The sequence below is a fragment of the Lagenorhynchus albirostris genome, chromosome 2 (genome assembly GCF_949774975.1).
Source record: "Lagenorhynchus albirostris chromosome 2, mLagAlb1.1, whole genome shotgun sequence".
Taxonomy (NCBI): domain Eukaryota; kingdom Metazoa; phylum Chordata; class Mammalia; order Artiodactyla; family Delphinidae; genus Lagenorhynchus; species Lagenorhynchus albirostris.
In genome coordinates, this window is record NC_083096.1 from 141,265,993 (window position 1) to 141,386,188 (window position 120,196).

The 120,196-nt window shown below is 40.7% G+C and overlaps 2 protein-coding genes across 8 annotated transcripts; both read left to right on the forward strand.

Moving 5' to 3' along the window:
• The first annotated feature begins 6,870 nt into the window (after positions 1-6,870).
• YIPF1 (Yip1 domain family member 1) lies at positions 6,871-41,884 on the forward strand. Of its 3 annotated transcripts, XM_060140018.1 has the most exons (11): positions 6,878-6,986; positions 7,273-7,345; positions 7,718-7,796; positions 11,852-12,015; positions 16,509-16,589; positions 16,865-16,952; positions 23,061-23,177; positions 26,421-26,587; positions 26,948-27,130; positions 31,059-31,190; positions 41,335-41,884. In XM_060140018.1, exons 3-10 carry the CDS (start codon positions 7,766-7,768, stop codon positions 31,146-31,148), a joined length of 921 nt encoding a protein of 306 aa, XP_059996001.1. In that variant the 5' UTR covers positions 6,878-6,986; positions 7,273-7,345; positions 7,718-7,765; the 3' UTR covers positions 31,149-31,190; positions 41,335-41,884. The 3 variants fall into 3 exon arrangements, with proteins under 3 accessions (XP_059996002.1, XP_059996001.1, XP_059996003.1); XM_060140019.1 differs by lacking the exon at positions 7,273-7,345 and having other exon boundaries at positions 6,871-6,986; XM_060140020.1 differs by lacking the exon at positions 26,948-27,130.
• A 13,471-nt stretch (positions 41,885-55,355) lies between these two features.
• NDC1 (NDC1 transmembrane nucleoporin) lies at positions 55,356-102,512 on the forward strand. Of its 5 annotated transcripts, none has more exons than XM_060140022.1 (18): positions 55,356-55,726; positions 57,207-57,327; positions 59,895-59,996; positions 62,869-63,043; positions 64,188-64,326; positions 67,509-67,617; positions 69,544-69,595; positions 71,361-71,496; positions 72,531-72,623; positions 74,166-74,247; positions 76,888-77,046; positions 79,226-79,471; positions 79,561-79,673; positions 82,341-82,391; positions 84,170-84,233; positions 84,990-85,090; positions 86,713-86,804; positions 96,581-96,709. In XM_060140022.1, the coding sequence occupies exons 1-17, from the start codon at positions 55,364-55,366 to the stop codon at positions 86,782-86,784; spliced, it is 2,178 nt and encodes a 725-aa protein (XP_059996005.1). In that variant the 5' UTR covers positions 55,356-55,363; the 3' UTR covers positions 86,785-86,804; positions 96,581-96,709. The 5 variants fall into 5 exon arrangements, with proteins under 5 accessions (XP_059996005.1, XP_059996007.1, XP_059996006.1 ...); XM_060140021.1 differs by lacking the exon at positions 86,713-86,804 and adding an exon at positions 99,996-102,512 and having other exon boundaries at positions 55,359-55,726; positions 96,581-96,741; XM_060140025.1 differs by lacking the exons at positions 55,356-55,726; positions 86,713-86,804 and adding an exon at positions 99,996-102,512 and having other exon boundaries at positions 57,208-57,327; positions 59,905-59,996; positions 96,581-96,741.
• The last annotated feature ends 17,684 nt before the right edge of the window (positions 102,513-120,196 follow it).

The window sequence follows — 120,196 nt, forward strand, 5'->3', positions numbered from 1 at the left end:
GAGTCAATAGAAGTTTCTCTTCAAAACAAATGTGTTTAAGTTTTAAAAGTGACCTCACAAAACCATAAAAAGAAAGAAGGAAAAGGGGGATCAATAGCAAAATTGCAATAAGTAAATATAGAGGATGGTATACGGGATTTCATTATATTGTTCGTTACTTTTTTGTGCATGCTTGGAATTCTGAGTACCAGAAGGGTTAGTTGAGAATTTCATTTCTGGCAGTACGTCAAACTTTTGCTCACTAAACAGTTAGCTTTTCCATGAAATAACTATTTAACGTACTGTTTTCATAAGAGTTAAGGGAATACCTCCAAGCATTCACACACATGTATATACATAAACCTAAATAATGTCATTGGGTAAAACCAAAGTAGGGAACTGGGCAAAATAGTCCTGGGCAAATAGAAAAGTTAGAGCAGCCCTGATAGGCACCAATATCAGCTCTGTGGTTGTGAAACTAAGCCCTGAATCAGCTGTAGAATAGGAGAGCTGACTCTGAGATTCCTGTATTAAGATGGAAACTCCTCAAAGGATATGGAAGAGGTCCCCTATCAGCAGTGACTCCTGGCTTCTGGAAGATGCAAGAGCAACTCCTCTCTGAAGAGGTATCGCCTGTATCTTGGTGTCAAATATGACCATGTACTTTTGATAAAAGAGCCAAATAGGACTTTTTAGAAAAGACAAAATATTTAGATATTGAGGATTCACATAGATTAGGGTGAAACTAATATGAGCTCACAAAGATTATCAACACACAAAGAAACAAACCACCGTGAGTGAGAATCAGCAGAAACAACGTTTAGATCCCCAAGAATTTCAGACATTGTAATTATCAATAAGACTATTTAAATAGCTATAACTACGTATTAAAGGTTTAAAGCACTCATAGGCGCCAGGGCACCCTGACAGCAAAGATCAGCTTCCACCAGTAAGCTATTAAATCATTTGCCTTCCTGGATTAAAACAAAAAAGCATTAATAGGCTACCCAAAATGATTTCTAAAAGAGTCAAATAGAAGTTTTAGGAAACAAATACACAATTGTTGAATTAAAGACTGGGGGGAGGGCGTCCCTGGTGGCACAGTGGTTAAGAATCCGCCTGCCAATGCAGGGGACACAGGTTCGAGTCCTGGTCTGGGAAGATCCCACATGCCACCGGGCAACTGAGCCCATGTGCCACAACTACTGAGGCTGTGCTCTAGAGCCTGTGAGCCACAACTACTGAGCCTGCGTGCCACAGCTACTGAAACCTGCATGCCTAGAGCCTGTGCTCCACAACAAGAGGAGCCACAGCAATGAGAAGCCCGCACACCACAATGAAAAGTAGCCCCCGCTCACCGCAACTAGAGGAAGCCCGCGTGCAGCAACAAAGACCCAATGCAGCCAAAAATATATTTTAAAAATTAAAATAAAATAAAATAAAATAAATAAAGATGGGGGGAATGTGTTAAATAACAGATTAGGAGCCACTTGTTCAATAGAGTATTATATATATATATATATATATACATATATAAATATATATAAATAAGCTTAAAAAGCAGACAGGAAAAAATAAATAAAATGAGTTAAAAGCAACAACCAAAATAAAATAAAATGGGTGTATAACTTTGAACTAGCAAGAAAAAAATAGCTAGTGAAAGAAGGGAAAGAACATGAAAAGATGCTCAACATCACTAATCATTAGAGAAATGCAAATCAAAACCACAATGAGGTATCACCTCACACCAGTCAGAATGGCCATCATCAAAACATCTACAAACAATAAATGCTGGAGAGGGTGTGGAGAAAAGGGAACCCTCTTGCACTGTTGGTGGGAATGTAAGTTGATACAGCCACTATGGAGAACAGTATGGAGGTTCCTTAAAAAACTAAAAATAGAACTACCATATGACCCAGCAATCCCATTACTGGGCATATACCCTGAGAAAACCATAATTCAAAAAGAGTCATGTACCAAAATGTTCACTGCAGCTCTATTTACAATAGCCAGGACATGGAAGCAACCTAAGTGTCCATCGACAGATGAATGGATAAAGAAGATGTGGCACATATATACAATGGAATATTACTCAGCCATAAAAAGAAATGAAATTGAGTTATTTGTAGTGAGGTGGATGGACCTAGAGTCTGTCATACAAAGTGAAGTAAGTCAGAAAGAAAAACAAATACCATACGCTAACACATATATATGGAATCTAAAAAAGTAGTACTGGTGAACCTAGTGGTGGCGCAGGAATAAAGACACAGAGTAGAGAACGGACTTGAGGACAGGTGGTGGGGGTGGAGAGGGGAAGCTGGGACGAAGTGAGAGAGTAGCACTGACGTATATACACTTCCAAATGTAAAATGGATGGCTAGTGGGAAGCTGCTGCATAGCACAGGGAGATCAGCTCAGTGCTTTGTGACAACCTAGAGGGGTGGGATAAAGGAGGCTCAAGAGGGAGGAGAAATGGGGATATATGTATACATATAGTTGATTCACTTTGTTGTACAGCAGAAACTAACACAACAATGTAAAGCAATTATACTCCAATAAAGATACAAAAAAAAGGTAAAGAAGATATAAAGAAGTAATTAATGTGAAAAAGATGACTGAAATATCTATATATAAAAATAAATGCATTTAATGTAAGTGAATTAGCAGCACTTCTGGAATGGAAGAATAAGAATCTCTGAAAACCCACTCCTTCATAAAAGTATGAGAACACTGGCAAAAATTGTCAAAATCAACTTCTTTCGGTATTCTGTAAATTAATCAAAGAAAGGTTTGTGATAATCAGAGAAGTGTCTATTCAATAAAAACAGCTGAATCTTAGTAAGAACAGTGAGCTTTGTGGTGTTTTAACTTGCTTTAGCCCCATTCCCCTCTCCCCGCTCCAAGGTAGCCTTGAAAAACAACAGCTTCACAACCATGGTTGTTGCAAAAATTAGCAATTTAGTAACCACTGGAAGGGGAAGAATAGGTTTGGAGCTCTTCAAAAAGTCCCATTCACAGACAATTGTCATTATGTGACTTGTCTGACATCTCCTTTGGAAAGCTCCATTCTCAGGTCTTGGTTTTATTTGAACTGACTCAGAGCTCACGCTATAAAAACAGGGCATTTGCCAAAATAATCAGTGGCAGTTCTCTAACATTGCACCTGAGACAATGATGCAAAGGCCAGCAGCCTTCTTCTCCCTGGGATGGGCGTCACTCAGCAGGTGTTGGAGACACTTTCTGGAGCATGGCTCAGCTGTGGGGTCACCAGCTTTCCCCTGCGGAAAGCCAGGGGACTCTGTCAGGATCACATGCAGCATCTAACAAGGCTCATACTTTTCAGACCGTCCCCTCCACCCCCATCCCTGTCCATCAAAGCAAGACTTGCTCCTCTGCTTCTCTTCCTCCTGCATTCTTCCCCCATTCTATCTAGGTGAGGGTGGGGTGGGTTCTCTCTCACTGGTTCATTCCCCTCGCAGAGCAGTTAGAGCTCTAATTAGTATCATCAACTGGGCTCACCTTCCTTACCATAGTTGGACAGATGAGTTAAGGAAATATGAACATTTTGAGCTCAGAGTTTTTCAACCTTGACACCATCGACATTTTCAACTAGATAATTCTTTGTTGAGAAGGGCTGTCCTCTGCATTGTAGGACGTTTAGAAGCACCCTGGCCAGTAGCACCTCACAAGTCATGACAATCAAAAATGCCTTCATAAGTCAGGCAGAGAAAGACAAATATCATGATATCACTCATCTGTGGACTCTAAAAAAATGGTATAAACGGACTTATTTACAAAACAGAAACAGACTCACAGATTTTGAAAACAACCTTATGGTTACCAAAGGGGAAACGTGCAGGGGAGGGATAAATTAGGAGCTTGGGATTAACATACACACACTACTATATATAAAATAGATAACCAACAAGGACCTACTGTATAGCACAGGGAACTCTACTCAATATTCTGTAATAACCTATATGGGAAAAGAATCTGAAAAAGATGAATATACATATATATATATATATATGTAGCTGAATCACTTTGCTGTACACCTGAAACTAACACAACATTGTAAATCAACTATACTCCAATAAAATTATTTTTTTTAGAGTGAATGATGGTTTTTATTTTTTTCTTGCTGCTTTGGGTCTTCGCTGATGCACGCGGGCCTTCTCTAGTTGCCATGAGTGGGGGCTACTCTTCGCTGCAGTGCGTGGGATTCTCATCCTGCAGAGCATGGGCCCTAGAGGGTACAGGCTTCAGCAGTTGCGGCGTGTGGGCTCTAGAGTGCAGGCTCAGTAGTTGTGGCGCACGGGCTTTGTTGCTCCACAGCATGTGGGATCTTCCCCGACCAGGGATCGAACCCGTGTCCCCTGCATTGGCAGGCGGATTCCTAAACACTGCACCACCAGGGAAATCCCAATAAAATTCTTTAAAAAAAAATGTCTTCACATATTGCCAAATATCCCTGGGAGCAAAATAGTCCCCCGTTGAGAATTGCCGTTTTAGTTAAACCGGTATAGTTATCTTTGATTCTTGTCTTGTTTTGAGCCAAAACTTACATATCATTATAATTAATATATCAATAAAACTTTTACTTCTGTTTCCAAGAGAAGAAATATATAGTCTAGGTGTTATCACTGCCCCGCCCCCCCCCCCCCCCCCCCCGCCTGACACACACACACACACACACATATCACTAGCAATGGGGTTGTTGTTGCCATCTGACTGGTGAGGAGTCTGGTTCCAAAATTCCATCCTGAGGGCTGCTTTCTGGGGCCACTCTTGACCAACATGACAGTGTGGATTCCTCATCTCATGTGAGTACTTTATTGGCAAGTGTGAGTCCAAGGATCAGGAGTGAAGGACAGGAGTTGTAAAACAGAGGAGAAAGGAGAGCTATTGCAAGGGTGAATTGCAATGCAATGGTGGAGGGGAGGAAGGAGAACCAGTGCAAGGGTGCAATTCTTTGTTGAGGGTGCTCTACAAAGAATTATCTAGTCAAATTGGCCACTTCCAAAGGCATTTGGTTGTTTGATCCTGCAAGACAGTTCGAAAGCTGTATGAAATATCTGAGGAGAGTCTGAGGGGAAAAAGAGAGAAGCATGTATTCATCAGTTACTGACTCCATTGGTCAAAGATTTGTCCCATGAGGCATTGACCGCTCCCCACTTCCGCACTTCTGGCTTGCACCTGTCCCAGTGCTGAACGGTTCCAGCAGTCCCATAATCCCAAGGTATCAAGACACAAGCCCTGATGCAGAAAGCGAGAAGCCCGAGTTATGGACTTGAGGTGAAGCTCACTTAGGTTACAGCTGCTGAAGCTGGAATAAGATCAGTGGTGGTGAAATAAGCAGCTGATGAAGCCAAGAGGATCTGCCATGGGGCATAAGAAGTGTTTGATACATTTGCACACCGAATTCGTGTGTTGCAATTCATTCCTGGTACACATTCAACCAAAGTACCCTGCACATACACACGCTAACTTCAGCTTTCTCTCTCTTTTTTTTTTTTTTGCGTTACGCGGGCCTCTCACTGTTGGGGCCCCTCCCGTTGCGGAGCACAGGCTCCGGACGCGCAGGCTCAGCGGCCATGGCTCCCGGGCCCAGCCGCTCCGCGGCATGTGGGATCTTCCCGGACTGGGGCACGAACCCATGTACCCTGCATCAGCAGGCGAACGCTCAACCACTGCGCCACCAGGGAAGCCCCAGCTTTCTCTTTATAAAATGAGGATAATCACCTCAAGCTTGCTGGATTGTTCTGAGAATTAGAGATCTGCATGTATAAAGCCTGATCACAGTGTCAGTTCAATAAATACGCTCCGTATGTGTGTAACTATTTTATTAGTCAGATGTAATAAGCCATTCCGATTGACCATAAGGGCCCAGTGTAGTGAGGCCAAAGTCAAAGGTTCCACCTTGTGTAGGCAGTGAATTTGGCTTATGCTGCTCAGACAGCCAGAACTTGATCGCTCTACAGTTAACCTTCAGTGAGCAACTATCGTGTCCCTGGTTCTGGGCTGCCTTGAGGACCTGGAGACCAGAGTCATTCCTGATCCTTCCCCCCAAAGCACTCCCACGCCGGCAAAGATAGGCAAACAATAACAACTGCCATGGTTTAAGCAAGCACAGGGGACTATGGGAGCAAAAGAAGTCCTGGGAGGCGAAGGCAGGCTCTCCCTAGGAGGAGGAAAGGGTACCGACAGCTGGAGGGTTGTGTAGGTGATAACCAAGCAAAGACCGGCGGCGGGGCAAAATGTTTCTCACCGGCTCACTCAGTGCAACTTCACCGTCGTTTACTGGGCCCCTGCTATAGTCAAGGTGGTGGTCAGATGCCGAGGCGGGGACAGAGCGGGGAGTGAGGCCAATCTCCAGTCACCCCTCACTGCTCCAAGGGCATAAGGTAGACCGTCGCAGGAGTGAAGGAAAAAATTACCTCACTTACGGGGGGTGTCCCTAGGAACAGACATCATCCTTCCCTAGATCACTGATTCAACACTCAAAAACTAATTGACTCGTTCTCCCTCACTGGTTAATTAAATTTTTATGGCCAAAAAAGAATGGGGAGAGTGATGACATTTTTTTCTTTTCACAATCGTCTTCCGTTACGCTACTTTATATTTCAATAAGAAAAGAGGTATAACCAAACATAAAGTAAACCCAGAATTCTCTGCGCCCCCCACCCCCGGAGCGAGGTGAGCCAAGGCGGACCCTCTCACGTCCCCACCGGTCCGCCCAGCGCCACCTGCCTCTTTAAGAGCCGAAGCCTAGCCCTTCGAGGGGCCGCAGACGAAGCGAGCTTCGGTACAGTTGCCCGCAGAGGTCTCGGGAAGCGGCGTCTCCGGGAGGTGCTGTCTTTTTAAGGAGGCGGGGCTCTACCCGGAGGAGGTGGAGAAGGTCTGCCCCTCGGATCTCCGGTTTCCGGCAACTCGGCGGCAACAGAGCCTGCTCGAGGAATCTGAGGTCCGAAGCTTCCTCGCACCAGCTGGACGCCGAGCCCCGCGAGGTGAGGTGGCGGGGTCTGTGGGGCCGGCTCGGGGCTGAGGGAGCTCGGGATCTCCTGCCCACCCGGGCCGCTGCGGCCCAGCTTCTCCTCCTAAAACACTGTCCGTGGTTCTTGGGTAGCTCTTTCCCTGACCGTCCTGGACTCACGGTGCCCCAGGCTGTAGGGTCCCCATCACTCCAGCGCCTACTAATTGCTTCGCTATGCACTAAGCGCCTTACACTTACTTGCCTCTGTTAATGGCACCCAGTATCGTGTGAGTAGGTACAATTATGAACCCATTTTACAGATGAGAAAATTGAGGCCCCCCAGGAGCCCACAGTGTTACGGCCAGAAGCAGCAGAATCGGGAATCAAACCCAGGTCTGTTCGATTCCAGAGCCTGTGCCCTTAACCACTGGCTAGGCTGACAGCCTTTGCTCTCCACTGCCCTCATAAACACTTCTCTCAAACCCCAGCCTCCCCTTCCTCATTCTTCCATCTCCAGGCTGCACCTGGCCCCTAAACACGCACACAGTGAGATTGCATGGAACCAGTGGAGCCCCCCACCATTAGTTTTTTTTTTATAACGGTTTTAATAGTATCTGATGCTAAATGGTTATCTTTATATAAACCTATCGGATTCCACTAAAAAAGGACGCAAGGAAAAGCAATACCATTTCTAATGCTGAAATAAGATTCGTTTGTAGATTTTTTAATGTTATCATATGAAATTTATTTATTTTTCCTTTTTAGACCTCTGCAAATTATCTTCCTAATAATTGGGAGAAGACCCTTGGCTGAATGGCAGCTGTAGATGACTTGCAGTTTGAAGGTACATCCGTTGGGTGCCCACCTTTTATGATCAGTATTTCTGTAGTCACAGCAGAATTTCCGTTGCTATGCTGGTGCATGTATTAAAGAAGATTATTTCAGACATCTTGGTAAAAGAATGTTTGCCACAGTCAGGTTATTCTGTTTGTTCACATCAGCTGTTCTTTTTTGCCAAACAGCCCTTCAGATTGATAATATCATACATTTAGTGCAGTGATTACAGAAAATGTTTATAGAGTTCTTGGTTTAGTTCAACACGCATTTATTGAGCACCTGTTTTGTGCTTAGAATTCTGCTAGATACAGGAGATCAAAAGATAAAGGAGAAGCTTTTTACACTGGTAGAGTAGATAAAAGTGTAAAAAGATAATTATAATGAAATGTGATCAGGTCATTCCTTCACTGACTCAGTAAATCTCTCATGAGTGTGACCATGAACCAGGGAATTGTTCTAGTTACCAGGGTAGAAGAGTGAACAATTTCTTCCCTTATGAAGCTCTCAGTGTAGGGAGGGAGACATTTATTTGTTAAATGATCATTTAAATATATATCTATAAACTATGAAAGTGCTGGAGGAAAAGTTCATAACTCACAACCCAGAGCCTGACCTAAGCTGGGGATTGACGAACGCTCATTTGCCTTGTAAACACTTGTATAGTATTTCCTAAATGGCAGGCAGTGTTCTAAGTGCTTTACAAATATTTACTCATTTACTCCTTATGTCAACTTTATGAAATAGTTATTTTATTCTCCCTATTTTACCAATGAGGAAACTGAAGCACAGGAAAATTAAGTCATTTGCTTAAAGGTTATAGTAAGTGGTAAAGCTGGGTTTGAACCCAGGCATCACAACATATGCTATCTTACTACTATCTAAGGAAGAGATACGATGTTTAAAGAGAAATCCACTTCATTGGCCAATACTGTCAGTTCCATCTGCAAAATACAACCAGCATCTGACCACTTCTCGCCACCTCTACCGCTATCCCACTGTGCTCAAGGTCACCATCACCTTACGTCTGGATTATAGCCCTTACCTTCCTTCAGGTCTTCCTGCATCCTCCCTTACCCCCCTACAGTCTGTATTTTGCAGCCAGAGTAGACCTTTAAAACCAAGTCAGATCACGTCATTCCTTCTAAAACTTCCGGTGGCTCCCATCTCACTAGGAGTGGAAGGCAGAGCCCTTTCTGTGCTTAGGAGGCCCTACATGATCCAGGCCTCCACTGCCTCTGATTTCATCTCCTGCTACTCTAGCCCTTTCTCTCTGCCTACCCACATGGGCCTCATCACTGTCCCTCCTAGATGCCAGGTACACTAACAGCTTAGGGTTTTTGAGCCATCCTTCTGTTTGGGACATTCTTAGTCCAGATAGCCACATGGCTTGTTCCCTTGCTCTGCTTAAATCTCACTTCATTCCAGAGGCCTTCCTTGGTCATCCTATCTGGGAGTACAGTGCAAGAAAGTTCAAGTGTAAAGAACAGCACGTGCAGAGTACTTGAGAAGGGAGGAAGTCTGTTTCATTTTCTTTCCCAAGGAATTAAAAGAAGGCCAGAGTACCAGAGCACAGATGGTGGGGGAGGCCTGTCACAAGGTGAGGTTTGAGAGGAAGTAGGAGCCAAGTCACACAGGACTTTCTACACCATGTTAAAGACTTGGCTCTTTAGAAAAGAACACAGGGTGCTGTGGGGGTCGTGGAAAGCTTCTCCGAGGAAAAATGGTAGTGTTAAATGAAAACGTGAAGGTCAGGGCCCTGCAGGTGGGAGACATTGTGTCAGGAAAGGAACAGAGGCAAAACATAGCGTAGGATGTAGAAGCAGATAATGTTGGTGGCAGAAATAAGAAACCAGTCTTGCCCTCAAGGCACTGAGGTGGACAAGAATAACTAATACAGAGCAGAATATGTGAATAGTCATGTGCAAGGTACACACATCCTACATTAAAATCAGATTTTCCATCTGCTGTTCTTCACACATGGAACACGTTTTCTGTCTTCTGGGTCTTGCTCATCCCATACTCTTTGCCTGAGATGCCATGCCCACTGCTTCTGGCCATCCTTCTCATACGGCACCTTTTCCAAGTAGCCTTTCCTAATCCCATCAACTAGATGAGTTATCATCTCTTGAACCTCTTTGGACTTGATACCTCTAAAGTGACACTCTCTGTTCCTCCTTCTGGCATGTCATTTCCCCTGGTAAACTACTGTTTTTAAAATATGAAACTTAAATATATCTTCCTTGGACTGATTCCCTCAGGCAAAGTTATAACCATCTTTTTAAATGTCAGTGCCCTGTCCAGTCAGTAAATGATAGCAATAACAGTATTTATTATCTCATATCATCCTCAAAATCTCTCTGCGAGATAAGTATTGTCTACTTTTTATAGTTGAAGAAACAGAGACTCAGAGATATGGAGTGATTTGCCCAAGGTCATGGAGTGCTAGAGTCTTAGCTTAAACAGAGGACCCTCTCATTCCAGAGCCTCATGCTGCCAAAACATGGGAGACTGAAGCTTGAGTAGTTGTTACGGATCAGCCACCGTATTAACTTCAGTCACTTTAATTCTCTCCATAAAACTATTTGCGTAGCTGAAAGGCAGTAAGATTGGGCTCGATTATCCAAGAGCCCCATCCTACTGCCATGATCATAGTGTTACAGTGGTGCCCTGCTGGCCTCCTTCCTGAGTCCTGCCAAATTCCACAGCTGCCCTAAATTTTATCTAAGAGCAGCTAAATAAAGTTTGTTAGGATGCCCAGAGACAGGAAGTCACAATCATTGCTGGTGGACATGAATAGGTGAGGTTCTTTTGGAGAACAGTTTAGCAGGATGGCTCAAGAGCCTTAAAGATGGTCTGCACCCTTTGACCTGGTGATCACACTGATAGTGTTCATACTAAGGCAATAACCCCAAAAGCTTTCTCCTCACAGATGCTCCTTACAGTGTTATTTGTACTAATGAAAAACAAGAAGCACCCAAACATCCAATAACAGTGGAATCATTGTGTTAACTTGTGGTGTCTCTCTCCTACTGTTCCCACCTCCAGCTGATGAGCTGTTATGTAGCCACATAACTGATCATTTTAAAGACTGATATAATATGAAAAAAATAATTTTTTCTATAATCCCTGGCAGATGGAGCAGGGTACAACATTGTTTACATAGTACGGTCGCATCCTAAATCAGTACTTGGTACACTGTAGGCACGCAGTAAATATTTGTTGAGTGAATGATCATCACTGGCATGAATTTACTCTAGAGAGAAAAGGAAATATACCAAAAGTTAATAGTGTTTGCTTTTATGTGGATGGGACTAAGAGTGATTTTTATTCTGTTGTTTCTACTTTTTTTTTTTTTTTTTTTTTGCGGTACACGGGCCTCTCACTGTCGTGGCCTCTCCTGTTGCGGAGCACAGGCTCCGGACGTGCAGGCTCAGCAGCCATGGCTCACAGGCCCAGCCGCTCCGCGGCATGTGGGATCTTCCCGGACCGGGGCACGAACCCGTGTCCCCTGCATCGGCAGGCGGACTCTCAACCACTGCGCCACCAGGGAAGCCCTCTACTTTAATTTTCGTCCTCGTGTTTTCTGTAGTGATTACATAGGACTTATTGGAAAAAATAACTTCCATTAAGTTTTTTTGAACTTGAATCAAAGAAGAGAGGGTTAGATTGGTTACCTGCTACTGGCCAGGCACTCTGCTAAGGGCTTTACTTGAGTAATATTCCTAACTTTCTCAAAATTCCTGAAAATAAATATTATTCTCCCTATCGTATAGATGAAAACACTGAAGCTTATAGAGGTTAAGTTACTCAGGCTTGAATACTTAGTAAGTAACTGAGCCAGGACTAAAATTCTGGTCTGACTTCAAATTCTGTTGTTTTCATAATCATTTTTCTTTGTCAGCTTGATTTCTAGATGAGATTTTTTTTCAGAGCCTTTTGCCACTTGTCTCAGATAGGGTCTATAGCAAAGCTGAGGTTGTAACAGCTTGTCTTTAAATTAAAAGTATGGCATTTCCAGTGTGGGTAAGGTCACTGATACCCTTGTACTCTAATTGATTTCAGAATTTGGTAATACAGCCACTTCTCTAGCAGCACACCCAGATGCCACCACAATAAGCATCGAGGATCCTGGTGAAACCCCAAAACACCAGCCAGGACCCCCAGGAGGCTCAGGGAGAGAAGAGGATGATGAGTTACTAGGAAATGATGACTCTGACAAAACTGAGGTTTGAACTTGTCTTTTAAATTGTTTTTTTCTTTTACCTTTTTTTTTTAACATCTTTATTGGAGTATAATTGCTTTACAATGGTGTGTTAGTTTCTGCTTTATAACAAAGTGAATAAGCTATACACATACATATATCCCCATATCTCCTCCCTCTTGCATCTCCCTCCCACCCGCCCTATCCCATCCCTCTAGGTGGTCACAAAGCACCGAGCTGATCACCCTGTGCTATGCAGCTGCTTCCCACTAGCTATCTGTTTTACATTTCGTAGTGTATATAAGTCTATGCCACTGTCTCACTTCGTCCCAGCTTACTCTTTTAACTTTTAAGAACCTCGCTCACACATTTATTCACTGTCTCCTGTGTGCCAGGTAGAATGCCAAGCAGTGGTGACACGAAGGTAAATCATGTAAATCAAGGTAAAACTGCCTTGGGGGAGAAACAGACAAGCAAACAGACCATTGTTACCCATGGGAAGCATGCTGGGGTTGTGGGAGCAGAGACAAGGGGGTTACAGAAGGCTTCCTGGAGGCGGTGACATTTAAACTGAATCTTGTTGAAAGAATAGGCGAACCCAGGAAGAAGGTGTGGAAGGTGATCTGGGCAAAGGGAACAGTTTTGGTGACGTCACAGAGGCATGACGGAACATGGTACAGAAAGCACATCTTCCATCTTCATGTAGGTTGGGAGCAAAATATAGGTGGAGACAGGAGATGAGGCTCACAGATAGGCAAGGACTCAACCCCCTGAGTATGAATTGTATTCTGAAAACTGTTGGGAGCCGTTGAAAGATTTTAAACAATATGACTAGATGCGTTTAAAGATATTTAAGATACAGTGGCCCTGTGGAGTATGAGTTGGTGGGAGACGGACCAGAGGCCAGAAAACCAGGTAGGAGACTGAAGTGGCCTGAACTAGAACTGGATACGGATGTTTAGCAGATGGGCTCACTAGGACTTGGTGGAAAAGGGGTGAGGAAGAGAGGGAAGATTCTATGGAGAGTTCTAGGTTTCTGCATCTGGTTGAATCTTGAATATCAGAGCTGTTTTTGATCACAAAAATGTACTTGCATGTACACTGTTGGTGCATTCCAGAAAAACAGTATTTCTAGTAATATTTTATAAATGGATCATCATCGTGATTCACTAGAGGAGTACTCAGTTTATAGCAGTGTGTTCACAGGCTCATGAAATAGCGGAGTGGCGAGTGCTCTTCGTGGAACTCCATGCAATATCAAAATAAGTACCAAAGTGTATGTCAGATTAAATAGCATTGTGTACTAGATATTGTGGCAAGAGCTCAGACTTAGGAGCCTGAGTTTGAATCCAGGTCTGCCCAGTAGTAATAGCTCTGTGGTCTTGGATAAGGTACTTTATTTCCCTAAACCTGGATTTCCTCATTGGAAATATAAGAAAATAGTATACTGACTATTGTCATCATTATCATCACAAGAGCTAATATTTATTCAGTGTTTAATAGCTGCCAGGTACCATTTAAAGTTCCTTACTTGGATCATCTCATTTAATCCTTAAAACAACCCTACACAAGGAACTATTCTCAGCTTCATTTTGTAAATGAGAAACCGGAGGCACAGACTTTAAGGGACTTGCCCCAGGACACACAACTGGCAGGTGCACATGGAACTTTAAAGCAAGGCACTCTGAGTCCCTCTGTATTAGAGTAGTGTATGTTAAGTGCTTATCAAAGTCGTTGGCACCCTCAGGATACAGGAATGATTTTTAGTATAACTGAGTGTATTAATTAGTTGCGGTTCTCCAGAGAAATAGATCAATAGGATATGTATATGTAGAGAAAGAGATTTACTTTTTTTTAAATTGGTTCACATGATTGTGGATGCTTGGTGAGTCCAAAATCTGATGGAGGATGCTGGCAGGCTGGAGACTCAGGAAAGAGAATTTGAATCCAAAGGCATTGTGCTGGAGAAGTAGGAAGAGCTGATATTGCAGATGAAGTCTGAGGGCATCTGCTGGAGGAGTCCCTCTTGCTCAGGGGGTCACAGCCTTTGGTTCTCTTCAGGCCTTCACCTGATTGGCTGTGGTCCACCCACATTATGGAGGGCAATCTGCTTTATTCAAAAAGTCCACCAATTTAAATGTAAAGCTCATCCAAAAACACCCTTACAGAAACATCCAGAACAATGTTTGGTCAAATATCTGGCATCATGGCCCAGCCAAGTTGACACATAAAATTTACCATCACACTGAACAACAGCAGCCATCAAAACTTTAAGAAGAAACGTATAGGGAAAAAATCTTAAAACTGAAAACATCATATCCATTATCCTAATTTCGTCAGGGTATCGGGAAGAGGTTACCAATATTCTATGATAGTGACAGAATTTCTTGACCTAGCTTATGGAACATGGGTCTCTGGTGTTCAGTATCTTGCAATATTAGAGTTGGAAAGAATCTGCAGTTTCCTCTACAATAAGTCCCCTACATACGAACCTTCAAGTTGCAAACTTTCAAAGATTCGAACGTGTGTTCGCATGTCCAGTCATGTAAGTTCATGTGTCTGGCGTACATTGTCACATGTGTGCATCCTCTACAAGTGTTTGTGCTTTTGTGAACTTTACTGTACAGTACTGTATAGAGTGTAGTATCTTTATTTCAAGCCCAGGATGTCCAGAAGCAAGCGTAAAAGCAGCGGTGATATAGCTGGTACAGTACTACCCAGACATTACTGGATCGTTTTTTTAAGAGGGTAGATAGAATTGAATGCAGCAAGGAACCAGAACCTGTGCCATCAGTGGCAGGAGTGAGTGAAATTGCACCTTGCCCTCCGTGTCCTATTGCTGAAGATCCTTCAGCTCTACCATCTCCCACCTCCTCTCCCTCCTCCAGTCAGTAACTCTTCTTGCCTGTTCACTCAGTGCCAGCCCCTGTATGCCAGCTGTTATACTGTACTACTGTACTTTTCAAGGTACTGTACTGTAAGATTAAAAATGTTTTCTTGGGCTTCCCTGGTGGCGCAGTGGTTGAGAGTCCGCCTGCCGATGCAGGGACGCGGGTTCGTGCCCTGGTCCGGGAAGATCCCACATGCCGCGGAGTGGCTGGGCCCATGAGCCATGGCCGCTGAGCCTGCGCGTCCGGAGCCTGTGCTCTACAACGGGAGAGGCCACAACAGTGAGAGGCCCGCGTACCGCAAAAAAAAAAAAAAAAAGTTTTCTTTATTTTTTGTGTTTGTTTTTCATGTATTTGTGTGAAAAGTATTATAAACCTATTACAGTGCAGTACTGTATAGCTGATTGTGTTCGTTGGGCACCTAGGCTAACTTTGTTGGACTTAGGAACAAATTGGATTTCCAAACGCACTCTCGGCATGGAACTTGTTCGTATACAGGGGACTTACTGTATTTCAGCTTCCCTCTCAAGATATTAATGCTGTCCGTGGTATGTCAGAAAGACAGCACTTGAATACCTCTAGGAGCAGGCTGCTCATGACCATGGAAAGCAGCCCCTACCACTTTTGTTAAACTTTAATGGTGGAAAAATTTTCCTTATAGTGAACAAAAAATATCTGCCTATAGTACCTTCCCTCGTCTTGCAAAGGTCCTTAGAGTGCATCTGTACTTTTTGCTGTATGAATCCTCTTCAGATATCTGAGGATGACAGTCACACTTCCTGGCATGGGGCGTGCATTCTTCTGTAGAGAGCTGTGCTCTTGGTACAGGCGTGACCCTCCTAGTGCACCTTTTCTAAATAGGAATTTTGGTTTTTTGTTAGAGCAGTATATTTTAAGTTTTTAATTCTTTAGAGTGAGTCAGTATATCAGATTTTTGAGAATTCAGGTGGTGATAGTAGTGAGGATGTTGAAGCGGAGGAAGGGGAAAAGATATTTATACTGACTGCCTTCTGTAGGTACATGTTTGTGTGTGTGTATATACATATATATGTTGTTTTGCATAGTAATTAAGCTAGTCCTTCCTATTATCCTATAAGGTAGATCTTCTTACTTGTACTTTTTATTTTTAAAATTATTTTATATACTTCTTTGCGGTACACGGGCCTCTCACTGTTGTGGCCTCTCCTGTTGCGGAGCACAGGCTCCGGACGCGCAGGCTCAGCGGCCATGGCTCACGGGCCCAGCCGCTCCGCGGCATGTGGGATCCTCCCGGACCGGAGCACGAACCCGCATCCCCTGCATCAGCAGGCGGACTCTCAACCACTGCGCCACCAGGGAAGCCCACCTGTACTTTTTAGATAAGGAAGACTGAGATGAGTCTAGTGATTTGATGAAGCCATCCCTTAGTGGAGGGACCAGGATTTGAAACCTTTTGGTGTGTCTTCAGAACTGATGCTTTTATGTCAGGCTGAGAATTGGGCGTGGCTGTGGTAAATTTGATTGATGAATGCAGAAGAGTTATGTCTTTCGTACATCTTGATTTTCCATTAGACCCTCTCTCTTTCTGTGGGTAGCTAGAATAAGGAAATTGCTTCTGTGTTCATTACGTTTTTTATTTTACCTCTGACAGTTACTTGCTGGACAGAAGAAAAGCTCCCCCTTCTGGACATTTGAATACTATCAAACATTCTTTGATGTAGACACTTACCAGGTTTGTAAACCAGATTTACCTTTCTTTTGTCGTATAATGCAGACTTGTTCCTTCTATGGTTAAACAATCGAGTAACGTGAAAGGTTTTGTATACTGGATATGGTCTTCAAAAGTAAAAGGTCAATTAGCATTTGAAAGTACTAAATGAAATAATAAAAAAAATACTAAGTAAATAATAAAAGCTCTAATCACTGAGTTTCAGTTTTGCAGTGCAAACTTATTAAACTTTAAGAAAAAAAATCTTCAGTAGACTTAACTGCTGTGCTGTTTTGCAGGTCTTTGACAGAATAAAGGGGTCTCTTTTGCCAATACCAGGAAAAAACTTCGTGAGGTTGTATATCCGCAGCAACCCAGATCTCTACGGTATGTATAGTGCTGTTTTGATTCTTTTCCATGTCCCAGCTAAGCCCAGGTGAGTGTGCGGGTTGCCTGGAAAGTCGGAGAAGCGCACTGTTGGTGGGGCATGTGGTGTTTTATTTGACTCTTCTGAGCTTTGGTAGCAACTGTTGCAAAGAATTTGGAGAAAATGCAATTGTATGTTCTATTAATGCGCTGATGACAAGTAATAGTATGTCCTTTGAAAGTCTTCAAATGACATTACAAATTCAAGACAGATTAAGTCACTTGTGTAAGAGGAGATTGTTGATTTTAATTTTAGAGGATTTCGTGGTGGGGGTGAATGTGGAGGAGCTTCTCTCATGCTTATTCATGATGTGCTGAGTTCCAGCTCTGCACAGGCTGGCTTCCCCTTGAAAGTCTGTAAGAGGATGGGCCAGGGGATAATGTCATTCCGACCTCCCTGCTATCCGAGAAGGGATCAGAGGTCCATCCAGTGATCCTGAAGGAAAGGGTTCCAATAACGGTGGCCCGTGTTTGAGGGGAGAAGAGAGCCGGCGGCTCTGAGTGCTTCTGTTTGCAGGTGCTGTACGAAAGACTTGGTGCACACGGGCACACTTAATTCTTGCATCAACCTTTGGGTAGGTATTATTATCCCCGTTTTTCAAAAGAGGAAGCTGGTGCTCAGTGGGGTTCAGTAATATATATGCTCAATCCTAAACATTAAGTTTTAGAGTGATTATACTTGCTGATTATAAGAGGAAAAGGAATTCAGGAGAATCTATTGTGCGCCAATCACTACATACACTCTTTAATCCTTTTCAACAAGGCTATGTATTAAGTACTCTTATCCCTGTTTTCCATGTGAGAAAACTAAAACTGGGATTTGAAACATCATGGATGAACTTGGAGGGTGTTAATGCTTAGTGAGATATGTCAGACAGAGAAAGACAAATGCTATATGGTATCACTTATATGTGGAATCTAAACACTAAAACAAACTAGTGAATCTAACAAAAAAGATACAGACTCACAGATATAGAGAACAAACTAGTAGTCACCAGTGGGTAGAGGGAAGGGAGGAGGGTCAAGATAAGGGCTAGGGGATTAAGAGGTACAAACTAGTTAAGTATGAAATAAATAAGCTATAAGGATATACTATGCAGCACAGGGAATATAGCAAATATTTTATAATAACTATAAATGGAATGTAACCTTTAAAAATTGTGACTCACTGTGTTGTACACTTGAAACTTATGTAATATTGTAAATCAACTATACATCAGTTAAAAAGTAAAAGTAGGGAATTCCCTGGTGGTCCAGTGGTTAGGACTCTGAGCTTCCATTGCAGGGGCCACAGGTTCCGTTCCTGGAACTAAGATCCCGCAAGTTACACAGCATGGCCCCCCCTCCAAAAAAAATGTAGAACTAGCTCCTAGTTCAGTTTTATGTAAAAGCCCCCATTTATTCTGTTAGACCGGTGCTTTTAAGCTACAGAACCTTTTCATCAAATGGCATGGATGTCCAATATTTAAAACCAGTCAAAGTGGAGCAGCTCTGATGGAGGTTGAGGAAAGTCTCCCTTCCACTCAGCTTCCTCCCTCAGGGACAGACACAGAAGTTCCGTCCAGATGTCCATGGAATTGGTGGAGCTCCAGTGAGCATAGTGTGAAAACCATTGCCTTGGCCCAGGCCTCTCAGCCAAAGGTTTCCAAGGTGGCATTTCTTTCTAGCTCTCATTCATCCTTACTTCTAGCCTGAGAACTTCTTGAGAAGCAGACTCTGTGTCTGAGGAGTCCACGTCGTCAGCACCTGGCAGAGGGCTTGGTGCAGAGTAGGTACTCAAGCAGTTTTTGAGCACCTTATTTTGTGCTAGAGACTGAGGATTCAAAGATAAAGTCATGATCTCCATCCCCAAGGAGAAAGAAGAGAGGGACCCCAGCGTTTGTTGAGCACGTAACAGGTGCCAAGCATGGAGTTCAGCACTGTTTTACTGTGTTACACTGTTTTATTTCCCACGCTCCAAGGTAGCCTTATCTTACAAAAGAGAAAAATTGAGGTTCGGGGAGGACAGCCTGCCCATAGTCACAGAGTTAGCAACAACAACAACAACAATAATAATAGCAAACACACATAGAATGCTTGATATATGCCAGACACTGTTATTAGGGAACAACCTGTATTAACTCATGTAATCCTCATAATAACCCCAACTTTATGAAGTAGGTACTATTATTATCCCCATTGTATAGATGAGGACACTGTGTGGCATAGAAGTCTAGCAATTGGCCTAAGATCACGCAGCCCGTAAGTGGCGGAGGATTCAAATCAGTACTGTAGCTCATAATCCATATTCTTCATCACTGTGTTTGGCTGTCTCTCGTGACAAGGCCAGGATACGAACCCAAAGCATCCTACTAATCTCACAAGCCCATAGACATGGTTAAAAAAAGAAGGTACAATATCGGTAAAGTGTTTTCTAGCAGAGAGGGCTGGGCCTCGTGGGGTGGGTTGGAGGAAAGTGGTCAGGAACAAGATGACAGAAGAGCCAGTCTGCAGAATCTGAGGGAAAGACTGATGAATTTGACTACATTTAAACTAAAATTTAAAATTTCTGGGCTTCCCTGGTAGTGCAGTGGTTAAGAATCTGCCTGCCGATGCAAGGGACACGGGTTCGAGCCCTGGCCCGGGAAGATCCCACATGCCGCAGAGCAGCTAAGCCCGTGCGCCACAGCTACTGAGCCTGAGCTCTAGAGCCCGCAAGCCACAACTACTGAGCCCACCTGCCACAACTCCTGAAGCCTGCACGCCTAGAGCCCGTGCTCCGCAACAAGAGAAGCCACCGCAATGAGAAGCCTGCGCACCACATCGAAGAATAGCCCCCGCTCACCGCAACTAGAGAAAGCCCATGCACAGCAACGAAGATCTAACACAGCCAAAAAAATAAATAAAAATTTCTACACCACAAAATAAACCGTAAGCAAGGTAAAAAATAAATAAACCACAGACCAGAGATAATATTTCAATGCACATAACCCACAAAGGATGCAAAGCAAGTGTACATGTAGGATACCTACCGATTATGAGAATAAAACCAAGTATAAGTTCTGGGGGAAAATGAGCAATTCACAGAAAAGGAAACCCAAATGGCCAATAAATATAGGAAAAGATGGTTATCCCTACCTGAAATAAAAAACAGGATATTATTTATGTCCATTATTTTAGGAAGCATACAGATTGGCTTGTCTTCATTCATTCATTCAATTAATTCAACAAACACGGAACACTTACTCTTCTAGGCACTGGAGGTACAGTAGTAAATAACACACAAAAATCCCTGCCCTGAGGGAGTTTATAATCTAAGTTTAACAATAGACAAAGAAAATAGGTAAAATATCAATACATAGTGTGCTAGTGATAAATGCTAAGGTGAAAATTTAAAAGCAGAGAAGAAAGACAGTAAATGTTTGTGTAGGTGGGTGGATTTGAAATTTAAAAACTTTTTAAATTTATTGAGTAAATGCCTGAAGGAACTGGGAGCAATACATATAGGTATCTCAGGGAAGAGCATTTGAAACAGAGAGCTCAGCACGTGCAAAGGCCCTGGGGCAGGAACTTGCCTCATGTGCTCAAAGAATAGTGAAGAGTCTAGTGTGACTAGGCCAAAGTGAACAAGGGTGTCTAGTGGCTGAAGTCAGAGGGACAGTGTGGAGGGGCACATCATGTAGGGTCTTGTAAGCAAGTGAAGACTTTGGCTTTTGCTTGAATGAGATGCCATCGAAGGGTCTGAACAGAGGAATGACCTACTCTAAGTCAGCTTTCATAAACATTGATACCAACTATTGCCAAGAATGTGGAGCAAGGAGAACTTTTGTATAATGTGGGTGGGTATGTAACTGGTGCCACAAATTGGAGCAGTTTGAAGATGCTCATACCCTACAACTTAGCAGCTCTACTCCTAGATAAATAGTCTTAGAGAAACTCGCATATATACAAGAAGGCATGTTGAAGAATATTATTATTCATTACCTCAGCATTGCTTGTAATAGCAAATATTTAGAAATGACCAAAATATTCATCGCAGGAGCATGGATCAGTAAATTATGGTGTGTTCATATACGGAATTTTGTAGGTTTTAGAAATGAATGTGATCTATAAGCATCAACATGGATACATCTCAGAACGATAGTCAATTAAAAAAAAAGCGTGTTGTAGAAGGATATAAGTAGTATGACAGCATTAGAAAGATTTGAAAAAGAGGCATGATGGGTATACCACTTTGTTGTATCATTTTGGGGCTTTTCTGTATGTTAGAAATATTTTATAACATAAAATGCACAATAAAAACTAAATTAATGCTCCCTCCCACCCCACCCCATAATTAGAGTAGGAATTTGGCAGGAATGAGGAAGAAAGAAGACAGAATGAAGCATTGTGGCAGGCCTGGTGGTTGTGTTTCCCTAGAGGCCAAGCAGGTGGTTGTGTTTCTCTAGAGGCCAAGCTTCCTGTGTGCCTGAGTGCACCAGAGGCAGCAACTGTGTCTGTCACACATCACTGTGTCCCCAGCACCAGCCCAGGGCCCAGAGGATAGTAGGTATTTAGTAAATAATGGCTGACAGGATCCGATAGTCTCTGCTTTCTAGTTACGGGTACTATAATATTTTGACCACTTGTGGTCGCATGCTTTGATGGTCTCAGCCCATCAACAGCACGTCAGTTTTGTTCATTTGTTCAATAAAGCTTTTGGGGATTTTTAAATTATTGTTGTTGGTTGTAGGGTTTTTTTTTTGTTGTTGTTAAATATTTTATGTGTTAGTCACTCAGAATAATACAGTGAACAGGATCTAATCCTTGGCTATATCAGGGCGCCTGCAGGCTAGTGAGTAAATGGCACTCCTTGGGAAGCTGATGTTGGTGGCTCTTCGGAGCCTCCCAGCCAAGTGCTTGCGCTCCCTTTCCCACCTTAAGGAAGCAACTTGACTTCGAAAAGTGCTCATGCATTTCTGCTAGTCATCTCCCCCAACACAATAATTTTCTTAATTTTATATGTCGAGGTGCCTGCAGTTATCCCAAAAGATATTGCAGAATATTAGTGAAATTGAAAAATGAAATTCATAAAATTTATTAAAATCTCTAAATTTAAAAATTGTATTTGTTCTAATAGTCCTTTTTCTAGCTGGGGAGAAACAAGGATGGTGTTCATGAAATCAAGCGAAATAATGAAAGGGATTTACAAAGCATGGTGCGCTCATCCACTTAGCGGAATTTTTTATAATCACTAAAAAAGAATTAGCTGATTTTTATGAATAGCTATAGTAGAATCTCCAGAACATAATAAGGTGGAAATACATATGCTTGTTAGCGTTTGTATAAAGCGCGTGCACACACACACACACACACAAATATGCATTTGCTTATATGTGTATAGGAATCTCTGGCAGGATTCACCAGAAACTGGTTACAGTGGTGAGCTCTGTGGAAGCAAAATGCATAGCTAGGGAACAGAGAGGAAAGGAATTTTACTTTTCTCTATATTCCCTTTTTGTGCCTTTTGAACTATGTGCATGTATTACTTTTTGATTAAAAAAAAAGAAAAAAAATAAAGACACACATACACATACACGGTGATTTGTTAGATTAAATGAACCCTTTCCTAAAGTGTTCTGCTTGCCCTACTCTTCCATTTAGACAACAAAGGACCTATCTGATTTAAAATATTTTTCTCTGGCATTAACATTTGGTACTTATGTCAAGGAAGTAACCTTTGCTTCCTGTATCCTGATGGTGAAGGTTTAACAAAATGTCCATAAATTTTTTTTGATGATCCTCCAATACAAGAAACTATAAGCAAATCAGTGTCTTTATTCATGGAAGGTGTTTTGGTCTGTGCATTTCAATCCCCCTTGTCTTTAAGGCAGCTAATTACTGAGTTGCATGTTTGACCTTTGAAAAAAGAAAATCCCCACTAAACGAGTACTGATTCCATCTAAAATTCATTTTCCCTTCCCTTTAGATTCCATCTAAAATTCATATTCACCTCACATGAATAGGGTGAGGGAGATAAGAAACTATTTTGTGAGAGCCTAAAAGCTGGTTCTTCATTTTCTTGTCTGAATTTTCTGGTTTGCTTTGCAGGCCCCTTTTGGATATGTGCCACGTTGGTCTTCGCCATAGCAATTAGTGGGAATCTTTCCAACTTCTTAATCCATCTGGGAAGGAAGACATACCATTATGTGCCCGAATTCCGAAAAGGTTGGTGAATAGCTTGACTCATTTGGAATGCTGTTAGTTGGTAACCGTGAGTTCTTTCTACCCACTGAGCTCTTAGACCCCTGTCTGTAGGTCCTGCAGCCCTTTTTTTCTGTATTTAAGGGCTCAAAATTAATCATCTGTCTATATAAATCCACATAGTCTTTTTATTTTCTATTGTGGTAAAATATATATAACCTACAATGTACCATTTTAACCATTTTTAAGTGTGTGGTTCAGTGGCATTAAGTATATTCAATATTGTGAATCCATATACTCTTTTGGAATACTGTAAGGCAAGGCCCCATAGCAATCGGAATTTATCCAAAGAAAAATGTACAAAATAAGTAAAAAGCAGTGTGCGTGAAAGTCTCCACTGTAGCATTATTTGTATTATCCAAATGTTGGAAACAATAGGGGCATTGTTATTTAAGGCATGATGACTCAGCTAGCTGGGTCTGTAGCCATTAATTATGAAGCACTTAGAGCAACATGGAAAACTCATAATCCACACTTAGGCCGGGGGCTTCCCTGGTGGCACAGTGGTTGAGAGTCCGTCTGCCGATGCAGGGGACGCGGGTTCGTGCCCCAGTCTGGGAGGATCCCACATGCCGCGGAGCGGCTGGGCCTGTGAGCCATGGCCGCTGAGCCTGCGTGTCCGGAGCCTGTGCTCCGCAACGGGAGAGACCACAACAGTGAGAGGCCCGCGTACCACACACAAAATAAAAAAACAGACTTAGGCCAGTGCTGTTAGCAGCTTTGTTAAAGAGAAGTTTACAAATCGTCAAGGCCCAGGAGGGAGAATGCAGAAGTGAACGTGTCCTAGTGATGGGCTTGTGGATGACGTGCTTAGTTTAAAACGTCCTTTCTGGTGGCAGTATTGGATAGCTGGGGAAAAAAAACCAAACAGCTTTGAGGGATTTGCAGATGTCAGCCACCCCAAGCTGGAGGTGTTTGGCTCTGCAGGAGATTGGCCTGTGCCACTTTCTCCATTCTCTCCTTCCCTCCCTCCGTCCCTTCTGGCCTGCTCTCCTGTTGAAAGGCTGTATAAGAGCATGGGCTCGGGAACCAGGCCATCGGCTTCAGGCTCCAGCTCCACCATTCACTAGCTTCTACCTTGCTGGGCAAATGATTTCATCTCTCTTGGCCTCAGATTCCTTATCAGTGAAATGGGAATAAGAATACCTATATTATAGCGCTATTGTAAGAATAAAGAAGTGATGTATGTAAAGAGGTTAGAATAGTGCCTTGTACAAAAAGAGTTCAGTAAAATTAACTATTGCTATATATGTATGTACACATATCTGTGTGTCTGTAGAGAAACGTATTTACCTGTGTGTACGTCCATGTAGCCTTCCTTTCGTCCCCTCTACCCTCCATGCCCATTTTCCCTTCTTCTCTCCTCCATTATGGAGTCAGACCTGGATTCAGTCCCAACTCCATTTGTCAAGTAACCTTGGTTTAAGTTTAACTCAATAAATGTTATCCATGAACTATCAATATGCCTTCAAGTAGCTCAGTGGTTAAGTAAAGAAAAACAGGTAAATGGATATTGCTGTAATAAATGGTATGTGTTAATTTCTATATCAGAAGTCTGTAGAGGTATATTGACAGAGAAGAGGAGTGAATCACCCTGCCTGAGGGTGTGGAAGCTGTGGGGGGAGCGGGGAGGGCAGGGGTCAGGGGTCAGGGGTCCTTGTCTGTTCTTATCGTGTTTGGCCGGGCATCCCAGTGGGAGTCATGGGATGTATGTGCCAGTAAGATAGTCATTGACTCGATCAATAAATATTTTTCCATTTTATGTAAAGATTATAGGTCATACATCCAAGGTCATGTCCCGCTTCTACCACTTATTAATTATTTGACCCTAACCAAACCACTTAGCTCTCTGATCCTGTTTCCTCATCTCTAAAATAAAGATATAGATTATATGAAATAATGTGTTTATATACAAGTTAACAATATAAAAAGCTTATTCTTGATTGGGCATTTATTATTTATCAATCAGTGTTCTAAATATACGTGTTTTTACTCATTGAATTCTCCTAATAATCTTATAAGGTGGTGTACTATTATTATTCCCATTTTACAGATGGGAGGCAGGAAGGTCAAGTAACTCACCACCCAGGTCTACTCAGCTGTAAGTGGCAGAGCTAGGATGAGAGTCTGCATATACAGTCTGTAGCTCTGACTGTTGAACAACGTTACCTCTCAGTAAAGCACTCAGTGTAATGCCTGACACCCAGTGGACAGCTGTAGTCACTGTAGCAATTCCCTTCCCCTCCCTTTAGTTATTCAAGAAAAAGGCAGTATATCAGCAGAATTACATTTGGCTTAATGCTGGAGTTCCCCGTGTGAAAAAAACTGCTCTGGGAGCTGAAAATGTTTTAGACAATCACATATCTTACCCAGAGTCTGACTGTAGTTGCTAGGAGTGCCTTTGTTCTTGCCAAGAGCGTTCAGTGGATTACCTGGTGACTTTCATCTGGGAAGGGCTGGTGTTGCGGACTGAGCCGTTTATGATCCTCCACTCCGGAAGAGGGAGGACGAATCCTCTAGGGCGTGCTGCTAGAGGAGGGGGAGGGAGGGACAGTAAGTAATACACTGAGCATTGCTCCTCTGAGGAGCTGCTAAGTAGCATTTCCACCACAGAGACCGAATTATTTAAAGAAGAAAGTGGAACTGGAGACTATTCCAAGCAATTCATCGGTGAGCTGGAACTCCCTATTTCAGAGACAGAAGGAACTCTAAGTAGCACGTAAAACAAGTTAATCTGAACCCAGGTCATTTTCGTAAATTTGCTAAAGAAATCAGTGTCAGCTCTTGTTATATTAGGAAGGAAGATGTGTTCTTCCAAGGGGATAGTTGACTTGTATTTGATTGAAATGTTCTGTGTATTTAAACACTTGCAGTGTGGCCCTCGGAAGTATTTCAGTTGCATAATTCAGTTGTTTAATACTATTAGTTGTTAGTAATTAAGTGAATTATAGAAACCATAGGAAAGACTACTGGTCATCACCACAAACACAAATGCTAAAGGGGCATGGATTCAGCACATTTATAGAGCACCTACTGCTTGTTGGGTACTGTGCCAGGCCCAGGGGTTGAGACCAGTAAGACACGATCCCCTGATCCAGTGAGGCAGGTGGACACTCCTGCAGGAAGGAAGTCCAGCAGGTAGCGGAAGTGCCGTGACAGTGCATTAAAGGCATGGTGCAATTAAAACTTGTGTCCTCTCACCCTCAGTGTCCATCGCAGCCACAATCATCTATGCCTACGCCTGGCTGGTTCCTCTTGCACTCTGGGGTTTCCTTGTGTGGAGAAACAGTAAAGTTATGAACATCGTTTCCTATTCATTTTTGGAGATTGTGTGCGTCTACGGATATTCACTCTTCATTTATATCCCCACAGCGGTAAGTACCACACTGATTCTGAGTGAGGCCCTGTTCTTAGTGGAAAATTCAACCAGCATCATCATTTCTAGCCTAACACTGATGTGCATCTGAAAAATACCCCTTGAATTTAGAAGTTTAGTGGGAATGGAGGCCGGGGAGCCAAGTGCTTTCCCTGGATCTTGAGCCCTTTGTTAGGAAAGCGCTCCCCTCAGTCTGCACGCTGGTGGCGTTTCTCTGGGCTGTTCTGGGAAACCCGAGTGGCAGTGAAGGCCCAGCTGCTGACAGGCTCCTGGGCCTTTATGAACACGTGCGCCTGGAACGAACAAATGCCTCGCTGAATGCCTCCCCCAAGCCCTCCCCGCCCTCCTTTTCTTTCAGATACTGTGGATCATCCCCCAGAAAGTGGTCCGCTGGATTCTAGTTATGATTGCCCTGGGCATCTCAGGCTCTGTCTTGGCAATGACATTTTGGCCAGCAGTTCGTGAGGACAACCGACGCATCGCATTGGCCACAATTGTGACGATTGTGTTGCTTCACATGCTGCTTTCTGTGGGCTGCCTGGTATGGTCTCATTCCAATGCTCTTCCGGTGCTCTTTCGATGCAAATGCTAAGACCTCAAACTGTTAGGCACCACGGTTCTTTAAAAATTGGCTCCATGAAATAAATATCGTTTTAAATAGACTGTCCTAGATGAGAAATAATAGTCATGAGAATTTGATTATAATCTCTGACTTCACCTAACTTATGAAGTTTGGTTGAGATTTGGTGTCTGGCCAGAGGAAGTAGGGGTGGATGAGTGTCTACATATAGAGCTGGGGAGCGGAGGGTCCGGGGGGCGGGGGTTCCACCTCTGGATGCTTTTACTGGTTTTCTGCACAGACTCAGAAAGAGTTTTGAAATTCATCATTTCACAGGTAGAAAGCTCGAGAATGAAGTCAAAATAGGAAAAAGTTATCTTTAAGATGAACAACATGTAAAACAATGTTTGAATTAATGTGTTTAGGTATCTTTTTAGGGAAACCATGTGCTTTTGAGTCAGGCCCAGATTGAAGACCAGCTGTGTCACTCACTGGCTGTATGAGCTTGGGCAGGGAACCTAACTTCTCTGAATCTGAATTTCTCAATCTGCAACGTGGGTATAATAGTTCTTGTCACAGAGGGTTGTTCTGAGGATAAAATAAAATAATACATATAAAGCACTTAACATGGAATTTGTCCCATAAATACCCATAAATTAGATCCCTTTCCTTTGATCCTAAGGAGACATGTTCTTTGTAATTTCTGTACACATTGTGTGTAAAACTTGCTGCCCATGGCCTTAACAAGGACTGGTATAGGTTTTTTAAAAAATCCAAATCCAAGAATGTTAAGGTCATGGCTGCCCACAGGAAGATGTTCACATAGCACATGGCCAGACCCTTGGTCAGGCTTTGCAGTTACAGGAGTAAAGATTTCTTTGGCACTGTTTGATCTTGAATATTTTCTGTAGACAACCATGGTCTCATTAAGTGCTTGAATAAGATCCCAATACTTTATCATTGAACAAGTCTCATAAAAAGTGCCGAGTTCTTGGTTGACATGCATTTTACCTATGCCTAAACTTTAACCCCTTGAGACAGCAGAGTGACACTATTAATGTCTGGCACTTGGCATCTCTGGGCTGATGCCTAGAAATGCTGCTGTGACCTTCCTGTGACCCTCCTGTCTGCTGAGGAAGAATGTGCTTTGCATTGTGACTAACTCTCTCGCTGTAATGCCTCTCACTGGTGTCTTCCCATCTCTCTTTTGAATTTTGAGTGTGTGTGTGTGTGTGTGTGTGTGTGTGTGTGTGTGTTATGTACCTTGTTAAGAAGTTGGTGAGGGGAAGGAGGCAGGAGAAAGGCATTGCTGTGTTCTGTTGTGTAAAGAGTAGAGAGGCGCAAGGCAGATGGGGCTATGGAGCAGGGAGGTGGTGTTGTTATTAACACGTTTAATTTGGTACCTGTGGCCAGGATCTTTTACCTCCTATGCCTACTCTTCCCTTTTGGGGTAAACGACACTGAAGTTAGGGTTTACCTGCCCATCTTGCTACTCAGGAACTTTCTAAAAGAGAGCATCATACTGAAGTAGAAAGAGCACTCAATGCTGCTTAGCATTGAGAGCCTAGGCTCTCAGAACTCAGAACCTGGGTTTCCTCATCTGTCAGGGAGATTCATATTTCATGGGCTTTTGTGAGACTCAGTGAAAATGGCTGTGAAAGCGCTTCATATGCTGTGATAGTTCCTTCAGATGTAAAGAAGTTATTAAACGAGCCCTGTGTCATCAGAAACTTCCAGGGCCACTCTGCTGCCTGTTCCTCCGAGTGCCCCAGTAGGTGCGGTCCCAGGCCACAACTCTAGGGACAGTGCCCTTTCATTGGTGCCCCTCCCTGGCATCTTCCCATCTCTCTCCTGAACTTCTTACACACGCACACACGGTTGAGAAGTTGGAGGAGAGAAGGAGGCAGGAGAAAAGACATTGCCCTGTTCAGTTTTAAGAGACTCAGGGGAGCGGGGCAGATTGGATGGTGGAGCAGGTAGCTAATTGCAGGTGTAGGACCGCTTCTTGGACGGGAGGCACAGTTTTCTTTCCTCGAGGAGGGGAACCATTTGTTTAGCCAGGGGCCCACTGGGTCTGGGGTTTTGTTGTCTCAACTCCATCACTACCTGCTTTTTTGCTTATTAGTTCACCCCTCTGGACCCCCACCTCCTCACTTAGAAAAAGAAGTAAAAGATGTTACCACAAGGATGAGTGATATGTACAATTACTATCACTGCAAAGGCAGGGAGAGGAAATGACAGGGGAGTTACTTGAGCTGAGGGGCACTGGCTGAACCAGACAGCTTGGCCTTCTCACTGTCCCCTGGGGAACACGAATTGGTGTTTTCACCTTAGTGCAGTGAAGCATATGACAGCCCAGCACCTGCTGTGGGTCCCTCGGTGCTTGTACTTGTACACGATCTCTAAGTTGGTCCTGGAACACACCTGGCAGGGAGACTAAGGAGGCACTAGAGGTTGCATCCTTGGCTGGTATGTTTGGAGATGCACAAACCTATGTTTGAGGTGGTACTGCTCCGAGTAGAGGGTCTGTGCCCTAGTGTTTGTGGAATTAATTATTTTTATTTTCGTGGATTATTTTTTCCAATCCTTTCATTTAACAGGTAAGACTTGTGCAAAGTCATAGTGCGAGTTCCTAGCAGAGCCAGGTTTAGAAGCTGGGCTTCCTGGCTTATTCCATCTGGTGAGGGTTTCCTCCAGGAACCTGGAAGACAGTCGTTGTTCTTGCATCCTGGGGGCGTCTTGGCTCAGTGCACACGCAAGATAACTGGAGGGGCCCAACGCTAGTAGCACGGCCCCTGCCCCTGCTCGGGTTAGGGACCATTCTTCTCCTTCCTCGGAAAACAGCTGCTGGAAGGGGCCTTGGGGAGGAAGGCTTTTAAAACTACTAGAATTGCCCAGGGGATGTGGCAAACTAGAGGGAGTCTGCAGCTAGGAACTTTTTGAAATGGATTATTGAAGGCTTAACTCGAAATAGGAATTATGTTGGGGGAAACTCCAGCGTGTTGTGTTGGCGCCCCCTTCTGGCTGATAGAGAGCAGAGCTGGTGAGATGGCTCTTGACTTGGTGGCTTTTTTTCTTTTTTACCTTCCTGAGGCCCCGGCTCCAGGGGCGAGTCATGCGCAGGCAGTGGTCCCTGATTTACTAACGGGTTCACCTGTCCTTCGAACAACCCGAGTTCAGGGCTAGTGAGATTGGTATTTTCCCGGGCTCACGTTAGGCTTCTCAGACCCCGAAACAGGTGGGAAGATCCTCCCTGATGATTTTCCGTTTTCCACCTCCTTCTGATTTTTGATAGTTAAATTGTAGATGGTGAGTGGAAGCCCTTATCAAACCTTTCATTTCCAAGTTGAAGAATTAAGAGGTGAAGCCTGCCTAGCACTTTCTTTGAAAGGTCTTTACGGGGAGCCGACTGGTTTGGCAGCAGTCTACCTTGGTTCAGTTCATTAAGTATTGATTGTTGACACGGTGTGCCCGGCCCTGTGTGAGGGGCTGGTGACGCAGAGACAAGAAGGACACCGTCTTTGGAGGAGAGACTGTGGTGATTAAGCTTGAGCTTTGCAGTCGGAAAGACCAAGCATTGAGTCCTGGCTGCACCACCTGCTGCCACGTGCACCTAATCGAATGGCAGCTTCTCTGAGCCTGTTTTTTCCTCTGTCAGATGAGGGTAGTGATAACAACCTCACCGAGTTGTTATGAAGATTAAGTCATAGGTAGAAAGTGCTTAATAAATGGTAGCAAAGTTTAAAAAGGCAGTCTCAGTCGAGTAAGAGACAGAAACAGAGACAGTTCAGTGATGACCAGTGCAGTGGGGGAGATGCAGGGAGCCCAGAGATACTGTCAGCGTGGAGTCTAGGACACGCCCCTGGACCATTATTTGTTAACCACCCTCATGGGTCTCCTTTTCCTGCAGGCCTACTTTTTTGATGCACCAGAGATGGACCATCTCCCAACAAGCACAGCTGCTCCAAACCAAACAGCTGCAGCAGCCAAGTCCAGCTAAAGGGGAAAGTGAGCGATCACCGTTTCATCTTCTCGCTATGAGGTACAGTAAAAATGGGCAGGGGTCTCAGTCCTGCTGCCGTTAGCATGAAGCGCTGAGAGGGCCAGGCCCTTCTGTCTGTCTGCATGGTTCACTGTGGTGTGTGTGCACACGCATGTCCCTGTGTGTGTCCCTCTTGCTGAGGCTTCAGTTGGGAAGTAGACTCATCTGGCTTTATACATTTGGAAAACACGAGCTCTCAGATTCTTCTGTAAGAGGAGTTCCTGCCTTTTGGCCCCAGCATCCCCTCTCCTCTACTCCCTGTCCCCTTCCCAGCAGCACAGCGTGGATTTGTTCCATTTGATTACAGTCTAGTGGTTTCCTCCAGTTTCTCTGTGACTTCTCAGGCTGGCCTCAGACCCTGAATGTGACCGCTCTTGAATTACTCATGCAGTTCTCCGAAGCTTACCAGTTCTCACGCCCAGTTTGTTCTTGGGCCTCTTTGATGATTCCACTGTTGGTGGTTAGCTCAGAGGGTCAGAGTACAGGAAAAAGACCCTGTTCCTCCATGACTGGTCTCTCGCCTCCCCGTTCCACCTCCTCTGTGTTCTGAGCCTGCAGCCGTGCTGAGCTGCTTGCCATCTCCAGAACACATCCTACCTTTGCACTTGCTGATCCAGTTGTCTGAAATGTTCCTTCCCTTCCAGCAGTCATCACTTACCTGTGAACCCATTACACCCTATATTATACATCACTTTATTAGTGGTGCTCGAAACACCAGTCACTCACTGTCAGTGTGTCCATCTGCTTATCCATTTGTTCACGCATTTATTCATCCATTTGTCCTCCATGTACTAGGGTGTCTCCCCATAAGAACAAGGAATGGGTGTTTCTCTGTTTCTTCATTGCCCACCACATGACGTGGTATATACAGTGGGTGCTCAGTAAATGTTTGTGGAATGAATGAATGAAGCCACACTCTGCACATGATCTCACTGTGGGCCAAAACCTTTACTCTATGTTGTAATCATGGGCTGACCTTTCTGCCCAAGCTGCTATCTCCCAGAGCAACAGGGTGTGGTGCAATGACCAGGGCCTTTAGAGTCAAACAGAATGAAAATCCCTGCCCTACCATGTACTAGCAATGTGCCTGGGGCAAGGGGCTGACTCTCTCTGAGCCTCAGCTAACTTACTATGAAATGAAGATGATACAGTCTACAGGCATACCTCGGAGATATTGTGGGTTCGGTTCCGGACCACCACAGTAAAGTGAGTATTGCAGTAAAGCAAGTCACATGAATTTTCTGGTTTCCTAGTGCATATACAAGTTATATTTACACTATGCTGTAGCCTATTAAGTATGCAACAGTATTATGTCTAGAAAAGCAATGCACATACCTTAATTAGAAAGTATCAATACTTCATTGCTTAAAAAAATGCTAACCATCATCTGAGCCCTCTTTGAGTCCTAGTAGTAGTGACATCAGAGATCACTGATCAGAGATCCCCATAACAAATAGGATAATAATGAAAAAGTTTGAAATATTTCAAGAATTACCAAAATGTGACACAGAGATGAATGCTCTTGGGAAACTGGTGCCAATAGACTCGCTCAATGTGGAGCTGCCACAAACCTTCAATGTGTAAAAAACAACAATATCTGCAAAGTGCAATAAAGGGAAGAACAATGAAGTGAGGTATGTGTGTGTATTATATTACAAGATTGTAGTGAAAGTAGAGATCGTGTTTATAAAAGCTCCTGGCACATAGTTGGTGCTCAGTAACAGAATCAAGCTGCGGCCCCTCTGAAAGGGGTTAGTCATCTGTGCGGAAACTTGGTGGTTCTTACTCACTTTACCGTCACCCTTTATTTCCTTTTTGTAAAACAAATGGAGATTTTCCCTCTTAGTTGAGGAATTTAGGTTGCCGACCCTGCAAGGTGACAAGATGGGATTGGTCAAACAGAGGCCTCTCCGGTTGCCTTGTTGGTGCGGCAGTCATCCTGGCCAATGGCGTGACTGGGAAACCACTGTAAATGTCAGAGCCTGATTTCCCCACTTCCTCTCTTCACATTATAGGTGATGCTAGAATCAAAGAAGGTCAGAGCCCTTGGAGATGGGATGTGCTTCCCTCTTCTTTTTACAATAAGGAAGCTGAGGCCAAGAGAGGACAGTGCCCTGCCCAAGGCCAGGTTTGGTAGCAAACTAACGTGTATATCACATTCTGTGTTACAAAACACTGTCCAGATCACTCTCATTGGCCGCTCTTACCAGCCTTGTTGTCCCCCATTATATGGATGAGGGAAGCTGGTCTTTAGTAAGTCTGAGTTGACTAAGATCACCCCTCTCTTAGAGGCAGAGCTGGGAATCAAACCCAGGTCTTCGGGAACCAATTCCTGAGGTTTTTTCCACTTTCCCACTTTTTAGGCTGATGTTCTTTTTACCACGAAAACTTGTAGGCTCCCCTGCTGACCTTTGGCTCTTTTGGGGGTGGGGAACACCTACTTTGCTGATCTAGAGGTCTCCACACTACTTTGATTGCACAACCTGTCAGTTAAGAATTTGAGGACTGTATTATCTATTTCTGCCTAACAATATTGCCACAAACCTAGCAGCTCAAAAAACACACATTCATTATCTCACTGTCTGTGAGTCAGGAATCCGGGCGTAGCTTTGCTTAGTTCTCTCCTTCTCCTTCTCCTTGCTTAGTACTCTCACAAGGCTGCACTCAAAAGTGTTGCCTGCGCCGGGGTCTCGGCTGACAACTGGGCTGGGGAAGGATCTTCTTCCGAGCTCACATAGTTCTTGGCAGGATTCGGTTCCTTGTGGCCTGCCAGACCAATGGCCTCCTTGCTGATGGTCAGCTGGAGGCCGCCCTCAGTTCCTTGCCACATAGGCCCCTCCATATGAGGACTTTTACTTCATCAAAGCCACAAATGGAGATAATCAACGGAGACTCTTAGGAAGATGCAAGTTACCGTCTATGTAAAATGTAATCACAGAAACGACATCCATCACCTTTGCCGTATTCTTTGGATTAGAGGCAAGTCGCAAGTCTTGCCCACACTCCAGGGGACAGGACACATCAGGGCATAAATACCGGATCATTAGAGGCCATTTTTATTTTTTAATTTAATTTAATTTAATTTAAATTTTTAGCTTTATTGAGGATGAACTGACAAAATTGTAAGATATTTAAAGAGCACATTGTGGTGATTTGCTGTACATCTACATCATGGAGGCCATCTTAGAGTCTCTCTGCCACAAGCACACACCTTCAGTGACACGTTTATATTTGAAGCATTTACAAAGACTGTTGTCAACCCATATAGTAACTATTAAAGCTTAATTCCTTATTGTTTGATGAAAAATAAATATTATAGAAGTTCTAATATTTTGCTTCCACTACCTCAGTGGGTTGTTTTTGGAGCCCACTGCCTTAGAATGAGCACGTGGTAGGGTGTTTGCATTACTGTTGAATTGTCTGCACATTTGTCCAGCTCATCCTGCAAATGGACTCCATTGACTGTTAGCAGAGAAGGCCCCAGAGCAGGATGGATCTTCATCTGAGGTCCATGGGGAAGGGACTCTTATTTCACTTGGACTCCCCGGTCTTGGCCTAATACCCGCCTAGCACAGACAGGGCGAGTGCTTCGTTAATAGCGTGGGTGGAGGTGACTTTGTAAGATTCAGGCAAGAGTCAGGATGTGGACTTTTACCAGAAGTGCCTTGGCTCACTGAGTCCTGGATCATAATTTACTTCCTCACTCAATGTTTATTTGAGGCCACTTTGTGGCCTCTGTGAGCTGGGCACTGGGGACCTGCAAAATCAGATAGAGTCTGCCTCAAGGCGCCTTGGTCCATGGGTAAAACAGCTCACCAGATAAGGACCAGGCGGTGGGCCAGGCTGTGTGAGAAGTGCATGGCCAAGTTGTGAGCTGATGGGCACTGTGGGAGCACAGAAACACTGACTCATTTGGCCTGGGGGAAGGCTTCACAGAGGGGGTCTTGCGTGAGCAGAAAGCAGTTAGTTACCCGTTTTTCTGAAAAGAGTAGTCAACTTCCCGTGGCTTTTGGGAAAGTGAAGACGTAGGCTGTTCACTGAGACACAGTGATGCGCTGTGGGCTCACATCACCTAGAACAAGAAAACCTGAGCTCAGCTGCAGAGGGACAGAGGTGGAGGACACAGTGGCCACAGCTACCTGGCTCTCTGCCTCGCCTCAGAATACCTGACATCAACCTGGAGAGGGGCTCTCTCAGCCTGCTCCTGGGCTGAGAACTTCATACATACAGCTCCTTTCATACATTTTGGTTATGAAGTCTCCAGACCAAGTGTCCCAGGTGCTATACACCTTCAGAGAGTCAGAAGCTGGCATCTTGGAAGATCCTGGCCCTTAGGGCCCTTGCAGACCTCCCATCCTGATTTACACAGATTTGGTACCTATGGGCTTTGCTCAGATCTATAAACTTGGGTGTCAGTGTCTCCATTTGGGTATCAAGTCTCTAAATGAGATAGTGATGACCAGTTTCTTCGGAACCTCCCTGGCAGAAGCATCAGTCGCTTTGCCAATGAGAGGGCTGTCCAGAGCCCTGAGCGCTGCAGATTTATGAGCTGGCTGTGCCTCCCACTGTAAGCTGTGGACTGCCAGCTTTCACTGGAAAGGAATGACTTCTAATCTCACAGATAACTTTCCTCATGGAAATCTGTGCAGTGGAGGGCTTAGCCTGGAAGGGATTACTGGGAGAGCATTAACCCCTTCTTTCCCTAGCACTTCAGGATCACGAGGGAGCCTCCAATTACTTGTAATCAGGGAAGCTACCTGTACATAAGACATTGAGACATTATAAAGAACATCTGGCTTTCTTCTTTCCTTCCTTCCTTCCTTCCTTCGTTCTTTCTGTTTTATATTAACTTATCACCTGAGGGCCAATGCCAGTTCTTCTCTGAGCCAGGACCCTGGTGCACCTAGGGAGTCTTACTTTGGCTTGAGGGATGGAGTATCTGAAGGACTGTATTCAGATTGGGGCTACCTTCCCAGGGGCAATGACAAGTGGCTCTGTCCAGAGGAGGACGGCCAGCAGGTAAATATACCGCAGTGTGATAAGGGCTTTAATAAGGGATGAGCAGAGGGCTTCAGGAGACTCCTTTGTAATTAAAACCCTCCTGATTCGATACACAGGGTTTATATGCAATTATCCTTTCACTCACTCATGTCAAGAGTTCATTTTATAAGCCAAAGCTTCAAATGTTCTTACTAGGTTTATACACATCAGTTCTTTTATTCTGAAATCAGCTTTAACTCAATGAATGCTGTAATCCCCTTTAACACAGTGTCCAAACCGCATGATCTCACACCATAGCTAACACTGTTTTCTACATCCCCTTATTCTTTTCCACACCATGTCGGGAAATGTCCCTTCCCAGAGAATCCATTTTCAGTTCCTGAGCTATTTCTTTTTCAGTTTTCTTCTTTGTTCCCTTTCTTTGAGGAAAATTGGTAGACCCTGGGATGGTAAGTGGGTCAACACAATAACTTTTTATTCTTTTATTTGACTTATTTAGTGGAAACTTTTAAACATAGACAAAAGTAGAGTGAATAGTATAGTGAATCCCTATGTACCCCTCCCCTCTTTCACTTTCAACAGTTGTCAACTCATGGCCAGTCTTGTCTCATCCATATACCCGTATATTCCCCACCTCTTTCCCCTGTATTATTTGGAAGCAAATATAGAACATCCTATTATTTCATCCATAAATACTTAAATTCTGTATCTATAAAAGATACTCTTTTCAGGGACTTCCCTGGCGGTCCAGTGGTTAGGACTCTGCACTTTCACTGCCATGGGCCCGGGTTCAATCCCCAGTCGGGAAATAAGATCCCACAAGTCGGGGGCTTCCCTGGTGGTGCAGTGGTTGAGAGTCCGCTTGCCTGTGCAGGGGACATGGGTTCGTGCCCTGGTCCGGGAAGATCCCACATGCCGCGGAGCGGCTAGGCCCGTCAGCCGTGGCCGCTGAGCCTGCGCGTCCGGAGCCTGTGCTCTGCAACGGGAGAGGCCACAACAGTGAGAGGCCCGCATACCGAAAAAAAAAAAAAATACCCACAAGCCATGAGGAATAGCCAAAAATAAATAAATATTTAAAATAAGAGGCTAAAACAACCTTTTAAAAAAAAAGAAAATTACTCTTCAAAACCTAACCATAGTGCCATAATCACATCTTAAGAAATAATAACTCTTGGGGCTTCCCTGGTGGACCAGTGGGTAAGACTCCATGCTCCCAATTCAGGGGGCCCAGGTTCGATCCCTGGTCGGGGAACTAGATCCCGCATACATGCTGCAACTAAGAGTTCACGTGCTGCAACTAAGAGTTTGCATGGCGCAGCTAAGAGTTTGCGTGCCACAACTAAGGGTCCGCATGCCGCAACTAAGAGTCCACATGCTGCAGCTAAAAGATCCCACGTGCCGCAACTAAGACCCAGTGCAGCCAAAATAAAAAAATAAATAAATATTAAAAAAAAAGAAATAACTAATATCAAATACATTTCAGTGTTTGAGTTTCATATTGCAATTGGGTGTTGTACCTCTTAAATGCCTTTTAAATTATAGAGTCCTACTCCATCTTTCTCTTTCCCTTTGCCACTTATTTGTTGAAAAATCATTTATCCTATAGTTTTTCACTGTCTGGATTTTGCTGATTGTTTCTCCATGGTATCATTTAACATATAGCTCTGTCCTCTGTTTTCTGTGAATTGCTGGTTGTATCCAAAGGTTTGATCGGATTCAGATTGATTTTTCTTTTGGCAAAATTACTTGATATGTGCCGTAAAACCCTTCCATCCATAAACTCATAATGTCTAATTATCTCTCTGTCTTTTTGATATTAGTAGCCATTAATAAACAATGCCTAGACCCATTAATTCAGTATGGGTTTCAAAATGATGATATTTCAGTTCTATCTTTTCTTCTTTATTTATTTACTAGAATACTTCTTTACTAAAAATTTCCCTTCATCTGTGTGGTTCCGGTGATACAGTTTATATTAGAAAAGCAAGATAAATGATTTTTTTCTCTTTATTTACCTGCTTTCAAAATAGTAGTTGGCTCACTAGGATCTGCAGCAATAACCAATTAGTTTCAGTCCGTTGCAAATACTATGCTTATTGATGCTCAAATTGTCCTGTATTTGGCCACCGGGAGCCTCTTCAGGTTGGCCCCCGAGTGCTGTCGGCACGACCCTAGGAGTCTCTGGTAACTGCCTTGTTATCTGTTATGACCAAATGTTCTAGGCTCACTTTGGACTTTTCCTGTCCCAGACCCAGACTGAGCCATTTCTCTAAGGAGTCCAGTCCTGGTTCCATTCAGGGAAATAGTATTTCCAGGTCACAATCTGGATGCTAGTGGTGCTCACTGCAACTGGCTTAGTCATTGTTTTCAGGCCTTTTCAATGTTCAGAGCTAGGAGATACGATTGTTGTTTGCTTGATAGAACATATGTTGTGAGTTCATACTGATACTTCCAATTCCTGTTTAGTACAGTACTAAACTGCTTGTATCTTATATTCATATCTCCTTTCTCCTGTACTGAGGGTCTCATTTCTCACTGACACCATCAATGATCGAATTGGGCTATCACATAAGTACTTACTTGTTTTATCCCACTGTGCACTTACAGGGATCTAGTAGTAAAAGTACCAAACTACCTCTAACTACTGGAAATGTTACTTTAAAATCTTTGAAGGGAATTCCCTAGTGGTCCAGTAGTTAGGACTTTGCACTTTCACTGCCGTGGCCCAGGTTCAATCCCTAGTCGGGGAACTAAGATCCCGCAAGCCGTGAGGCGCAGCATAAAAAATAAATAAATAATAAAAAATAAATAAACAAAATCTTTCAAGATTTTTTTTTTTAAGTTCTGGAATATGCTTTTCCCTCCCTTGTCTGCTTAGAAACTTCCTATTTATTCTTCAGGGCCTACTTCAGATACTCTGTCCTTGGTGGAGTTTTGCTTTACTTCTCCAGGTAATATTACTTACTTATTTCTCTGGGCTCTGCTACAGTTCTTTGTATGTTTCTCTATTGTGGCCATTTTCTTATGAACCATAACTTCATAGACTGAGGGTTCCTTGAGGTCAGAGATTTATTTACCAATATAGCCCCAGCACTCAGCAGGCATTTGGGGAAAGCTTGATTTTGAACAAGCAAGGGTTATATACATACCATATGGCACTCAAAACTTTCCTGGGATCATTTGCCAAGCTATTTGGAAACTCTTGTTCATTCATTGAGGACCTACTCTGTGCTAGGTGCTGGGCTACTGGTGAACAATGGAGATAGGTTCTTACCTTCCCAGATTTTACAGCCCAACTTTATATCTCCTGCATCACACAGACTAGCAGACCTTGCTGAGTTAAAAAGAGAATCATGACTTTGGGAACTTCTGGTTGGAACACCCCAGATCAGGCAATGGTGATACTGTCCAGGCTTGTTTGCAGGGGTGGGGCCAGGAAGGGAGTAGGGCATGCCACAGGGGGCCACCGTGGTGGGGAGCCAGAAGTGGCCAGGGAGGCCTTACCCAGGTCTTAGGCCTGGAAGTGGCGAGGGAGCCCTGGCTGATGGTGACATTGTGGGCCAAATCTTTCCATATTTACGAAAATAAATCTTTAGTGCCTGCCCTGTGGGCTGGTTTGTCCCTACCTTTACTTAGCATTTCAGAAACCGGAGCCCATGTTTACCAGAAGGCCAATCAGGACTTTAGGTTCTTTCACTCCAGCAAATTACAGCATCCACCCTTCTCCAACCACTTTTCACAGCTATTTTGTTGGCAACTTTTCCCTTTTCTAGAGCCAGTGGATTTAGGCAGATCTCCCCTGCCTCAGCCTCACCTTCATGGTATGCTTAAATGCTGACACTGATTGTGATGTTTCCCCCGATGAGGTCGCCAGGGAGGCCTGGCTTATTCTCTTAGGGGGAAGGCCATGCATTAGGGACCCCTCTCTGCCACATTCCTTAATCTCCCCTGGATTTCACCGTATCTCTAGCCTCTTTTTCCAAGTTCCCGTCTCTTGCAAATCCTCAACTAGGTGTACCAACAGATGCCTCAAATTCATTATGTTCAAAACTAAACTCATCCCCCCAACAACCAGATCCTCTTTCATTTTCCTGTCTCAGTGAATGGCACTACCACCCACATCGCCCCTGATTTCAGACTAGGTTAGGTTCTTTATCATACCCTTCATGGTACCTTATAATCGTAATTACATAAATAACGTTTTATGTATTTGTTTACTCTGTAGTTTCCCTTGCTGGACTGTAAGTTTCTTGAGAGTTAGAACCATGATTGCCTTATTCATCGTATCTGGTGCCTGGCTTGTGAGTCCTCCAACAATATTCATTGGATGAATTAAGAAATCTACCTGGTCACCCAAGCTAGAAACCTCAGCATCAGTGTAGATTCCTCCCTCTTATCTTCCACATCTTATCTGTCAGCAAGACTTGTCTGTTCTACCTCTGAAATATTTCTCAAATCTGTCCTATCAGTACCATACCCAGCATTCAGGACCCGATCATCTCACATTTAGACTATGGTAAAAGCTTGATGGGTTTCTCTGTCTCTCTTCTTCTCCTCCTTCTGATCCATCCTATATGTAGCCATAGGGGTCTTTGAAAATCTATAAATCTGATTGTGCTTTTGACTGCGTCACCCTTCTACTTAAAAACTTTTTTTTGGCCTCCTGTTGTCTAAAGAAAACCCAAACTCCCTGGATTGCCATGATTCATCCCTAATCTGTTTGTCCTGCCTCATATCCTACCATTGTCCCCTGTATAACCATATGTTTCAGCAACCACAAACAGCTCTCACTTTCCAAATCTTTTTATGTCTTTTTATGTAAAAAGATATTTACTTTTATCTTTCCTCCTCTAGCACCAAACACAGATCAGTCACAAAGAAGAGAGAAAGGAGGGTGGCTGAAGGTAGCTTTGGGATGTGTATCAGAGAAAGTCATTGGGTTTCCAAAGAAATAGAGGAAAACTTTTTAAAATGTCATTTCCTCTGCAGCAGGAAGTCTTCTGTGGAGCCTATAAATCAGGGCTCAAGGCTCTAGGTTTAGGGAGCTGGTGGAGGCAGACTGCTCTGGTGTTGAAGTTATATCTCTAAATCCTTTCTGTACGGGGGCAACTTGATCTTGAAAGTTACTCTTTTTGTTTTTCAGTTCTCTTCAGTGGGTTTTGGAGTATGGTTCTTTCGGACATGGCATCCACTGCAGAAAAGCAGAACGACCAAAGCGCAGGAAAACGGATGGAATGGCCCCAACCCCCAACATCTGGGAGGTGCCACACTGAAGCCTAATCACCTATTTAACAAACAAAAATTAAATGTCGTTGAGTTGAGACGTGTCACTCAGCTCTTCTCTCTCGCTGTCACTTGTCATTGTGACTGTGCACTGGTTTGGAGAGAAATACGAGGGGCTGGGTGAGGCTGCTCAAGTGCCCTGCGTTTGCCTCTCGTGGTCACGTGGTGTGCTTCACGTTAGGTGCACCCTTAGTCCCTGAAATGGATCCATCCTAACTTGGGTGTCTTTTCTCTGGCTCGTGTACAGATTACCTAGGTGAGCCTCTGCTCCCCTTGCCATCCTAAAGTGGCCAAACAGCATGAACTTTGGTTGGGATTCATTGGGAGGCTGAAAATTTGTCTTTGGTGACCTGACTCTGGGCAACTGAACCTAATGGTTGCGAAATAAATACAAAATACAAAAATAATAATAATAATGTCTGTGTCTGCACGTCGTGACTTTGAGCTCAGGTTCTTCCTTGATGTTTTATCTTCAGCCTGCCGGAGGTTGCTGGGAGTCTGATTTAATGTGCTAGCTGTTGGAGTGCGGGGGTTAAAATGGACATCCGAATTTTTCTTCCTCTAAGCATGGAACAGTGTGTTTAAAGGACATGCTTACCTATAACCTATTTTGACATACAGATTTTAGAAAATTCTTTCAGTGCCCTTTGAGTGCCTCTTCAAGGTGGTGTGACTTCCTGGCTAGAGACCATGAAAGGGAGAAACCAGTGACACCTCAAAGATACTTGTTTATACTTTGTGTTCAAAATATACACCATCTGGGGCTTCCCTGGTGGCGCAGTGGTTGAGAGTCCGCCTGCCTATGCAGGGGACACGGGTTCATGCCCCGGTCCGGGAAGATCCCACATGCTGCGGAGCGATTAGGCCCGTGAGCCACGGCCGCTGAGCCTGCGCGTCCGGAGTCTGTGCTCCGCAACGGGAGAGGCCACAACAGTGAGAGGCCCACATACCACAAAATAAATAAATAAATAAAAAATATATATACACCATCTGGGAGGCTTAGCTTCTTCTAGGTCAGGATTGCTGATTTCCCACTGTTTCTGTTGTCCTCTTCAGGACAGGGGTTCCCCGTGTATTTCTGAGACAACTACAAAGACACATTTGGACTTAAAGGGATGATCATGCAGATAAAGGAAGCGGCACAGAAACTCAGGCTACAGTGAGCTTAAGGTCACCATGGCAAACTTCCCATTGAATGCTGACTGTCACCCCCATTACCTTATTCAACAAATATATATTGTGCACCTACTATGTGCTGATCACCTTTCTAGGTACTGGGGCAGCGAACAAAACAGACAAGGTCCCTGTTCCCATGGATCTGACAGTCCAGTGATCCCTGCTAAGGGATCACCAGCCTCAGCCTCACCAAGGCAGCCGTTCCTCCTGAACCGCTCCTGCTGTTAGAAGCGCCTCTGCGGTTTTCACTGATTGGTCCGAGCTCCAACCCTGGGCTCTCAGATCAAAGTCTGAACTCCTTTCCCTTTGTTAACTTCTGATGTTTGAAAGCAACTGTTCTGCGCCCCCTGAGTCCTCTCCAGCTAAATATTTCTTTTGTCTTTAAGGACTCTTCAAAGAACTTGGTATTCATACTTTCCAGTCACCATCTGAACTGGTGCCCTGGCTCGCTCTTTCTTTAACACTTAACTCCTGCTGCCCAAGGCAGTGATTCTTATACATGTGCATCTGTGCATTCCCCTGTACAAGCCATCTGCAACCTCCCATTCTTATCTCTTACCGAAAGTGACAGGATTTTTCTCTTATTGAAGAATAGAAGCATATTGTGAAATTTTATATATATATATATATATGTGTATATATATATATATATATATATATATATATATGGTTTCTGCCCCAGTTCAGTTCCTGACACAAAGCCCCAAAAGCCCTTGTAAATAGGGGTGCTAGGAGAATCTTTTGTTCTAATATTTGGTCTTTGACCCCACTTCCTGACAGAGAGCCCTTAAGACCCCGAGTGATAGAAGTGACTGACAGAGCTCCTAAATCCCTTGGAATTTCCTGGATAGTGGAGCATTTTTGGTTCTAATTAGGAGACTGTTGGGGGCTCCTGGATGGGGCTGGTCACCCGAAAGACCAAGCCATGATTAGAAGCTTGGAACTTTCATCCCCACCCCCTATTCTCCAGAGAGAGGAGAGGGACTGGAATGGAGTTACTAATCAGTCATGCCTATGTGATGAATTCTCCATAAAAATCCTAAAAGAATGGGGTTTGGAGAGTTTCTGGTTTGGTGAATACACCCATGTGCTGGGAGGGTGGTACACCCCCAACTCCAGATGGACACAAGCTCCTGCACTTGGGACCCTCCTAGACCTCACCCTACGTATCTCTTCATCTGGTTGTTCATTTGTAGCCTTTAAAATGTCTTTTGTAATTAACCAGCAGTAGTAAGTTAACTATTTTCCTGGGTTCTGTGAGCAAATTATCAAACCCAAGGGGGTGGGGTCGTGGGAACCTCCAATTTGTAAGCCAAGTCAGACAGAAGCCATGGGTAACCTGGGGACCCACTGCTCACAATTAGCATTAAGACCCCTTAACCTGTGGGTGTGCAGTAACTCCAGGCAGTTAGTGTCAAAATTGTTTAGGGTGGAAAACCCCACATATCTGGTCTCAGAAATGTTGTAAGTGTTCAAGTAAAGGAAAACAGGTTTTTTTCCAGGTACATATAAATATCTGATTTTGAGGTGGAAATTAGTTACTACTAAGTATTTTTAAGTTTGACATGACTTGTACATTTTTCCAAAATTATGTTTAGAGATTCTATGATACAGTAGTCAGAATTTAATATTTTAAAATTAATTAATTTGTTTATTATTTATTTTTGGCTGTGTTGTGTTTCCGTTGCTGCGCGCGGGCTTTCTCTATTTGCGGCAAGCGGGGGCTATTCTTCGTTGCGGTGCGCGGGCTTCTCATTATGGCGGCTTCTCTTGTTGCGGAGCATGGGCTCTAGGCGAGTGGGCTCAGTAGTTGTGGCTCACGTGTTGTAGAGCGCAGGCTCAGTAGTTGTGGCACATGGGCTTAGTTGCTCCGCGGCTTGTGGGATCTTCCTAGACCAGGGCTCGAACCCGTGTCCCCTGCATTGGCAGGCGGATTCTTAACCTCTGCGCCACGAGGGAAGTCCCAGAACTTAATTTTTAAGTAAAGATTTTAGACACAACCAGCATCATAAATTACCACCATCATCTCGTGAAAGAGAGGACATTATAATGTCAAATAATCTGGAAGGGCATAATCTCAGTACTAAAAGTTTGAATAAATTTAGTTTATGAAAAACCGACTACATTCATTCTTTCTCACCTACCAAGTACCAGTGAAAACTTCATGAACGAACCAGCATCACCCTTTTGGAAGCCACTGCCCTTAGGAACCCCACGTAGCCCTTAAGAATTTCATTCAGCTGTAAAAGAACCCAGAAAAGCAGTGGCTTAAACAAATCAGTAGTTTTATTTTTCTCATGTAAATAGAACTTTGGAGATAGTCCCAGGTAAACGTTGCTGCTCCGTGAGGCCCTCAGGGACTCTGCCTTCTATCTTTCTGTTTTTCTTTTGCAGTCTTTAGCATGAATTTGTCATCATCTGATCCCAAGATTCCTGCTTCCTTCTCCAGCAAAGTGTAGGCAGTGAGGAGTCCGCCTCTAAGCCAGAAACCTGTGTCATATTTCAGACCCAACCATAGGCAGTTACAAAGCTTTGCCCACAGGCCTCCCGGGAAGGTACATAGCCTGTGCACTGCACTCTCTGAGGGGATTTACAGTCAAGGGCTCTGGCCCCATCCTACCATCACCCCAGTCTTAGCCCAGGCTCCTTATGCGGAGAAGGGGGAGCCTAGCCATGGCCTCTCTTAGGTGTCTCTGCAGAGACCAACTTACTGGCTGTTGGCGGGGGGAGGGGGAGAAGGGGGCGAGAGTGGGGCCTTGAAATGTTTCCTCCACCCTGACTCAGTATGCAGTACTTTTTCACTCCTAGCCCTTCCCCCCTCCCTTCTCCCTGCCTCCCTGGTCTGCAAAAAGGCAGGAGCCTTTTGTTCAGGGATCCTTTAGCAGTAAGACAATCCCGGCATCCGTACTAATCCACCTGACTCTTGCCTGGCACTGTTCCAGGGAGAAAAATGGAACATTAGGGGAGCCAGCACTTTCTCCTGTTTAGTCTCTTGCTTATACTGTCACAGTAGATGATTAAATCTTTGACCATTAGTTTCATTTTTACTACTCTACACAGATGCCTAGCAGCTCAGCTGTCTGCAGCTCAGCTCAGCTTTTGGCAGGAAGAAAGAAGGGAAAGGGCAAAAGGGGTTGGTTGGCTAGCTGAATTGATCTGCCTTTTGGTGAGCTTTCTCCAATGCCCCACTGATATCTTATGCTTATATCTTATTGGTCAGAACTGGATCACGTAGTCATCCCTAGCTGCAAGGGAGGCTGGGAAATGCTTTTTATCTGGGCACACTGCCACACTGCCACCCAACCAGAATGGGTTTTATTTATTTTTATTTTTTAATTTATTTATTTTGGTTGTGCTGGGTCTTTGTTGCAGCAGGTGGGCTCCTTTGTTGCGCCTCACCGGCTCCTTTAGTTGTGGCATGTGTGCTCCTTAGTTGTAGCAGATGGGCTCCTTGGTTGTGGCTCGCGGGCTCCTTAGTTTGCAGCTCACTGGCTCCTTAGTTGTGGCACATGTGCTCCTTAGTTGCAGCTGGCGGGCTCCTTAGTTGTGGAATGCAAACTCTTAGTTGCGGCATGCATGTGGGATCTCGTTCCCTGACCAGGGGTCAAACCTGCGTCCCCTGCATTGGGAGGTGGATTCTTAAGCACTGTGGCACCAGGGAAGTCCCCAGAATGGGTTTTAGATTGATAACTATTACATCTTGGAATCCCCTACTTTTAGAAAAGTTAGTAGATGGTGGTTTGTCCATTGTCTGTTTGAGTTCACTGGTTGGCATTATATAAAGAATTGAGAGAAAAGCATTCTGGGAAGATAGCAGTGGCATTTTTTAATCTCCCTGAATTCCACCATTAAAAAAAAAAAACCAAAACAAGCAAACAAACAACAACAAAAAAGCCACAGAGCAATTGGGATAGCAAAACCAAAACCTATGGACATCTATAACAAAACTGGGAGACAAGACAGCACCACAAACCCCAAAATTCATGTAGGTGGAAGCCACTGGTGGCTCGAAGACTTGCATGGTATCAGCATTTTTGTGGAAAGAAGCAAAGGAAGCAAAGAGTGTCTGAGAAATCTGAAAATAAGAGAACCCCAAAATAGGTACTCCCTGGAAAGTACAGTGGGCCAATAGGAGAACAGCAGCTGGAACTGCGGGGGGCAGGGTGTTGTACAACCCTGTTTGCAGCTGATGAGGGCAAGGGGTCCAAAGTAAGGACTGAAGAAGCTGGAGCAGCCCGGGTCCTGTGAACCCTCAAAACCAGACGAAGTATCTTTGCAGGACACTTTAGAAAGCCACAGGGAATATACTACAAATAGGGTAGGCCAGGGATATTTTGGACAAAGGAAGGGGAAGTCCAAATGAGAGTTGGGGAGGGGAACAGAGCCAGAAGATCTCGGAAAGTATGAAGCCATACTTCTTCTGACCACTTCATGGAAACATAGACAAGGAAGCTGTAGAGCCTTGAATTTAGCAAAGCTATCCTAACTCACTCCTCCCCACTAAATGTGCAGGAAAACTAATTTCATCTAAAAATGAGCAACAGAAAGGACTGGAGTGAAATCTCATGATGAAGTTATTATAAGAAAAATGATAACAAGGAGCAGAAAAACATCCTTAATGAAATAAAGCATCCCAGAAAGATATGCCCACAAAACCAGGTAAAAACTGTAACAGTATTTCAAAATGAGCTGAAGTAAATTAAGGAAATATTACAAGATATGAAAGAAAAGTACAAGTCAGAATTAGAAAGCAAAAATTAGGTAATCAAACTTAGGAAAGAATTGGAAAGAAAAGGGAAAATTCATCTTACGAGTGAAGACTGAACTAGAAGGAATATAAGAGTAACATGGTTTTTGCACAACAGATAATGCCTTAAGGGAATAAAAAGTGAAAAGAAGGAAAAAATTTAAATTCCAGAATGAATAAAGAGAAATCTGAGAATTCAAGAGAAAATGACAAATACAGAAGATAGGCAAAAATATCTAAAATTGTATTACACAAGTCCCTGAAGGAGAAAAGAATAATGGGGCAACGAAGGAGAAATAATATATTAAAAAATCTGTATAAAAGAAACTTCCCTGAAAAAAAAGATTAAAAAGACTCGAGATTGCATATAGAAAGGGCACACCTTGTGCCTGGGGAAATCAACCCAGAAGATCAATACTGAGACATATTCTAGTAAAATTAATGGATTTTAAAGAAAAACTATTTGGGGCATCCAGGCTAAAAGACAAATTCACTTATAAGGGAAAGAAAATCAGACTGTGATCAGACTTGACAACAGCACTTTATGTTAGGCGACTATAGTGTAACAATATATCTAAGACACCCAAAGAAAGGAAACCAAACCGACCGACTTTCAGGTGTGAAGGCCACAGACAAAATGTTATCAACATGGAAGAACACAGGCACTATTCTCATGAGACCTTTCAGAGGCATCTTCTAGGGAACATACCTCAGACAACCAGACTAGTGAGACATTGACATAACAGGTGGTGAGCACTAAATATATTTACTTGTATAACTAAAAATAAGTGATGGTTATAAGGGAAAGAATATAGTTTTTAATGGTTATGTGCCCTTAAAATAAATATACAGTATAACTAACAAAATAGAAAGAGAATGGGGAGAACATTTATAAGAGGCAGACAAAGCTTGCTGATTGCCTTATAGTTATTAACCAAAATATTTCTTCCAACCCGGGGCTGGAGAAGAAGGAGAGGAGGAAGAAGTTACTAGATAATGTCAATATTGTTCATAAGAGGAAAAAATAGACAATAGTTGCCTTCCCCAAATAGAGGGGATTAAAGATGTAACACAGAGGAAATGATTAGAACAAAAGTACAAACTTTTGTAAATATTAAAACCAAAAAATGAGTGAGCAAGCAAATAAACAGACCACAGAGTGAAAAATTATTTATATAAAAGAGTTGAGGGCTTCCCTGGTGGCGCAGTGGTTGAGAGTCCGCCTGCCGATGCAGGGGACACGGGTTCGTGCCACGGTCCGGGGAGATCCCACATGCCGTGGAGCAGCTGGGCCCGTGAGCCATGGCCGCTGAGCCCGCGCGTCCGGAGCCTGTGCTCCGCAACGCAACGGGAGAGGCCACAGCAGTGAGAGGCCCGCATACCGCAAAAAAAAAAAAAAAAAAAGAGTAGAAATTTTCACATAGATGTGGGTGTGAATCCCTGCTTCACTTTACCTCTGTCTGCTTGGCTTCCTCTGTAAAAGTCTATATATATGTATGTAGACTTAAGTGCCTGGGAGCACATCTTATTTATATGTGTGTGTATATATATACATATATATATATATATACACACACACACACACATAATATATATAATTGATCTTGAAGGGCAAGTGTGAGAATTAAATTTATATAATATGATTTTCAGTACCCAGTATATAATAAGGGTTCAACCAAAGCAAGATCTGTAGCCTTTTCAGCAAGGGAGGGGCAAAGCTAGGACTTGAAAGTAGGATTGTCCGGCTATGAAGTTTGCTCTTTCTCTACTGTGCTACTCAAGGCAGCACGTATCCACTGAATGGTGGAATTACAGGATTTTTCAGAAGAAGAGATTCCATGCTTCATGGAAGACATGGCATGCAAAGACATAGAGTCCAGCTTAAGTAGAGGCATGAAAGAGAAAACAAGATGTGTTGGTGAGGAGGTGAGGGGTCTGTAAGAGATCAGTTTTAGTGTCTTAGACCTGTCCTCATCATTTTTCCAAGGACAACTTGTAAACGAAAAACTGATAGTCAGTTCTACCAGATGTATTAGTCGAGAGTATGGTTTAGGAGAATGAGTGTCTAAAGATAGGAAGGTCCTGACAGCAGCGACTCTGCTCTGATGTACACCCCCGGGGCCCAGCACAGTGCGTGGCCTACACTCAACCTATACTTATTGCTGAGTAAATGCTGGTGGGGTGAATTAATAAGGTAATACCTAAAAGATAAACCAAGTTTTTCAAGGAGTTTTCAAGCCCTCATCAGGTAACTGTATTTATCTACTCACTATTTGTATCATTTGGGGTAGGTTAGATTATTCTACAGTAATAAACAACTCCAAAATTTCAGCAGTTTAAAACAAAAAGTTTCATTTCTTGCTCATGTTACAAGTTCATCACAGATTGGCAGGGAAACTCTGTTCTTCATAGTCACTCAGGCCCTTGGGTTGTTGGAATGAGCACCATCTCATATGTTGTTGGTCACTGTGCCAGAGGAAAAGAGAGCTCTGGAGGGTCTCTCAGTGGCAATTAAATCTTCCACCTGTAAGTGACACGTGTCACATCTGCTTACAATTCATTGGCCAGAAGTGTCACATGGCCATACCTAACGTTAAAGAAGGCCATGAAGTGCAATCCTATTATATGCCTAGAAAACAAGAGACCTGAAATGCTTGGTGAACAGTATTAATGACCATCACATTATCTGAAGGTGGGTAATGGGGCTCCATGTAGATAGGTAGATAGAAAGAAAGGACAGTGTACACTAGTATCCCCCCTTTTTACAGTTGAGGACACTTGTGCACTAAGAGGTTGTTACTTGCTCACACTAACCTGCTATTAGCAGGAAGCTAGGATTCAAATCTGCATCTGCCTGACTCTAAAACCTTTACCTGCCTTTGATCCTGCCTTTGATCCTGCCTCTGATCCTGCCTCTTCCTCATATACTTGGAGATGAGGCACCAAGTAGCCTCACCTTCAACCATGGATTTCATTTTACTGTCTCTGTGTCACTGGCAGAAGGTTAAATCAGACTTTGCAAACAACCCAGGCCAGTTTAAAAGGAAGAAAAAGTCATTTCTGAAGCCTGGATTATATACTTTGTTTGTACCGTGTGGATTTTCCCTCAAGGTTCTCCCTCTCTCTTCATTGCACTTTCCTTTGAAATATAATCCACCAAACAGCCATCAAGAGGTAAAGCCTGGCTCCAGAGAGTGGGTATCAAAGGAAGGAGGAGGAGTTTGAGCCTCATTTTCAATTTGCTAAACCTTTCAAATTCTTCCCCAAGGCTTCAGTTTGGTAAAGGAAAAATAGTAATGACTTATGTTTATCCTGGGGAATATGTGTTTTCCATGCCCCCTTAGGAAATGTCATCAATGTGTTTTGAATTTAGTTTTTGCTTGATTCATCAAATTATTGTTGCATAAGATACTTTGGATGTCCAAAGAGCTGTCTTTTAAAATAAATGTCTTTTATTTTGCCTCTGGAAACAGCTAATCACATTTTATCAAGAGTCAGCAGCCTTCTTTCTTCAAAGGACTGAATTTAACACTAAAAGGGTTACAGATGGGGAGAAAGAGGGGTCATGTGCGACAACCACCCCCTAACATTAACAGGCTATAAGATGCCCAGGACTATACAGTGTGAAGGTTTTGAAATGAAAACTTTAGGAAAATGATGGCTCATTTAAAAATATTAGGAAAATTTGGGCAAAAAGTAACTCCCATATTCCTTACCTCGTTGGGAGAGAGTGGTGGTTAAAAATGAGAGCCCAGATTCTTCAGGGACTCCCATTATTCATATGTTAGATCATCTTTGCCTATCTTCTTTATTTATTGCTTTTTAAAAATCCTTTTTGTTTCTTTCTTTTTTCATTTTTGTTTGAAAAATGTTCTTCCCTTTTATATGGCATTAATCTTGTTTCTTTGCTCTTGAGTTCCTCCTAGTTCAACCTTCATTTCTATAGTGATTTTTCCTATATTTCTATTTTTATATTCCTATGTATCTATTTATATAGATACTCTTTCTTTTTTACAGGTATTCATAATATTTTATTTTCAGTAAGACTAGACTCGTAAGGTATTCATTTTTTCATACGTGATTTTGGTATGTGTATTTACTTTTTCTTTCATCTATCTCTTCAGTAAACAAAATTGGCTTTGCTTATTGTCTCTATTATGGGTCTGTTTCTATTTTCTTTATTTATTTCTTTTTTTTAACATCTTTATTGGAGTATAATTGCTTTACAATGGTGTGTTAGTTTCTGTTTTATAACGAAGTGAATCAGTTATACATATACATATATCCCCATATCTCCTCCCTCTTGTGTCTCCCTCCCACCCTCCCTATCCCACCCCTCTAGGTGGTCACAAAGCACTGAGCTGATCTTCCTGTGCTATGCGGCTGCTTCCCACTAGCTATCTATTTTACATTTGGTAGTGTATATATGTCCATGCCACTCTCTCACTTCATCCCAGCTTACCCTTCCCCCTCCCTGTGTCCTCAAGTCCATTCTCTACAACTGCATCTTTATTCCTGTCCTGCCCCTAAGTTCTTCAGAACCTTTTTTTTTTTTTTTAGATTCCATATATATGTGTTAGCATACGGTATTTGTTTTTCTCTTTCTGACTTACTTCACTCTGTATGACAGACTCTAGGTCCATCCACCTCACTACAAATAACTCAATTTTGTTTCTTTTTATGGCTGAGTAATATTCCATTGTATATATGTGCCACATCTTCTTTATCCATTCATCTGTCAATGGACACTTAGGTTGCTTCCATGTCCTGGCTATTATAAATAGAGCTGCAATGAACATTGTGGTACATGACTCTTTTTGAATTACGGTTTTCTCAGGGTATATGCCCAGTAGTGGGATTGCTGGGTTGTATGGTAGTTCTATTTTTAGTTTTTTAAGGAACCTCCATACTGTTCTCCATAGTGGCTGTATCAATTTACATTCCCACCGACAGTGCAAGAGGGTGCCCTTTTCTCCACACCCTCTCCAGCATTTATTGTTTGTAGATTTTTTGATGATGGCCATTCTGACCGGTGTGAGGTGATACCTCATTGTAGTTTTGAGTTGCATTTCTCTGATGATTAGTGATGTTGAGCACCCTTTCATGTGTTTGTTATATAGATATTCTATTGCTATATATTTCCTATATTTCTATTCCTATATATCTGTTTCTTTCTGGTGTTCTATATCATAATCCTGAGTTTTTCTAGTACTAATTAGTGTTGTTCTTTCATCTTTTGTATCATTTTCTTAATTAATTTTATTCCATTTTGGAGGATTAGGTTATAGTTTCATCTATTTAGTGCATGTGTCTTTCTAGTATGCTTTTGGTGTCCATAGGGATGCTTTTAAATCTTCTTTTCATATAAGTCAAGAAAGATAAAGTGACTTTCCCAAGATCAAATAGCTACTAAGTGGCAGAGCAGGTATTCACACACATGTTTATCTGACTCCAAAGCCTGTTAATCTTCTTACTAATTATATTTATCATATATTGAAAATCTACTGTGTGGCAGACAATTTACAACAAAATCTAATTTAATACACCATCTTGCAACATCTTTTTATTATTGATGAAGAAACCAAAGCTTGGAGAGCAACTGCAAATGTTGTGGGCACTTGTGGTGGTTTCAACAGCTCTAGGGTACTAGCTCCTTAGTTCCTGCTCAACAGAAATGGTGTGGTTTTAACAGCAGTAATGGAACTACCTCAGCAGCTGAGCACTGCATGTGGGCCAATGAGCTCTAATGCAGAGGGAGTAGCATCTTTCTGATATTTGGGTAATAATTCCTTTCTTCCTTTTGCTACTACAACCCTGTTCTTTCTCCCCATGTTCTTTTAGCCCTTCCAATACTTTTGTTATCAATTCTTTGAATTAAATCCCCCTTTGATTTAAATAACAAAGTTTGTTTTCCTGAATCAGACACTATCTGATGCATTTACTTGTTTCCATTCATTATTTTGTTCATTTAACAAACGTTTATTGACTACCTACTAATGTTATGGGTATTTTGGAAACAATGATTAACAAGATAGACAAAGTCCCTGCCCTCATGAAGCTTGTAGACTAGTGGGAAGAAAGATAATAACTAAGGAGTTACACAATATGATTTCAGATTGTAGTAAGTGCTGTAAAAATAGAAGTCGGTTAAACAATAAATAATTGTCTCTCTTGTATAAATTAAGTCAGAAGGTAAAGGCAGGTAGCCCAAAATAGTATGATTGCTCCAAGTAATCAAGTCTCCTTTTAGCTCAGTACCTAATTTGCCTAGAGTGTGACCCTCTTACTGTGGTTCAATATGGCAGGCAACACATCCAAGTTCCATGCAGCTGGATGGAGGAAGGGATTAAGAAAGGGGCAAAGACCACGAGCTAGCTCTCTTTTAAGGGGAGGTTTCTGGGAAGCTACCATGCAATACTTTGATTATATTTTACTGCCCTGAACTCAGCCACCTGGCTCCATTTAGCTGCAAGAGAATCTAAGAAATGTAGCCACATGCCCAGTTAAACGTGGGAGGGGGGGGTGGTCTACTACTAAGAAAGAAGGGGAGAATAGACACTGGTGTAGACAACTACTAGTCTTTACCAAAGGAACTAAACAAAGGAATATGACTGCAAGTAACCTGAGGTCTGTTTATGGACACTCATTTAGAATGATTCTTCTTTTTTTTCATTATTTTATTTTTAATTAATTAATTATTATTATTTTTAAACTTTTGGCTGCTTTGGGTCTTTGCTGCTGCACGTGGGCTTTCTCTAGTTGTGGTGAGAAGGGTCTAATCTTCATTGCAGTGTGCGGGTTTCTCATTGCGGTGGCTTCTCTTGTTGCAGAGCACGGGCTCTAGGCACGTGGGCTTCAGTAGTTGTGGCTTATGGGTTCAGTAGTTGTGGCTCACGGGTTCTGGAGCACAGGCTCCATAGTTGTGGCGCACAGGCTTAGTTGCTCAGCGGCATGTGGGATCTTCCTGGACCAGGGCTCAAACCCGTGTCCCTTGCATTGACAGGCGGATTCTCAACCACTGCGCCACCAGGGAAGTCCCTAGAATGATTCTTTATAATCTCTCTCCACCACCAAATAGAAGGTTTCTTCATGGCAGAGACTTGATCTACCTTTCTATTTCCAGTTTGTCCTGCAATACTTCAGACTTGATTGATATTATCATGTTTTTGGAAGTGAATATGATATACAACCTTAAAACAACTCAAGAAACCACTTTTAGCAAACATTGCAGAGCAATATGTGTGATCTCAATTACTCTCACCAGACTATGAGTTTCTTCAGAGTCAGTAAATCACTGAATCTGTCTTTCTAGAGTACTGAATATTGTCTGTGGTATGTAACTGGGTGTTAAAATGTGTTAGCAATATGCCTCTGGGGATCTCACTGAGGCCTAATGCAATCAGAGAAGGATTCATTAAGTGGGACTTAGGCTGGTGAAAAGCCTTTTTTCTCACTGGCAGGAAATTAATGACAATATTTGTATAGCATTTTAGTACATCTACAACATCATCCGATGCCATCTTTATTTTTATCCTTATTGTATAGAGGAAGAAACGGAGGCTCAGGGAGGGTCAAGATATTCCACTTAGCAAGTGGCAGAGCTGGAGCTAGAAATCAGATCTTAGGAAACCAAATGCACCTCTAGGGAAAGAGAGTTTTTCATTTCAGTAAAATTAGTGCCTTTGTGGACAGGGCCACAGCATCCTTTGATTTCACTTTCAGGAGGTCGATAAAGTAAGATCGGAAGGAATAAAGGCAAATCATTTTGCCAGGTCTTTCTAATTATAGAATTCTGATAATCAGCACTGTGACTAGACGCTGCTTTATAAAAGACTACGATTCCCAGCATGGCACAAAGGACCGCTGGGAAGACTTCTACTCCCAGCATGCTGTACTTTGGAACTCCCAGTCCCAGAATGCAACGCTCCTCCTTACTCAGAGGGCCGTAAAGACTACAGTTCCCAGCATGGAGCGCCGCCCCCAGTTTCTGGCGCCCCGCCGGACCCTGCTTCGGAGAGACGTTTTGGACTCCAGAGGGCGGGCTCTGGAGTCCCAGCCCTCTTTGGGGGACGTGTCTGCGGGGCGGTTCTGGCCTGTTGGGCCCGTGCAGACGAAACCTCGAAGGGATGGGTTGGGGCCTGGGCCAGGCTTCGCCCAGGCAGCGTCTGAGACAGCCCCAATGGGGCCCTCGGGGGGCCTTCCTCCCTTTGAACTGCGGTGGCGGGTGGGCTCACTGTATCCTGTACCTTTCAGAGTAGGGGCCGCCATCACCATGGCCACTGCTGCGAGCCTGCCGTGCGCCGGCGGACAGCGGGACATCCTGTGGCGCGTGAGTGCTGCGCGCGCTGTGGCAGGCGCTCGGCAGCTGCGGGGGTCGGGCTGGGCGTGCGGGCGCTGGTCGCGCGTGCGCGCTGGACGGGGGCGGGGCTGGCTCGAGTGTGGTGTGAGGAGCGCGTGGGGAGGGGGCGACCCGAGCGACTTATTTCAGGGTTGTGGGGGGCGTCCTGAGTGCAAGCTGGTTACAGAGGGGACGGGCGTGCTAGGGAAAGTTGGTTACAAGTTGTGTGTGTGCGGGGCGTCCTGAGTGCAAACTTGTTACGGCGTGAGAGAGGGGTCCTGAGTGGAAGCTGGTCATGGTGGGAAGAATGTCCTGCATGGGAGTTGGCAGAGAATGGGGAAGAGTTGTATGCAACTCTGCTAGGTGCACAATTAATAAGTTGTTGATTACTTGGGATAAGAAGCAGGAAGGAATATCCGGAATCGGAAAGAATGTGGTATGACCTTACCAGAGGCTGGTCTTGGGGACTAGGTGAGCAGGACAGGTATCTTGTCAAATTAGAGGAATGTGTGCACTGTGGGCCCGAGAGGAGGAGGTACTTCTTTGTTGAAGTCCAATCAACAGTTCTGCCTCCATTCTGTGGAGGGCACAGAGATATAGGAGTAAGATTCCTTTTAGGACAGTGCTTCTACCCCAGCGGCACTGCCATCTACTTTGTATCCCAAGTTACTGAGTCTTACCTGTTCTTTACCACCTGTATTATCAGTCATCGATGTCCTGTAGATTGTATGTAAGAAACGTGGCTGCAGTTTTGTTTTTTTTTAACTTGCTCTTTGCCACTGCCTTCCTTCAGACACTGACTATAATCTTTGGCTTGGGCAATTGGGCTGGACTGCCTCCTGTTTGTCTCCTGTTTGTGTCTTGTCCCCTCTGATCCATCTTCATTATAGCCACCTTACAGACACAAGGGTGTTTTACCTTCCAAAATATAAATCTGATCGTCACTTTTGTGCTTAAAATGCCTCAGTATCTCTTCTTGTATTCAAGCAGTAAATCTTGTGCCTCATGTGGTAGGCACTGGTGAGTCAGACATGAATACAATGCAGTAGTTGCCCAGTAAGGAGCTCATGTCTAATAAACACAATTACAATATACTGTTGGTTCCTGGAAAATGAATACACTTTCAGATATTGACATATCAAACCTAGAGAGACAAGTATAAGTTGCTGTAAAGTACAGTTGTAAACTAATTGAAACCTCCCTCACCCCTCAAAGTGTGATATTTAATGTGACATCTGACTCTGGACTAAAACAAGCATCAGTTCACTGTTATTACAAGTTTCTGGAGTGATGTGTAGTGTTACTAATAGTAGTAACCATTAGAGTTTATCTATAGCTGCATGGACTGTGATCTGGGTGTAAATATTAGTGATCAACATCCTGTATGAAAAGATAGGATTTGCATAACTGAAATAACTGAAATAGTTTAACTGACTTCATGATTGAGGGATTTTTGTTTGTTTAATTATAGGTTTTGGGCTGGAGGATAGTTACAAGTATTGTCTGGTCAGTGCTGCTTCTGCCCATCTGTACCACAGTATTTGTCATCTTCAGCAGCATTGATTTATTTCATCCTATACAGTGGCTGTCTGGTAAGTGATACTCAGTTTGGGGAAAACAAATTTACAGGACCCACTTCTCAACATAAAAATCGCATTATGTTTTAAATAATTTATTTTAATTGCTGTATTGACAATGACAAAACATTCACTTTGAGGTATTCTTAAGGCATTCCCTTCCTAACATAGGCCTTTTCACTATATAATAAGATTAGTAGACACATCAGAGACTGTGTAGTATTATCACATGAACAGAAAGATCATTAGAAGACCACATAAATAAGAACCTAATTTTGTTTATTTGTCTCTTCTGTTTGGCAGCTTTATTGAGGTTGTCTTTTTAAGAAGTGAACTATTGCTTTTATATATTTAAAAATTGTAGGTAGAAAATATGACATACCTTTTTAAAAAGTCTGTCTAAAATTAAGAATACTTTGGGACTTCCCTGGGGGTGCAGTGGTTAAGAATCCGCCTGCCAGTGCAGGGAGCACAGGTTCGATCCCTGGTGCAGGAAGATCCCACATGCCACGGGGCAACTACCCATGTGCCACAACTACTGAGCCGTGTTCTTAGAGCCTGTGGTCTGCAACAAAGAGAAGCCACCGCAATGAGAAGCCCGCACACCGCTACGAAAGAGTAGCCCCTGCGCGCCGCAACTAGAGAAAGCTCGTGGGCAGCAGTGAAGACCCAGTGCAGCCAAAAATAAATAAATAAATAAATTAAAAAAAAAGAATGATACCCTGGAATCTGATACATGAAATATATTTTAAAAAATTTCTATATTGTGGTTGATAAAAAAGATGAGAAGAGAAAAGGAGGAAAGACTAAGGAAAATAGAGTTAAACTGAAAGATTGATGAGGAGGAAAAGATTGGAGCAGGCTAATATTTCTCCACATCCTTGTAGATAAAATTAATAAATTCATTAAACTATTTTATGTTAATAATAGCTACCAATTATTGCTGCCTACTGTGTGCCAGGCACCAGGCTAAGTACCTTATGTATAATACTTCTTATCCTTCCTACAACCTTGTATAATAATGATATAGTATTCCTACTGAAATGAGGGAACTGAGACTCAGGTTATAAGTCTGTGCAGAGACACAGCTAGTGAATAACTGAACTAGGATTTGAATATTGGTCTCTGACTTCAAACCTATGTTTTTCCACTCTGCCACACTAGAATTAAAAAAATAAAAAGAGAGAAATGTTCCCAGAGTAGGTTTTGAAGTCTTTAAAGTCTTGCCTAAGGCCTAGAAGCACAAATACTCTTGAAATTCTTTTTTTCCCTTCCTCTCAGAAACAGTAACAATAAATTTCTTTTGCTTTGAAAAGTGGGGAGTATGTTGTTAATTTAATTTTTCTGAAGAAATGCCAGTTTTCAAAGTTAAAAGCTTTACCTTGTGACCTTTGGAGAGATATTGCTGCTAAAGAATTAAAGTCATTTTAAGTTTTTTGTTGAAACATATCAATCACTTCTTGGGTGAGTCTCACAGGTCAAATGAAATTAAGCCATAAGCCAGCACAAGAATGGCAAGTATTTCTGTAACCACCTTGCTGCGTCTGCATCACTCATGAGCTGGGCTGTCTAGTTGCAATCTCAGAATATTTCAATATTGTAATCTAGAGCCATTACCAATTGTTCAGTATTGGCACTTGAGATAAACACTTTCTGCCATTTCATGGCCCAAGGGTATCCTAGTATCACTTTCTCTTCAGATTGGATTTGATTTATGCCATTTTTCTCATCAAATATTACTTGTATTCTTCAACTTTTGCTTCACAAAGTCTTTACAGAGAAACTGTGGTCCTTCCTTCCTTATTTCCCGTCACATGAATCAGTTCTTTCACTCTTTTAGCTCAGTGTAATGCTTGAGGAGTTTAATTGTGGATACTGAATAAATATTTTTCCATAATTTTGGTCACTGAATTAAAATTTTAAAAATAATTGGTTTCATTATTAAGTCTTAGTCTATTCAACAAACATATGTCCTTATTTTTATATCTCTTGTTCATGTTTTTAGGCATAATATATACGTATTTTAAACTTTACCACATTTTTTAAATGGAATATTGATTGTTGAACTACTCTAAAATGTGAATGTATTAGTATTTCATAGGGACATCATGATTTTTTTTTAATTCGGCTCATTTGGATGATTTATGGATTATGCTATTTCTAGAAATGTTACTTTTTTCTAGCTGTAGGGACTAATTGCATTAATTAAGAAGAGATCTGAAAATATTATTTACATTTTAAAAAGAAACTTTGTTGGTATATTACTAAATGTGGTACTTCTCTGTTTCATGTGATAAAATGTTTGCATATGGTATTATTTTGTCTGATGTTAACATCTGGGTCATCTAAAAGAAATTCTAGTATAATTTTTAAGGACCTGGAACTTGGTCCAAATAGCTCGTGCTGTATGTAGTTCTTGAGTTGATGTCCTATAGGACCCATCAGCAGTGTATGAGTAAATTTTTAAATAAAAGATAACTTTTAAAATTATAGTTGTGGTTCAAGCCCCTTTTCTATTGCAGTATACTAAACATGACTATATAACTGAATGAACTTACTAAGTCATTTCTCTTGTGTTTTAGATTCTTTCAGTGATCTGTATAGTTCCTATATAATCTTTTACCTTCTGCTGCTGTCAGTGGTAATAGTAATAATAAGTATTTTCAATGTGGAGTTCTATACAGGTGAGTTTTCAAATATTAACCATCTTTAAAGTATCTGAATTTATTTTACTAAGGGCAGACTCAATGCATTTTGTATGTGGATGTGTACATCAGAGGCTGTATTTTATGTCAAAGTTTAAAAAATGTATACAGAATTATTATATATGCTTTGAATGTCTTACCATAAAATTTATTTGACCAATACATTCTGTTTTAAAAAAAATAATTAGAACTCTAATATTGGATGATTAGAACTCTAATATTGGATGATTCCAATTATATATATGAGGTATCTAGAGTAGTCAAATTGATAGAGACACAAAGTAGAATGGTGCTTGCCAGGGGCTGGAGGGAGAAGGGAATGGGCAATTGTTTAATGGGCATAGAGTTAATGGGTACAGGGGAGGATGGAAAAGTCTGGAGATGGATGGTGGTGATTGTTGCACAACAATGTGAGTGTACTTATGCCAGGAAACTATACACTTAAAAATGGTTAAGGGACTTCCCTGGTGGCCGAGCTTCCAATGCAGGGGGCGTGGGTTCAATTCCTGGTCGAGGAACTAAGATCCCACGTGCCCCGCGCAGCACGGCAAAAAAAAAAAAGGTTAAAATGGTACTTTTTTTTAATGTGTACTTTATGACATACAAAAATTTAGACCTTTTAATAATTCACAGCTGGTGTTAAAGTTATAATTCAGCAGATATATTATAAAAATAACTCCTTTATAGAGTAAGAGATCAAGACCAGATGATTTCTAAGGTCCTTTTCAAATATTGAAGTCTATAATTCTGTGGTTTTCCAACAAAATTTAAAATATCATATGTTTTGCCTTTGGAGAATCACCTGTTAGATTTCAGAGCTTTTTACTTTTTCTCAATTTCTCTCCTTGCTCTTCCTGCCGTTTCAGATTCCTTAAATCTGTCTTGAGGTAAAATGAGAAGCTTTTTCTTTTTCTTTTTTTTTTTAACATTTTTATTGGAGTATAATTGGTTTACAATGGTGTGTTAGTTTCTGCTTTATGACAAAGTGAATCAGTTATACATATACACATGTTCCCATATCTCTTCCCTCTTGCATTTCCCTCCCTCCCACCCTCCCTATCCTACCCCTCTAGGTGGTCACAAAGCACCGAGCTGATCTCCCTGTGCTATGCGGCTGCTTCCCACTAGCTATCTGCTTTACGTTTGGTAGTGTATATATGTCCATGCCACTCTCTCGCTTTGTCACAGCTCACCCTTCCCCCTCCCCATATCCTCAAGTCCATTCTCTAGTAGGTCTGTGTCTTTATTCCCGTCTTACCCCTAGGTTCTTCATGACATTTTTTTTTTGAGAAGCTTCTTCTGATACTTCTTTTTTTCACTATAACATCGTTCTTCTTTTTAGCTCTTTAGTACTTCCTTGTTAGATACGGTATAAAATTTCACATTGCTCTCTGGATTTTATAGTACACCCTTTTCCTTTGCTTTTCTAATCCCTCACTACTGGCTAATGGATCCCTTTTGCTATTCACGCCATCTACAGAACCCCTTGGTTTACAGCATGTGTTCTTTCACACTGTCCCATGTACCTGGGTAATCTAGATTTAGATGCCAGACAAGGGCTCTCAAGCTAGTCATTCTTTTTTTTTTTGGCCTCTCCATGCGGCATGCAGGATCTTAGTTCCCCGACCAGAGATTGAACCTGTGCCCCCTGCATTGGAAGCGAGGAGTCGTAACCACTGAATCACCAGGGAAGTCCCCGTCTAGTCATTCTTAAAGCCTGACTAGTCACTTTGGCTCATTCCTTCAATATTCCTTATGTATTATTTTATGCCATGCATTGTGTGGGGATAAGAGATGTATGGTCCCAGTTTTCCCCAGGGGATCACAATTAATGCTGAGAAAGACAGTAATACATGGATAGTATGGACGTATATAGAAGCACCATTTACCCAGCATGGGGAGCTTCCTGGAGGAGGTGATGCTTGAACCAAACCTTAAAGAATGAGCTGTATTAAGTAGGCACGGAAGAAAAATGATGTTTTAGGGAAAAGGCGTATCATATAAAAAGACTTAATGACATGAGAAGGTTTGGTATGTTCAGAGTATGAGTCAGAATGTAAGTCAGTTACACAGTCAGTAGGCCTTGTGGGCATTTCTGGTGGGGAGGGGAAGGTGATAGCAGCCTCTTCCCCAAATTGTAAAGCACCTAAGCCCTCTCCCTTTATACTTAATTTTGTACTTCCCCACAATCTCTTTACTTGGTATGTATCAAAAGGAGAATGTGTACAAAGATAGGCCAGGGAACCCTGTGCCAACTGTTTTCAAAAGTCAGCACCCCTCACCTCCCACCCACACTTGCTTCCCCCAGCTCACTTCTGAAAACCTTTTAGGATTATCAGAGCGGTATGAGAAATTCCCATGCAAGCATTTATTTTAGTATTCAGTGTTATCATTATTTACCTGGTTTGTGGTTTATTTTTCACAGATGGACTATATATTGACAATTTAAAATGCTGAAATAAGGATAACTTGCTGGAGGGCAAGCACTGTCTTAAAATTATTATTGTTTATTCCTTTATGGCAGTGAAGGGAGTGCCAGGGTAGGCACTATTTGAGCTATCAGGAAATCTTAATTAAAAAGAATTGAAAAATGTTAATCATACTGTACTTAGGTTTCACCTCTCTAGATCCTTTGGTTTTTCTTTTTCTTTGTGCATCTGTTTGTATTCAGTCTTTTTTCAAATTATTTTAACTAAGAATTTTTAACTTGGTATTTTTCTGTACTATACAGTGACTCTGGGTTTCTTCCTGCCCTTTGGTGTATTTGTGCAAAGGTGAGAGGGAATAGTTTAAGTCCTCTAATTTCATATGCTGCAGATTATAAAGCCACAGTCACGTGTTTTGTTTGCAGTTGTGCCTTCCATTCCTTGCTCGAGACTGGCACTGATAGGGAAGATCATTCATCCTCAGCAGCTCATGCACTCATTTATTCATGCTGCAATGGGAATGACGATGGCTTGGTGTGCTGCGGTGATAACCAAGGGTCAATACAGTTTTCTTGTGGTTCCCTGCACTGTTACTGAGAGGTAATATTACATATATTTTTTCTAAGGGTGCTTGTTTAGTTACTAAGCCCAAAGTGACCTATATACATTAATAGTTTATGGACGTTCTTTACTTTCTGGACTTCAGTAAAAAGTGCTTTTTTATGTACATCGAATGTTTTTGATGTTTTGTGTTTGTTGAATTCAACAATTTTTTTAAACCATTTATTTTGTACAAGGTACTATGCTAAATGCTGTTGGATTTGTTAGAATGATTCACACATGGACTGTAAGCTCCTTGAGAGTTGAGAACAGTAGGGGATTTAAGACCTGGACGCAAATAGATATAATAGGAGAGAAATAGGAATGTATGAGAAATAGTATTTAGTAGGAAGAAAGTGAAATGTGCAGATAAAAACATCTGGGGCTTCAGAAGGCAGGGAGGAATCCACACATGGCTTCATGGAGGAGGTGGTATTTCGGTTGGGGTTTGAAGGAAGGACAGTATGAGAAGAATGAAGAAAAAAATTTTTAATAATTAAAAATACCTTCTTCAGTAGAGTACTTTTATAATTTTGAAACTTATACAGTTCTTGACCAGATGGCATTGATGTAAATTTCAAGTTTATATTCTGACTTTAAAAGTCAAAAAAGTAATCTTAAGTTCTCTGTTATCCAGTGACTTTAAGACAGTATTCATGATTGCTACTGAATACTTGATTTCCTTTTGTCCCCCAGTTACATTATATAAGGCAAGTTTTTTTCCTAATGCAATAAATTTTCTTTAGTGAAAAGGGTCCCCCTGAGGGATTGCCTAGTTATAAGAGCAACACAGAGAGAAGCCCAAAGTTACAGCATCTCTATCAGGTTATAGCCTTTATTTAGAATTCTTCAGTCCAGATGCAATTTACCAACTCATAAGCACCATTGCTTACTGTCACAGGGGACTTTCTTACCCTTATCAGATTTCTGGAGGAGCAGAGCTAGAGCATTAACTAAAGGTCAAGTTCTCATGCATCAGGGAAAAGGGTTTTGTTAATCTTTTGCCCACACTTAACCCCTTTGTTAGAATTTGGGGCATTTCTTAAGTAATTAAGTCAAAGCTTTGCCTTCAGTAAATAATAAGCCTAAAGTAGTAATATGTGTCCCTGACTGTTGAATTAATAACCTAACTTTTCCCCTTCAGCTTAGATAGCCCTGCTGCACAAACCTGCTTAAATGAGTATCACCTTTTTTTTCTGCTGGCTGGAGCATTTATGGGCTATAGCTATAGCCTCCTGTATTTTATTAACAACATGAACTATCTTCCATTTCCCATCATACAGGTAAGCTATGATTTGAGCATTACTTTATGTCAGAATTTGGCAGAGTTAAAATTGCCTTGGTGTTTGTATATATAACTGGCATCATCTGATTAATTCAAGATTTGATCAGCAAAACTTAGGACTGAGATCCTCAAAATGCCATTTGGAGAGTAGATCTTTGTCTTCATGAGACTTCAGTGTCTGTTTGAGAGCTGCAGTTGCCCTTCCTGCTGCCACTCTCAGAATACCTCTTTGCTCCACTCTTCCCCTCCCTGCTAGGTAGTGGCAGTTGCTGTGACCTAGCAGGGCTGGGGGAGGGTGATGATGACATTCATGCAAAGTACCTCTGTGCAGCTGCCAGCTTCTTTTTGAACCTAAGAAGCTCATAAGCTTGAGAATGTACAACTAAGTATAGAATATGTCAGTTACTATCTCAAATCCTTTTCAGAACAAGGCTTGATGTGCATAAATAAAACAGTTTTGACTGGTTTGAGTGGGATAGGTTTTAAAAATTCTACTAGTTAGGTAGGAGCTGACTCTTCCTCTGGCAGGAGAGAGAAAGTTCGGTTGAGATTTTCCCGGTGCCATCAAGGCTTTCCCCAGCCTGTTGCTGCTATTCCTGACTGTGCTATTATTCGCTTCATTCCTGCTCTAGGGCATGCTGAGTACGGGGCTTTGGAGCAAAATTGTTAGAACCAGCCCCTTCCCACTAGGACGCAGTCCGGTAGGGAGGGAGGGGTATGTAAATAAATGATGTTCCACAAGAGTGTAAGTGTGAGAGTGTGACGGATTAGGATTCTCCTGGCTTAACTAAAATTTTCACATGCCTGTTGCATCCCTGAGAACAATCTGATGAAAATACACCTACTGCAAGGAGACAGTGCTCACAGGATCTGGTCCTTATCTGGATCTGGCCCTTATCTCCCTGCAGTCTCTGAGTGTATGAACAAAGAGTCCTATTTACAAATTCTTCACATCTTGTGAAGGTGAATTAAAGCAGAGTGTCAGCTTTGCCACCTCAGAATTTCAAAAGGAGAAACCCCCCCAAAATCCTGTATAGAAATATCCATGGTGAATCAGCTTTGATCCAAACATAGTTAAGAATATAGGAAATGAAGAAAAAAAATTAGAGAAAAATGAGATTACCCCCAAATATCTTGCTCCTCTACGGACTTGTGTTGAAAGTAACCACCTATTTAACATCACGGATGTGTAAGAGTGAACAAGGGGAGTCCAGGATTGACAGTACTGATAAATTATTGTTTCTACCATGTACTGTTACATTTGTAAGATTTGACTACTAAATTTTTTGTAATAGCTTTTGATAAAATCTTAGATTCATTCTTGTGTATTCTTCCAGACCCTTTACTGTACATTTATATATATAGTAGCTATAATACTACATAGTTTGTGGGGTGGGGTTTTCATAAATAGTTTTATATTGTACATATTATTCAGTAACTACTTTTTTCATATAACAGTATGAAAAATTAGATGTTTTTAAAAATCTAGTAATTTTAACCATTTACCATTAGTCCATTAGGGTTTTTTTCTATAAACTTGCCTATGCTACAAAACCCAGTTCTATTGCCCTTATTAAATTCTTAATGACAGACTGATAGGGAAAAGCAGAACGTTGGCATGGAGTAGGGGACAAAGAAATGGATTAATGCCAAGACAGGCTTGGCAAGTTATACGCCAACAAGACTATTTGAAAGTATTAAATGAGATAAGATTTATAGAGCCTGGCACATAGTAAATATTTGAATAGGTACAGGGTAGCTCATAGCCAAATCACAGAAGAACCCAACAGGGAATTGAAAAACACTTCAGCTTGGGAGCAAGAAGAGGGTTTATTAGCTGTTCTCTGCTTATCTACTGAAATGTCTGCCTGCTTCCTTAGCCTCTCTGGACCCTTGAGAGTGATGATGGAGGTGAGACCTGCAGTAGGAATAGTTTAGGGACTGTGCCTTTTTATTAGGGCGTTGAGGTGAGATGGTGGTAGCACCCAGTAACTGCATCGAATAGTGCAATTCCATGTCTTGGAGTTTGAAAATATCTGAATAAATCAGGATACTTCAAGCTGTATGGTTAGTGATCAAGCATTCATTTCACCTGGGCTGCTTTTTGTAAGATGCTGTGGGAATCTGCAGACGTGGTATGAAGACATAACCTCTACCTAAGGACTATAATTCTTTGCTGTCCTTTAGCTTCTGAAATCCTTAGAGAAGGATCAGCCTTAATATAAACACAAAAGAAGACCAGAATTTGGGAAGTCCATCTTTGGTTCATTGGGTTTCCTTAGATTCTTTCCAATAATTTAAAAATTATTTTTTCCATTGGCATTTTTAGGGCCGACAACCCTTGTTTCACAAGAAGTGTAATTTTTTCTGGGAAAACATTTCGTATTTTTTCATATTTGATTCTTTTCTCTTAGATTGTTAGCATAGGAAGGTACCCACTAAGGAGCTGTTTAGCTAGTTCAGCCTTCTTATCTCACAGATAATTAGATAGGAGACGAGGCTGACTTAACGTTATACAGAAAGAGGAAGCACAGAACTCGGGTCTCCCAATTCTTAGTCTCGTGTCTTCTTCACTACGTCCTATTTTTCTGTAAAGAGCATGTGAAAAATTTTAGTGTAAAGGCAGCATACATTATCTTTAAGGTTGCAGACTCTGAAGCCAGCCTGCCTGCATTAAAATCGCAGATTTTTCTTTTGCTAGCTGGTAACACTGGTTAAGTTACTTACCCTCTCTGTGCCTTGGTTTTCTCATCTGTAAGATGGGGATAATAATAGAACCTCCTTCATGGGGTTGTTGTGAGGTTTAAATGGATTAATGCATTTAAAGTGCTTGGAACACTACCTGGTATGTGATAAGCATCCAAAGAATGTTAGCTGCTATTGTTGTAATTATTATTATGTTTTTTGTACTTACTCCATCTCTGTGGTTCTTACTATAAGTATAGATTGATATTGTTAATTTTCTCATTTCTGATCTCATATTAATGAGATGTTGTGTAATGTAAATATTAAATACTTTAACATCTGAAATGGATGATTTTTTTACCTCTGGAATAAACTTTGTCTTTTTATGCAGTGATTATGTTTTTGTGTGGACTGTTATAGTTATGTGCTTGCTTTGGAATAAAAAAGAACCTTTGTTTGAATGTCATTTGATTCTGGTTTTCTTTTCTTCCACAGCAATACAAGTTCTTGCGCTTCAGGAGGTCTCTGCCTTTGCTAGTTAAGCATAGTTGTGTGGAATCGCTGTTCCTGCTTAGAAATTTCTGCATTGTGTATTATTTTCTTGGTAAGAATTTCTGCTTTTTGATACAGTATATGTATTAGCTCACAGCTCAGAAAATATCAAAGTCATTCTTGATTGTATTTATATATTTCCTACAATTGTAGGTATGTGATTAGCCCAGCTGATTGCTTGTTTCGATTAAGTGTTTAGATTTAGATTCAAACGTTCAAAGACTAGTTAAGAGAGAATATTGTTACAGAAAATGTGGTATATACATACAATGGAATAATAGTCAACCTTAAAAAAGAAGGAAAGCCTGTCACATGCTACAACATGGATGAACCTTAAAGACATTATACTAAGTGAAATAAGCCAGGCGCAAAATGACAAATACTACATGATTCCACTTATACGAGGTGTCTAAAATAGTCAAGGGACTTCCCTGGTGGTCCAGTGGGTAAGACTCCAGACTCCCAATGCAGGGGGCCCAGGTTCGATCCTAGTTGGGGAACTAGATCCCACATGCATGCCACAACTAGGAGTCTGCATGCCGCAACTGTGAGCCTGCGTGCTGCAACGAAGATCCTGTGTGCCACAACTAAGACAAAATAAATAAATAAATAAATATTTAAAAATATATAAATAAATAAAGTAGTCAAACTCTTAGAAATAGAAAGTAGAATAGTGGTTGCCAGGGGCTGGAGGGAGGGGAGAAGGGGGAGTTGTTCAATGGACATGGAGTTTCAGTTTTGCAAGGTGAAAAAGTTCTGGAGAGCTGTTGTATGACAAGGTGCCATACAGTGTATATACACTTAAAAGTGGTCAAGATGGTAAATTTTATAATGTATTTTTTACCACATAAAAAGATATATCCTTTAAAAAAAAAAGAAAATATTGTATATCATTTAGTCATTACTCTATAAATATTCCTTTTTAAAACTTTTTGTAACTTGCTGATACAACAGAAATACCCTGTTGCTAAGGGGACATTGTAGAATTTATTAACATGAATTTTAAGCACAAAGATGCAGCTTATTTAATATGATGAACAGTAGAAGTTGAATGGAAAACCTTAATCTCAATAGCAACACATATTAATATAAATAAAATCCAGCATTCTAAAATACTGTTTTCAGACTATAACATTTTCTGGTCCTACTTTTTTCTGTGGAATAATTTTACAAAATTGTTCTATTTGTGCATAGGCCATTCTGTTGTCTACTTTAAAAAATTTTTAGTTTATATAATCCGTTTTTCTACATAGCTTTTATAGTTGTCATTTTAATGTTAACACTTTGTTGTTTTTTATTAACCTACTGCAATCAGCCTGGATGTTCCCCTGTTGTTGTATCAATACATTTGGGCTGACGTAGCAGCTGTGTCAACATATCCATGCCAACTATTTCTTCTTTAATTCCAGTTATGTTTCATTCAGATTTCCAGTGTTACCACTTTTCATTTCTTTGTTGCACTTTGGTCTTTTTGGCCAGTTTCCTCTTTCAGTTTTTCATTTTGGTAAAATGTCATGGAGATTTATCATGGCAGATAAGGAGGCAACACAACTACATGCTTTGCTGTCTGTGCCAGAACTGAATAACAGACGTGAGTGACTAATCACTAACAGACTTTGAAAGAAAGGATGTCCATCTGTTATCTATATACTGATTTGTGTACTATTGAAAAGCTAGAATTGCTATATTCAGTTATGCACAGCTAAGGCTACAGTAACTGAAATTTGAATTGTGTTGTTGCAAGCTGGTGTTATTAAACCACAGTAACTGAAATAAGTACATGTTGGACATGTGCAAAGCAAGGACTGCCTGTATTTAGAAATTACTCTCTTTTTCTGCCCATTCCTAATCAAAGTCTAGCATTTTGACTGAGATCTTGGTGTCTACTTGGTCATCTCATCCACTTCATGTTCCAAAGCATGATTAAGATCTGTTTCATTAACTTTTTATGATATAGCATGGTGTTTTTTCATTTCAGGCCACATTCCCAAAGCTTGGATTAGCACTGCTATGGACCTTCAGTTAGATGAGTAAGTGATCCTGAAAAGCCTAATTTTAATGCTTTTAATTCTCTCCATCCTTTTAGATGTTTGCTACTTTCCAGATGTTTTATTTAGATTTAGCCTTTAAATTTTTAAAAAAATTGCGTTCATTTTTGAATACACATAGTTCACATAATTTAAAATTCCAATGGTATATAAAAGGGTATATGGTCAATCTGTTGGCCTCTGTCTCTAGTCACCCAGTTCCTTTCCCCAAAAATAAGCAATGATAATTCCTTTTTTGTTAGATACAGCTTTTATATAAGTGGATTTCTTGAGTTGCATGGACATACCTCTCTTTTGTTTTTCTCCTCAATAATCATTCTTTGCTATGTTGTGGTAGATGAGCACCATACTATGGTTTTACTCTAATTTTACCTATGAGGAAACCAGATTTGAGTCAGGTCACGTGACCAGTTGAAGGTCATAAGTAGCAATGGAGTGACAGCATTGGGGTTTATTGTTCTAGTTATTCCTTATGCACTTTGCACATAGGCAAAGCTTTAATCTTTATTTAGCGAATAAATGTAAACTTCTCTATTAGTATTTGTTCTTTTAATTATTGGTTATTCCACTGTGATACTTTTGTATGATCTTAACTACTATCACTTTTGAGGAGTGGGAATATCGACATTAATGGATGTTTGAGGTATTATGGTTTCTCCAGTGTAGATTTCAAAAAATGCCTGACTTTTAAAAGTTGCTAGGTAAAATTTAGTTTTGTCTTCTGCTTAATCACTATATATGAAACCAAACGTGTGGGTCATTTATTATGTTAGCCCAGGTTTTATACTTGGTCAAATGGAAAGAAAAAAATAATAATGGTATTGATAGAAATTTAATATAATACTTTTTTCCTCCTTTCACCTAAAAAATGTTTTGTTTGTATGGCAGTGCCTGATATTCTGGATTTAATGTATGCCAGGCCCTCAGTGATGCTTATTTAAAAGCAGAAAAAAAACTTTATCATCCCCACCGCCACCCCAACCCCAAGGAAGGTCAAGTACTACGCTGGGCACTCCTAACATAAACTGTTTTAAATCTCATAAAAGCCCTAAGAGGTAGAATGAAGAGATTATGCCACCATATGGATGAGGAAACTGAGGGTAGGTTAGGTCAAGTGATTAACAAAATCACAACATTTATAAATAGCAGAGTCAGAGGTTCTAGTCCTGTTTTCACAATTGCTAAGTATGATTGTAGGATTATAATGACTTTGCAAATTGAGCTCTTCAAGGTTTTGGTAACATTGCCTGCATTCCCTTTATTTAGCATTCTAACAGAGTTTCTTAACTTATTTTAAAAGTAAAGTTTGTTATTTTTAGATAGTACTTTGTGTTCTTAACTACTATGAAACTGTTTATACACATACAGATAGAGCTGAAATCTGGTCCAGGAGAGGTGCTAGTCATGCTGAATGGTTTTTAAGTATCAAGCTACAAAACAACAATAAACAATAAAATTTTACCCAGTCTCTAGGGGAGACTTCTTCCATCATAGAAAGTGACAGTGAAGATTTGGAATGCAAGAAACTAAGAGCTAGTTTAGGTCTGCTCTTCCCTTAAGGCTCCCTTGTGTACTTTATAAGAAGGTATTAGTGAAAGAACTGTACAGGGTACAAAAGGAGAGGAATCTATCACCATTATTATTTAGAAATAGGATTTGTTTGTTTCTCAGTGTAGGGCCTCATGTCTCTTAAATGCTTAGATTGTATTTTTCCTACAGGATTAAATAGTAATTTCTGCTTTCACAGGCAGTTTCATAGGCCTCTTGACACTGTGAGTGGCCTCTTGAATCTCTCATTACTTTACCATGTCTGGCTGTGTGGTGTCTTTGTCCTGATGACTTGGTACATCTCGTGGATCCTCTTCAAAATCTATGCCACAGAGGTTAGTATTGAGTTTTTTGTCAGTACTTTTCTGTTTTGGAGTGCAGAGGTTTATTTTTAGTAGAGCACTGATCAGCATGTTGTTGTGCCCAAAGCCATTTTGAGAAGTTGGGTTTTGGTTTTTCTTCTGAGATTTCATAAGGCATGTATCTTTTATAACCATCATTTATTTGTATTTTTTTCTGAGCAACAGTGTTAGTGTTCTTAATGTTTGAAAACTAAACTGAATGAACTGTTAGTGGTACTTACTATGTTTTATCTATAGTGTAATTCTCATCTGAAAGTTTCTATTTCTCTACTGAGCATATACTAGATCGGCGTGAATTTTAAATTAATTTTACATGCTATTGATATAGATACTGTTGATCAGTATTAAAATATTTAAATATAAGGAAGGCAATAAAATACTTGTTTTTTTTTTTTTTTTTTTTTTTTTTTGCGGTACGCGGACCTCTCACTGTTGTGACCTCTCCCGTTGCGGAGCACAGGCTCAGCGGCCATGGCTCACAGGCCCCGCCGCTCCGCGGCACGTGGGATCTTCCCAGACCGGGGCACGAACCCGTGTCCCCTGCATCGGCAGGCGGACTCTCAACCACTGCGCCACCAGGGAAGCCCAAAATACTTGTTCTTTGAAGGAACTTTTAAAAATTTATATTGAAGAAATGATTTTAAATGAGTAGGAATTGCATTGTCTTCATCATCCAAATGTTTGTCTTAGAAAATGAGTGTTTCTGTTTTATTTTACCATCTCTGTAGGTTTGTACCCTCCAGTGACTTCAGAGAATTTTTTCTTAAATTTGTTTCTATTATTGGAAGTCAGAAATCTAGTAAAATTGGGAAAGTAACATGTTAGAAGGTAGTGTATTTGGGTATATGTAATTTTAATGCAATCTGTTTTTGCGAGGAACACTAAAGATGTTAGTTTGGTTGTATTGTCTCCTTTATAATAAATTTCAAATAGTGCTAATTTACTGAATGTAATTAAGTCATGAAAATAATCATTCCATAGTCTTTATATTTGATTATATTTGATAGGCTCGTCTGTTCCCTGTTCAACCACCATTTTCAGAAGAGTCAGATGAATGCCTCCCGAAAGTTTTAAACAGCAATCCTCCCCTCATCATAAAGGTAGTGGAACTATGCATTTTGTGTCTTTACACAGTCATCTCTAACTTACCTTATGGAATAGACTTAATATTTGCATAATTAAGTATTTCGATATATTTTTTGAGGGCCTAGAATATTCTAATACTGTAAAAAGTATTGTAAAAATCACCTACATGCTACATTAAATGCTGTTTACTTTTTCAGTTTTCATTCCAAGTGACTAAGATGCAAGTATATATTGCAACATATGTGTATAAGCTAGACTAATTCTATATTTAGGAGAGATATAAAAATATTTCAAGCATGAAATATAATGATATACAACCATATACGTTAGCTTTTCACAAATTCTTCATGGTAGCAAAACAAAACACTGATTTTTTTTTTTTTAATCATTGGTTTAAGATATATTTTCACTCATATAGAATTGTTGGCTGTTATGATCAAAGGAAGTACTTGATAGTGTGTACATATTCAATGAACTCTCTTAAAATTTGAATAATGATAATAATCCTAAAACAAATTTTAATCAAAAGAGTCTAAAGAAGTTGCAGTACGTTTATAAATCAACCTAAGTGAGAATAAATTGTTTTGATTTAAGTTTCATTTTGAAATTTTAAAAGTAGAACTACAATATATATGATCTTGTTAAGAGGTCATAGTACTTAAAAAAGAATTAAAATAGAACCTAGAGTTTGGATTACACTCTAGAAAAGTTGTAAACTAATAAGAAAATGACCCACTAAGGTTCTGATTACCTTTAAATATCAATTATGACTAATTTATTAGATAAACAAAAATATCAGTTACTCATTTGGTTATTTAAAAGATCTTTATTTACTGGGCAGATGTTAGTCACTGCTAGTTGCTTAGGGTGTAATGATGAATAAGACAAAGCACAGCCTAATGGAAAAGGCAGATACACAAAATAATGAAAATTTACTGTGGTAAGTGCAGTGGGAACCACTTACTCTGCTTGGGACCAAAGCAGGAAACCTTCGCAGAAGGGATGGTATCTTGAATGATGAGTGAAGTGGTTTGCCAGGGAACAAAATGAAGATTTTGAGTAAAAAAGTACAGCATATGTTGTGTCTCTACTGTGTGCCTGGGCACTGCTTTTGGACGTGGCAGCGAGCAAAACATTGTCCCTGCCTCACAGTTTAGTGGGTGGAACCCGGTGAGACAAGTAAGCAGGCAGTTACAATAAATTATGGTAAGTACCATGGTTGAGAGCTGTGTGAGTATATGTTTTTGCCGGGGAGGCCAGGGAAGTTCCAGGAGGAAGTGGTGTTTTAAGTTTCCCACTATAAGGTGGGAAGGAACACAGAGAGTTCCGTAGTTCCTCGGTAGCTGGAGCCCACGGTGACTAGGGTAGCCTACAGAGGGTAGAGGCAAGAAGGTTCTGGAAGTCTAGAAAGGAAGGTTATGGTTCTGAAAAGTATTTCCTTCATGAAAAATTTCAACTGATTTCCCCTTAGATATGTAGTATTGAGCCCCATTCATAAATAAGATTTTATATAGAGGTTAAAAAAATTAAATAGTGTGTATTTTTTTCCCTTTCAGTATTTGGCCTTGCAGGACCTGATGTTGCTTTCTCAATATTCTCCTTCACGAAGACAAGAAGTTTTTAGCCTTAGCCAGCCAGGTATTGCTAAAAATAATAGACCTAATAGGAACTGAGTATGTGTGTGCAGAAAGTGTTCCACTTAAAGTTTGGTGAGCTCGATATACTTATTAAAATATCACACATCATTAAATATCACACATATTTAATAATACTTCCATTAAATGAAGTATTGATTTAAACATTGTACAACTGTTTGCATTGCTGTGGTTAGAAATTATATTTCCAGGAAAAGTATTTTTAAATTTTTATATTATTTCCTTCTGTCCTCTCATTCCCTTCACCTGAAGAAATTATGAGGTAGGCTGACAGTTTTAGAGCAGAAAAGTACAGTTTAAGAATCCCAGAAGTTTTAATGCTATAAGGGGTCTTAAAAATCAGATGGTTTAATCCTTATGGAGGACCTAAGTCTGAGAGAGATTAAAATGGCTTAATAAAGTTAATGTCAGAGTTGGAATAAGAAATTCTGTTATTTGACTCTTAAGTGCAGAGCTCCCCCTTCCTGCCATGCAACTTTGCCTTCCTTTTTAAAAAAAGAAGTGAAAAGAAACTATCAATAGACTTGATGGTGATAGGCCCAAGGACACTCTTGGCAACTCTGAAACACTTCTTCATTGTTACTTACCGAGCTCCTCCAGACTGCAGCTGGGCCAGTAGTGCTCTGCCTTGTTCCTAGAGGGAAAGCCTTCCAGCCCAGCACCAGTGGGGACAGAACCTGGGTAGCTTTACATCTCTGTAATAAGCTCTTCATTATTTTGCCAAACTCGCCAATTCCCACATTATAAAATAAACCTATAGTTACATGTTACATGGAAATAAAATCCAGTTATATAAAAATATAGATGATTGGAGCCACTCTCCTTTTGGTAGTATGAAAAATCCAGTGCTGATGCTGTGGAAAATTAACTGTAGCAATACTTTTCTAGCAGACTGAGGTTTACTTAAGAATTCTCTATACACTAAATGTTTTCACAAGATATTCAAGTAAACCGTACCAGGGTGGCATGTTCTCTGCCAGAGAACATATTATTAAAATGTAACTGGTCATAGAAATAGAGATGAGATTTGTGGTTACCAGAGGCAAGGGGTGGGGGCGGGGGAACTAGATGAGGGCAGTCAAAAGGTACAAACTCCCAGTTATAAGATAAGTAAGTACTAAGGATGTAATTTACAACATGATAAATATAATTAACACTGCTGTATGTTATATATGAAAATTGTTAAGAGAGTAAATCCTACGGGTTCTCATCACAGGGAAAATTTTTTTTTTCTATTTCTTTAATTTTGTATCTATAAGAGTTGATGGATGTTCACTAAACTTAGTGTGATAACCATTTCATGATGTATGTAAGTCAAATCATTATGCTGTATACTTTAAGCCTAATACAGTGCTGTATGTCAATTATATCTGAAAACTGGAAGAAAAAAAAATGTAACTGGACCATTACATAGTTCCTTACTGGTCCTGCGATACAGCGGTAAAAAACGTCCTGGGGGGCTTTCCTGGTGGCTCAGTGGTTAAGAACCTGCCTGCCAATGCAGGGGACACAGGTTCGAGCCCTGGTCCGGGAAGATCCCACATGCCATGGACAGCTAAGCCCGTGTGCCACAACTACTGAGCTGGCACTCTAGAACCCGCGAGCCACAACTACTCAAGCTGCGCACCTAGAGCCCGTGCTCTGCAGCAAGAGAAGCCACTGCAACGAGAAGCGCGCGTACCTCAACGAAGAGTAGCCCCCGCTCACCGCAACTAGAGAAAGCCCATGTGCAGCAACAAAGACCCAACGCAGCCAAAAATAAATAAAGAAAGAAATTAAAAAAAAATAATTTAGGAAAAAAAATGTCCTGGGGCCTATTGATGGAGTATTTTGTTTGTTTTCAGGTTAAGTGGTATTCCTCTTAAGTTGTAAATGGGAAGAAAGATTTAAGGAGGGACCTAAGTGAAGAGAGAATGATTGTTTAATGCCCAGGATGGAGAAACCAGTTTTCAGTGGACTCCTCTGCTATTCTCAAAGCACAGTCGATTTTTGCATGACAGCTATTGGAGATAAAGGTTTTAGAAAATCAAAAGATAATGAGAATTAAGGGAATTTTTAAGAGTGTGGATCACAGTAGTTAAATAATAAGATAGCAGATACATAAACACTCAGTATAAAGTATGATCACTGTCAAATAGTGTGTCACTTCTATAGATGTAATAGCAAATAAGGGCTCTTTTGCAAATGAAAATGTAAGGAAGCACAGTGGGTGAGCCACAGCAATTTAGAGGTCACTGGGGGCCATGGGGTGCCTCTCATTAGACATTTTCATTGTCTTAAATCTTCAGTCTGTTCAGTACTGCTAGTGAAGTAACCTGGGTCTTTTTCACTCAAACTGTGCAACAATGTTTGGCTTTATTTTAGCAACCAATTTGAGAATGGTTTTTTTTAATGGTAAAATAGCAAATTTTTGTTTGTAGACTTTTAGGAAAATTATTTCATCCAAATATTTATTGAACTCCTGCTGTGTATTAGATGGCATGAGTATAAATGGTAGCTTGACTGAGAAAAGTGGGCCCTGATGCGAAGTGTAATATAGCATTTCTTGTTGATTTTTCTCCTCATTTTGAGAGGAGACCATAAGATTATCTACATTTTAAAAGCTGGTATTTGGACCTCCTAGGTGGACATCCCCACAGTTGGACAGCCATTTCAAGAGAGTGTTTGAATCTTTTAAATGATATGACTCAGAAACTTGTACTCTATCAAGAAGCTGCTGCTACAAATGGGAGAGTGATGTCTTCATCCTACCCCGTGGAACCTAAGAAATTGAATTCTCCAGGTAACTCCTAATACTACTAAGAGAGGGGAAAGCACTTACATTTTATTTCCTACGGAAGGTAACAGTAGTTAATGTAAGGATATGTATATAAGTGTGAAGTATATATTTTTAGGGAAAATTGATCCAATATATGGGATATTGTACTGAATCAAGAAAAAGGCCTGGGTACTATTGTAGATTGAAAAAATTAAGTCCAGTGTGGTGGTGGTGGTGGTAAAAAGGCTAACAAAATGTTAATCATCAAATAGAGGACTTCAGCTTACTCTAGTAGAGAGCCAGGTGAATCTTTACAGGTAATACTGGATGCTGCTGTGATTGCAGTATCCCAGAGATAAAAAGTTCCTGGGCGGTGCCCAGAGAGGAGCAACTGCAATGACTCAGTGATTTGGGGATGGGGGCATCACCTTCATTGTTTTAAGATAGCTTGATGTAATGTTTGAAAGATGAAAGCTGAGAGGAAAAAGTACAGGTGGAGAAACCTATGCTATTTCACAAAACACCTTAAGTAGACAATACCTAGGAATGTAAGACTGATAAAAAGACTTAATGTTCCAGTGCCTTTTGGAGCCAGGCATTTAATGAAAATGGGCAGAACTGGCTGGGTGAGGACTGTGGTAAACTTGAGAGCACAGTCTTCATCTGAAATGGGAAGCTGCGGGTTAGCTTCAGTCCATTGTTCCCATATGGAAATTTGGACCCAGTATCTGAACTTCTGGGCTTTTTTTTTCTTTTAAAGAGAAGCCTGAAGAAGTTTTAGGGAAAATCTACCACTTTTAAACATTGGCACCTAATCTTGATATTTAAAAATATCACTATATGGGCCAAAGCAAACACATCTCTGTCTTTGACTTCATTACTCTGCTGGGGTCATAGACCAAAAACAAAGAGATTACAAAAGAAAAGTGATTTAGATAAGTTCATGAATGTCAGATTTTAGAAGATTCTAGAGTGTTTCAGATGTTCTTAGCATTCAGATTAGCATTTATTTATTCAGCAAGCATTTATTGAATGCCTACCATGTACCAAGCACTGTGCTAGAAGCCAAAGAGTTGAAGATGAAAAAACATTCTTGGAACTGACCTTTTCGTGGGAGGCACACAAATAATGACAAGACAATGTAACTGCTAAAAGGAAGTCTGTCAAAAAGGAGTCTGAATGGGTAGGATGATGTTTGATAATGAAAGGAGGAGTTTAAATTTTATCCTTTAGATGTGGCACTGTTAGAGAATTTTGAGTAGCTATAGTTACATCAAATTAGCATGTTAGAAAGATCATTGTAATTCTGAGTTGGGGGAGATCCTGGGCCAGACCAAATATGGATTATTCATTATTTTAAATTGTTGTCATATCCCATTACTCAGTCAAAATTTGCCTCTAATTTTGAGGAATAACCGCAAAACTTAAAAACCCCAATCTTAATTTGTAAATCGATTCTCCAAATATTTGTTATTGCCATTAACCCTTAAAGAGTCATGTCATGAAAATTTGGTACTTTAAATATTTGATGTCTTATGCCAGTTTTATTAAAAAGATAGAATACTAGTATAATTTATTTGTCTTTGTGCCTTGTACTGGAGTGGCAGAAAGATGTTCTTCTATTTTTGTACAAGAGACTCTATAAATTGGTACAGTTATGAGATAACTTTTGAAGAAGCTGTTTACAGATCAGATTTGTAGGCAAATTAGTCTCCAGGGTGACTTCTGTTAACTTGAAAGAACTCTGGGGAAAATGGGATAAGGTTAGCACTCTCTCTGTACATTTTCACACTGTAGATTTGATTCAGCCAAGTAATAGTTACAGTAAGATGATGCAGTAACCCTGGGCATATTCTAATGCAATAAGGTTGTTGCCATTTGAAAAAAAAGTATAAGTTGATAGGTTCACTCAAAGCAGCTTAGAGTTAGAAAAATTGACCTTGAAGATGAAGATACCTGTTTAGAGAAAAAAAACGGGGGCTGTACCACCCTGACAGAAAAAGATGTATAAAGCTCCTTGAGTGGTCACCAAGTTGCAGTAGTAAAATATGGATGTTGAGAATGTAAACCTAAATGGAAACAATCTACTGAGCCTTTGTTAAATGAGTTAAACAAAGAATTGAGATGTGTAAAATTTGAGAACCTCCACAGTGGCCTGCTTTGATCAGGTCGTCTCTTCAGCACTGGATCTGTTCTTTTACAGAAGAAACTACTTTTCAAACCCCCAAATCTAGCCAGATGCCTCGGCCTTCAGTGCCATCATTAATTAAGACATCGCTGTTCTCCTCAAAATTGTCTACACCTGATGTTGCAAGTCCCTTGGCGACCCCATTTGGCTCTAGTGTAGTGAATCGGATGGCTGGGATTTTTGATGTAAACACGTGCTATGCATCACCTCAAAGTCCTCAGCTTACAAGAAGAGGGCCAAGATTATGGACTTCGGCTTCTGGTGAGGACTATTTATTTTCTAAAATTTGAAATGTCATAGTTGCAGAGAATCAGGCTAAGTTTTCACCTTCTTGGGTTTTTTTCTTGTAGGTCAGCAAATGACTGAATATTCTAATCCTCCATCTACCTCTGTTAGTGCTGAGGGTAAGACAGTGAGACAGCCCAATGTGATTTATTCGTGGATTCAGAATAAACGTGAACAGGTAGGATGATACGGGTATGGGATCTATAGTTACATGTAACATTGAGAGAATCAAGGATCTCACTTAAGTAAGCCATTAGGAATAAATAGGACTTTGGGGATGCTTAATGTGTTAAGTTGACCCATATAAAATTGCCAGTATTTGACTGGTTTTGAGTTATAGAAATTGCAATTTCATTTGGCTTAACCTAATACAGTGCCTTTGATCTGTGAATTCTTTCATTTAAGAGATATTTATTGAGCTCTTCATCTATATAGGGTGTGGTTTTAGGTATTGGGAAAACAGCAAACAAAAGTCCCTGACCATATGTTTACATTCTAGTGAGGGGAAAGAGGTGAGCAAGCAAGTGTATTACATTTCTTTGAATATAAAAAATACAGTTTATGCTTGAATAACTCGGGTTTGAACTGTGTGTCCACTTATATGTGGATTTTTTTTCAGTAGTAAATACTACAATACTACTCGATTGCAGTTGGTTGAATCCACTGATGTGGAACTGTGGATACAGAGGACGGATTGTAAGTTATAGGTGGATTTTCAACTGCAAGAGGGTCAGTGTCCCTAACAACCGAGTTTTTCCAAGGGTCAACTGTACTATTAATTGTAAGACTTACTTTACGTACCACTAAGAAAAAAAAGTTGCCAGTTAAACCGTGACACGCTATTGACTATAAGATGCATCCTGATATGTCATGTGCAAAATATGAAAAATATATGTCTTAAAAGGGAAGAAATTTGATGTCTTACGTGCTATGTAGAAAAATAGAGCAGGTAAAGGAGACCAGTACCTAGGGGAAGAGAGTACTATTTTATATGGCGTGATCAGGGGACATTTCATTGATAGGGTGACTCTTGATCAGAGGCCTGAAGGGAGGGCAGGGAACAGCAAAATGCAAAGGCCCTCAGGTGGGAGTAGGATTGGCTTGCGTGAGGAACGGTATGGACACTAGTGTGTCCAGAGCAGAGTGAGGGGAGAGTGGTAGGTGGGTGGTGAGATAAGACAGGTAGCAGGCACCCAGAGCTCGTCAGGCCCATTAGCCGTTGTAAAGACTGACATTTTCTCTGAATGTGATGGATAGCCACTGCATGGTTTTACCCACAAGAATGACATGATGTAACTTTACATTTTGAAAAGCGCTGCTATGTTGAGACTAGATCCTCAGAGGGCAGGAGTGGAAGCAGAGGGACAGTAGTAAAGCTGTTAAAGTAATCTAGGGGGAGATGATGGTCTCTGTGACTAGAGTGGTTTTGGTGGAGACTAAAATGTGATCAAGGTCTGGATATATTTTGAAGGTAGATGTAATAGGACTTGCTTATGGTTCGGTTGTGGTGTGAAAGAGTCAGTGTTGATTCTAAAGTTTTTGGCCTGAGGATCTGAAATAATGTAGTTGTAGTTTATTGAGTTGCAATTTACTGATGATTCTGGAAGAAGAGATTTGATAGAGGTAAGGTAGGGAAATCATGAGTTTGATTTTAGACATGTCAATTTTGAGATACTTACTAGACAACCAAGTGAAAATACTGAATAAGATATTAGACATACATCTGGAGTCTAGGGGAAAGTCCAGGTTAGAAATGAAATTTTGGAAGTTATCAGAATATAAAAGCCATGAGACTCCGTGAAAATTCTTGGGGAATATAGATATAGAAGAAGAGAGATGCAAGAACCGGGACCCTCTAATGACGAGGTCTGGGAGATGAGAAGGAATAGCAAAGGAGCACCGTTGAGGTGAGAAAGAACCAAGAAGTGTTTCAGACAGAAGTGAGTGTCAGAGATGTTGCTGATAGGTAGCATGAGACTCAAACTAAGAATGAACTGTTGCGCTAGAAATGTGGAGGTCGTTGAGTACTTGACAAGAGCTACTGGGTGGAGTAGAGGGGATGAACACCTGATTGGCGTGGGTTCAGGAGAGACTGGGAGAGGAATTGGAAACCACAAGAAAAGCTAGATCTTTCAAGGAGTTTTGCTATAAGGGGAACAGAGAAATGGGGTAGTAGCTGGGAGGAGTTGAGGGGTCAAAGAAGGGTTTTATTTTTTAGGATGGGAGAAATAATATCATGTTCATTGATAGAATGATCAATTAATAGAGAGGGCAGAACTGAAGGCATTTTACAAAACTTCAGGATCCCATATGGCTCTATATGCCATAAGTACTGCTATGTCATGAATTTACTTTCAAGTCAGTTGGGATATGTAGCTTTTAGCTTAATATTAAGAAAATTGTTTTCCCTGTAAATATCAACTAGTAGAAAACCACTTCATGTCTTAAGATCTTTTTTTTTTTTTTTTGGTAGGGGAAACATGCTCTTTTTTGGTATTAAGAGGTAACGGGTAAGACAATTGTAGAGAATTGAGAAAGGATATGGTCTTAGAAAATATCACCAGAACCACTTAGAGTTCCTTTTTTATTATGACAGGGCTTAAATTTGAGGGCTAGACATGTGTACATGGGAATGCAGTTTAGGTTAGATGGCCTATCTTGGTTATCCAGTTTATAGTACAGAGGTATTTATTTACGTAGTTTACCTTAAATACTGTTCTTTCTTTGTAAGATGTGAAGTGTTTCATTTAAGTTAGTGTCAGGAAGAACCTGGAAATGTGTAATATTATATTTGAGTAGAATTGCAAAATGTGTATGTGTTAATTCTTCCCTTTTTCCAACTCAGATTAAGAATTTCTTATCAAAACGGGTGCTGATAATGTATTTTTTCAGTAAGGTAAGAATATGTAGTTATAGCATTGGGAATGGGGGGAGAGGAAACAAAATAAGAATGAAGTAGCAGGTAGGATTTGACTTCTAAATATTTAGCTTGATCCTAGCAAGCCAAACAGCTTTGCATCATGCTTCACTAAACCTCCCTTTTAACAGTAGCTGCCCTAGACACACATCTCACCTTAGTGGCTTCCTGAGGCTTGGCTCTAGTTGGCCTTCTCAGTTTCCTGGCTGCAGGCAGCTTTGTGCTGATATGTAGCCCCTTGCTGCAAAATGAGTAGATCCATGGTGATGCTTCATGGCTCATTGTCCTGCTAACATCTTTATGGCCAATTTGGTGTTCAGAAGAGAGATGACTGGGTTAGATTGCAGATGTTAAACTTGGGTTGGATAAAAGTTGTAATTCAGACCACAAACTAAATGACTTTCCAGCTTGTCTGTCAGCTGCCCCAGCTGCTGTAGGGGAGTAAATCTCAATGGTAGAAGCTAAAAATTCATTCCTGTTTTCACTGCTACAGCTGTTGTGTGTCAGTTAATCCTTTGATGAGGAAAACCTTGCCCATTTGTAGGGGAAAGAATTTTTGTTTTAATTATTTTAATCTAGCTTCTCCCTTTCTCCAGATACTGTAGTATTAACTAATAGTGCACTCAGTTAATGCCTTCAAGTGAAACTCTGCATTGGTGTACATTCCTCATTTTTATTCTTTGGGAGTCATACTCTGGTGGGGAGAGAGAACTCAGTAACTCTGATAGAATATAGATACACATAGCAAAGAATCCTTTCAAGTTCTTGAAACTGTTTTTTCACTGTGGTGGCAGGGAGGATCCACCCAACTAGCAATAAGGCTATCCATTAGAGCCCTGGTTAAACTATCAGACCCCTGAGGAAGGTGTCTCGTCTTCCACCAAGAGGAAGAGGAGTTGTCTGAAGTTTTACTTCAGAGCTTTGTTTCAGAAGGATGGGAAGAAAACTTACCCTTTTGTCTTCTGTATGCCATGCTCTTTTCACTTAAGTTCCCTCATTTAATCTAACAGCATTCCTGTGAGTTGTCTTTTTGTCCTCATTTTACAGATAAGGAAACCTGAGGCTCAGAGGGGTCAAGTAGCTAGCCTAAGGGCACATAGCCAGTAAGTGGCAGAGCAGAGGCTGAACAAGATAAGATCTCCTTTTTCCTTGGAAGTGAACGGCTGCTTTTGATTCTAACTTTGCAAGTGGATCTATTGTATGATAAGGAGTTGTAGACACTGCTACTTAATGTTGGGACGTGTAACATGCTGTTGTACTTAGTAGGCTTCATTGGGTGTATTATGAAATCCACCATTTACACGGGCCAATTATTGCTCCACACCACAATACCTTGCTGTATTAAAGACGGTTGGGGGTTTTTCTTTGCAGTGGGATTGAGGGCAGACGATTTAAGAGAGGTAATATGTATTTAGGCAATTCTTTTGTTTAAAAAAAAAAGAGCATTCTTAACACTTCTCTTAAGTGATCTCTATGCTAATCCCCTGAGGTGGGTTGAGTTGAATATATTTATTATTTATTCAACTCTTATTGTAAATGAGAAACTGAGGCCCATCGAGATTTAGAGACTTGGCAAGGGTCACACAATGAGTTGGTAGCAGAATGCTTTATTGCAGTTAAATCATACTGTGTAAGAATTTCAGGTTTTAATTCTTCAGAGGCAGCTGTGAAATATTTATTGTTATAGTCTACATAATTGATTAGATGAAATTATCATTTCAGGGGAACTTACTTAAATGTCTTTATTGTATTTGTAGCACCCAGAGGCCTCCATTCAGGCTGTTTTTTCAGATGCCCAAATGCATATTTGGGCATTAGAAGGTAAGCAATCTCAGTGAACTGCAACTATGATTTCTTTATTAGTTAAATATTGAAGTATAATCCGTGAAAGATCAGTTCTGGACTTCGATCTCAATCTTTGAATATTCAGATACATTGTTATTTCTTTGTTTTATATAGATCATTTTTCTTAGATATTTAGGTGTATTTTAATTTAGGCAGAAATTTTCCTTGTATATAAGTGGATAAACTGAGCCTGGGGTTCTTGCCTGTCTTTCTCTATTTCAAAAAAACTGCAATTAATAGATTGTTTTTTAACTGTCAACTTACGTTGACATGTTTAAGCATATTTAGCTTAGGTTAAATATGAAAATCTAGTTCCTGAAGAACTATTTCTTTTCATCTTACAGATACTGCCTTCTCAATGCTTAAATGATACTTCCTCAAAGGGGCCTTTCCTGACCACCCTATGAAAAGTATCCTCACAGCTGTCACCCTTATCAGGCTTTGTTTTCTTAGCACTTATCACTATCAAACACAATATTATTTTTAAAAATTCTTTTTCCTACTAGAACGTAAGGCAGAGACTGTCATCTTATTCAAGACTATTGCAGTTGAGCACTTTTTCCATGCCTTTTCCAGTCTTTTGCCTATTTTTCTATTGTATTACTCCCTCTTTTTTTATTTAGAAGTTTTTTTATGCATTCAGAATATTAATCCTTTCCCAAATAGACGTATTGCAAGTAGATTTGCCTAATTTTGATTCGCTTTTAACTTTTTTCTTCTTTTCCACTTGAGGTCTGTCTCACTTAGTAGCAGCATCATTTACAGAAGATAGATTTGGAGTTGTCCAGACTACACTACCAGCTATTCTTAATACTTTGTTGACGCTACAAGAGGTAGGCAATATGTGGGTTGGGTGGAGTAGAGGTCCTGTCCCCTCCCCCTGCCCAGCTTTTTCAGTTTGTTTCTTACATATCACATTAAGCAACAAACATATGTTGGAAATCAAAATAATGGTACTATTCTCACCCTCAGGCACTTACAATCTAAGAGAAACTAGGAAGATAAACTTTTAATTCATTTATAAGTAATAATTGTATTGTAAGAAAGAAAGAAAGTATACTAAACCTGTAGGATATACCTCTGATATTAATCAGATTATTTAGGATATTGGAATTCTGTTCAGTGCTATAAGATTGCATCCTTACATAATTTGTTGCTACTGAAAGTGACTTGAAGTTAAATTACCCTGCAGATAAGAAGTTACCTATTGGCCAGAGGCTTAAGAAGATAGAGCTGGGGCCAGCAGATTCCTGTTTTCAGGCTGGGTGCATAGTTTTAAACTACCAGGTCTTTTTAGTCCTAGACTTAAAGGAAGAAAAATAAAACGTATGCTTCTTGTTTTCCATTAGGCTGCCTTTCCTAACTTCATGTTGGGTGATATGTTTTACACTGCCTTATAATATTAGTTGTACGTCAGATGAGGAATATAAACACTGAGGGCTAGGAGCATTTAGAGGTAGGGGCTTGTGTGTTGTATAGGTTTTCTGGAGGAGTGTTACTGAACTAGGCTTAAAGGATAATAAACTGGTGCATCTTTGGGTCTTGGGAAACAATTTAAGATATGAAGAGAAAACAGGCTTTACTGTTCCTTTCTTCAAATCTCAATTCATTTTACCTCTTAGAAAGTCTTACCCATCAAAACCAGTGATTTTTTTTTTTCTTCACTTTGAGTCCTCTTTGTGCCCACTTTCTCATGTATGTTATTTGAGACATGTTTATACACATGGGTAGTTTTATTATTTGGGTTCTTTTCCCAGCTGCCTTTCTCTAAAGAAAGAATTTCCTACTATTTCTCCACGACTTCTAATATTTGGCTTGTCTGACCACACAATAGGGTAACCATGATTTGGGCATCTCTTTGGTACATAGCATAGTTTTTTTTTTAATCACTCTTGCTATGTAGTTTAAAATAAAACTACAGTAGAATGTTCCATAGTCTACAGAGTGATTTCTTATCATTATTTATTTTGAACCTCAGATCTATCTTGTGAAGTGAGATGGAGGTGTTTTGGCCCTGTTTTGCACATGAGAGGGGCTCGGTAGTGCAGGGACTTACCTCAGGTCTCACACACAAGTCTTGTTAGTGGCAGAGCTGGGACTTGAATGTGAGCTGATTGCAGGGCATTAGCAGTGTAGTAGACCCCAGGGAAAGCTGCAGATCCACATCCTGTATTCTCTCTGAACTTGTCTATCATCTTCTCCTGGGCTTTTATTTTTACATAAGGTTCTCTTTAGAGAGAATGGCTCTACCCTTAGAACCATGGCTTTCAAACTTTTTAGACCATGATCTAGTACATTTACATTAGACTCAGAATATAGAGGTGTGTGGGTGTAACAAGAAACAAAAGATTCTTAGAAGAGTGCTTACCTTTTATTATGTGCTCTGCATTCTAATGCTTTCCATTCTATTTCATTAAAAAAAAAATGGTGGTTGAAACGGAATTGATTTCACAAGGATCACACTGCCCTCAAGGTATTCTGCACCAAAGTTACTTTCTTTTCACCTACCCACCATCAGAATTCCTAATTCTTCATAGTTGGCTATGGGTAGGTATGACAAGGAAAGCAATTTGTTTATTTGGTTATAGTCATTCCTACCTTTGATTGATTGGGAAGATAAGAATTATAGATTTGTCGAAGGGTCAGGCCCTATTTACTTTGAAACAGAGGAGTTGAATGGAGGATACTGTTGAGGGGCAGAGTAGAAAGAGGCAGAGGCATGTTTTTGAGAGTTGAGAAGAGGTAAATGGAACAAAGAACAGGACCAGTGATTTGATACTTTGCTTCTGAGTATAAAAACCCTTCCTAGTGTGAGGCTTCTGGCATCTGTTCTCCCCTAGGCCACATCACATTTGGCCTTTTGGTCATGCTCTGCAGGCATCAGATTTTGCAAACTGCCTTGCAGTCTTTCCCACCCCATATCCTGAGGTTGACTGTAGTGAGTGATTCAGTGTCCACGTGGATATTTGTCCCACACCTTGACCTCCTCACCAGTCTTTTACATACCCATCAGTGTCAGCCTTTGACCATCATCCAGGCCTCATCATCCCCTGAATTCTCCACCTCCAAAGCTTAAAATTCCAGGATTCTACCCTCTAAGTCAGAGTCCTTAAATGTTTTTGTGCCAAAGGTCCCTTTAACAGTCTGATGAAGCCCATGGACTTTTTCTCAGAATAATGTTCTTAAATACATAAAATAAAGTCCTTAGGATTAGAAAGGAAATCAATTATATTAGAATACAATTATGAAAGTATTAAATCTGTGATACAGTAATGTGTGCTTTTTAATTAATGCATTAAATAACAAGATCTATCAGTGAGTCTACTAACCCATCACTTTGAAGTAGTGATATGATGAATGGTATTTCAGATAATCGCTATAGTAATGTGATATGAAGATATTGATGATATCTATGGTGGCAAAGTCACAGGAATTGCTAATACTATTGTGATTTATTGTTTCATAATTGAAAGAAATGCTAATTTTTAATTAGAACTTAGTAAAGATAAACATGTAATTTTTATCCCAGAGTTCTTGCACCCTGAATTCTATCCATAAATCTGTGGGCCCATGTAAGAGGCCCCCCAAGCACAGCCTCTTATGCCCTTGCTTCTTCTGTACACTTTGTCTTTGTCAATATTTTCACTTCCTTTGTTTTTCGGCTCCCTCCTAGCTACACATATGTCTTTCCCTATCCAGCTTAGACCTTATAGTCTGTCACTTCAACCATTTTGTTACCAATTCTTTTTTTTTTTTAACATCTTTATTAGAGTATAATTGCTTTACAATGGTGTGTCAGTTTCTGCTGTATAACAAAGTGAATCAGCTATACATATACATATGTCCCCATATCTCTTCCCTCTTGCATCTCCCTCCACCCCACCCTCCCTATCCCACCCCTCTAGGGGGTCACAAAGCACCAAGCTGACCTCCCTGTACTATGCAGCTGCTTCCCACTAGCTATCTATTTTACATTTGGTAGTGTATATATGTCCATGCCACTCTCTCACTTTGTCCCAGCTTACCCTTCCCCTCCCCATAACCTCAAGTCCATTCTCTAGTAGGTCTGTGTCTTTATTCCCATCTTGCCCCTAGGTTCTTCATGACTTTTTTTTTTTTTTAGATTCCATATATATGTGTTAGTATACGGTATTTGTTTTTCTCCTTTTGACTTACTTCACTCTGTATGACAGTCTCTAGGTCCATCCACCTCACTACAAATAACTCAGTTTCATTCCTTTATATGGCTGAGTAATATTCCATTGTATGTATATGCCACATCTTCTTTATCCATTCATCTGTTGATGGACACTTAGGTTGCTTCCATGTCTTGGCTATTGTAAATAGAGCTGCAGTGAACATTTTGGTACATGACTCTTTTTGAATTATGGTTTTCTCAGGGTATATGCCCCGTAGTGGGATTGCTGGGTCGTATGGTAGTTCTATTTTTAGTTTTTTTAAGGAACCTCCATACTATTCTCCATAGTGGCTGTATCAGTTTACATTGCCACCAACAGTGCAAGAGGGATCCCTTTTCTCCCCACCCTCTCCAGCATTTATTGTTTGTAGATTTTTTGATGATGGCCATTCTAACTGGTGTGAGATGATATCTCATTGTAGTTTTGGTTTGCATTTCTCTAATGATTAATGATGTTAAGCATTCTTTCATGTGTTTGTTAGCAATCTGTATATCTTCTTTGGAGAAATGTCTATTTAGGTCTTCTGCCCATTTTTGGCTTGGTTTTTTTGATATTGAGCTGCATGAGTTGCTTGTATGTTTTGGAGATTAATCCTTTGTCAGTTGCTTCATTTGCAAATATTTTCTCCCATTCTGAGGGTTGTCTTTTGGTCTTGTTTATGGTTTCCTTTGCTGTGCAAAAGCTTCCAAGTTTCATTAGGTCCTTGTTACCTGTTCTTCAACTCCTTGTTGCCATGTCCTTCAGTTGCACCCATGTGGCAAAACTCTAAGGGATCAATCCCACATCAACCACCCACCCTTTCTCTTGCCCATCCCTCCTGCTTCAGCCTCACTTCAGCCCTTGGCATTTCTGACCTGAATTATTACTATGGCCTTTTGCTCCTCTTATTAACAGGGATCCTTCATTCTGACTTTAGTCACTATCCTGTTCTTCCTATAAGCCCTCTACTCTAATAACCACAATGGACTATTCCATTTCCCCCCCAAATATATTTTATTTTCTTAACCAGACTCTAACTCTGTATATTATGCTTCTTCTTTCCTTCTTTGCTTAGAACACATTTTTCTTTCCTCTGGCTCTGCCCTGTAATCCCCATTTCATCACTTTATTATACTGCATTTTAATTGTCTGTTTACTATTTTTTTTTTTTTTTTGCGGTACGCGGGCCTCTTACTGTTGTGGCCTCTCCCGCCGCGGAGCACAGGCTCCGGACGCGCAGGCTCAGAGGCCATGGCTCACAGGTCCAGCCGCTCCGCGGCATGTGGGATCTTCCTGGACCAGGGCACGAACCCGTGTCCCCTGCATTGGCAGGCAGACTCTCAACCACTGCGCCACCAGGGAAGCCCTGTCTCTTTACTTTTATTGTCTCTAGTCAGAGCAGAGGCAGGGATCTTGTCTTAATTCTGTATTCCTAGCATCTGACCTGGTACCTGGCAAATGACAGGCACTTATTAAATGCTTGTTTGATGACTGCTGGATAGCTTCATGGTTGGTTTGGTGGGCAAAAGCTTCTGTTCTGGGGCCTGGTTTGAGTGACAGTTCTGATGTAATGGGTTAATTATAATAGTCCCAAGCCCCTTCATTTTGAGAGGCAGGGGTGTCATGTGACTCATACGAGCCCTGTTACATGTTTTTGGTTTTATGTTCTGTGATGTAGGAGGGATACTTGCTCTTAATAACGAGAATAAGTTCTAAGTATCTCTTAGAATTTAAGGCAAGTTATAAAATACAGGCTTCTGGATATTACTAAGGAAAATTGTATGGAACTGTTCTGTTCTTTTGTTTTATTTTTCACTATCAATAAAAAAGCCATATCACTGTGAATCATTAAAGAGAAAATAGGAAAGGGGAAGCCTTTCATTCTTCAAATCATTCAGAGGGCAAACCGTGGAGGGATGGATATCCTAGGACAGTTGTTCCTAATAGTGGGCCAGGCCCTCCCGGGAGATTCCAAGTATCACAACAGGTTCATGAATCCACACATATATTGCTGTCATCTGAGTAATTAATGTTTGTTTGACATATTTATAGCTATTTTTCAGAGGTTTTTACATGCTGTTTTGGTTAATTAAAATAGAAATTCACTTAAAAGCATTATTTCCTACATTAGTGGATGGAGAAAAACTACTATCCTGTGGAATTCCACTACGTATACATATATATGTGTACATGTCTACATATATATATAGTCTTTAAAAAGGGTCCTTATAAAGGTTGGGGACCAAAATGGTAGAGTGGTTTTTTTTTTTTTTGCGGTGCGCGGGCCTCTCACTGCTGTGGCCTCTCCCGTTGCGGAGCACAAGCTCTGGACGTGCAGGCTCAGCGGCCATGGCTCACGGGCCCAGCCGCTCTGTGGCATGTGGGATCTTCCCGGACCGGGGCACGAACCCGTGTCCCCTGCATTGGCAGGTGGACTCTCAACCACTGCGCCACCAGGGAAGCCCCTAGCGTGTTTTTTTTTTTGCGGAAAACGGGCCTCTCCCGTTGTGGAGCACAGGCTCCGGACGCGCAGGCTCAGCAGCCGTGGCTCACAGGCCCAGCCACTACGCGGCATGTGGGATCTTCCCGGACTGGGGCACGAACCCGTGTCCCCTGCAGCAGCAGATGGACTCTCAACCACTGCGCCACCAGGGCAGCCCCTAGAGTGGTTTTTTAATCAAAACAAATTTTTCTTAAATTGTGTTAAAATACACATAACGTAACATTTACCATTTTAACTATCTTTTAGTGTACATTTCTGTGTCGTTAAGTACAGTCACATTGTTGTTTAACCATCAACCATCATCTAGCTCCAGAACTTTTTCATCTTTAAAAGTACTTTTTAAAGTTTTCAGAAAGCCTTCAAGTCTTTGAAAAGTCATTGTCACCTTGATGGTGGGATATCAGGTCTGTCTATTATATTTTTTGCCTTATCATCTGAAGGTCAAATTTTGATATACTTGGAATATTGGAGTTGACCTTTATGCTATTCACATATCCATTCATCCAATAAATGTTAATTATCAAATGGTTTACCATGTGTTATGATATAGAATGAGAAAAGGCATACATGGTACCTGCCCTCCAGGAGCTTACAGACTATAAAATAGAAAATCATACAAATAAGTAACTACAATTGTAATAAGTGCCACAGTATGCAAAAATGCAGGATGATCAGAGAACATAAAACAGGCGAGTCTAAGCTACTCTTGTGAATAGGAGATTGAAAGGAAGTGTGAAGTCATTAAAGGCCTCCCTGAGGAATTGATAACAGAAGTTAGAAGGAAGAATGGGGAAAAGGAAAAGAATGTTCTTGAGGGCCAGAACTATGGGTTTGAAGGCCCAGAGACCCTTGACCAATACTCTTCTACAAGTCACAGTCCATTCTTTGTTTCTCTAGAATTCTATGCTACTTTACCTAATATCTGTGTAGTACTCCAAAAGAAATGCTCTTTCTTTAAGTTTTGTAACAATCCCATAAAGTTAGAATAAGACTTACTTTGCATGACTGAGGCTCTCTCAAAAAGACTATATCTGTCGGTATGACTTAATCAAGATCATGCCAATAAATGGTCGAGTAAATTTGAAAACCAGGCTTTTAGACCTGAAGTCCTTTGCTTCCCGCCATATCAAATTACCTCTGTGAGGGCTTGGCAGGAGCATGCATTTCTTAACCTCCTTTTATTTATTTATTTATTTATTTATTTATTTATTTACTTACTTACTTACTTACTTACTTACTTGTGGCTGCATCGGGTCTTCATTGCAGCATGCGGGCTCTTCTTTGTGGTGCGCAGGCTTCTCTCTAGTTGTGGAGCGCGGGCTCAGTAGTTGTGGCACACAGGCTTAGTTGCCCCGCGGCACGTAGGATCTTAGTTCCCCAACCAGGGATCGAATCCGTGTCCCCTGTATTGGAAGGCGGATTTCTTTTTTGTTTTGAATTTTATTTTATTTTTATTATACAGCAGGTTCTTATTAGTTATCTATTTTATACATATTAGTGTATATATGTCAGTCCCAATCTCCCAATTCATCCCACCAACACCACCCCCCAACCCCTGCTTTCCCCCCTTGGTGTCCATACGTTTGTTCTCTACATCTCTGTCTCTATTTCTGCCTTGCAAACCGGTTCACCTGCACCATTTTCTAGATTCCACATATATGCATTAATATACGATATTTGTTTTTCTCTTTCTGACTTACTTCACTCTGTATGACAGTCTCTATGTCCATCCACGTCTCTAAAAATGACCTAGTTTCGTTCCTTTTTATGGCTGAGTAGTATTCCATTGTACATATGTTCCACATGGAAGGAGGATTCTTAACCACTGGACCACCAGGGAAGTCCCAGTGCTTCTTGGATTTCAGTATTTAGGAGAAGACAATTAGAGTGAGAAAAGACAATAATTTTAAGCTCTGGCTACATACTGTTTGCTCAAATCCCTGAACCTGAAGCCTTCTTGTCCTTTGCTACAAAAGGAGATTAGAGAGAATTAGAGATGTGTTAAGGACACATTACGTCCAAACTAAGACTTTCTTCCCCAATGTAACTTTTATACCATTAGGATCTGCTGGACCCAATTTAATTTTTGTATTTATTTGTGAGCTATTCCAGTTATTTGTAAGGATTGATATTCTATGACTTTTATTCTTTCTTAGAGGTCTTTCAAAGAACAAAGAGAAAACAGTCAAACAGAATTCACTCTTTTACAATTATCCTTTGGACCCTTTTAAAATCCAAGAGGTATTATGAAATCCTAGTGATTTTACATTTCCAGTATCTTGAAACAACTTGCTATTTGATCATCCCAGGAATTATTTCATCATTACTCATCAGTTATTCCAATTGTGGTAAAAAAGACCAATAAGAAAACAGAAGAATGATGAAATCATATAGTATTGTATCATCTTTGAAGAAAAGGTATATAGTCTGAACACACATCTTTACAGTTTTTTTTTTTAAGCTTTCATTGAATGCAGTTGCTAGTTCAGATTTTTAAAATTTACCACCGATGATGGTAAAAGGAAGAAAATTGCCAATATGTTAAATAATTATTTAGATAAATCAGAAGATGAATGTGGAGAGACAGCACTCTAGAAATTTACATGGTTCTTAAGTGGTTACATGCTGAAGGTATACAAAGGTGTATTCAAAAGTGATGGGAGGGGGCTCCCCTGGTGGCACAGTGGTTGAGAGTCCACCTGCCGATGCAGGGGATACGGATTCATGCCCCGGTCCGGGAAGATTCAACATGACGCGGAGGAGCTGGGCCCGTGAGCCATGGCCACTGAGCCTGTGCTCTGCAACGGGAGAGGCCACAACAGTGAGAGGCCCGCGTACTGCAAAAAAAAAAAGTGATGGGAGGGCTTCCCTGGTGGCGCAGTGGTTAAGAATCTGCTTGCCAACGCAGGGGACACGGGTTCGAGTGCTGGGAAGATCCCACATGCCGCAGAGCAACTAAGCCCGTGCGCTACAACTACTGAGCCTGTGCCCTAGAGCCCGCGAGCCACAACTACTGAGCCCACTGGCTACAACTACTGAAGCCCTGCGCCTAGAGCCCACGCTCCACAACAAGAGAAGCCACAGTAATGAGGAGCCCTGTGCACTGCAACAAAAAGTAGCCCCCACTCGCTGCAACTAGAGAAAGCCCGCGTGCAGCAACAAAGGCTTAACGCAGCCAAAAATAAATAAATAAAAATAGATTTTTAAAAAAAGGGTCCACTGGATCCAGGTGTAAATGATGATGATTTTGCTGGTATACTGAATGTTAATTAGAAGGTTTACGAGAAAATTGAAAAGGAAGTAACTTTTCCATTATGATTCAGTGTTATTTAATGTTGCTTAAATATGTCATTGAATACCATCTCCCATACTGCCTAAAATTATCTCAAGTTTGTCCCAGTCTTGGGAATCCCTCTTGTAAGTTACTGTTGAGAGAATAAATGTTTAGACTTGCAGTTATCATGGCAGACTGAACACACACATCAGGTCTTGTTCCTTACCCCTAAACTCTGCTAAACTACAGTAAAAGGACTTTTAAAAAGACATAAATCCAGGGGCTTCCCTGGTGGCCCAGTGGTTAAGAATCTGCCTGCCAGTGCAGGGAACACGAGTTCAAGCCCTGATCTGGGAAGATCCCACATGCCATGGAGCAACTCAGCCCATGCACCACAGCTACTGAGCCTGTGCTCTAGAACCCACAAGCCATAACTACTGAGCCCACATGCCACAAGTACTGAAGCTCACACGCCTAGAGCCCATGCTCCGCAACAAGAGAAGCCACCTCAATGAGAAGCCCTCACGCTGCAACAGAGTTGCTCCCGCTCGCTACAACTGGAGAGAGCCTGCGCACAGCAACAAAGACCCAGTGCAGCCAAAAATAAATAACTAAATTTATTTTAAAAAAAAAACAAACGTAAATCCATAAATAGGAGAGGAGACAACAGCAACAAAGTCTTCAAAGCTGGACAGCAGATGGTTGAGATAACTAACTTAGCAGATTCTAGAGGCAAATCTGAAGTTGGTAGTGGGGCAGGCACCAAGACCCTCTGGAACCAAGGGTGAAGGGACAGGTACCAGAACAGGGAGGTTTGGGTGAGAGCTGTTTGAAAACCAGCTAGATCCCTAGATTTTCCTAGGTGGTGCTTCTCCCTCATTCCAGCAGAAGTCAAGGTTCATCCTCAGAGAGAGTAGAGCACTGGGTCTCTGGACTGGGAGAGTTCACAGTTGTGGGTACTCTACTAAAAAGCGTAGAGGTGTGCTCCATAGCTCTGTTCACCACTTGGCTTCCCTGAGCACTGGGGACCAAGCCCCCCAGACAGGGTACTGGAAGACTTTTCTTTGGGAACTCTGATCAAACCAAGAAGAAACATCTAAAGTTACTGAGTTGAGCACTTATCCCCAAAAAAGTCCACGCAGATCGCCTATTGTGAAGCTGTCAGTAATCTCCAGTTGTGTACTCAAAGCTGTGGTCAATAATCTCCAGTACTCAGAGCTTTCGGTCAGCTCTTTAGGAGGTCCCACTCTCAGTCATGAGCCAAGGATCACTAGATTTTGAAGAAAGTATCCAATACAGAAGATACAGACCAGAAGAAGGAAAGAGAAGAAAAGTAGCTTGGAAGAAACTAAAAAACAAACAAAAAACCAAAAACATAACAAAAATCACCAAAATCCTCAGAAATAAAAGCGGTATTGCAGCCTTGAAACAAAAATAGTATGCTGAAGTAAAAAGGATCACTCAAATGACATAAAGAGCTCTTTTTAAATTTTTTATTTATTTTTTACACAGCAGTTTCTTATTAGTTATCTATTTAATACCTAATAGTGTATATATGTCTGTCCCAATCTCCCAATTCATCCCACCACCACCCCCACCCCTGCTTTCCCCTCGTAAGAGCTCTTGAAATTAAAAACATGATGGCAGAAATCCTTTTAACTATAGTTTTAAGTACTTTTTTGGTGCTTACATCTGTAACTATAAATAATAGACTTATATTATTACTTCTTGTCACTTTAGACATTATCTTTCCTGTAGTAGATTGACATGCTTATACTTCTCAGTCTTCTCCCTTCTCTTAATATAGTTTATAGCATTTAAAAATTATAATATTTACCTTTGGCTTTTAAAAGTTATACTTAAATCTCATACTATCAAATATAAATAAAATCAGTTTCACTTGTGAGTTCTCTTCCCACCTATTCTTGCTCATAGGTACTTTATCAGCTAGAATTGAAAAGGAAGATAAATTAGTATAGTAAATAACCTTACCCTTGTAAAGTATAAAGTTTGGTCTTTTGTTGGGCTGAGATTTATAATAAAGATGCTCTTACCCGTCTGTCATACATTATAAGCAGAGTAGGATATCTGTGTTTCACTTCCCAGTTTTGCATTTTCAAGGCTGTTGAAGTATAACTGCTTTTTAGAGGACAGATGTGGACTTTTCCCTGGTAACTGCTGAAGTGGCTGAACCTCTACTCCCTGTTTTTCAAATTGTTTTGACTGTGATCCAAAATAAATATTATGTCTGTGTGTGTGTGTGTGTGTGTGTATCTATCTATCTGAAATGAAATCTCTTTAATCCTTTGGACTAAATTGGCTTTCTTGATAGTCTGAACTAACGTGTTTTCTTTCTTTCTTGATGTAGGCAGTTGATAAGTACTTCAAGCTTCCTCATGCTTCCAGTAAACCACCTCGGATTTCAGGAAGCCTAGTGGACACTTCTTATAAAACATTAAGATTTGCCTTTAGAGCATCACTAAAAACTGCCATCTATAGAATAACTACTACATTTGGTGAACATCTGAAGTAAGTTTACCTGTTTTTGTTCCACGATAATTCACTCTCAGGAGTTCACCTGAGAAACAGGTATGAGAATTATAAAGGCTCATAAGTTGAAAGTATTCTTTTGGGACCTTCATGATTCCTACTGGGAACTAACAGCTTGGATTTAGATTTAATATTTACATTTTAAAATTTGGCCTATCATATAAGCTTTGGGGCCTTCTTTCAAATGGGTAAAAAAGAGGATAGAAAGTTATAAAAGCAGCAAATGTAATTATATATTGTTTTTTTTTTTAATTACTAAAATACCCTTAAGGGAGAAAAAAGGCAAAATGATATTTTCTTCTCCAGAAAAGCATATTAAAAATAATTCTGTTATTACATCTTGGTCAGCAAACTAAGACTTGGGGTGAGGAGAGTATTCCATAAATGAGTCCTTGGTGCTTTGTGAATCGTGCTGGAAAAGCAATGATAGATCATACCACCTTCAGAAACGGAACCAGAAAGAAAACCACAAATGCCAGACCTGTGTATATTTAGTTTCATTGATGTTTACTCCTTTCTTTTCATGAAATAATCTACCTAGGCAGTGTAAGGGATACTAGTTTATTAACTAAATTATTTCTGTCATAATTATAAATAAACTTTAAAAGATATAAGAGATTGCTCTGTATTTTTCTGTATGCAATCAATAAGTAGTTTAGAACTTCCTCAAACCACTTGCTTTTAGAAGCAGTAGTGTATTTCCTTTTACTTCCATGAGGCACATACATAAAGCATATGACATACATGTCAACACATACATAAGGTAGCAGCAGCAGCAAGTTTTTTTGGAACACTTTGGTTCTGTGTGGGAATACAGAAGAGTTGTAGATCCGCTCTCCTTAAGAAGTTTATTCATTTGTTTAAAAACAAACCAAAAAAAAATCTATTTATTGAGTGCTTCTAGATCTGCACTCTCCAATGTGATAGCCATGTATTGCTATTTAAATTTTTTGTGTGTGTGTGGTACGCGGGCCTCTCACTGTTGTGGCCTCTCCCGTTGCGGAGCACATGCTCCGGACGCACAGGCTCAGCGGCCATGGCTCACAGGCCTAGCCACTCCACGGCATGTGGGATCTTCCCGGACCGGGGCACGAACCCGTGTCCCCTGCATCGGCAGGCGGACTCTCAACCACTGCGCCACCAGGGAAGCCCCCTTGCTATTTAAATTTAAATTAATTAAAGTTAAATAAAATTGAAAATCCAGTTTGTCACTTACATTGGCCACATTTCAGGTCCTCAATAACTGCACATAGCTAGTAGCTACCGTATTGGACAGCTTAGGTATAAAACATTTCCTTCATTGCAGAAAGTTCTGTTGCACAGTGCTGTTCTAGACAATACACTCGCATTTTCACTTACTCTTCTCAAAGAGCCTTTGGGGTGTAGAGATTATCGTATTGTATAGATATGGAAACAGACTTGGAGGGATTAAGAACTTGCCTAATAGCGTAGTCTAGTCAGTGTTAGAACATGAACCTGAAATCAGGTCTTTCTTGCTCTTAAAATTGCACCTTCTTACCCTATACAATACTAGACTCTCTTTAAGATGTAAACTTAGATAAGAAAGGGAGATGACTGTTCAAAAAATTATGAGAATGAAACTCTGCCTTAGTTTCTTTCCTTTGAGAAGAGCCATATTTTTATACATGTACCAAAATTGATGAGGTCAGTAGAGACTATTTTGTACAAATACAGGACAGAATGGTATAGTAGAAGTTAGATTTGGAATTAAAACATTTGGATATATGCCTGGTTACATTATTGACTATCTGTAGTTGTGGGCAAGTTACCTATTGATTTAAGTACCCGGCCTGAGATTATGCAGGTAGTAAGTTGCAGAACCAGCATTTAGACTCAAATCTTTCTGACCCTAGAATTCTATCTACAAACCTCTGGAAACCATTCTGATACTGTTTACCCTCCCATGAAAAGGGTATGTTATCCATTCCAGTTTGTTTCATTTGCTGTTAAGAGAGATAAAATGGGATCCTACATATGTAAAGCCCACACTACATTATATATTGTTGTGACAATAACTATTATTACTGTATCATACCTGGTTTATTCATTCCCCAAAACTTCACCTCTGAGAACCAGGTATAAATGAAGTAAACGTCTGAGGTGTGAAAATTAACGCAGATCAGTTACGCATTGGAGAAATTCATTTAATACCTATTTACTCTTAATTTAGGCAAATTCGATTTGCTAGTTTTCCAGCCTATAACATGTTAAAATATGAGAGGAAGACTGCTGTTAGAGTCAAGAATACTAACAACAGTAAGAGGCAGTACAGTGCCTGCTAGCAGAGGGGAGTCATGAGAAAAGCTGTAGACTTGGTGTTTGAAAACGTTTGGAGCCATTTAGTGAGAGATGACAACCCTACTGGCACCTAGAGGGAGTCCGAACAGTAAAATACACTTGAGATGGTGCAGTTAGTCAGAGAGATGTAAATGTATAAGGTGCTTTAGCATGATTTGTAGCAAAATTATTATAATAAGACTTGACGCTTTTAAAAGTGGCGACCTTCAGTTACCTGGAATTTTATCATTCAGTCATGGTATATTACTATCAACAACTAGAAAACCAGAATTTTTCAGTATATTCAATTTCTGCCCAAAAGTTTAAAAGGAAGTTTTATACTAGTTTCAATATATATATTTGCCCCGCTTTTGTCCAGGTAATGTATTTTTGTGGCGGCAAGGGTGGGGAGAGAACTCAGTTTCCCCCTCTAAGACATAACTTACGTTCAAAGGGAAAAGTAAATCTAAACCACCAAGCTATTACCTTTGAAAACGATTAGTGGAGTCTATTGTGTTTTAACCAAACATTTTAGTTTAAAGGATTTTATATTAAAGGCAATTCAAATACTCCACAACTCAAAGATAATGTTGGAATCTGGTTTAAATAAAATAATAAAATCCAGAAAATCTACTGCAAGGCCTGGAACTGCACAGCAGGTTCCACAGCAGAGCAGGTTAAAATTGATGCCTTCACTTGTCAGTCTTAATTTGCTTTGGTCTTTTAGAAGGTAGAAGCATGCTGTTACTGAGTGCAAGCCCTCCTCCTCATTAGATTAAGGAGTGTTTTCATCCAGCTTTTTCAGAAGTACTAAATATGTGAAGATTTCTATTTGTTTTTAATTGTTTTGAAAAATATTGACTCTGTGCTCTGTGGTTCACTTAATATGCTTAATGTAAAATAAAGCTTATGCTTTGAATTTATGTTTCATTTAGTGCTGTGCAAGCATCTGCAGAACATCAGAAAAGACTTCAACAGTTCTTGGAGTTCAAAGAATAGTTAAGTAATATAAACTGTGTTCATTACACTGCTGATACAACTACAGATGGGACAGTAAATGTTCAGCATTCTTGGATCAGAAGAAAATGGACTAATTAGATGCTTCCTTTGTCGTGGTGGTTGCTTTGAAAACTATACTTTAATGGGAGAAATCATGGAGAGAAATTCTCAACAGAATAACCGAAAACTGCCTTTTCTGTACCGATTACTTTTTTTGTGTGTGGCATAATAAAATCTTTATTCAATTTTACAGAAGCATCTATGGCAGTAGAAATGTTTGTAGCTTATATAGCTTAATAATAGTAACTAGAAAATTTTTAGAGTTTACTTTTGAGAGGAGTAGAGTCAGCTCAGAAGGTACTGATAAAATAGGTTGACTTGATCTAGTCTTCCTTCCTAATCGTCCTGAGAGTTTAGCTCTCTGTAAATTCAAAATACATAAACTTTTTTGGAGTAGTTTCTGTTTGCTAAAGGATAAAAAGGGTAACAGTGGAGAAAATTTCACAGAAAATATTGTCTGAAGGACATATTTTGTTAATCTGTTAGGTTGTGTTTTTGTTTTCAGAGACAAATTAAATTTGCATGATTGTCCAAAAAAAGTCTCAATTTACAGATGCTAACTCTATATAAAGGAATGTGGAAAAATTCAGTTCTTAAGTTACAAGATTAAACATTCACATTTGGTTTTCGAAAGACAATTGACCAACATCTATGAATTTATTTTATATCATGCTAGTAAACAATAAGCATATGGGTATTTTCTCAACTAGTTTTGCTTTCATTTTCTGGAACAAAACATTAAGTGATTGCCGAGTTTTTCAAGTGAGAGAAAAAGTTTTGCACGAAACACCAGGAAACTTTCCCTTTTTTTTCCTTCCCTCATCTTCATTAGATCAAATTATTTTGTAAAGCTTAATTGGCCTCACAGAGGGAGCAACCTTTGCTTTGTTAACTGGCTAATTAAAATATATTAGGAAAATCTTTGCAGCCAGAAACAACTTAGTCATCAATCAGCAAGTGAAACCAAAATGTCAGAGGGATTACTGTTCTTAGGAGTATGTTGTATGTCCCCAAAGTGAGTAGGTAATTTTATAATTTATTAGATCACCTTTGGAGGTGAAAGATTGGAAATCCTACTGGTAGATATTCACTGGACTAACTTTGGACTGAAATGCTCCCTTGTAATTCTTTTCCCATTTTTTCCCTCGAGTGTTCCCCATTTTTTTCTTTAAAGTCAGCACAGAATTGTATATGAATCTTTAATGTGGTATATATGTCTACCATTTGTCTGATTACTTGATGTATTATATCTTGATTTATTTGTTGCCCCTTCAACCAGCACATGCCAAATTATAAATGAATCCTGCTGGCCTTTAAAGTATCTTTATGAGACAGTTTCCCAGTTGTCAAGTGTTTGGAGTATTTAGGCAGTTGCCTTTTTTTTTTTTTTTTTGCATCTGAAGTGGAGTTGATCTCTTTTTTGAATGTAAAAGTTGAATTTTGAATGTGGAAGTTACTTACAGATGACCAAAAAATTGTGACTAGGTTGACTGAGAACTGTTGAGTTCCATGTTTTAAAGCCATTGAACTTCTTATATTCCATTCTCTGCTTTCCCTGGCTGAGGCATTTTGGGAGAAAAGAACTCTTAACCTTATGCTTCCATAAAGAAGAATTTAAACTCTGACTTACTTAGATAAAATGTCTGGCTTTGTTTAGGTTTTTATCATTTCCCATATACTTTGGGCAAATGTATATTTGATGAGCAATGTGAAAATTTCTGATGTGTTCATCCCTATTTTTTCTCAAGAGGACGTGCTGTGTACACAGTATAGTTCACTATATGTCTGGCTGGTGGAAATTTGGAAACTGCTTCCCCAAATCTGGATTGTATTTAGTAGATAAGGAAGTCAGTTCCTTTTCCTCATTGTGTTGTTAATCTACACACCATCTGTTGGAGTAGGGTATGGCTCGATCACCTGTTATGAAAGAGAGCTCCTTCGCCTGTGTACAGGGAGGAGGATCTTAGGAAGGCCAGCAAGAGGAGAGAACCATTTCCTTTGATGAAGTCACATCCTGCCTGTGAACCCACTGATACTATACATTGGCCTGAAAATTAGAGGGTGTTCTTTAAAAGCCTTTCTCTGACTGTCAGTACAAAACGTGATTGTATCAGCTCTTGTAATGTTTTCTTGACCCTTATGGAAGGTATAAATCCACGTAACTTCTTTCCTAGAGAACTGGGACACTGTGCTAGAATTTTAAAAAACTTGTATAGTTGAGCGGACGTGGATAAGCAACAATTTGTTACTTTGCTGGGTTTATTCCTTGGTAATTGTTCTGTGTGTCTTCCTATAAATATGGTGATCTGTTTATATCCTTTTGTATATCACTGATACTCAATTGGGTAGAAAAATAAATTGACAGTTTTTAAAAATGGGACTATAAAATGAAATATGTATATCTGTGAGGTCAGTTATTTAATTTCTGGGGTGTGTGTGTGTGTTTCCTTAGCCGTTTTAATGCAGTCTCAGAGTTGTTGCTTATAAAACCTGAAACACTTCTTGAGAAATGAGCTTTTGCCCCTGGACTAATCTGGTAGGTGATCTGTGTTTCATGGTACCTCTAAGGAGCGTGAATTCTAAAAGCCTCTTTCTTCGTTGTCTTGGCTGCCTTTTTTTTCCGAAACTAAACAAAGGATGCAGGTGCTGAAAGCCATTTCTTAATAGAGGTTTCTTTTCTTGCCAGAATAATGTTTCTAAACGGATCATATTCCACCAGACCAGAAGTTTTGTCTGTCAGCTTTACTTAAATTAGTCTGAACTTCAACTCAAGGTAGTTGAGGTACTATGTATTAAGTCCCTCAACTTTCTTGTGTGCTATCCCAATCCATAGTTATGTTTCCTTAGAACCAAATAGCTTAAAACAAAGATGACTTTAATTCATCAGTTAATAATCCAGCTACTCTTAACAAGCTGCTGACCACCATTTTAAAATAAGCAAAATCGTTATCGCTTTGAGGGTAAGAAAGGGGGATAGACAGCACGCACCCCCTAGAGTTCTCAGTCATGGTCCTAAGCAGACTTGGCAGTTGCTGTAGTGATAGGCACGTTGATGTGGAGCTAGCTAATCATCCAAAAATACTCACTGAATGTCTATTATGGCCCAGCTATTAGAAACAAATTGACCTGTGAACAAGAGAGTCCTTGTCCTCCAGGAGTGTATAATCTGATACAGTGGCATTTGAAACTTGGAATCAGAAGCATCAGACTCACAGGGAGTGCTTATTAAGGTTCAGAGTCTGGGCTCCACTTCAGTACAGATTCTGCTTCAGGAGGTCTGGACTGGTTCCCAAGAGATGTAGTTTGTAACCAATTCCAAGCAGTGGTCTGAGAATTACATTATGAGAAGGGTTTATCTTAGATCAGGAGATCTGATGCATTTAGCATGCATCAGAATCAGTTGGAAAGCTTGTTAAAACACATTACCGGGCCCCCTCTCCAGAGTTTTAGGTTCAGTAAGTCTGAGGTGGGGCCCAAGAATTTGTATTTCTAACAAGTGTCCAGACACTGCGGATGCTGCTAGTCAGGAGACCATACTTTAAGAACTACTGTTCTAGTGGATTTTCTCATATGTGGTGTTCTCTCAGATGAGTGTCTAAAGCATATGAACTATGATTTTCTATAAGGTGGAGTTCTTACATCTGATTCATTTGTTGGAAAGCTTGAAGAATGTGGTTAGATCCCATAGGTAATGCAGGAATGCTTAGAAATATTCAGGTGTGTGGATGATTATCTTGAAACTGCAGCAGGGATCTGACGCGAGTTGCTCTCGCACCTTTACGTGCTCGTGCTCACATTGTTCCCTTTGCCTGAATTTCTGTCTTGGCGCACTTCCCGTTTTTCACAACGAGCTTAGCTTTCCCTCATGCTCCTGGATAGGTTTCAATGTGTTTTTTCAATGCTTTGTCATTCTTTCTTTTTTGGACCATATCACATTGAATTGTAACTTAACTGATTAAAAATCTGCTTCCCCTTGTAGATTATGAGCTGTCGCTCCTTCCAGGATTCCCATTACACTTTCTCAATGTATCACTTTAATACTTTTGACTTTCCATGCTTTATTCTGGGTAGTTTCTTCTGACCTGTCTTACAAGTCGTTTTCCTCAACTGTGTCTAATCAGTAAACTTATCACACTAACAATAGTTTCCTGATAACTAAGTGAAAATTAGCAGTCCTTTTTTAGGATTACTTTTAGTTTTCATCTTTAGCAGACCTTATCTACAATTCTGAAATCCAGAGGTTTTTTTATTGGTAAGTTTGGTGACAAAACATATTTGGCAGCTAAACCCGACCTTAATTGATATGAGGTTATTTGTAGACTTAATTTATTCCATGTAGTATGACTACGTTTACATTCACTGTAGTGTGATTATAAGGTGCTGTTCCAGACCCCACTAGAGTGTTATGTAATATACATCTTTATTACCTTTCTAAAATCTGAAAAATTCTCTATTCGAAACATCTGGCCTCAGGAATTTAAGACAAAGCGTTGTAGACCTGTTTTTGTAAAATGCTGTTAATTCTTCCATTTACTAATGCAGCATTTACTAACTGCCTGCTGTATACCAGGCCCTGACAGTACAAACTTACCCCCTTAGAGTTCTTCTTTGTGTGGAAGAAGTAAGTGGAGGTAACCGTTGTTTGCAAAGACCTTTTTTCTACTTATTTACAGAATTGATGTGTCTTGCTATGTGCTGTCTCCTTGTTGATTGAGCATCTATTCTGTTCCTAGCCTACCCAGAATGCAGCATCTCTTTAGGTGTCCTGGTGCCCTCCCACTTTGTCTCTTACATTATTTTTCAGGAGCTGTGTGGCTCTACCTTGTCTTTAATTGCTTATGTTCTCCCTGCACACACATATCTCTTACCAGATACTGTTGAGTGTGACTTGCAAGCGATTCTGTTGGTAAAGTAGTTCTGATGGTAGTTCTGGAAGACCTATGGGATGTCTCTGGCAGAAAAACATTGGAAGATGACCTCTGAATTACATGCTTTTACTTGATAGTCTTGAAGATATGTTGACTCTTGATTGATTTATCCTTTTTAATCTCTCAACTTACTAGTAAAGCGGTCTACAGTTTTGAAAAAAATTTGAACACTAGTCCCTCCCTTGCTATATGATGATTCTTTGTTGCAAGGACACAGTCCCCACCCAACTTAGCTTAAGCATAAGAAGGGGAGTTGATCCTAAGGGCACAGGAAAGTCTTGGTGAGCACAAGTATAGATTTGCTTCTGGGCCCCATGAAGAACCTGGAGAGCTCTCAGGACCTCTAAATGGTTCTTCTCTGCTTCTTTGTGCATCAAAGATTTATTCTGTCTCTCTGCCTAGTGGCTTTCTGCTACTCACTCCATCTGCCCTCTAACTCCTGAGTTTACATATAATAGATGTAGACTGACCATCTGTTTCTGAATGCCAACCAAATTCCTGTTTGAAAGAAATTAGCCTAAATGGATTAAGTGTCCAAGGGTCTAATTAGGCTTCAGGGACAAGGTCATGTAGTGCCAACATGGCTTCTGAGAACTTACCTTTGTTGATCAGGATAAAGTGTCAGGTAGGGGCAGTTTCCAGAGTTTTCCAACATAGGGGACAGAATTTGGGATTCAGGGCCTGCAAAGAGGGGCTGGTAGGTCCCCTTGCTTTGGGTTGGACCCCTAAAGGGCTGCAACCTAGAAGGAAGGGTGAAGAGGAAGTCGATTGCATGAGCTGTAGTTGAGTTAGAATCCTAATTAAATTGAGTTGCAGTAATCTCTATTTGCCAGCGTTTCTAGCTCCTGGGAGAAGCTATCATAAATCATCTCTGGAGGAAAACAACATCCTGGGTCTCAATTATTTCTACAAATGATTTTTCAGATACAGTGTCTGCAGACAATTGAAAATAACCAGGCACAGGAAGAGACAACATGAATGAGAATAACAAAAGCAATAGACAATAGAAGAGACCCATAGGGACTCCAGGTATTAGAGTTATCAGACAAAGATTTTAAAAGAATTATGATTACTGTGTTCAATAAGATTAAAAAATGAAATTTTAATTCATTAGAGAACTAGAAACTACATATATATGTAGTAGAAACTACACACACATACACACACACAGATAATTTGAAAAAGTACCACAGAGAAATTCTAGAACAGAAAAATGGAATAAAATTAAGTCAATAGATAGGTTTACCTGCAGATAGACATAGCTGAAAAAGATTGACTTAGAAGATCGGTCAGAAGAAATTATTCAGAATAAAGCATGGAAAGTAAAAAATATCAAAATACAGACGACAGATTAAGACAGAGATAATATAATGAGAAAGTTTGTAAATGTAATTGGAGTCCTGGAAAGAGATGGTGATCTGATGGAACAGAAACGATTTTGAAGACTTGATAGCAAAGAACTTTATAAAATTGATAAAACGTCAAGGCACTGATTGAGAAACCTCTATGAACCCTAAACAGATAAATAAAAAGTGCACACTGAGGTACATCAGTGCTAAAAATCAAAGTGTTCAGAGTAGCCAGAAGTGAAAAAAAGACATGTTTAAATGAGCAACAACTAGACAGCTAACATTTCAAGAAAACAGTTGAAGAGAATGGAATGGAAATTTTAAAGTGCTGGAAGAAATGTACTAACCTAGAACTCCATATCCAGCATTAATCTACAAAAATACTGGGGAAATTCAAAACATTTTCAGACAAAAGCTGAGAAATTTCATCAACAGGTCACACTAAAAGGAACTTAATTTGTAAATACAGGGTTTTTTTTTTTTGTTTTTTCAGGGATAAGAAAGGATAGAGAAGCAGGAAGAAATTAAGAACAACAAAAAGGATAAATAGGAATATTGACTTATGAGACACAGTAACGTCTGATAGGATTTTAAATATAGAGAGAATTAAAGTACACAACATAATGACATACGTTAGTATTTGGGATGTAAAATATCTTAAGGTCTTTATGTTGTCTGGGAAGAGAGAAAGTGCCAGTAGACTAAAAGTAGACTTTGATATATTAAAGGTGTACATTGTAACTTAAGGATAACCTCTAAAAGAATAGTAAAAGTTTCAAATGAAGACAGGGAAAGAATGAAATAATAAAAAATGAAAGGAGGAGGAAAAAAGAAATCTGAAATAGGCAGGACAAAGAAAATGCACATAATAAGTTGTAGATTTAAACCCAAGATATCAGGACTTCCCTGGCGGTCCAGTGGTTAAGACTGCATGCTCCCAATGTAGGGGGCATGGGTTCGAGCCCTGGTCAGGGAACTAAGATTCCATATGCTGTGTGGCCACCAAAAAATAAATAAATAAACCCAAGATATCAGTAATTGCATTAATATAAATAAACTAATATTCCACTCAAAAAGCAAAGATCATCAAACAAAAAACCAAAATTGAACTGTTAGCTGTCAACAACAGCCACAGTTAAAGAAAGATATATGGAAAATAAAAAAATAGGAAAGAAATATGCAGACACTAAAAGAAAGCCAGTATACTTGCATTAATTTTTGATAATGTATAAGGCAAAAACCCTTACTAGAGATAAAGAGGGGCACTTCAAAATAAAAGATTCAATTCTTGAGAAAGATAACAGTTCTAAATGTTAATGCACCTAATAACATAGCCTTAAAGTATATTAAAAAATATGGGCAAAAGATTAACAGGCACTTCAAAAATGAGGATATTGAAATGGCTTATAAGAGAAGATAGGTATTCAGCACCATCAGTTACTAGGGAAATACAAATTTAAACTATACTGAGATACCACTCAACAAAAATAAGTGTGTGTGCACACCAAAAGTCATGTTTACAAGGATGCTTACAGCAGGATTTTTCACAAAACCCCAAATTGGAGACAATTGTCTGTCAGTAGTAGAATGGATAAATAAATTGTGCTACACTTTTACAATGCAATTTTACATAGCAAGCAAAAGAATGGACTACTGCTATGTATAACAGCATGAATGAAGCTCATAGACATGGTGTGAAGCAAAAGAAGCCAGACACAAAGGAATATATACTGTACGATTACGTTTTTATGCATTTCCAGAACAGGTAAAACTTCATGTTGTCATCCTCAGTCAGAATAGTAATGGAGAGAGGGGCAGCATATTGACTTAGAAGGGCATGAGGAAACCTGAGGTGCTGGAAATGTTCTATATCTTGATTTGAATTATGTGGGTGTATACATAAAAGACTTGTTGAACTGGATATGTAAGATTTATGTGCTTTATGTATTGGTGTGTTGTACCTTAATAAAAATACACAAAACAAAAACTGACAGAACCACTTACAAGGAGAAATAGATAAATCCACAATTACAACAAGATTCTTTACACACCTCTCTCAGTAACTGATAGAGCAAGTAGATTTTAGCAATCAGTAAGGATGTAGAATATTTGAATGACACAATCAGCAAACTTGACCTAATGGACACATATGAAACACTGCACCTGACAACTAAAAAACAGGCATTCTCTTCAAGCTCACATTGAACATTTACAAATCTGGCCATATGTTGATCCATAAAGCAAGTTTCAACAAACTTCAAAGGATTTAAATGATTTAGAGTATATTTGTAAGGCAATTAAGGTAGAAATCCATTAAAAATGATTATTAGAATAACAAATTTCCATACGTTTGGAAATTAAGAAATACACTTCAAAATCTCCCACAGAAAATGACACAGGTGGGAATTAGAAAAATGATTCTAAAGGAGTGATAATAAGAATACATGTTGAAACTTGTGAGATATAGCTAATGCCATGCTTAGAGGGAAATTTATACCCTTATAATGCATTTATTAGGGTACTTCCCTGGTGGCGAAGTGGTTAAGAATCTGCCTGCCGATGCAGGGGACACGGGTTCAAGCCCTGGTCTGCGAAGATCCCACATGCTGCGGAGAAACTAAGCCCGTGCACCACAACTACTGAGCCTGCAATGCCACAACTACTGCAGCCCGTGTGCCTAGAGCCCGTGCTCCGCATAAAGAGAAGCCACCACAATGAGAAGCCCGCACACCATAACAAAGAGTAGCCCCCGCTCGCTGCAACTAGAGAAAGCCTGCGCACAGCAACGAAGACCCAGTGCAGCCAAAAAATAAATATTTTTAAAATGCATTTATTAGGAAAGAAGAAAGGCTGAACATCAGTGGGCTGAGTAGCATCTCAAAAAGCTAGAAAGTGAATTTTATCACTTTTATCTTTACCACCTCTATATCTTTTCAGTGAACATGTCATAATGTATTATAATTAACCAGTTTACTTGGTTTTACTGGAAATGGTGATAAATGAGTTCTTTGGGTTCAAGGATCATGTCTTTTTATAAACCCAGTGCTTGTTGAAGTACCTTGCACGTGGTTGATAATTGTTTTAACTGAATTCAGTTCATCCTCAGTGCCTTAGGTTGGTCAGAAACCCAGGGTCTCGGGACTTTCCTGGTTGTACAGTCGTTAAGACTTTGCACTCCCAATGCAGCAGGCCAGTGTTCAATCCCTGGTCAAGGAACTAGATCCCACGTGCATGCCTCATGCCACAACTAAAGAGCCCGCCTGGCACAACTAAGGAGCCCATGTGCCGCAACTAAGGAGCCCGCCCGCTGCAACTAAGACCCGGTGCAACCAAATAAATAAATAAATATTGAAAATAAAAGAAAAAGAAACCCTGGGCCTCAATCTCGAGCTTACAAAAGCCAAACAGGTGATGTGATGAGTAAGGCTGTCAGGATGGGGAACACAGCAAACCGGAGAGCACGTGCCCCATCTAAAGGAGCGACTGCTGAGTACTATTCCATTGTGTATACGTACCACGTCTTCTTTTTCCATTCCTCTGTCGATGGACATTTAGGTTGCTTCCATGTCCTGGCTATTGTAAATAGTGCTGCATTGGGGTGCATGCATCCTTTCGAATCATGGTTTTCTCCGGATATATGCCCAGGAGTGAGATTATACTCAGCCATAAGAAGGAACGAAATAATGCCATTTGCAGCGACATGGATGGACCTAGAGACTGTTATACAGAGTGAAGTAAGGGACTTTCCTGGCGGTCCGGTGGTTAAGACTCTGCGCTTCTACTGCATGGGGCTTAGGTTCGATCCCTGGTCGGGAACTAACATCCCGCATGCCACGCGGCGTGGCCAAAAACGAACAAAAAAGAGTGAAGAAAGAAAAAGTCAAATATCGTATAATATTGCTTATATGGGGAATCTAGAAAAACGGTACAGATGAACTTATTTGCAAAGCAGAAATAGAGTCACAGATGTAGAAAACAAACTTATGGTTACCAAGGGGGGAAGGGGGGGTGGGATGAATCGGGAGATTGGGATTGACAGATATACACTACTATATATAAAATAGATAACTAATAAGAACCTACTGTATAGCACAGGGAACTACTCAGTGCTCTGTGGTGACCTAAATGGGAAGGAAATCTAAAAAAGAGTGGATATATGTATATGTATAGCTGATTCACTTTGCTGTACAGAAGAAACTAACACAGCATTGTAAATCAACTATACTTCAATAAAAATTAATTAAAATAAAATAAAGGAACCACTGCTGTTTGGCCCTGGTTGATTGTTGCTGTGGGAGCGTGCTTGCTTGGTATGTCTAGATCTCCCCATTTGTTTTTAAGAAGGCAGAAATTCAGATTTTTGTGAAATCTCCATTTTTAAAATGTTGGAAACTAATTAATTAAAAAAAGATACAGTAAGTGCCAAATCAAACCACGCAGTCCTGTCGTTGCCAGTTTGCAACCTCTGTTTTATTTCATACCTTAAGAGGTGGGAATGTGTTTCATGTCTAAATATCTCAGCCAGTAGACTCTTGGGCAGCCTATTCCATCATGTTTATTTCTGCCTGAAGAAAAGGGTCCTGAGTGCTTCCTAACTGGATTTCTGGGTCATATCTGTAAGAGGTTTGTAGGGTTTTTTAAAGCCTTCTTTGTAGTTGGCTGTTTACCCCAGCTGAATCATACATGTGTTCCCAAAGATTTTTTTCCTCCTTTTGTTGTAATATTCTTAATGATGCCTTCTGACTTTTTCACTCTGTTTTCTACACATTTGTCACCACTTCTGCTTTTGGATCATCATGTTGGAAAATCTGAGGCTTACATGGAAGATTGATTTTTAATGCCCCTTGCATTGTTTTTCGACTGTAACATTTGCATGTAATTATGACATTTTAAAAATAGGAGACCATGGAGTTTGAAAAAAAGAATCTTCTGGGCGGATAAGCAAATGGAAAGGCCAGCCTTTAATTTTGTTAACATCCCAATTACATTGTGGTAACCCTTGTGATGATTTCTGTACCTTGTAATGCAACACCTGGTTTTTGTTTCTGGGACACGGACCAAGCCTGGCTGACTCAACCCTTGCTCAGTCGCGAGAGTTGATTGGAAAGCTCATGTTTTCCACTGGCCAGCAGAGGTCACTATTTCAAAGTTGTCAGAGGAAAAATTATAGTCCACACCACTTCTCTTTTGTTTGGGGGAGGTATTATTCATAGAGTACTGGTGGGAGGTTTTCTATTCATACTTTTCTGTATTTTCCAAATGTTCTAAAAAAATCAATTTTGTAATATATTACGTTTAAAAGTGCTGATGGCTTGCGTGGACTTCTGTAGACAGTTGTTTATGTAGTGATAACATTTATTGAGCACCTACTAGGTACCGGACCCTGTGCTCCACAGTATCCCACTCTCTTATCTTTAATAGCCATCTATCTTCTGGAGTGGTTGTGATGCTTATACCTCAGTTTTCCAGAAGGGAAGCCTGAGGCGAGGAGCGGTCCAAGGGCACACAGCTAATGGAGATGGGATTCAGATGCAGGGAGTTGTGTCTTCAAAGCTCGGCTCTTCATTTTCTTGGGAGCTATACTTTTTCTTCAAAGAAGGAATATTTTAGCAGTCATCTGAAGCAAAGCCTCAGAAATAGCTTGCTGTTCTTCCTTGCAAATGTTCTTGAAGAATCTAAACTTGGCTTCTTGGTCCTCTTTGAAGATGGGAACTGTGATGTTCTGTCAGCCTTTGCTCCTTCTCCACAGGAAAACAAATGTCAGTAATACATTGTCTCCAAAAATGTCTCAAGCTTAAGACCTATTTGGTGAGTAGTTTACTAAAAAGATTTCTAATTTCAATTTATAAATCCAAAGGAAAAACTTCCTAACTTTGACAAGAAATAAGCTGTTTGTGAATGAAAAGATAAATCTGTTTTCGTGGACTTTTATTTATTCATGTTTTTAAAAACATTAATAAATTATGAGGATTTTCCATAAAGCTGGAGAGTTATGAGAAGACAGCTGTGTTCATCACCAAATAACGAGTGGTCAATTTGACCCCACCCTGTTCTCACTGAAGAGGTCATATGAGAACAGTAAGAAAAAGCTTTGTATCTCTTGGGCTGCTATAAAAGGACATTTGGTTCTGGAGTCAGTCTTACAAATTGGTCTGACGTACTGCTGTCCATCATTCTTATTTCAAAATTTTTAATGTTTTGTGGTTGCTGTTAACTGTAATAATAATACTTATTATGATTAGAACAGAAAACCATATTACCCTTATAGATCTTCTTAATTAACTAGTAAGATGGAGCTGGCTTATTTTTGTTGCGAGCAAATATTTAACAAGTTTCCATGTGGATGGCAAGTTGCTCAGAGTAGCAACACTAAGGCTGTAGTGGTGGAGATAGACAATGAATATAAACAAACATCATGTGGTGGCGAGTACACAGGGGAACAATTAGACAGTAGATAGTGGGGGTGGGATTCTATTTTAGATAGCGTGGTCAGGGAACGCCCTCCTGATAAAGTGATGTTTGGCCAGAGGCCTGAATGAGGTAAGAGTGGTGATATGTGGGTATCTGGGGGAAGAGTTCCTAAAAGCAGTGAACCTGGAGACCAGAGCATGCCTGATAAGTTCAAGGGATAGCAAAGAGGGCAGGGTGGCAGGGTTCAGTGGGTGAGGGGAAGAGCGGTAGCTGTGGTCAGAGACTGAGGGGACCAGATCATGTCAGGCCTGGTAGACAACAACAAGGACTTTGCTCTTACTCTGAGTCAGGGGCAGCCACTGGAAAGTTCTGAGCGAAGGAGTAACGTGGACCAACTATGTCTTAAAAAATTAAATCTGGGGCTTCCCTGGTGGCGCAATGGTTGAGAGTCCGCCTGCCGATGCAGGGGACACGGGTTCGTGTCCCGGTCCGGGAGGATCCCACATGCCGCGGAGTGGCTGGGCCCGTGAGCCATGGCCGCTGAGCCTGAGTGTCTGGAGCCTGTGCTCCGCAACAGGAGAGGCCACAACAGTGAGAGGCCCGCGTACTGCAAAAAAAAAAAAAAAAAAAAATTAAATCTGGCTGTTCTATGGAAAACAGGTAAGAATGAAAGCAGGGAGATTGGGACTTCCCTGTCGGTCCAATGGTTAAGACTTTGCCTTCCAATGCAGGGGGTGCGGATTTGATCCCTGGTGGGGGAAGAAAGATCCTACATGCCTCGCAGCCAAAAAACCAAAACATAAAACAGAAGCAGTATTGTAACAAATTCAATAAAGACTTTAAAAATGGTCTACATCAAAAAAATCTTAAAAAAAAAAAGAAAGCAGGGAGACTAGTTAGGAGGCTACTGCTGTAAAGCAGGTGAGAGAAGATGCAGTTAACCCTTGAAAAATGGGTTCAAACTTTTGTGGGTCCTCTTTTTTTTTTTTACTCCTTTTTAAAATTTATTTTATTGAAGTAGAGTTGATTTACAATGTGTTAATTTCTGCTGTACAGCAAAATGACTCACTTATACATATATATATTCTTTTTCATATTCTAACTTTGGAATTCCTAATGATTATCCTGTAAATGATGGTGACAGCTCTGGGGATATGGATGGATGACCTTGCCTTTGAGACTGTGTAGAGCCGGAGAGGGAAGAAGATCTAAGCCAGCATTTAAGGCTGAATAGAAGATGAAGAAAGAAGAAGGGCCAGGAGTTGCCAGAGAAGCAAGAGAAAAACCAAGGGAGTGCGTGGGTCCTCTTACACGCAGCTATTTTTCACTAAATCTGTACTACAGTACTACACAATCAGTGGTTGGATGAATCCATGCACGTGGAACCGCGAATATGGTGGGCTGACTGTAAAGTACTATGCAGATTTCCCTACTGCACAGAGGGTTGGTGCCCCTGAGCCCTACGTTGTTCAAGGATCACCTGCAGTGACTGGGACCAGAGTGATAGTGAAAGCAATGAGAAACAGACAGATCTGGGTCTATTACGAAGAAAGAGTTGATGAGAATTGCTGGTGGAATGGTTGTGGAGTATGAAAGAAAACGAGTCAGTAATATGGACTCTGAGGTTTTTGGCCTGAGCAGTTGGTAGACTGAAATTGCCATTTGCTGAGATGGGAGAGGAATGGGTTTACGGTGGAGTAAGTATGATGGGTTAGTTAAGTGTGGCTGCATATAACTGAAAAACTCAAAATAATGGTGGCTTAAGTAACATAGAAATTTATACTTTTTTTTTTTCACATAAAAGGAGATCCAGAAATAGGCTGTCTCAGGATTGCTTCCTGAAGTTATCAGGGATTCAGGCTCATTCTAGCTCTCTACCTAGCTAGCTTCTCATCCTCATGGTCCCAAACGGCTGCTAGAACCACAGCCACCATATCTGCATTCCAGGAAACAAGAAGGAAGAAGAGAAGAGAGAATGGTGAATCCCCTCCCTTTCAAGGAGACTTCCTCAAAGTCCACACACTTACCCTTGTATCTTATTGGCTGAAGCATAGTAGTCATGAGGCCATATCTGGCTGCAAGGGAGCCTGGGAAATGTCTTTTGGAGGTTGTATGTAACTCCTAAATAAATTGGGATTCTGTTACTGGGGCTCTAAATGAATATTAACATAGGCTGTGAGCCGTCTCTTCTCCAGAGTTTGAAGTTTGATTTTGGAAGAAGCAAGTTCTAGTCTGGCATCATTCAGCTGTGTGACTTTGTGCTAAGATTTCATCACTAAACCTCTATTTCAACTGCAAAATAAAAGAATTGGACTGAATGATTTTTAAGTTCCCTTCTAACTAATTTTGCATGAGTCTTTGAGTTTGTCACATAGTAAGGTAAGTATAGTTTTCACAAAAGAGATAAGAAGTCTTAGAAGAAAATATTATGGTAAGAAGATGTCTATCAAATATCTTAAAATTGATTTTTGTAATTGAAAGATTCATTTAAAACGTATCCACGAATACCATTCCATTCTGTTTTTCAGAATGCTTTCTGCCTATAGGTATCGATGATTTTAATACTCAAAAAGAAGCATATGAATTACATAATACTAGTGTATACTGGATGAACTTGATATTTACTTTAACAAATTAAAATATTAATTAATAAAAATGTGAATAATCAACTATCTCATTCCTTACTCCATATATACGTTTGTCGTAGCCTCATTTGCCAACTTTTTGACCTCTTCAAACAATTTAGTACATGTGTTCAAATCCACACACCACTGATTATCTCTCATACACATAGAAAGTCTGTGCCTTCAAGGGGTCTATAGTTTATAATTGGGTATGTAATAAGGCAGAAAATAAATGCTCTGAGAGGGGCTTTGTATGCTAGTGTTTGGTTGGGAGGGGAAGCAGGTTATGTGGACAAGGGGCCATTTGAGGTGAACCTTGGAGATCTGGATGGGTCCAGGTAGGAATGGTCAGCCACAAAGGCACTCTGGATGAAAGGAAAAGAAAGGTCAGGTGACAGAGGATGTTCCAGTTCAGTTGGACATGAGGTACAGTGGCATGACAGGAAGACCATGGCATTTAGGGTCAAGCAGACCTAGGGCTGAACCCTGAATCTGCCACTTGCTAGTTGAAACCTTGGGCAAGTCACTTAACTTATTTGGGTCTCATTTTCCTCATCTGTAATAGGAACAATACCACTCTCTTCATAGGTTGTTGTCTATATTAAATGTATATATGTAGTGTCATCTGCAGTAATTTACATAAAAGAACCTGCCACAGGGCATGGTACTCTGTGCTTCCATAAATAACAGACCCCCTCTAAACAGACAACCCAAACTGTCCCTCACAACTTTTCAAGCTGTCGATTCTTATTGTCTTCATTAGCAGCATTTGATGTGCATTTTATATTAAGTCTGATTCTGTTTCCCTACAAATATGATGTGCTGGAAACCAACTAATGTTTTTATGGAAAAGCAGTTGCATAATAATGAGTGAGGAAGGTGTATAACTTAATGGCCTGTTAATTGTGACACTTTGCTTCTAGAAAATCACCCTTAAGGATGAAGAATGCCTTGGGCCACCCAGGGGAAGTTCCAAACTCTAAAACTACTTTTCTTCCAGATACTCAGCTTCTCCTTTCTCTTCACTCCCATCACAAGGCTTGTCAAGTTTCCTTCCTCAACGAAGCTGCATTCCAGCCACCTCTCCCCATCTCCACCAACCCTTGGCTCCTCAGCATTTCTCTCTGGGATTATCTCCTCACTAGTCTTCCATTATCCACACTTGCTGCTTTCTCAATCCATTTTCCACACAACAGGTAGAATGATATTTTCAGAACAGATCTGATCATGTCAGTCTCCAACCCAAAGTCCTTCACTGATTTTGCACGCAGCCCTTTCCCTTTCCCAGTCTCACCTGATGCCTTCCCTCCTCTCACTCTGTGGCTCCAATCATACTGCCTCTCTTTTGCTGCCTGGAAGGAATATTATTCCTCTCATCTCAAAACATTTGCACCTTTTGCACGTACTCCTCCATCTTCTGGAAAGCTTTTCCTCAACTCTACGACAAGTAACTTCTTATCCTCTTAGATTCTAGTTTTTTTTTTTTTTTTTTAATTTATTTTATTTATTTATTTTTGGCTGCATTGGGTCTTCGTTTCTGTGTGAGGGCTTTCTCCAGTTGCGGTGAGCGGGGGCCACTCTTCATCGCGGTGCGCGGGCCTCTCACTATCGCGGCCTCTCTTGTTGCGGAGCACAGGCTCAGTAATTGTGGCTCATGGGCCCAGTTGCTCCGCAGCATGTGGGATCTTCCCAGACCAGGGCTCGAACCTGTGTCCCCTGCATTGGCAGGCAGACTCTCAACCACTGCGCCACCAGGGAAGCCCTTAGATTCTAGTTTAATCATCACCTCTCAGGGAAGACTTCCTTGGCCCTTTAGACTCCGTCAAGCCTCCGACCCCCCCTCCCCACTTCACATCCTCTCATGGCATGGGACATTTCTCCTTGTTTGTAAGTATGCATTCATTTGTATGATTAGTTGAATACTTTTTTAAAAATTATTTTATTTATTGATTTTTGGCTGCATTGGGTCTTCGTTGCTGTGCGCGGGCTTTCTCTAGTTGCGGTGAGTGGGGGCTACTCTTCCTTGTGGTGCGTGGGCTTCTCATTGCGGTGGCTTCTCTTGTTGCGGAGCATGGGCTCTAGGTGCGGGATTTTCAGTAGTTGTGGCGCATGGATGTGGGATCTTCCCGGACCAGGGCTTGAACCCGTGTCCCCTGCATTGGCAGGCGGATTCTTAACTACTGCACCACCAGGGAAGTCCTAGTTGATTTCTTTTTGTCCTCCACCAGTCGGAACCTCCATGAATCTCTGGCACCTAGGACAGTGCCTGGGACATGGTACGTACTCAATCAATATTGTTGGACAAGGAAAGAGATTGGGATACAAACGGTGCTTCCTCCTTGCACTCTTAGCCATTGTCTTCTGATTTCTCTGAGTTTCTTGAGGGCCTGCACATCCTTTAACTCCTTCATTAACTTACGTATTTATTCAACCATCATTCACTGAGTGTGCATGGATGGTAGGCCCTGTGCTTCGTACTAGAGCTACAGAAGCAAGTGAAATAACTCCTGCCCCCAAAGAGCCAGGGGCACTCAGAAGGCTTTAAGCTAGGAGAGCAATATGGTTGGATCAGTGATTTAGAAAGACCACTCTGGTTGCAGGGAGGAGGATGGATTGGAAGGGCCAGGCTGGAAGCAGGGAGACCCAGATGAGAAGCTGGTCCAGTGGTTCAGGCTAGAGATGATCAGGCTTGCAAGGGCCACACATGTGGAGATGGAGAGAAGGAGCACTTACAGAAGGTACATTGGAGGTAGGAATCAGAGGCCTTGGAGTCTGAATGTAGGTGAAGAGAGAGAAAGGAGCCTAGGATAACTCCCAGGGTCCCAGCTTGGTGGTGTCATCATTCACGTAAGAGAATACCCAGGATGGGGAGGGGAGAAAGGAGAGCGAGACAGGGAGAAAATGAGTTTAGTAGATCTTGGCTTCTCAAGCCGTTTAACAGTTTCTATTTCTAGAGAGAGCCTGATTAAACTGAAGCTTCATTCAGAAGAGACTACTTTTAGGAATAATCAACTTGACTCTTTTGTTTTAAATTTACATACAGTAAAATTCAATGTACATATCTACAAGTTTTGACAAAAGCATAGAATCATGTAAACACCAAGATACAGAACAATTCTCTCACTGACCGTTCCTCCCTCAAATTTCCTTATTCCTTTGCAGTCAAATTTATCTCAATTCTTAATTCCTAGCAACCATTGATCTGTTCTCGGTAATTTTGCCTTTTCCAGAATGTCACAGAAATGGAATCCATACCGTCTGTAGTCTTCTGAGCCTGGCTTCTTTCACTTAGCATAATGCATTTGAGATTCATCCACATTGTTATGAATACCGATAGTTAATTCCATATTATTGCTGAGTAGTATTCCATTCTGTGGATTAACCACAGTTGGTTCTGTCTGCAGTTGAGGAGATTTGGTTTCCCATTTTTGCGGACTACAAATAAAGCTGCTAAAAATCTTCATGTACAAGTTTTCGTGTAAACATAGGTTTTCATTTCACTTGGGTAAATATTGGGCATGGAATTGCTGGATTATCTGAGTTGTATGATAAGTATTAAGTTTAACTTTATAAGAAAATATCAAACTGTTTTCCAGGGTGATTGTGCCTTTTGCATTTCTACCAGCAAGGTATGAGAGTTCCAGTTGTTCCATACCCTTGCCAGCTTTTGCTATTGTTAGTTTTTTGTTTTATTTTTAAATTTTAATCATTCTGAAGGTGTGTAGTGCTATCTCAATATGCTTATACTTTGCATTCCCTAATGCTGAGCATCTTTCCATCTTCATATTTTTTTTGTGAAATGTTTGTTTAAATCTTTTGCACATTTAGAAAATTTGTTTGTTTTCTTTTTTTAAGTTGTAAGAGGGCTTTATGTATTCTGAATACAAGTCATTTGTTGGATAAATGATTTACAAATATTTTCTCCCAGTCTGCGGCTTGGCTTTTCATTCTCTTAACAGCCAGTATCTTTTACAGAGCAAAAATTTTAGATTTTTGATGAAGTCCCATTTAATAATTTTTTATTTTCTGGATTGTGCTTTTGGCATCATTATCTAACTACTTTTTTTTTTTTTTTTTGCGGTACGCGGGTCTCTCACTGTCGGGGCCTCTCCCATTGCGGAGCACAGGCTCCAGACGCGCAGGCTCAGCGGCCATGGCTCACGGGCCCAGCCGCTCTGCGGCATGTGGAATCTTCCCCGACCGGGGCACGAACCCGTGTCCCCTGCATCGGCAGGCGGACTCTCAACCACTGCGCCACCAGGGAAGCCCTATCTAACTACTTTTTTACCTAACCTGAGATCACAAAGATTTTCTCTATGTTTTCTTCTAGAAGTGATAGCTTTGCATTTTGGTCCATTTGGGGTTACTTTTTGCATAATGTGTGAAGTACAGGTTGAGGTTCGTTTTTTCACATATGTATGTGCAGCCTTTCCAGCACTGTTTGTTAAAGGACTATTATTTCTCCACTGAATTGCTTTTGTACCTTTGACAAAAGCATATGGCCCTATGTGGGTTCCATAGAATAGGAGTATTCTGTTCCATTGATCTATGTGTATAGTTTTTTTGCCACTGTCACAGTCGTGATTACTGTAGCTTTACAGTGAGTTCTAGAATCGAATAGTGAGTCCTCCAATTTTGTTCTTCTTTTTCAAAATTGTTTTGGCTATTCTAGCTCCTTTCCATTTTAGAATTAGTTTGTTGATTTCTATTTAAAAATTCCAGCTAGGATCTTGGTTGAAGTTATGTTGAATCTACAGATTAATTT

Coding starts and splice junctions, on each gene's coding strand:
- NDC1 (XM_060140021.1), top strand. CDS start 55,364: ATGGAGCGCCGCCCCCAGTTTCTGGCGCCCCGCCGGACCCTGCTTCGG. Junction 64,327..67,508: donor TTCCATTTCCCATCATACAG/GTAAGCTATGAT, acceptor TTTCTTCCACAG/CAATACAAGTTCTTGCGCTT. Junction 82,392..84,169: donor TAATGTATTTTTTCAGTAAG/GTAAGAATATGT, acceptor TTGTATTTGTAG/CACCCAGAGGCCTCCATTCA.
- YIPF1 (XM_060140019.1), top strand. CDS start 7,766: ATGGCAGCTGTAGATGACTTGCAGTTTGAAG. Junction 16,953..23,060: donor CAGCAACCCAGATCTCTACG/GTATGTATAGTG, acceptor TTTGCTTTGCAG/GCCCCTTTTGGATATGTGCC. Junction 23,178..26,420: donor TGTGCCCGAATTCCGAAAAG/GTTGGTGAATAG, acceptor TCTCACCCTCAG/TGTCCATCGCAGCCACAATC.